Source organism: Salvelinus alpinus, chromosome 1 (genome assembly GCF_045679555.1).
Source record: "Salvelinus alpinus chromosome 1, SLU_Salpinus.1, whole genome shotgun sequence".
In the NCBI taxonomy this organism is placed as follows: Eukaryota; Metazoa; Chordata; class Actinopteri; order Salmoniformes; family Salmonidae; genus Salvelinus; species Salvelinus alpinus.
Window position 1 is genome coordinate 2,598,157 of NC_092086.1, and position 144,179 is coordinate 2,742,335.

General features: G+C 49.0%; 2 protein-coding genes across 2 annotated transcripts; one reads left to right on the plus strand and one right to left on the minus strand.

Annotated features, from left to right (window-relative positions):
- The first annotated feature begins 3,483 nt into the window (after positions 1-3,483).
- tnrc18 (trinucleotide repeat containing 18) lies at positions 3,484-120,195 on the plus strand. The gene is made up of 33 exons (XM_071343563.1): positions 3,484-3,682; positions 5,485-5,804; positions 28,254-28,388; positions 33,531-33,656; positions 35,721-37,865; positions 39,013-39,088; positions 40,113-40,312; positions 50,371-50,478; positions 50,566-50,623; positions 51,751-51,884; positions 53,009-53,196; positions 54,077-54,435; positions 54,526-54,566; positions 54,846-55,811; positions 56,275-56,423; positions 64,299-64,423; positions 64,810-64,926; positions 70,086-70,233; positions 70,920-71,151; positions 74,897-75,091; positions 88,438-88,623; positions 88,811-89,175; positions 89,492-89,620; positions 89,802-89,940; positions 91,292-91,409; positions 94,318-94,393; positions 94,550-94,658; positions 98,027-98,143; positions 99,010-99,156; positions 100,520-102,576; positions 103,237-103,473; positions 107,475-107,549; positions 118,907-120,195. The coding sequence occupies exons 2-33, from the start codon at positions 5,609-5,611 to the stop codon at positions 119,108-119,110; spliced, it is 9,657 nt and encodes a 3,218-aa protein (XP_071199664.1). The 5' UTR covers positions 3,484-3,682; positions 5,485-5,608; the 3' UTR covers positions 119,111-120,195.
- A 7,954-nt stretch (positions 120,196-128,149) lies between these two features.
- actb2 (actin, beta 2) lies at positions 128,150-132,723 on the minus strand. Its single transcript, XM_071390887.1, has 6 exons — positions 132,585-132,723; positions 131,123-131,251; positions 130,527-130,766; positions 129,622-130,060; positions 129,340-129,521; positions 128,150-128,953 (listed from the first exon to the last, which is right to left on the minus strand). Exons 2-6 carry the CDS (start codon positions 131,243-131,245, stop codon positions 128,810-128,812), a joined length of 1,128 nt encoding a protein of 375 aa, XP_071246988.1. The 5' UTR covers positions 131,246-131,251; positions 132,585-132,723; the 3' UTR covers positions 128,150-128,809.
- Between the last annotated feature and the right edge of the window lie 11,456 nt (positions 132,724-144,179).

Below are 144,179 nucleotides of genomic sequence, written 5' to 3' on the forward strand. Positions count from 1 at the left end.
AGGAAGAGTAGCTGCTGTATGTTCAGTAGTTAATGAACCCCCAGGAAGAGTAGCTGCTGTATGTTCAGTAGTTAATGAACCCCAGGAAGAGTAGCTGCTGTATGTTCAGTAGTTAATGAACCCCAGGAAGAGTAGCTGCTGCATGTTCAGTAGTTAATGAACCCCAGGAAGAGTAGCTGCTGTATATTCAGTAGTTAATGGACCTCAGGAAGAGTAGCTGCTGTATATTCAGTAGTTAATGAACCCCAGGAAGAGTAGCTGCTGTATGTTCAGTAGTTAATGAACCCCAGGAAGAGTAGCTGCTGCATGTTCAGTAGTTAATGAACCCCAGGAAGAGTAGCTGCTGCATGTTCAGTAGTTAATGGACCCCAGGAAGAGTAGCTGCTGCATGTTCAGTAGTTAATGAACCCCAGGAAGAGTAGCTGCTGCATGTTCAGTAGTTAATGGACCCCCAGGAAGAGTAGCTGCTGCATGTTCAGTAGTTAATGAACCTCAGGAAGAGTCGCTGCTGCATGTTCAGTAGTTAATGAACCCCAGGAAGAGTAGCTGCTGTATGTTCAGTAGTTAATGGACCCCAGGAAGAGTAGCTGCTGCATGTTCAGTAGTTAATGAACCCCAGGAAGAGTAGCTGCTGTATGTTCAGTAGTTAATGAACCCCCAGGAAGAGTAGCTGCTGTATGTTCAGTAGTTAATGGACCCCAGGAAGAGTAGCTGCTGCATGTTCAGTAGTTAATGGACCCCAGGAAGAGTAGCTGCTGCATGTTCAGTAGTTAATGAACCCCCAGGAAGAGTAGCTGCTGTATGTTCAGTAGTTAATGAACCCCAGGAAGAGTAGCTGCTGTATGTTCAGTAGTTAATGAACCCCAGGAAGAGTAGCTGCTGTATATTCAGTAGTTAATGGACCTCAGGAAGAGTAGCTGCTGCATGTTCAGTAGTTAATGAACCCCAGGAAGAGTAGCTGCTGCATGTTCAGTAGTTAATGGACCCCAGGAAGAGTAGCTGCTGCATGTTCAGTAGTTAATGAACCTCAGGAAGAGTCGCTGCTGCATGTTCAGTAGTTAATGAACCCCAGGAAGAGTAGCTGCTGTATGTTCAGTAGTTAATGGACCCTAGGAAGAGTAGCTGTTGCATGTTCAGTAGTTAATGGTCCCCAGGAAGAGTAGCTGCTGTATGTTCAGTAGTTAATGGACCCCAGGAAGAGTAGCTGCTGCATGTTCAGTAGTTAATGAACCCCAGGAAGAGTAGCTGCTGTATGTTCAGTAGTTAATGAACCCCCAGGAAGAGTAGCTGCTGTATGTTCAGTAGTTAATGGACCCCAGGAAGAGTAGCTGCTGCATGTTCAGTAGTTAATGGACCCCAGGAAGAGTAGCTGCTGCATGTTCAGTAGTTAATGGACCCCAGGAAGAGTAGCTGCTGTATGTTCAGTAGTTAATGGACCCCAGGAAGAGTAGCTGCTGCATGTTCAGTAGTTAATGGACCCCAGGAAGAGTAGCTGCTGCATGTTCAGTAGTTAATGGACCCCTGGAAGAGTAGCTGCTGTATGTTCAGTAGTTAATGAACCTCAGGAAGAGTAGCTGCTGCATGTTCAGTAGTTAATGGACCTCAGGAAGAGTAGCTGCTGTATGTTCAGTAGTTAATGGACCCCAGGAAGAGTAGCTGCTGTATATTCAGTAGTTAATGGGGATCCTTCTAAACGTTTCCTCCTCCTTTCACGTCCTACAGGCCTCTGTCTCAGCGGGAGCAGTCCTCCTTGCTCCTTTCACGTCCTACAGGCCTCTGTCTCAGCGGGAGCAGTCCTCCTTGCTCCTTTCACGTCCTACAGGCCTCTGTCTCAGCGGGAGCAGTCCTCCTTGCTCCTTTCACGTCCTATAGGCCTCTGTCTCAGCGGGAGCAGTCCTCCTTGCTCCTTTCACGTCCTACAGGCCTCTGTCTCAGCGGGAGCAGTCCTCCTTGCTCCTTTCACGTCCTACAGGCCTCTGTCTCAGTGGGAGCAGTCCTCCTTGCTCCTTTCACGTCCTACAGGCCTCTGTCTCAGTGGGAGCAGTCCTCCTTGCTGATGCCTGCCAGGTCCTACAACACCTGGACAGGTATTTTACCTCTCAGCTGACCCCATCCTATGTTATAGAGATCTGTCAGTCGATGGCCCCGTTGAAGACGTGGCACGTCAACCATTGGTTGATGCATGAAAACTTCTGAGCAGGGGAACGCAACCATTGGTTGATGTAGATATGTCATCCAACTCTGGTCCTGTGGTCCAATAAGAATTAAAAGTAACTCTAGTCCTGTGGTCCAATAGGAATTAAAGGCAACTCTGGTCCAATAGGAATTAAAGGTAACTCTGGTCCTGTGGTCCAATAGGAATTAAAGGGGTCCTGTGGTCCAATAGGAATTAAAGGTAACTCTGGTCCTGTGGTCCAATAGGAATTAAAGGTAACTCTGGTCCTGTGGTCCAATAGGAATTAAAGGTAACTCTGGTCCTGTGGTCCAATAGGAATTAAAGGTAACTCTGGTCCTGTTGGTCCAATAGGAATTAAAGGTAACTCTGGTCCTGTTGGTCCAATAGGAATTAAAGGTAACTCTGGTCCTGTGGTCCAATAGGAATTAAAGGTAACTCTGGTCCTGTGATCCAATAGGAATTAAAGGTAACTCTGGTCCTGTGATCCAATAGGAATTAATGGTAACTCTGGTCCTGTTGGTCCAATAGGAATTAAAGGTAACTCTGGTCATGTGGTCCAATAGGAATTAAAGGTAGCTCTGGTCCTGTGGTCCAATAGGAATTAAAGGTAACTCTGGTCCTGTGGTCCAATAGGAATTAAAGGTAACTCTGGTCCTGTGGTCCAATAGGAATGAAAGGTAACTGTCCTTTTTAATACATCTAATCTATAATAATTTTATCAGCAGCTAGGTTGAGTCTGAGTGGGTAGAGACCTGTGGATGGGATCAGGGTTGTGAGAGATGGGTTATGGGTTATTTAGAATGTTGAGAGGGTTTTGATTTAAACGGTTGTGTTTATGCCATGAGCACCATAATCCACATATAGCCTACACCCCCATTACCTTGCATATGGTGCCATTTACAGCTGTTACATTAACACCCAGACCACCCATAACACTGTTTATAACGCCCCTACACACTATAACAGCTTTGATTGCGTTCAACGGCCCAGAGTCGCCCCCCCCCTCCTGCCTGACTGCAGAGCTGTGTGAGTCTCTACTGCGGTCCTGAAGTCTCTCTACACAGACTACTTCTATCAGCAAGGAACACCAGGGCCGCCTGGAAACCGACTCCCCCCCCCCAAAAAAAAAAAATCCCACTGCTTGTTTTGATCACTGAGTTTTGAAGGCAGGGGCCCTTGAAACGGTCAGACTCCTTGGGCCATAATTGGGTTTTTATAGAGCTGGCGCTGGACCAAGTGTATACATCCGGGTGACTGACACCTCCCTCGGCCAATCAGAGAGTGGGTTTGCGGAGCTCCTTGTAAAAGCAATGCGCGTTTCATTGCGGAGGATTTTAATGGTCGGACGAAGGGGCCTTGTTCCCCCAATGTCCCCCCCCCCCCGCTCATTTAGGACGGCCCAGATGGATCAGAGAACAGAACGGCCTGATAACAGTACAGAACCAACGGATCGATTCAGACCAAAATAAGGATTTTTACTGGTTTCTAAACACGTTTCCTTCTCAAGTAAGAGGCTAACTTGTTCTCCGAACTGTCACGCTCGTCGCCTAATATCGCAAAACCTTGTTAAATTTTGTTTTGTTTTTGCTTAAATGTTAATCAGTAAAAAAAGGCGGGGAGGTTAGCGGTGTTTTATCGTTACTTTGAAACGTTGTTGTTGGATCTGTTCGTTGTTTAGATACGGGAGAACAACAGCGGGGTTTTAACTGCTAAAGTTTACTTTCATAATAATGGACCCGAGAAAAGTTTGAAACGTGGCCGCTGGGAGCCTCTCCCTGCGCCGCATGGCCTGCTGCGCCGCACACCCCCACTAACAGGCTGGTGCCTCGGAATAAATGATTATCGCTTCTTTATAGAAATCTAAACCGTCGAAATAATGTGATTTAAAATAAATAAATAATGTTTTTATCAGATCTGCTGCCTGCCACGACTCAAAAAGCCGCGGTGTGACCAGGCAACTCGATACTCTGCCAGTTTGAAGGTTAAATTCAACATTTAGCCCGTTTTTACTAAAATAACTTATGAAGATATATATATATTTTTGGTACTTTTAATAAGACTATAGCTTATATTTATTTTTTTAAACACTCAAATTGCGTTTTGTTAACCTGTACCTAAGCAGACCGTATGTAGTCCACAACAAGAAGCAACTGCTAGAAACCTGGAATTAATTACGGACGAGTTGACCATTCAGGCTTTTCTTTCCCAGCACGAAAAGTCCCGTTTTTAAATTTGATGATTTAATGTTTCAGATAGCCCACATAAGAGTCATTCAAGACTACCGTTTAGATAATTATTCTACATTTAAAAACAACGCGAGACTAGCCGAGTCTAATCGCTTGGCTGCATTTGGCATAAACACAAATTAAATGTTATTATCAGGCTGTTTAGTGTGTCGTTTTAAATACACACCAACTAAAACTGATTCGGCAGTAGGCTGCCATCGAAATGTTATATAAATAGTATTTTCTTACATTTTAAACATTTTCCGCCGAGGAGTTGTGTGAACAGCCGTTTGGGTGTGAACGGGGCTGGGGTCAGATCCTCCAGGCAGCATCGGGGATATCTTAACACTAACAGCGGTTCAAGAGGCTCCAACACACCGCTAAACTCTTCTGATAAACGAAGCGGTGCTCTTCCGCAACCGTATTTTATTTCTTTTGAACCAGTTTGACATATATATTTGATGCGCCTGTGATATTTACGGTGTATTGGTTTTTATATCGAGCCGTTTGGTCCGTGGAGCTGGCTGGTTCAGGGCTGACGGAACAACTCGGCCATCCAGGCTATTCTAGAAGGAATCCATATTATAGAAGGAGTCCATTTGACGACGACGTGTTTTTGGCTGGACGTGTTTTTTTGGATCATTTGGGATCCTGAGACCTCCAGTCTGTTCCAACTAACCGGTCAGTCCCCTGCTCCGCTATGCGGGAAGAGCGACGGCTTCACCGTCTGCCTGAGAGTCGTGGAAGAAACGCAGCTGGTCAGCTACACCGTTCAATAATCATATTATTATTAGCACACAGTGGCTCATATGAAGGGTCTCTACAACTGCTTAACCTTTATTCACATTTGCGCGTTTATGGAAGATTGTAAATTAAGTTTAAAAAAAAAAGTGTTTTTCCAAACTGCGTCATTGCCCCTCTAATGGACCGAGCTCCGTAGATTCCGGTTAGGCTTTTGGGTAAAAACGACTGAAAATCTCCCCCCCAAAAAACCGTTTGTTTACTAGTCTTATGATCTGACCTCGGCAGAGACAGACGTACGGTGTGATTGTGTGTCAAGCGATTTGCTGGGTGTTTTTATAGGTCAGGATGTCGATGGGCATGGATCCACAGGGAGACCCACAGCCAGCCTAGCCTTCAGCGGCTCTTTGGGAACACAAATCCCGGACACAGTGCTAGCTCCGGACGGCCCCCCCAACACTGGAGAATGGATGGCCGAGATTTTGGCCCCCCTCGGTCTGTCCATGTACCCCCTCCCCTGTTGGCTATGGAGACCCACCGACTCGGAGCTGCTGCAGCCAGGAGGATCCCTCCCTCGCCCGGACACTTGGGCACAGGGCACCCAGCAAACCTTCACGTCGGGAAATTCCTTCCATCTGTCATGAACCTCCATCCACATCACAGTAAGATTATCTATCTATATATCTATCTATCTCTATCTATCTATAGTTCTATCTATCGTTCTATCTATCGTTCTATAGTTCTATCTATCGTTCTATAGTTCTATCTATCGTTCTATAGTTCTATCTATCTACTGGCCTGGTTTTAGCTGTTCTGTTTTACTACTTTATAAAAGACTACGTCTCTATTCTGTCTAAAAGACTACGTCTCTATTCTGGCTAAAAGACTACGTCTCTATTCTGGCTAAAAGACTACGTCTCTATTCTGGCTAAAAGACTACGTCTCTATTCTGTCTAAAAGACTACGTCTCTATTCTGGCTAAAAGACTACGTCTCTATTCTGGCTAAAAGACTACGTCTCTATTCTGGCTAAAAGACTACGTCTCTATTCTGGCTAAAAGACTACGTCTCTATTCTGGCTAAAAGACTACGTCTCTATTCTGTCTTAATATTAACATATTGTCCTTCTGAAAAGAATAGTTGAATGCACAGTGGCTACAGGAGATATACATAGGCTTTATGTAGGTTAATGTAGTAGTGAAACTTCACAGATATATATATATATATAGGCTTTATGTAGGTTAATGTAGTAGTGAAACTTCACAGATATATATTGGCTTTATGTATATAGACTCTCTCTCTCTCTATATATATATATATATATATATATATATATATATATATATTAGACTTTATGTAGGTTAATGTAGTAATGAAACTTCACAGATATTTATCGGCTTTATGTATATAGACTCTATATATATATAGACTTTATGTAGGTTATTGTAGTAGTGAAACTAAACAGATATATATATATAGACTTTATGTAGGTTAATGTAGTAATGAAACTTCACGGATATTTATCGGCTTTATGTATATAGACTCTATATATATAGACTTTATGTTGGTTATTGTAGTAGTGAAACTAAACAGTTGTGGGAACAAGCATATCAGGTAGGGGACAATGGAGGTGTCAAATCACTCACATTTTACCTGTCACATGCTTGGTAAACAACGGGTGTAGAATAACAGTGACATGCTGTCTCCTTTTACAGATAAAATAGATATAGTGACATGAGGAATAAATACACAGCGAATAACAATGACTAAAAATAACATGGCTATATACAGGAAGTACCAGGTAATAACGTGGCTATATACAGGGAGTACCAGGTAATAACATGGCTATATACATGAAGTACCAGGTAATAACGTGGCTATATACAGGAAGTACCAGGTAATAACATGGCTATATACAGGGAGTACCAGGTAATAACATGGCTATATACATGAAGTACCAGGTAATAACGTGGCTATATACAGGAAGTACCAGGTAATAACATGGCTATATACAGGAAGTACCAGGTAATAACATGGCTATATACAGGGAGTACCAGTTAATAACATGGCTATATACAGGGAATACCAGGTAATAACATGGCTATATACAGAGAGTACCAGGTAATAACATGGCTATAGACAGGGAATACCAGGTAATAACATGGCTATATACAGGGAGTACCAGGTAATAACATGGCTATATACAGGGAGTACCAGGTAATACATTTCTATATACAGGGAGTACCAGGTAATAGAATGGTTCCTCTCTAGGTTTCTTCCTAGGTTCTGGCCTTTCTAGGGAGTTTTTCCTAGCCACCGTGCTTCTACACCTGCATTGCTTGCTGTTTGCGGGTTTTAGGCCGAGTTTCTGTACAGCACTTTGAGATATCAGCTGATGTAAGAAGGGCTTTATAAATACATTTGATATACAGAGGTTACCGAGTCGATGTGCAGGGGTACGAGGTAATTGAGGTAGCTATGTACATGTAGGTAGGGTTGAAGTGACTAAGCAACAGGATAGATGGTGTGTGTATGTGTGTGTGTGTCAGTATAAAGTCCCAGCATGCTTCAGTTCAGCTGGTAGCTAGCCAAAGTTGGCTCGGCCAACCCAACGAGTGTCCTCTCATATTCCCTTAAAAAGACCTTCACTTGGAAAACAAGAAGGAGAAAACAAGAAAGGCGCAATGGTACTGTTTGTCCATTTTCAGACGCCGTAGCCAGTATGCACTTCCTCAAAAAATAGTATTGAGTTGATCTAAGATGACTCAATAAAATCTTGCGATGGGACAGATTTGTAGATAAAATGTAAACAGTATTGTCATCCTCTGCTCAACTAGAATCGTCTGTGCAGCTGCCAACGCCTCAATCATGTCGATACGTTTGAGCCGACATCACCCCAGAATTCAATCAACTTCTTCTCCTCTCTGCATTCAAGCAGCCATTTGCAGCTGATTCTGACCGGGCCAAATAAATTACAGGAGTGATAGGCATGTTTCTATCTGTGGATATGGGTCCGTTCTCTGAGTACTAGGTATGTTTCTATCTGTGGATATGGGTCCGTTCTCTGTGTACTAGGTATGTTTCTATCTGTGGATATGGGTCCGTTCTCTGTGTACTAGGTATGTTTCTATCTGTGGATATGGGTCCGTTCTCTGAGTACTAGGTATGTTTCTATCTGTGGATATGGGTCCGTTCTCTGTGTACTAGGTATGTTTCTATCTGTGGATATGGGTCCGTTCTCTGAGTACTAGGTATGTTTCTATCTGTGGATATGGGTCCGTTCTCTGAGTACTAGGCATGTTTCTATCTGTGGATACGGGTCCGTTCTGAGTACTAGACATGTTTCTATCTGTGGATATGGGTCCGTTCTCTGAGTACTAGGTATGTTTCTATCTGTGGATATGGGTCCGTTCTCTGAATACTAGGCATGTTTCTATCTGTGGGTATGGGTCCGTTCTGAGTACTAGACATGTTTCTATCTGTGGATATGGGTCTGTTCTCTGAGTACTAGGTATGTTTCTATCTGTGGATATGGGTCCGTTCTCTGAGTACTAGACATGTTTCTATCTGTGGATATGGGTCCGTTCTCTGAGTACTAGGTATGTTTCTTAGGTATGTTTCTATCTGTGGATATGGGTCCGTTCTCTGAGTACTAGGCATGTTTCTATCTGTGGATATGGGTCCGTTCTCTGAGTACTAGGTATGTTTCTATCTGTGGATATGGGTCCGTTCTCTGAGTACTAGGTATGTTTCTATCTGTGGATATGGGTCCGTTCTCTGAGTACTAGGTATGTTTCTAGCTGTGGATATGGGTCCGTTCTCTGAGTACTAGGTATGTTTCTAGCTGTGGATATGGGTCCGTTCTCTGAGTACTAGACATGTTTCTATCTGTGGATATGGGACCGTTCTCTGAGTACTAGGTATGTTTCTATCTGTGGATATGGGTCCGTTCTCTGAGTACTAGGTATGTTTCTAGCTGTGGATATGGGTCCGTTCTCTGAGTACTAGACATGTTTCTATCTGTGGATATGGGACCGTTCTCTGAGTACTAGGTATGTTTCTATCTGTGGATATGGGTCCGTTCTCTGAGTACTAGACATGTTTCTATCTGTGGATATGGGTCCGTTCTTTGAGTACTAGGTATGTTTCTATCTGTGGATACGGGTCCGTTCTCTGAGTACTAGACATGTTTCTATCTGTGGATATGGGTCCGTTCTCTGAGTACTAGGTATGTTTCTATCTGTGGATATGGGTCCGTTCTCTGAGTACTAGACATGTTTCTATCTGTGGATATGGGTCCGTTCTCTGAGTACTAGGTATGTTTCTATCTGTGGATATGGGTCCGTTCTCTGAGTACTAGGTATGTTTCTATCTGTGGATATGGGTCCGTTCTCTGAGTACTAGGTATGTTTCTATCTGTGGATATGGGACCGTTCTCTGAGTACTAGGTATGTTTCTAGCTGTGGATATGGGTCCGTTCTCTGAGTACTAGACATGTTTCTATCTGTGGATATGGGACCGTTCTCTGAGTACTAGACATGTTTCTATCTGTGGATATGGGTCCGTTCTCTGAGTACTAGGTATGTTTCTATCTGTGGATATGGGTCCGTTCTCTGAGTACTAGGTATGTTTCTAGCTGTGGATATGGGTCCGTTCTCTGAGTACTAGACATGTTTCTATCTGTGGATATGGGACCGTTCTCTGAGTACTAGGTATGTTTCTATCTGTGGATATGGGTCCGTTCTCTGAGTACTAGACATGTTTCTATCTGTGGATATGGGTCCGTTCTCTGAGTACTAGACATGTTTCTATCTGTGGATACGGGTCCGTTCTCTGAGTACTAGGTATGTTTCTATCTGTGGATACGGGTCCGTTCTCTGAGTACTAGACATGTTTCTAGCTGTGGGTACGGGTCCGTTCTCTGAGTACTAGGTATGTTTCTATCTGTGGATATGGGTCCGTTCTCTGAGTACTAGGTATGTTTCTATCTGTGGATATGGGTCCGTTCTCTGAGTACTAGACATGTTTCTATCTGTGGATATGGGTCCGTTCTCTGAGTACTAGGTATGTTTCTAGCTGTGGATATGGGTCCGTTCTCTGTGTACTAGACATGTTTCTAGCTGTGGATATGGGTCCGTTCTCTGTGTACTAGACGTGTTTCTAGCTGTGGATACGGGTCCGTTCTCTGAGTACTAGGTATGTTTCTATCTGTGGATACGGGTCCGTTCTCTGAGTACTAGACATGTTTCTATCTGTGGATACGGGTCCGTTCTCTGAGTACTAGACATGTTTCTATCTGTGGATATGGGTCCGTTCTCTGTGTACTAGGTATGTTTCTATCTGTGGATATGGGTCCGTTCTCTGAGTACTAGACATGTTTCTATCTGTGGATATGGGTCCGTTCTCTGAGTACTAGGTATGTTTCTATCTGTGGATATGGGTCCGTTCTCTGAGTACTAGGTATGTTTCTAGCTGTGGATATGGGTCCGTTCTCTGAGTACTAGACATGTTTCTATCTGTGGATATGGGACCGTTCTCTGAGTACTAGGTATGTTTCTATCTGTGGATATGCGTCCGTTCTCTGAGTACTAGACATGTTTCTATCTGTGGATACGGGTCCGTTCTCTGAGTACTAGACATGTTTCTATCTGTGGATACGGGTCCGTTCTCTGAGTACTAGACATGTTTCTATCTGTGGATATGGGTCCGTTCTCTGTGTACTAGGTATGTTTCTATCTGTGGATATGGGTCCGTTCTCTGAGTACTAGGTATGTTTCTATCTGTGGATATGGGTCCGTTCTCTGAGTACTAGGTATGTTTCTATCTGTGGATACGGGTCCGTTCTCTGAGTACTAGACATGTTTCTATCTGTGGATATGGGTCCGTTCTCTGAGTACTAGGTATGTTTCTATCTGTGGATATGGGTCCGTTCTCTGAGTACTAGACATGTTTCTATCTGTGGATACGGGTCCGTTCTCTGAGTACTAGACATGTTTCTATCTGTGGATATGGGTCCGTTCTCTGTGTACTAGGTATGTTTCTATCTGTGGATATGGGTCCATTCTCTGAGTACTAGGTATGTTTCTATCTGTGGATACGGGTCCGTTCTCTGAGTACTAGACATGTTTCTATCTGTGGATACGGGTCCGTTCTCTGAGTACTAGACATGTTTCTATCTGTGGGTACGGGTCCGTTCTCTGTGTACTAGGTATGTTTCTATCTGTGGATACGGGTCCGTTCTCTGAGTACTAGACATGTTTCTATCTGTGGATATGGGTCCGTTCTCTGTGTACTAGGTATGTTTCTATCTGTGGATATGGGTCCGTTCTCTGAGTACTAGGTATGTTTCTATCTGTGGATATGGGTCCGTTCTCTGAGTACTAGACATGTTTCTAGCTGTGGATATGGGTCCGTTCTCTGAGTACTAGACATGTTTCTATCTGTGGATATGGGTCCGTTCTCTGAGTACTAGACATGTTTCTATCTGTGGATATGGGTCCGTTCTCTGAGTACTAGGTATGTTTCTATCTGTGGATATGGGTCCGTTCTCTGAGTACTAGACATGTTTCTATCTGTGGATATGGGTCTGTTCTCTGGGGTTTAGAGGAATAGAGGTTTCAGTTTCGGGGGGGGAAAGTTCTCAGAGCCGCGTTGCCTTCTCACAGCCATTTCAGCAGACGGTACCTGGGATGGGATGTACCTGTATACCTACCTGTACCCTGCTCCCCCGGAGAGGGATGCACCTTGTGTTGGGCTTACTACAGATGGACTGACCTCCAGGGCTACAGAGCGGTACCTAACAGTGACATCACATGACCCCTGGAGAGGGATGCACCTTGTGTTGGGCTTACTACAGATGGACTGACCTCCAGGGCTACAGAGAGATACCTAACAGTGACATCACATGACCCCCGGAGAGGGATGCACCTTGTGTTGGGCTTTCTACAGATGGACTGACTTCCAGGACTACAGAGAGGTACCTAACAGTAACATCACATGACCCCCGGAGAGGGATGCACCTTGTGTTGGGCTTACTACAGATGGACTGACCTCCAGGACTACAGAGAGGTACCTAACAGTGACATCACATGACCCCCGGAGAGGGATGCACCTTGTGTTGGGCTTACTACAGATGGACTGACCCCCAGGACTACAGAGAGATACCTAACAGTGACATCACATGACCCCCCGGAGAGGGATGCACCTTGTGTTGGGCTTACTACAGATGGACTGACCTCCAGGGCTAGAGAGAGATACCTAACAGTGACATCACATGACCCCCGGAGAGGGATGCACCTTGTGTTGGGCTTACTACAGATGGACTGACCTCCAGGACTACAGAGAGATACCTAACAGTGACATCACATGACCCCCCGGAGAGGGATGCACCTTGTGTTGGGCTTACTACAGATGGACTGACCTCCAGGACTACAGAGAGATACCTAACAGTGACATCACATGACCCCCGGAGAGGGATGCACCTTGTGTTGGGCTTACTACAGATGGACTGACCTCCAGGGCTACAGAGAGGTACCTAACAGTGACATCACATGACCCCCGGAGAGGGATGCACCTTGTGTTGGGCTTACTACAGATGGACTGACCTCCAGGTCTACAGAGAGATACCTAACAGTGACATCACATGACCCCCGGAGAGGGATGCACCTTGTGTTGGGCTTACTACAGATGGACTGACCTCCAGGGCTACAGAGAGTTACCTAACAGTGACATCACATGACCCCCGGAGAGGGATGCACCTTGTGTTGGGCTTACTACAGATGGACTGACCTCCAGGACTACAGAGCGGTACCTAACAGTGACATCACATGACCCCGGAGAGGGATGCACTTTGTGTTGGGCTTACTACAGATGGACTGACCTCCAGGACTACAGAGCGGTACCTAACAGTGACATCACATGACCCCGGAGAGGGATGCACCTTGTGTTGGGCTTACTACAGATGGACTGACCTCCAGGGCTACAGAGAGTTACCTAACAGTGACATCACATGACCCCTGGAGAGGGATGCACCTTGTGTTGGGCTTACTACAGATGGACTGACCTCCAGGGCTACAGAGAGTTACCTAACAGTAACATCACATGACCCCCCGGAGAGGGATGCACCTTGTGTTGGGCTTACTACAGATGGACTGACCTCCAGGACTACAGAGAGTTACCTAACAGTGACATCACATGACCCCTGGAGAGGGATGCACCTTGTGTTGGGCTTACTACAGATGGACTGACCTCCAGGGCTACAGAGAGGTACCTAACAGTGACATCACATGACCCCCGGAGAGGGATGCACCTTGTGTTGGGCTTACTACAGATGGACTGACCTCCAGGGCTACAGAGAGTTACCTAACAGTAACATCACATGACCCCCCGGAGAGGGATGCACCTTGTGTTGGGCTTACTACAGATGGACTGACCTCCAGGACTACAGAGAGTTACCTAACAGTGACATCACATGACCCCCGGAGCGGGAAATCAGACACCTCCCCTTTATCAGTAGTGTGCATCTTTAAAAAAATAATCTTTGTAAGAAAATATTATAGAACAGGTGTTATGAATAATGACTAAATTATGTATACATTTAACTATAACTATAACTAATTGATTTCTACCCTGTTTTTCTGTATTGATAAATAATGTTAGTTCATAAGAAAGAGGTTATGTAGAATGAGAAGAGAGGGGGTATGTGTGTGCCTAAAGAAAACAAAGTGGATCATTAAAACATGTTTGAACCGACCCCGGCTATAACTCTGGGGAGATAAGATAAGACATGGAGAGCCCCCCTCCAGATTACCCATCTGGAGGGGACTGGAACTGTCAGCTGTGTGGTAATAAACTTGTGAGACTCCAGGAGAAGAAGGGAGAATCCAAAGTTTAGTGTGTGTGTATGTGCGCAGGTTAAGAGAAGGTGTTAAAGGAACGTTTTTTGTATATACACAGCAGAGCTCTCTAAATAAACATTCCTGACTATCGTAGCTGGGCCTCCACCTGATTCATTTCAACCAGTTTCTTACAAATTCTGGGTTTCAGGCTGAGTAATTAATTCAATTTGGGTATTATGAACAACTGAGAACAAAATTATTGTAACAACAGGCCTGTACAATGTCTGAGCTGTGTTTTACATATTGATTTCACACATTGCACTTCATTTTAGTGTTGTTGATGAGTGTAATCGTATTGTTTTTTTTAATCATGTAAGAAAAACAGTGTTGCCATTCCTGATTGTACTCTCAGCAGGCCGTAGACGAGTCATGATCATATATGGAACCAGGACACACCAACACTTTTGGATTTTCTTAAATAAACTACTAAATGCTACAGTAACTGTTGGTATTTTGTTTTTCCGCTGTACCGAAACCAAACCGTGACCTCGACGGCAATACGTTCCCGGACCGTGACCTGATGAAATGATACATTGTATCAACATAAAGTCTACTCAGGCTGGTCTGTGTTCCTGGTTAGAACAGATGAAATGATACATTGTATCAACATAAAGTCTACTCAGACTGGTCTGTGTTCCTGGTTATAACAGATGAAATGATACATTGTATCAACATAAAGTCTACTCAGACTGGTCTGTGTTCCTGGTTATAACAGATGAAATGATACATTGTATCAACATAAAGTCTACTCAGACTGGTCTGTGTTCCTGGTTAGAACAGATTAAATGATACATTGTATCAACATAAAGTCTACTCAGACTGGTCTGTGTTCCTGGTTATAACAGATGAAATGATACATTGTATCAACATAAAGTCTACTCAGACTGGTCTGTGTTCCTGGTTATAACAGATGAAATGATACATTGTATCAACATAAAGTCTACTCAGACTGGTCTGTGTTCCTGGTTATAACAGATGAAATGATACATTGTATCAACATAAAGTCTACTCAGACTGGTCTGTGTTCCTGGTTAGAACAGATGAAATGATACATTGTATCAACATAAAGTCTACTCAGGCTGGTCTGTGTTCCTGGTTAGAACAGATGAAATGATACATTGTATCAACATAAAGTCTACTCAGACTGGTCTGTGTTCCTGGTTATAACAGATGAAATGATACATTGTATCAACATAAAGTCTACTCAGACTGGTCTGTGTTCCTGGTTAGAACAGATGAAATGATACATTGTATCAACATAAAGTCTACTCAGACTGGTCTGTGTTCCTGGTTAGAACAGATGAAATGATACATTGTATCAATATTGGAGCAGTTTTTATTTATTTATTTAATTTCACCTTTATTTAACCAGGTAGGCTAGTTGAGAACAAGTTCTCATTTGCAACTGCGATCTAGCCAAGATAAAGCAAAGCAGTGTGACACATACAACAACACAGAGTTACACATGGAGTAAACAAAACATACAATCAATAACACAGTAGAACAAAAGAAAACAAAAAGTCTATACACAGTGAGTGCAAATGAGGTGAGATAAGGGAGGTAAGGCAATAAATAGGCCATGGTGGTGATGTAATTACAATATAGTAATTAAACACTGGAATGGTAGATGTGCAGAAGATGAATGTGCAAAGTAGAGATACTGGGGTGCAAAGGAGCAATGTAAGAAATGTAGAAATCTAACAACAGATGCCTCATCAGGGTCTGGTTCTGCATCCCTACTCGCTGACGGAAGAAGAGATGTTTGTGAAGAGGGGAACGGAGAGACGCGAGCGAAGGCTGGTAGTGGTTGTTAGCGGGTTGATTACAGCTGTAACACGTGATGTGCGCATGAAAGTGAAGAGGGAAGTTGGGACCTGCGCGTACAAGAGACGAGTGACAGTTGGGTTTAAATTCAACAGGATTTCAACAGCGGGTTTGTTATTGATCGGTAAGGGAGTGTCACAGGAAACGGGTACTACGGTAGTTTGTTATTGATCGGTAAGGGAGTGTCACAGGAAACGGGTACTACGGTAGTTTGTTATTGATCGGTAAGGGAGTGTCACAGGAAACGGGTACTACGGTAGTTTGTTATTGATCGGTAAGGGAGTGTCACAGGAAACGGGTACTACGGTAGTTTGTTATTGATCGGTAAGGGAGTGTCACAGGAAACGGGTACTACGGTAGTTTGTTATTGATCGGTAAGGGAGTGTCATAGGAAACGGGTACTACGGTAGTTTGTTATTGATCGGTAAGGGACTGTCACAGGAAACGGGTCCTACGGTAGTTTGTTATTGATCGGTAAGGGAGTGTCATAGGAAACGGGTACTACGGTAGTTTGTTATTGATCGGTAAGGGAGTGTCACAGGAAACGGGTACTACGGTAGTTTGTTATTGATCGGTAAGGGAGTGTCACAGGAAACGGGTACTACGGTAGTTTGTTATTGATCGGTAAGGGAGTGTCATAGGAAACGGGTACTACGGTAGTTTGTTATTGATCGGTAAGGGAGTGTCACAGGAAACGGGTACTACGGTAGTTTGTTATTGATCGGTAAGGGAGTGTCATAGGAAACGGGTACTACGGTAGTTTGTTATTGATCGGTAAGGGAGTGTCACAGGAAACGGGTACTACGGTAGTTTGTTATTGATCGGTAAGGGACTGTCATAGGAAACGGGTACTAAGGTATTCTGAAATGTTGGTATCATGATGTTTTGGTATTACCGTGCAATACTACTGTGCATGTGACTAAATTGTACAAATTTATTCTAAATTCAGCGTATTGTTGTTTTGGACTATTTTCAAAGAGAACATTAAACATATTTAACCTTTTTTTGAAATTAAAGTCTTATATCCAGTTTTACTGCAAGATATGAATTGCCACAATGTTTGTTATTCAAATTATGTATTTCATAAAAACTGAAATGTAAGTAAATAGCCCAGATGAACTGAAAGGTTTTGTTTTTCCTGGTTTGAGGGTTTTCACTCTCAAAAACACACTGTTTTAATAGAAGAAGAACGTTGGATTTTCTAAGTCCACAATGATGCTTAAACCGCATCAGGAGACCACTTGAGGTCTGGGGGAAAATCTGAGACATTTAGATTTTCGGGTGAAGTTACCCTTTAATCCAAGTGAGAACCGAGCAAGAGCCTGTTGTTTAGCAGCTAGCAAGAGCCTGTTGTTTAGCAGCTAGCAAGAGGCTGCTGTTTATCAGCTAGCAAGAGGCTGTTGTTTAGCAGCTAGCAAGAGGCTGTTGTTTAGCAGCTAGCAAGAGGCTGTTGTTTAGCAGCTAGCAAGAGGCTGTTATTTTAGCAGCTAGCAAGAGGCCGTTGTTTAGCAGCTAGCAAGAGGCCGTTGTTTAGCAGCTAGCAAGAGGCCGTTGTTTAGCAGCTAGCAAGAGGCCGTTGTTTAGCAGCTAGCAAGAGGCCGTTGTTTAGCAGCTAGCAAGAGGCCGTTGTTTAGCAGCTAGCAAGAGGCCGTTGTTTAGCAGCTAGCAAGAGGCCGTTGTTTAGCAGCTAGCAAGAGGCCGTTGTTTAGCAGCTAGCAAGAGGCCGTTGTTTAGCAGCTAGCAAGAGGCCGCTGTTTAGCAGCTAGCAAGAGGCCGCTGTTTAGCAGCTAGCAAGAGGCCGCTGTTTAGCGCCTAGCAAGAGGCCGCTGTTTAGCGCCTAGCAAGAGGCCGCTGTTTAGCGCCTAGCAAGAGGCCGCTGTTTAGCGCCTAGCAAGAGGCCGCTGTTTAGCGCCTAGCAAGAGGCCGCTGTTTAGCGCCTAGCAAGAGGCCGCTGTTTAGCGCCTAGCAAGAGGCCGCTGTTTAGCGCCTAGCAAGAGGCCGCTGTGTAGCGCCTAGCAAGAGGCCGCTGTGTAGCGCCTAGCAAGAGGCCGCTGTGTAGCGCCTAGCAAGAGGCCGCTGTGTAGCGCCTAGCAAGAGGCCGCTGTGTAGCGCCTAGCAAGAGGCCGCTGTGTAGCGCCTAGCAAGAGGCCGCTGTGTAGCGCCTAGCAAGAGGCCGCTGTGTAGCAGCTAGCAAGAGGCCGCTGTGTAGCAGCTAGCAAGAGGCCGCTGTGTAGCAGCTAGCAAGAGGCCGCTGTGTAGCAGCTAGCAAGAGGCCGCTGTGTAGCAGCTAGCAAGAGGCCGCTGTGTAGCAGCTAGCAAGAGGCCGCTGTGTAGCAGCTAGCAAGAGGCCGCTGTGTAGCAGCTAGCAAGAGGCCGTTGTGTAGCAGCTAGCAAGAGGCCGTTGTTTAGCAGCTAGCAAGAGGCCGTTGTGTAGCAGCTAGCAAGAGGTTGCTGTGTAGCAGCTAGCAAGAGGTTGATGTGTAGCAGCTAGCAAGAGGTTGTTGTGTAGCAGCTAGCAAGAGGTTGTTGTGTAGCAGCTAGCAAGAGGTTGTTGTGTAGCAGCTAGCAAGAGGTTGTTGTGTAGCAGCTAGCAAGAGGTTGTTGTGTAGCAGCTAGCAAGAGGTTGTTGTGTAGCAGCTAGCAAGAGGCTGTTGTGTAGCAGCTAGCAAGAGGCTGTTGTGTAGCAGCTAGCAAGAGGCTGTTGTGTAGCAGCTAGCAAGAGGCTGTTGTGTAGCAGCTAGCAAGAGGCTGTTGTGTAGCAGCTAGCAAGAGGTTGTTGTGTAGCAGCTAGCAAGAGGCTGTTGTGTAGCAGCTAGCAAGAGGCTGTTGTGTAGCAGCTAGCAAGAGGCTGTTGTGTAGCAGCTAGCAAGAGGCTGTTGTGTAGCAGCTAGCAAGAGGCTGTTGTTTAGCAGCTAGCAAGAGGCTGTGTTTAGCAGCTAGCAAGAGGCTGTGTTTAGCAGCTAGCAAGAGGCTGTTGTTTAGCAGCTAGCAAGAGGCTGTTGTTTAGCAGCTAGCAAGAGGCTGTTGTTTAGCAGCTAGCAAGAGGCTGTTGTTTAGCAGCTAGCAAGAGGCTGTTCTTTTAGCAGCTAGCAAGAGGCTGTTGTTTAGCAGCTAGCAAGAGGCTGTTGTTTAGCAGCTAGCAAGAGGCTGTTGTTTTAGCAGCTAGCAAGAGGCTGTTGTTTAGCAGCTAGCAAGAGGCTGTTGTTTAGCAGCTAGCAAGAGGCTGTTCTTTAGCAGCTAGCAAGAGGCCGTTGTTTAGCAGCTAGCAAGAGGTTGTTGTGTAGCAGCTAGCAAGAGGTTGTTGTGTAGCAGCTAGCAAGAGGTTGTTGTGTAGCAGCTAGCAAGAGGCTGTTGTGTAGCAGCTAGCAAGAGGCTGTTGTGTAGCAGCTAGCAAGAGGCTGTTGTGTAGCAGCTAGCAAGAGGCTGTTGTGTAGCAGCTAGCAAGAGGCTGTTGTGTAGCAGCTAGCAAGAGGCTGTTGTGTAGCAGCTAGCAAGAGGTTGTTGTGTAGCAGCTAGCAAGAGGTTGTTGTGTAGCAGCTAGCAAGAGGCTGTTGTGTAGCAGCTAGCAAGAGGCTGTTGTGTAGCAGCTAGCAAGAGGCTGTTGTTTAGCAGCTAGCAAGAGGCTGTTGTTTAGCAGCTAGCAAGAGGCTGTTGTTTAGCAGCTAGCAAGAGGCTGTTCTTTTAGCAGCTAGCAAGAGGCTGTTGTTTAGCAGCTAGCAAGAGGCTGTTGTTTAGCAGCTAGCAAGAGGCTGTTGTTTTAGCAGCTAGCAAGAGGCTGTGTTTAGCAGCTAGCAAGAGGCTGTTGTTTAGCAGCTAGCAAGAGGCTGTTGTTTAGCAGCTAGCAAGAGGCTGTTGTTTAGCAGCTAGCAAGAGGCTGTTGTTTAGCAGCTAGCAAGAGGCTGTTCTTTTAGCAGCTAGCAAGAGGCTGTTGTTTAGCAGCTAGCAAGAGGCTGTTGTTTAGCAGCTAGCAAGAGGCTGTTGTTTTAGCAGCTAGCAAGAGGCTGTTGTTTAGCAGCTAGCAAGAGGCTGTTGTTTAGCAGCTAGCAAGAGGCTGTTGTTTAGCAGCTAGCAAGAGGCTGTTGTTTAGCAGCTAGCAAGAGGCTGTTTAGCAGCTAGCAAGAGGCCGTTGTTTAGCAGCTAGCAAGAGGCCGTTGTTTAGCAGCTAGCAAGAGGCCGTTGTTTAGCGCCTAGCAAGAGGCCGTTGTTTAGCAGCTAGCAAGAGGCCGTTGTTTAGCAGCTAGCAAGAGGCCGTTGTTTAGCAGCTAGCAAGAGGCCGTTGTTTAGCAGCTAGCAAGAGGCCGTTGTTTAGCAGCTAGCAAGAGGCCGTTGTTTAGCAGCTAGCAAGAGGCCGTTGTTTAGCAGCTAGCAAGAGGCCGTTGTTTAGCGCCTAGCAAGAGGCCGTTGTTTAGCGCCTAGCAAGAGGCCGTTGTTTAGCAGCTAGCAAGAGGCTGTTGTTTAGCACCTATTAGGTGACTCACCTTCTCCTCTCCAGAATGAAGGGTATTTATCTCTGGTGAAATTCTACCATAGAGCTGTGTGTGTCGTTAGGTGTAGAGGAGGCTGTTTGTTAAGATATAGTGACGTCAGACCCTGGGTATTTTAACATGCCATGACACACACACCACCCCCCCTAACAAGCCCAACCCTCTGTGTGTGACAGCTGCTGTGTGTGGGGGCGTGAGGAGAGGATCTTGTGTGTATGTACGCACATTGTGTGTGTGAGCAAGTGTTGGTGCAGTGTGAGCAAGTGTTGGTGCAGTGTGTGTGTGTGTGTGTGTGTTGGTACAGTGTGTGTGTGTGTGTGTGTGTGTGTGTGTGTGTGTGTGTGTGTGTGTGTTGGTACAGTGTGTGTGTGTGTGTGTGTGTGTGTGTGTGTGTGTGTGTGTGTGTGTTGGTACAGTGTGTGTATGTGTGTTGGTACAGGGTGTGTGTTGGTACAGTGTGTGTGTGTGTGTGTGTGTGTGTGTTGGTACAGTGTGTGTGTGTGGTCATTCTGTCAGTGACTGCTTTATGCCATCTTGTGTTTATTAATCTAAGACACACTGTGTGAGCGCTGACCAGTGGAGATGGTGCCATGGTAACAGAGTGCCTGTAAGCGTTCCCTGCTCTGCTCTTCTTCTGTGGTGCTACCCTACAGAGTGCTGTTGAGGCTACTGTAGACCTTGATTGTAAAACAGAGTGTTTTAATCAATTATTTGGTGACGTGAATATATTTACTATAGTTTTTTTCTGAACTAAAAAATAAATAAAAAAAATCTCACTATTTTGGTATTTTTCTGAAATTCACTGAGTAGGACGGTCCTCCTCTCTCTGGTTTACACACCTACTCAGGGGGTGTGTGTGTGTGTGTGTGTGTGTGTGTGTGTGTGTGTGTGGAGCAGGTCTGAATGTGTCTTTAGAGACGTTAATAGACCTAGGTGGATGTGCTGGTTCTGGGAGGGGTGTGTTATTTAGAGACCTGGCCGTGTGTCATCTACATTGCTGGGTGTTGCGCAGATTTACAAAGCACACAGAGGGTGGTGTATGTGTGTGTGTGACAGGTTTAATACACTGATTTAGCTGCAGGGAGACTCGGGGAAAACCGTCTCTACATCCCACAGGAGATCACAGATCACCATCAGAGACACACACACACACACACACACACACACACACACACACACACTAACCCCGAGGCTGGCTGTGTTGTCTTCAGGGGTTCAAAAGGTCAAATAGTTGGTGACATGTGAGGTGTGAAATGGAACTGTGTTTTGTGCATACCCCAATGCCCCTGAGATGCCCTCGGAGAGTGGGCTCAGGGCCTTTTACCCTCGGAGAGTGGGCTCAGGGCCGCAGGGCTTTTACCCTCGGAGAGTGGGCCGCAGGGCTTTTACCCTCGGGGAGTGGGCTCAGGGCCTTTTACCCTCGGAGAGTGGGCCCGGGTCCTTTTACCCTCGGAGAGTGGGCTCGGGGCCTTTTACCCTCGGAGAGTGGGCCCGGGTCCTTTTACCCTCGGAGAGTGGGCTCGGGGCCTTTTACCCTCGGAGAGTGGGCTCGGGGCCTTTTACCCTCGGAGAGTGGGCTCGGGGCCTTTTACCCTCGGAGAGTGGGCTCGGGGCCTTTTACCCTCGGAGAGTGGGCTCGGGGCCTTTTACCCTCGGAGAGTGGGCTCGGGGCCTTTTACCCTCGGAGAGTGGGCTCAGGGCCGCGGGGCTTTTACCCTCGGGGAGTGGGCTCGGGGCCTTTTACCCTCGGGGAGTGGGCTCGGGGCCCTTTACCCTCGGAGAGTGGGCTCAGGGCCCTTTACCCTCGGAGAGTGGGCTCGGGGCCCTTTACCCTCGGAGAGTGGGCTCGGGGCCCTTTACCCTCGGAGAGTGGGCTCGGGGCCTTTTACCTTCGGAGAGTGGGCTCGGGGCCGCGGGGCTTTTACCCTCGGGGAGTGGGCTCGGGGCCGCGGGGCTTTTACCCTCGGGGAGTGGGCTCGGGGCCTTTTGCCCTCGGAGAGTGTGCTCAGGGCCGCAGGGCTTTTACCCTCGGGGAGTGGGCTCGGGGCCTTTTACCCTCGGGGAGTGGGCTCGGGGCCCTTTACCCTCGGAGAGTGGGCTCGGGGCCGCGGGGCTTTTACCCTCGGGGAGTGGGCTCGGGGCCTTTTACCCTCGGAGAGTGGGCTCAGGGCCGCAGGGCTTTTACCCTCGGGGAGTGGGCTCGGGGCCTTTTACCCTCGGGGAGTGGGCTCGGGGCCCTTTACCCTCGGAGAGTGGGCCCGGGTCCTTTTACCCTCGGAGAGTGGGCTCGGGGCCTTTTGCCCTCGGAGAGTGGGCTCGGGGCCTTTTGCCCTCGGAGAGTGGGCTCGGGGCCTTTTGCCCTCGGAGAGTGGGCTCGGGGCCTTTTGCCCTCGGAGAGTGGGCTCGGGGCCTTTTGCCCTCGGAGAGTGGGCTCGGGGCCTTTTGCCCTCGGAGAGTGGGCTCGGGGCCTTTTGCCCTCGGAGAGTGGGCTCGGGGCCTTTTGCCCTCGGAGAGTGGGCTCGGGGCCTTTTGCCCTCGGAGAGTGGGCTCGGGGCCTTTTGCCCTCGGAGAGTGGGCTCGGGGCCTTTTGCCCTCGGAGAGTGGGCTCGGGGCCTTTTGCCCTCGGAGAGTGGGCTCGGGGCCTTTTGCCCTCGGAGAGTGGGCTCGGGGCCTTTTGCCCTCGGAGAGTGGGCTCGGGGCCTTTTGCCCTCGGAGAGTGGGCTCGGGGCCTTTTGCCCTCGGAGAGTGGGCTCGGGGCCTTTTGCCCTCGGAGAGTGGGCTCGGGGCCTTTTGCCCTCGGAGAGTGGGCTCGGGGCCTTTTGCCCTCGGAGAGTGGGCTCGGGGCCTTTTGCCCTCGGAGAGTGGGCTCGGGGCCTTTTGCCCTCGGAGAGTGGGCTCGGGGCCTTTTGCCCTCGGAGAGTGGGCTCGGGGCCTTCTGCCCTCGGAGAGTGGGCTCGGGGCCTTCTGCCCTCGGAGAGTGGGCTCGGGGCCTTCTGCCCTCGGAGAGTGGGCTCGGGGTCTTCTGCCCTCGGAGAGTGGGCTCGGGGCCTTTTACCCTCGGAGAGTGGGCTCGGGGCCTTTTACCCTCGGAGAGTGGGCTCGGGGCCCTTTACCCTCGGAGAGTGGGCTCGGGGCCCTTTACCCTCGGAGAGTGGGCTCGGGGCCGCGGGGCTTTTACCCTCGGGGAGTGGGCTCGGGGCCGCGGGGCTTTTACCCTCGGGGAGTGGGCTCGGGGCCTTTTACCCTCGGGGAGTGGGCTCGGGGCCTTTTACCCTCGGGGAGTGGGCTCGGGGCCCTTTACCCTCGGAGAGTGGGCTCGGGGCCTTTTACCCTCGGAGAGTGGGCTCGGGGCCTTTTACCCTCGGAGAGTGGGCTCGGGGCCCTTTACCCTCGGAGAGTGGGCTCGGGGCCCTTTACCCTCGGAGAGTGGGCTCGGGGCCGCGGGGCTTTTACCCTCGGGGAGTGGGCTCGGGGCCGCGGGGCTTTTACCCTCGGGGAGTGGGCTCGGGGCCTTTTACCCTCGGGGAGTGGGCTCGGGGCCTTTTACCCTCGGGGAGTGGGCTCGGGGCCCTTTACCCTCGGAGAGTGGGCTCGGGGCCTTTTACCCTCGGAGAGTGGGCTCGGGGCCGCGGGGCTTTTACCCTCGGGGAGTGGGCTCGGGGCCGCGGGGCTTTTACCCTCGGGGAGTGGGCTCGGGGCCTTTTACCCTCGGAGAGTGTGCTCAGGGCCGCAGGGCTTTTACCCTCGGGGAGTGGGCTCGGGGCCTTTTACCCTCGGGGAGTGGGCTCGGGGCCCTTTACCCTCGGAGAGTGGGCTCGGGGCCGCGGGGCTTTTACCCTCGGGGAGTGGGCTCGGGGCCTTTTACCCTCGGAGAGTGGGCTCAGGGCCGCAGGGCTTTTACCCTCGGGGAGTGGGCTCGGGGCCTTTTACCCTCGGGGAGTGGGCTCGGGGCCCTTTACCCTCGGAGAGTGGGCCCGGGTCCTTTTACCCTCGGAGAGTGGGCTCGGGGCCTTTTACCCTCGGAGAGTGGGCTCGGGGCCTTTTACCCTCGGAGAGTGGGCTCGGGGCCGCGGGGCTTTTACCCTCGGAGAGTGGGCTCGGGGCCTTTTACCCTCGGAGAGTGGGCTCGGGGCCTTTTACCCTCGGAGAGTGGGCTCGGGGCCTTTTACCCTCGGAGAGTGGGCTCGGGGCCTTTTACCCTCGGAGAGTGGGCTCGGGGCCTTTTACCCTCGGAGAGTGGGCTCAGGGCCGCGGGGCTTTTACCCTCGGGGAGTGGGCTCGGGGCCTGTTACCCTCGGGGAGTGGGCTCGGGGCCCTTTACCCTCGGAGAGTGGGCTCAGGGCCTTTTACCCTCGGGGAGTGGGCTCGGGGCCCTTTACCCTCGGAGAGTGGGCTCGGGGCCTTTTACCCTCGGAGAGTGGGCTCGGGGCCGCGGGGCTTTTACCCTCGGGGAGTGGGCTCGGGGCCGCGGGGCTTTTACCCTCGGGGAGTGGGCTCGGGGCCTTTTACCCTCGGAGAGTGTGCTCAGGGCCGCAGGGCTTTTACCCTCGGGGAGTGGGCTCGGGGCCTTTTACCCTCGGGGAGTGGGCTCGGGGCCCTTTACCCTCGGAGAGTGGGCTCGGGGCCGCGGGGCTTTTACCCTCGGGGAGTGGGCTCGGGGCCTTTTACCCTCGGGGAGTGGGCTCGGGGCCCTTTACCCTCGGAGAGTGGGCTCGGGGCCGCGGGGCTTTTACCCTCGGGGAGTGGGCTCGGGGCCGCGGGGCTTTTACCCTCGGGGAGTGGGCTCGGGGCCGCGGGGCTTTTACCCTCGGAGAGTGGGCTCGGGGCCGCGGGGCTTTTACCCTCGGGGAGTGGGCTCGGGGCCTTTTACCCTCGGAGAGTGGGCTCGGGGCCTTTTACCCTCGGGGAGTGGGCTCGGGGCCCTTTACCCTCGGAGAGTGGGCTCGGGGCCTTTTACCCTCGGAGAGTGGGCTCGGGGCCGCGGGGCTTTTACCCTCGGGGAGTGGGCTCGGGGCCGCGGGGCTTTTACCCTCGGGGAGTGGGCTCGGGGCCGCGGGGCTTTTACCCTCGGAGAGTGGGCTCGGGGCCTTTTACCCTCGGAGAGTGGGCTCGGGGCCTTTTACCCTCGGAGAGTGGGCTCGGGGCCGCGGGGCTTTTACCCTCGGGGAGTGGGCTCGGGGCCGCGGGGCTTTTACCCTCGGGGAGTGGGCTCGGGGCCTTTTACCCTCGGAGAGTGGGCTCGGGGCCTTTTCCCCTCGGAGAGTGGGCTCGGGGCCGCGGGGCTTTTACCCTCGGGGAGTGGGCTCGGGGCTCGGGGCCTTTTACCCTCGGAGAGTGGGCTCGGGGCTCGGGGCCTTTTACCCTCGGAGAGTGGGCTCGGGGCCTTTTACCCTCGGAGAGTGGGCTCGGGGCCTTTTACCCTCGGAGAGTGGGCTCGGGGCCTTTTCCCCTCGGAGAGTGGGCTCGGGGCCTTTTCCCCTCGGAGAGTGGGCTCGGGGCCTTTTGCCCTCGGAGAGTGGGCTCGGGGCCTTTTGCCCTCGGAGAGTGGGCTCGGGGCCTTTTGCCCTCGGAGAGTGGGCTCGGGGCCTTTTGCCCTCGGAGAGTGGGCTCGGGGCCTTTTGCCCTCGGAGAGTGGGCTCGGGGCCTTTTGCCCTCGGAGAGTGGGCTCGGGGCCTTTTGCCCTCGGAGAGTGGGCTCGGGGCCTTTTGCCCTCGGAGAGTGGGCTCGGGGCCTTTTGCCCTCGGAGAGTGGGCTCGGGGCCTTCTACCCTCGGAGAGTGGGCTCGGGGCCTTTTACCCTCGGAGAGTGGGCTCGGGGCCTTTTACCCTCGGAGTGTGGGCTCGGGGCCTTTTACCCTCGGAGAGTGGGCTCGGGGCCTTTTACCCTCGGAGAGTGGGCTCGGGGCCCTTTACCCTCGGAGAGTGGGCTCGGGGCCCTTTACCCTCGGAGAGTGGGCTCGGGGCCCTTTACCCTCGGAGAGTGGGCTCGGGGCCCTTTACCCTCGGAGAGTGGGCTCGGGGCCCTTTACCCTCGGAGAGTGGGCTCGGGGCCCTTTACCCTCGGAGAGTGGGCTCGGGGCCCTTTACCCTCGGAGAGTGGGCTCGGGGCCGCGGGGCTTTTACCCTCGGGGAGTGGGCTCGGGGCCGCGGGGCTTTTACCCTCGGGGAGTGGGCTCGGGGCCTTTTACCCTCGGGGAGTGGGCTCGGGGCCTTTTACCCTCGGAGAGTGGGCTCAGGGCCTTTTACCCTCGGGGAGTGGGCTCAGGGCCTTTTACCCTCGGGGAGTGGGCTCGGGGCCCTTTACCCTCGGAGAGTGGGCTCGGGGCCTTTTACCCTCGGAGAGTGGGCTCGGGGCCGCGGGGCTTTTACCTTCGGGGAGTGGGCTCGGGGCCGCGGGGCTTTTACCCTCGGGGAGTGGGCTCGGGGCCGCGGGGCTTTTACCCTCGGAGAGTGGGCTCGGGGCCGCGGGGCTTTTACCCTCGGGGAGTGGGCTCGGGGCCTTTTACCCTCGGAGAGTGGGCTCGGGGCCTTTTACCCTCGGAGAGTGGGCTCGGGGCCTTTTACCCTCGGAGAGTGGGCTCGGGGCCTTTTACCCTCGGAGAGTGGGCTCGGGGCCTTTTACCCTCGGAGAGTGGGCTCGGGGCCTTTTACCCTCGGAGAGTGGGCTCGGGGCCTTTTACCCTCGGAGAGTGGGCTCGGGGCCTTTTACCCTCGGAGAGTGGGCTCGGGGCCTTTTACCCTCGGAGAGTGGGCTCGGGGCCTTTTACCCTCGGAGAGTGGGCTCGGGGCCTTTTACCCTCGGAGAGTGGTCTCGGGGCCTTTTACCCTCGGAGAGTGGGCTCGGGGCCTTTTCCCCTCGGAGAGTGGGCTCGGGGCCTTTTCCCCTCGGAGAGTGGGCTCGGGGCCTTTTCCCCTCGGAGAGTGGGCTCGGGGCCTTTTCCCCTCGGAGAGTGGGCTCGGGGCCTTTTCCCCTCGGAGAGTGGGCTCGGGGCCTTTTCCCCTCGGAGAGTGGGCTCGGGGCCTTTTCCCCTCGGAGAGTGGGCTCGGGGCCTTTTCCCCTCGGAGAGTGGGCTCGGGGCCTTTTCCCCTCGGAGAGTGGGCTCGGGGCCTTTTCCCCTCGGAGAGTGGGCTCGGGGCCTTTTCCCCTCGGAGAGTGGGCTCGGGGCCTTTTACCCTCGGAGAGTGGGCTCGGGGCCTCTTACCCTCGGAGAGTGGGCTCGGGGCCTTTTACCCTCGGAGAGTGGGCTCGGGGCCTTTTACCCTCGGAGAGTGGGCTCGGGGCCTTTTACCCTCGGAGAGTGGGCTCGGGGCCTTTTACCCTCGGAGAGTGGGCTCGGGGCCTCTTACCCTCGGAGAGTGGGCTCGGGGCCTCTTACCCTCGGAGAGTGGGCTCGGGGCCTCTTACCCTCGGAGAGTGGGCTCGGGGCCTCTTACCCTCGGAGAGTGGGCTCAGGTCTTTTCCCCTCGGAGAGTGGGCTCGGGGCCTTTTACCCTCGGAGAGTGGGCTCGGGGCCTTTTACCCTCGGAGAGTGGGCTCGGGGCCTTTTACCCTCGGAGAGTGGGCTCGGGGCCTTTTACCCTCGGAGAGTGGGCTCGGGGCCTTTTACCCTCGGAGAGTGGGCTCGGGGCCTTTTACCCTCGGAGAGTGGGCTCGGGGCCTTTTACCCTCGGAGAGTGGGCTCGGGGCCTTTTACCCTCGGAGAGTGGGCTCGGGGCCTTTTACCCTCGGAGAGTGGGCTCAGGGCCCATCTTATTCTGTTCCCTGTCCTATTAGTGATGTTCATCCGGGCCTATGGGACGTATTCTGATGGGTATGATGATGATGATGTCAGTCTGTATTGACTACTATATGTGTCTGTGTGTCTCGTCTCAATAAAGCTTCAAAGTCTCCGTATCTCATCCCTCCAGGTGATGCCTTCCCAGCAGCCTCCAGTCCCTTCCTGCCGGGCTATTCCGGCCCCTCCCCCCTGACCTCTGACCCAGCCTACAGATCACCCAATCAGATGGCTCATCTCTGGGCCTCACACGCTGCCGCCCACGAAGGTAACGGACTGTTTCAGACTGTCCTTCATGTTCTATCTGCTCGCTTCACTACTGTCCTCTCTCTCTCTCTCTCCTCGTCCTTCAGCTCTCTCTCTCCTGCCCCACTTCTATCCCTCCCCCTGTCCTCTCTCTCTCTCCTCGTCCTTCAGCTCTCTCTCTCCTGCCCCACTTCTATCCCTCCTCCTGTCCTCTCTCTCCTTGTCCTTCAGCTCTCTCTCTCCTACCCCACTTCTATCCCTCCTCCTGTCCTCTCTCTCTCTCCTCGTCCCTCAGCTCTCTCTCCCTGTCCCCTCTCTCTCCTCGTCCCTCAGCTCTCTCTCTCCTGCCCCACTTCTATCCCTCTCCCTGTCCCCTCTCTCTCCTCGTCCCTCAGCTCTCTCTCTCCTGCCCCACTTCTATCCCTCCCCCGTCCTCTCTCTCTCCCTGTCCTCTCTCTCTCTCCTCGTCCCTCAGCTCTCTCTCTCCTGCTCCACTTCTATCCCTCCCCCTGTCCTCTCTCTCTCCTCGTCCCTCAGCTCTCTCTCTCCTACTCCACTTCTATCCCTCTCCCTGTCCTCTCTCTCCTCGTCCCTCAGCTCTCTCTCTCCTGCCCCACTTCTATCCCTCCTGTCCTCTCTCGCTCCTGTCCTCTCTCTCTCCTACTCCACTTCTATCCCTCTCCCTGTCCTCTCTCTCCTCGTCCCTCAGCTCTCTCTCTCCTGCCCCACTTCTATCCCTCCTGTCCTCTCTCGCTCCTGTCCTCTCTCTCTCCTGCCCCACTTCTATCCCTCCTCCTGTCCTCTTTCCTGCCTGGAGGGAAGACAGGCACACCATTCTTCCTCCCCTCTTCCTCCCCTCTCCCCTCTCCCCTCTTCCTCCCCTCTCTCTCTCTCCTCCATCTCTCCCCTCTTCCTCCCCTCTCCCCTCTTCCTCCCCTCTCCCCTCTTCCTCCCCTCTCCCCTCTCCCCTCTTCCTCCCCTCTCTCTCTCTCCTCCATCTCTCCCCTCTTCCTCCCCTCTCCCCTCTTCCTCCCCTCTCCCCTCTTCCTCCCCTCTCTCTCTCTCCTCCATCTCTCCCCTCTTCCTCCCCTCTCCCCTCTTCCTCCCCTCTCCCCTCTCCCCTCTTCCTCCCCTCTCCCCTCTTCCTCCCCTCTCCCCCCTTCCTCCCCTCTCTCTCTCTCCTCCATCTCTCCCCTCTTCCTCCCCTCTCCCCTCTTCCTCCCCTCTCCCCTCTCCCCTCTTCCTCCCCTCTCCCCTCTCCCCTCTCTCTCTCTCCTCCATCTCTCTGGGGAAGAGGTTGGTTTCATTCCAGAGGTCGTTGCAGGACGTCTGTGTTTGAAGTGACACGGGAAGTGCTGTTGGGAATGCTGTGGCTTGGTGCTGTTGGGAATGCTGTGGCTTGGTGCTGTTGGGAATGCTGTGGCTTGGTGCTGTTGGGAATGCTGTGGCTTGGTGCTGTTGGGAATGCTGTGGCTTGGTGCTGTTGGGAATGCTGTGGCTTGGTGCTGTTGGGAATGCTGTGGCTTGGTGCTGTTGGGAATGCTGTGGCTTGGTGCTGTTGGGAATGCTGTGGCTTGGTGCTGTTGGGAATGCTGTGGCTTGGTGCTGTTGGGAATGCTGTGGCTTGGTGCTGTTGGGAATGCTGTGGCTTGGTGCTGTTGGGAATGCTGTGGCTTGGTGCTGTTGGGAATGCTGTGGCTTGGTGCTGTTGGGAATGCTGTGGCTTGGTGCTGTTGGGAATGCTGTGGCTTGGTGCTGTTGGGAATGCTGTGGCTTGGTGCTGTTGGGAATGCTGTGGCTTGGTGCTGTTGGGAATGCTGTGGCTTGGTGCTGTTGGGAATGCTGTGGCTTGGTGCTGTTGGGAATGCTGTGGCTTGGTGCTGTTGGGAATGCTGTGGCTTGGTGCTGTTGGGAATGCTGTGGCTTGGTGTCACTAGCGTAGAGTTAGCATGACACTTGAGACGTTCTATATTAGGATCCAGTCTGAGGCTGGGGAGGTCAACAGGTCAGAGGTCAGTAGTAGGGATATCGATTCCTGGGGTGTGTCTACAGGTCAGAGGTCAGGATCCAGTCTGAGGTAGAGGAGGTCAACCGTGTGTCTACAGGTCAGAGCTCAATAGTAGGGATTAGAGGTCGACCGATTAATCGGAATGGCCGATTTCAAGTTTTCATAACAATCGGAAATCGGTAATTTTGGACGCCGATAAAAAAAAAAAAAGTATATATTTTTTACACCTTTTATTTAACTAGGCAAGTCAGTTAAGAACAAATTCTTATTTACAATGACAACCTACCGGGGAACAGTGGGTTAACTGCCTCGTTCAGGGGCAGAACGACAGATGTTTACCTTGTCAGCTCAGGGATTCAATCCAGCAGCCTTTCAGTTAACTAGTCCAACGCTCTAACCACCTGATTACATTGCACTCCACGAGGAGCCTGCCTGTTACGCAAATGCAGTAAGCCAAGGTAAGTTGCTAGCTAGCATTAAACTTATCTTATAAAAAACAATCAATCATAATCACTAGTTAACTACACATGGTTGATGATATTACTAGTTTATCTAGCGTGTCCTGCGTTGCATATAATCGATGCGGTGCGTATCGTTGCTCCAATGTGTACCTAACCATAAACATCAATGCCTTTCTTAAAATCAATACACAGAAGTATATATTTTTAAACCTGCATATTTAGCTAAAAGAAATCCAGGTTAGCAGGCAATATTAACCAGGTGAAATTGTGTCACTTCTCTTGCGTTCATTGCACGCAGAGTCAGGGTATATGCAACAGTTTGGGCCGCCTAATTTGCCAGAATTTTACGTAATTATGACATAACATTGAAGGTTGTGCAATGTAACAGGAATATTTAGACTTAGAGATGCCACCCGTTAGATAAAATACGGAACGGTTCCGTATTTCACTGAAAGAATAAACGTCTTGTTTTCGAGATGATAGTTTCCGGATTCGACCATATTAATGACCAAAGGCTCGTATTTATGTGTGTTATTATGTTATGATTAAGTCTATGATTTGATAGAGCAGTCTGCCTTAGCGATGGTGGGCAGCAGCAGGCTCGTAAGCATTCATTCAAACAGCACTTTCCTCCGTTTTGCCAGCAGCTCTGCTGTTTATGACTTCAAGCCTATCAACTCCTGAGATGAGGCTGGTGTAACCGATGTGAAATGGCTAGCTAGTTAGCGGGCGCTAATAGCGTTTCAAACGTCACTCGCTCTGAGACTTGGAGTGGTTGTTCCCCTTGCTCTGCATGGGTAACGCTGCTTCGATGGTGGCTGTTGTCGTTGTGTTCCTGGTTCGAGCCCAGGTAGGAGCGAGGAGAGGGACGGAAGCTATACTGTTACACTGGCAATACTAAAGTTCCTATAAGAACATCCAATAGTCAAAGATATATGAAATACAAATGGTATAGAGAGAAATAGTCCTATAACTCCTCTAATAACTACAACCTAAAACTTCTTACCTGGGAATATTGAAGACTCATGTTAAAACCACCAGCTTTCATATGTTCTCATGTTCTGAGCAAGGAACTTTAAACGTTAACTTTCTTCTCCAACACTTTGTTTTTGCATTATTTAAACCAAATGAACACGTTTCATTATTTATTTGAGGCTAAATTGATTTTATTGATGTATTATATTAAGTTAAAATAAGTGTTCAAGGGGCCTCCCGGGTGGTGCAGTGGTCTAGGGCACTGCATCGCAGTGCTAGCTGTGCCACCAGAGATTCTGCGTTTGGCCTAGCATCGTCCGGGTTAGGGAGGGTTTGGCCGGTAGGGATATCCTTGTCTCATCGCGCTCCAGCGACTCCTGTGGCGGGCCGGGCGCAGTGCGCGCTAACCGAGGCTAACTGTGTTAAGAAGCAGTGCGGCTTGGTTGGGTTGTGCTTCGGAGGACGCATGGCTTTCGACCTTCGTCTCTCCCGAGCCCGTACGGGAGTTGTAGCGATGAGACAAGATAGTAATTACTAGCAATTGGATACCACGAAAATTGGGGAGAAAGGGGGTAAAATTTCAATAAAATAAAAAAAATAAGTGTTCATTCAGTATTGTTGTAATTGTCATTATTACAAATCATTTAAAAAAATCGGCCGATTTTAATCGGTAGCGGCTTTTTTTGGTCCTCCGATAATCGGTATCGGCTTTGAAAAATCATAATCGGTCGACCTCTAGTAGGGCTATCCATTCCTGGGGTGTGTCTACAGGTCAGAGGTCAGTAGTATCCATTCCTGGGGTGTGTCTACAGGTCAGAGGTCAGTAGTATCCATTCCTGGGGTGTGTCTACAGGTCAGAGGTCAGTAGTAGGCTATCTATTCCTGGGGTGTGTCTACAGGTCAGAGGTCAGTAGTAGGGCTATCCATTCCTGGGGTGTGTCTACAGGTCAGAGGTCAGTAGTATCCATTCCTGGTGTGTGTCTACAGGTCAGAGGTCAGAAGTATCCATTCCTGGGGTGTGTCTACAGGTCAGAGGTCAGTAGTAGTGCTATCCATTCCTGGGGTGTGTCTACAGGTCAGAGGTCAGAAGTATCCATTCCTGGGGTGTGTCTACAGGTCAGAGGTCAGTAGTAGTGCTATCCATTCCTGGGGTTTGTCTACAGGTCAGAGGTCAGTAGTATCCATTCCTGGGGTGTGTCTACAGGTCAGAGGTCAGTAGTAGGGCTATCCATTCCTGGGGTGTGTCTACAGGTCAGAGGTCAGTAGTAGGGCTATCCATTCCTGGGGTGTTTCTACAGGTCAGAGGTCAGTAGTAGGGATATCCATTCCTGGGGTGTGTCTACAGGTCAGAGGTCAGTAGTAGTGCTATCCATTCCTGGGGTTTGTCTACAGGTCAGAGGTCAGTAGTATCCATTCCTGGGGTGTGTCTACAGGTCAGAGGTCAGTAGTAGGGCTATCCATTCCTGGGGTGTGTCTACAGGTCAGAGGTCAGTAGTAGGGCTATCCATTCCTGGGGTGTGTCTACAGGTCAGAGGTCAGTAGTAGTGCTATCCATTCCTGGGGTGTTTCTACAGGTCAGAGGTCAGTAGTAGTGCTATCCATTCCTGGGGTGTGTCTACAGGTCAGAGGTCAGTAGTATCCAGTAGGTTCCCACCTCCTAAGGAGTACAGGTGTTTCGTCCCAGCAGCTACCCAGCTGATGTGTGTTGTTGCTCCTCCAGGCTACGCCCCTCTCCCAGGTGGTCTGTACCCCAGCCCCTACCACCTCCCCCTGGGTAACCTGGAGCCTCCTCCCCCCTCGCTGGGCTTGGCTCAGCACCACCACCTCTACAACGCATCACACCAAGGTCAGTACACACTACCACCTCTATACCGCACTACGAGACCCAAAATATTCACTCTCTTCAAACCACCTCTATACCGCACTACGAGACCCAAAATATTCACTCTCCTCAAACCACCTCTATACCGCACTACGAGACCCAAAATATTCACTCTCCTCAAACCACCTCTATACCGCACTACGAGACCCAAAATATTCACTCTCCTCAAACCATACCACCTCTATACCGCACTACGAGACCCAAAATATTCACTCTCTTCAAACCACCTCTATACCGCACTACGAGACCCAAAATATTCACTCTCCTCAAACCATACCACCTCTATACCGCACTACGAGACCCAAAATATTCACTCTCTTCAAACCACCTCTATACCGCACTACGAGACCCAAAATATTCACTCTCCTCAAACCATACCACCTCTATACCGCACTACGAGACCCAAAATATTCACTCTCTTCAAACCACCTCTATACCGCACTACGAGACCCAAAATATTCACTCTCCTCAAACCATACCACCTCTATACCGCACTACGAGACCCAAAATATTCACTCTCTTCAAACCGTACCGCCTTCAGGCTGAAATACCGTCTCATTTCAGTCTCTTCAAACCATACCGCCTTCAGGCTGAAATACCGTCTCATTTCAGTCTCTTCAAACCGTACCGCCTTCAGGCTGAAATACCGTCTCATTTCAGTCTCTTCAAACCATACCGCCTTCAGGCTGAAATACCGTCTCATTTCAGTCTCTTCAAACCATACCGCCTTCAGGCTGAAATACCGTCTCATTTCAGTCTCTTCAAACCGTACCGCCTTCAGGCTGAAATACCGTCTCATTTCAGTCTCTTCAAACCATACCGCCTTCAGGCTGAAATACCGTCTCATTTCAGTCTCTTCAAACCATACCGCCTTCAGGCTGAAATACCGTCTCATTTCAGTCTCTTCAAACCATACCGCCTTCAGATCAACGTATTGATTTGTAATCGACTGTCTTAGCCCCAATAAAAAGGCATTATTGATCACATCACCTTTTTCCACGTGGTGGAGACACAAAAACAAGGTGCATCAAAGTGGCGTCTCGGGTCAGATGTTTTGGAAACCTGTTACGTTATCTACTGTTGTTGTTCTGACGGATAATAAATAAATAAAACATTTGTTTTATTTCACCTTTTTTATTTAACCAGGGAGTCCAGTTGAGCACAAGTTCTCATTTACAACTGCGACCTGGTCAAGAATAAAGCAAAGCAGTGTGACACAAACAACAACACAGAGTTACACATAAACAAACAAACATACAGTCAATAACACAATAGAAGAATCTATAAACAGTGTGTGCAAATGTAGAAGAGTAGGTAGATAAGGCAATAAATAGGCCATAGAGGCAAAATAATTACAATTTAACAAATAAACACTGGAGTGATAGGTGTGCAGAAGATGAATGTGCAAGTAGAGATACTGGGGTGCAAAGGAGAAAAAAATTACAATATGGGGATGAGGTAGTTGGGTGTGCCATTTACAGATGGGCTATGTACAGGTACAGTGATCTGTGAGCTGCTCTGACAGCTGGTGCTTAAAGCTAGTAAGGGAGATATGAGTCTCCAGCTTCAGAGATTTTTGCAGTTCGTTCCAGTCATTGGCAGCAGAGAACTGGAAGGAAAGGCGACCAAAGGAGGTGTTGGCTTTGGGGGGTGACCAGTGAATTCTACCTTAAACACTCTACTCAGCAAATTGATGCATGTGGTGGTGTGTTCTGATGGGTGTGGTGGTGTGTTCTGATGCGTCTGGTGGTGTGTTCTGATGGGTGTGGTGGTGTGTTCTGATGGGTGTGGTGGTGTGTTCTGATGGGTGTGGTGGTGTGTTCCGATGGGTGTGGTGGTGTGTTCCGATGGGTGTGGTGGTGTGTTCCGATGGGTGTGGTGGTGTGTTCCGATGGGTGTGGTGGTGTGTTCCGATGGGTGTGGTGGTGTGTTCCGATGGGTGTGGTGGTGTGTTCCGATGGGTGTGGTCTGATGGGTGTGGTGGTGTGTTCTGATGGGTGTTGTGTTTTTGTGATGTTTGTGTTCCAGAGAGGTTCTTCCTGCCGGTGTCGTTACCCCAGCCGCCTCTCCAACCCTCCTCCGTCCCCCCCAGCTCCACCCCCCAGAGTAGCTCCCGGGAGGGGGGTAGGGACCGAGACAGACTCTACCGCGAGGAGAGGGAGAGAGAGGTGCCTCAGGAGGGGGGCCGAGACAGACTCTACCGCGAGGAGAGGGAGAGAGAGGTGCCTCAGGAGGGGGGCCGAGACAGACTCTACCGCGAGGAGAGAGAGGAGCCTCAGGAGGGGGGTAGGGACCGAGACAGACCCTACCGCGAGGAGAGGGGGGTGCCTCAGGAGGGGGGCAGGGGCCGAGACAGAATCTACCGTGAGGAGAGGGAGGAGCCTCAGGAGGGGGGCAGAGACAGACTCTACCGCGAGGAGAGAGAGGAGCCTCAGGAGTCGGGCAGAGACAGACTCTACCGCGAGGAGAGAGACAGAGGAGAGAGGGAGCGGTCGAGAGAGGAGCCTCGTCCATACAGTGTGGTAGATCTGACACGGGATGGGAGGAGTGGAGAGCGAGAACGCCACAGAGACCGAGAGAGAGAAAGAGAGGCTTTCCTCCACCACCCCTCTGCTCCTCCCCCCACCCGGGGCTCCTCCTCTTCTGGGCGTTACCCAGAGACTGAAGACACACCCACTCGCTCCCCCAACCCTAACCCCAGCCCCCACACACACACAGACGGGCTGAGGAAGACTGAATCTACCTACAGCGGTGGACTCCTCCCTGGCCCCACCTACCCTGCACACCGGGAGCCTATCAGGGAACAGCGTGTGAGCGCGCCCACTTACGTGCCTTCTGTGGAGGTCTATGATGAGCAGATCGGCCCGATTCAGATCGCTTCGCAGGCCAGGGACAAACACGACAAACTGAGAGAGAGGGAGAGAGAAAGGGAGAGGGAGAGAGAAAGGGAGAGGGAGAGAGAAAGGGAGAGGGAGAGAGAAAGGGAGAGGGAGAGAGAAAGGGAGAGGGAGAGAGAAAGGGAGAGGGAGAGAGAAAGGGAGAGGTTTCCTGAAAAGACTCTATTGGACAGTCGTGCTTCTCTTCCTGGTGATTTGTCCAATCAGAGAGAGCGGGAGGAGGGCTCTGTGATCTGCTCCAATGGTTCGGCTCTGAAACGAGACGGTTACGTCAGCCAATCAGGGTTCAGCCCGGACCCCAGGGACACGCCAAAACATGCCATCCGATTGGGCTTGGATCGGGTGGGGGAAGGGCCTAAATGGAACCCCATCAGCCCATTGGCCAACTACGCCACCAGTCATATGGCAGCTCTGGCCTCCCAGCACGGACACGCACGTTCTCAACACACACACACACACTCCGCACAGCAGGCACGCACACACACTCAGCCCTCACACAACAACCAGCAGGAACTCAACAGACCCCCATCCAACCCCCACACATCCCAACACGGACACACACACACTCAACCCTCACACAACAACCAGCAGGAACTCCACAGACCCCCATCCAACCCCCACACACCCCAACACGGACACACACACACTCAACCCTCACACCATAACCAGCAGGAACTCCATAGACCCCCATCCAACCCCCACACATCCCAACACGGACACACACACACTCAACCCTCACACCATAACCAGCAGGAACTCCATAGACCCCCATCCAACCCCCACACACCCCAACACAGACACACACATTCCCCCCACCCTCCGCCACAACCCCAGAGGGGAGAGGAGGGACAGAGGCGCTACTTGGACACCTCAGCCCTGTACCGCCCAGTGGGGGGAAGGAGAGGCAGCGGGGGAGGAGGGTCCGAGGGGGGAGCAGAAGGAGGAGAGGTGTCGGCCATGCAGAGTCTAATCAAATACAGCGGGAACTTCCCACCTGAACGCCAGGGGTCCTCCGGGCAGAACACGGACAGCCAAGCCGCGTTCGGAGGGCTGGCGTTCATGAGACTGGATGGGGGAGGAGGAGGAGGGAGGCTGATGAAGAGAGAGCGGGAGCACCCCGACAGCGCCCGGGCGTTGGGACGCGGCGAGGGGCCAGGCGAGGGCGGGGGAGAGGTCCGGCACCCTCCTGTCGGGATAGCTGTGGCCGTGGCCAGACAGAGGGACAGTAGCAATACAGACTCGCAGAGACCTCTAGTACCGCACGCAGGGGTTAAAGGTGAGACTGGCTATTTATTTACATCTTATACCAAGGGGACAACTGGGGGTTTAGATATGGGGGGGGGGGGACAAACAGTTTTCATATGTTTTTGACATTTAACCTCTCTAGGATATGTGGGATGTGCTAGCAGTGAAAATGCAGAGCGCCAAATTCAAATAGATTACTATTAAAAATGTAACTTTCATGAAATCACACATGCAAATACACCAAATTAAAGCTACACTTGTTGTAAATCCAGCCAATGTGTCAGATTTCAAAAAGGCTTTACGGCGAAAGCACACCAAACGATTATGTTAGGTCAGTACATAGTCACAGAAAAGCACAGCCATTTTTCCAGCCAAAAAGAGGAGTCACAAAAAGCAGAAATAGAGATAAAATGAATCACTAACCTTTGATGATCTTCATCAGATGACACTCATAGGACATCATGTTACACAATTACATGTATGTTTTGTTCGATAAAGTTCATATTTATATCCAAAAATCTCAGTTTACATTGGCGCGTTACGTTCAGTAATGTTTTGCTTCCAAAACATCCGGGTGATTTTGCAGAGAGCCACATCAATTTACAGAAATACTCATCATAAACGTTGATGAAATTCCTGTGTCTGTAGAAATGCAATGGAACACAAGCTAACTCTCACGTGAACGCGTGTGACCAGCTCATGACACTCTGCCAGACCACTGACTCAATCCCCTCTCATTCCCCCCCTCCTTTACAGTAGAAGCATCAAACAAGGTTCTAGAGACTGTTGACCATATATGGCCACTTTAAAATGTGCAGTTTTGTCACACAACACAATGACACACATTTTCTCAAGTTTGTATTTAAAAATATATATATTTATGTTTCTGTTATTATAATATATATTTATTTATTTATTTTTGTTACTTTTATCCCCTTTTTCTCCACAATTTCCTGATATCCAATTGGTAGTCCAACAGATGCATATCTATATTCCCAGTTATGTGAAATTAGAGCCCAATTCATTTATTTAAATTGACCGATTTCCGTATGAACTGTAAGTCGGTAATTGTTGCATTTGATATTTTAGTGTATTTTAATATACCAGATATCACCAAATCTACTGTTCTTGAAGCAGTGCATTATGGATCACTGTGTTCTATTCTGTCGTCCAAACAGACGAGGAGCGGGGGGACGAGCGAGCCCGTCACCGTGGTGATAGACTGGGGTGCCTGGAGCAGGAGCAGTTGCTCAGGTCAGGGGGCGTGACCAACGACTCACCTTATGAAAGGCTGCAGTAAAGACTGTCTGTCACATTTTCTGACCTGCAACCTGTTAGGAAACTGTAGATATTATTCATATAACCTGTTCGTTGATTCCCTGGTTGGGTTAGGAGTTGATTCCCTGGTTGGGTTGATTCCCTGGTTGGGTTGATTCCCTGGTTGGGTTGATTCCCTGGTGGGGTTGATTCCCTGGTGGGGTTGATTCCCTGGTGGGGTTGATTCCCTGGTGGGGTTAGGAGTTGATTCCCTGGTGGGGTTAGGAGTTGATTCCCTGGTGGGGTTAGGAGTTGATTCCCTGGTTGGGTTGATTCCCTGGTTGGGTTAGGGGTTGATTCCCTGGTTGGGTTAGGGGTTGATTCCCTGGTGGGGTTAGGAGTTGATTCCCTGGTTGGGGTTAGGAGTTGATTCCCTGGTTGGGGTTAGGAGTTGATTCCCTGGTTGGGGTTAGGAGTTGATTCCCTGGTTGGGGTTAGGAGTTGATTCCCTGGTGGGGTTAGGAGTTGATTCCCTGGTTGGGGTTAGGAGTTGATTCCCTGGTGGGGTTAGGAGTTGATTCCCTGGTTGGGGTTAGGAGTTGATTCCCTGGTTGGGGTTAGGAGTTGATTCCCTGGTGGGGTTAGGGGTTGATTCCCTGGTGGGGTTAGGAGTTGATTCCCTAGTTGGGTTAGGAGTTGATTCCCTGGTGGGGTTAGGAGTTGATTCCCTAGTGGGGTTAGGAGTTGATTCCCTGGTGGGGTTAGGAGTTGATTCCCTGGTTGGGGTTAGGAGTTGATTCCCTGGTGGGGTTAGGAGTTGATTCCCTAGTTGTGTTGATTCTCTTGTCCCTGAAGTGTGTGTACTCAAGGATGGATATAAAGAGTATTATGAATTAGATGTTTTTAAATTAGTGTGTGTGTGTGTGTGTGTGTGTGTGTGTGTGTGTGTGTGTGTGTGTGTGTGTGTGTGTGTGTGTGTGTGTGTGTGTGTGTGTGTGTGTGTGTGTGTCTGTCTGTTCAGAGAGAGTAAGGAGCTGGCAGAGTTCACGCAGATGCACCCCCCCCTGGTGTCCAGCGCCCTGACCTCTAACCTCATGACCTCCAACCTCATGGTGACTGGAGGCTCCGCCCGCTGGCCCCACGACCCCTCCCCCCTGACCTCTCACCACTGGATGCCCCGCCAAGGAGCACCGCCCATCTGGCTGTCGGGATCCCACTACGGTACACCCACTATAGCCACTACACACCCACTATAGCCACTACACACCCACTATACCCACTACACACCCACTATACCCACTACACACCCACTATACCCACTACACACCCACTATACCCACTACACACCCACTATACCCACTACACCCACTACACACCCACTATACCCACTACACACCCACTATACCCAATACACACACACACTATAGCCACTACAGACACACACACTATACCCACTACACACACTATACCCACTACACACACTATACCCACTACACACACTATACCCACTATACACATTATAACCACTATACCCACTACACACACACTATACCCACTATTACCACTGTAACCACTATACCCACTACACACCCACTATACCCATTACACACCCACTATATCCACTACACACACACACTACTCACTACATCCACTATACTTCTACACACACTATACCCACTATACTCACTACATACACTACATCCACTATACCACTACACACCCACTATGCCCACTATATGCACTACACACCCACTATGCCCACTATATCCACTACACACACACTATACCCACTATATCCACTACACACACACACACACTATACCCACTATATCCACTACACACACACACTATATCCACTACACACACACTATGCCCACTATATCCACTACACACACACTATACCCACTATATCCACTACACACACACTATACTCACTGAACCCACTACACACACTATACCCACTATATCCACTATACACCCACTATACCCACTACACACACACTATACCCACTACACACACACTATACCCACTACACACACTATACCCACTACACACACTATACCCACTATACACATTATAACCACTATACCCACTACACACACACTATACCCACTATTACCACTGTAACCACTATACCCACTACACACCCACTATACCCACTACACACCCACTATATCCACTACACACACACACTACTCACTACATCCACTATACTTCTACACACACTATACCCACTATACTCACTACATACACTACATCCACTATACCACTACACACCCACTATGCCCACTATATGCACTACACACCCACTATGCCCACTATATCCACTACACACACACTATACCCACTATATCCACTACACACACACACTATACCCACTATATCCACTACACACACACACTATATCCACTACACACACACTATGCCCACTATATCCACTACACACACACTATGCCCACTATATCCACTACACACACACTATACCCACTATATCCACTACACACACACTATACTCACTGAACCCACTACACACACTATACCCACTATATCCACTATACACCCACTATACCCACTACACACACACTATACCCACTACACACACACTATACCCACTACACACACACTATACCCACTATACACACTGAACCCACTACACACCCACTATACCCACTTTACCCACTACACACCCACTATACCCACTATACCCACTACACACCCACTACACACCCACTATATCCACTATTACCACTATACCCACTGTAACCACTATACCCACTACACACCCACTATACCCACTACACACCCACTATACCCACTATATCCACTACACACCCACTATATCCACTATTACCACTATACCCACTGTAACCACTATACCCACTACACAACCACTATATCCACTACACAACCACTACACACCCACTATATCCACTATAACCACTACACACCCACTACACACCCACTATATCCACTATAACCACTACACACCCACTACACCCACTATAACCACTACACACCCACTATATCCACTATATCCACTACACACCCACTACACACCCACTATATCCACTATAACCACTACACACCCACTACACACCCACTACACACCCACTATATCCACTATAACCACTACACACCCACTATACCCACTATAACCACTACACACCCACTATACCCACTACACACCCACTGTAACCACTATACCCACTACACACCCACTATACCCACTACACACACACACACACTATACCCACTATACCTACACACACACACACACACACTATACACACACACACACACACACACACTATACCCACTATACCCACTACACACACTATACCCACTATACTCACTACATCCACTATATCCACTACACACCCACTATACCACTACACACCCACTATGCCCACTATATCCACTACACACCCACTATGCCCACTATATCCACTACACACACACTATACCCACTATATCTACTATACCCACTATACACCCACTATACCCACTATACCCACTACACACACACTATACCCACTATATCCACTATATCCACTATACCCACTACATACCCACTACACACACACACACACACACCCACTACACACACACACACCCACTATACACACACACACACTATACACACACACACACACACACACACTATACACACACACACACACTATACACACACACACACTATACACACACACACACTGTACCCACTATATCCACTATACCCACTACACACCCACTATACCCACTACACACACCCACTACACACACACACACACACACACACACACACACACACACACACACACACACACACACACACACACACACACTATACACACACACACTATACACACACACACACACACTATAACCGCTATACTCATAATACATACACAATACACACTATACACACAAATCACACAATACACAATACAGACAATACACACTATATACACAATACAGACAATACACACACATACACAATACACACAATACACACACAACACACAATACATACACAATACTCACAACACACAATACATACACAATACACACAATACACACTATACCCACTATATACACAATACACACTATACCCACAATACACACTATACACACAATACACACTATACACACACACAACACACAATGCATACACAATACACACAATACACAATACACACTATACACAAAATATACACAATACACACGATACACACTACACACACTATACACACAATACACACTATACACGATACACAATACACACTATACACACACAACACACAATGCATACACAATACACACAATACACACTATACACAAAATATACACAATACACACGATACACACTATACACACTACACACACTATACACACTATACACACAATACACACTATACACGATACACATACACACTACACACACGATACACACTACACACACGATACACACTACACACACGATACACACTACACACACTATACACACACGATACACACTATACCCACTACACACACTATACCCACTACACACACACACACTATACCCACTACACACACACACACACACACACTAGAGGTCGACCGATTATGATTTTTCAACACCGATACCGATTATTGGAGGACCAAAAAAGCCGATACCGATTAAACGGCCAATTTTTTGATGACAATTACAACAATACTGAATGAACACTTATTTTAACTTAATGTAATACATCAATAAAATCTATTTAGCCTCAAATAAATAATGAAACATGTTCAATTTGGTTTAAATAATGCAAAAACAAAGTGTTGGAGAAGAAAGTAAAAGTGCAATATGTGCCATGTAAGAAAGCTAACGTTTCAGTTCCTTGCTCAGAACATGAGAACATATGAAAGCTGGTGGTTCCTTTTAACATGAGTCTTCAATATTCCCAGGTAAGAAGTTTTAGGTTGTAGTTATAGGAATTATAGGACTATTTCTCTCTATACCATTTGTATTTCATATATCTTTGACTATTGGATGTTCTTATAGGCACTTTAGTATTGCCAGTGTAACATTATAGCTTCCGTCCCTCTCCTCGCTCCTACCTGGGCTCGAACCAGCAACACAACGACAACAGCCACCCTCGAAGCAGCGTTACCCATGCAGAGCAAGGGGAACAACCACTCCAAGTCTCAGAGCGAGTGACGTTTGAAACGCTATTAGCGCCCGCTAACTAGCTAGCCATTTCACATCGGTTACCAGCCTCATCTCGGGAGTTGATAGGCTTGAAGTCATAAACAGCAGAGCTGCTGGCAAACGGAGGAAAGGGCTGTTTGAATGAATGCTTACGAGCCTGCTGGTGCCTACCACCACTCAGTCAGACTGCTCTATCAAATCATAGACTTTCTTATAACATAATAACACACAGAAATACGAGCCTTAGGTCATTAATATGGTCGAATCTGGAAACTATCATCTCGAAAACAAGACGTTTATTCTTTCAGTGAAATACGGAACCGTTCCGTATTTTATCTAACGGGTGGCATCCATCAGTCTAAATATTCCTGTTACATTGCACAACCTTCAATGTCATAATTATGTAAAATTCAGGCAAATTAGGCGGCCCAAACTGTTGCATATACCCTAACTCTGCGTGCAATGAACGCAAGAGAAGTGACACAATTTCACCTGGTTAATATTGCCTGCTAACCTGGATTTCTTTTAGCTAAATATGCAGGTTTAAAAATATATACTTCTGTGTATTGATTTTAAGAAAGGCATTGATGTTTATGGTTAGGTACACATTGGAGCAACGATACGCACCGCATCGATTCTATGCAACGCAGGACACGCTAGATAAACTAGTAATATCATCAACCATGTGTAGTTATAACTAGTGATTATGATTGATTGTTTTTGATAAGATAAGTTTAATGCTAGCTAGCAACTTACATTGGCTTCTTACTGCATTCGCGTAACAGGCAGGCTCCTCGTGGAGTGCAATGTAATCAGGTGGTTAGAGCGTTGGACTAGTTAACCGTAAGGTTGCTAGATTGGATCCCCCGAGCTGACAAGGTATAAATCTGTCGTTCTGCCCCTGAACAAGGCAGTTAACCCGCTGTTCCCCGGTAGGCTGACAGTTAACCCGCCGTTCCCCGGTAGGCTGACAGTTAACCCGCCGTTCCCCGGTAGGCTGACAGTTAACCCGCCGTTCCCTGGTAGGCTGACAGTTAACCCGCCGTTCCCTGGTAGGCTGACAGTTAACCCGCCGTTCCCCGGTAGGCTGACAGTTAACCCGCCGTTCCCTGGTAGGCTGACAGTTAACCCGCCGTTCCCTGGTAGGCTGACAGTTAACCCGCCGTTCCCCGGTAGGCTGACAGTTAACCCGCCGTTCCCCGGTAGGCTGACAGTTAACCCGCTGTTCCCCGGTAGGCTGACAGTTAACCCGCCGTTCCCCGGTAGGCTGACAGTTAACCCGCTGTTCCCCGGTAGGCTGACAGTTAACCCGCCGTTCCATGGTAGGCTGACAGTTAACCCGCTGTTCCCCGGTAGGCTGACAGTTAACCCGCCGTTCCCCGGTAGGCTGACAGTTAACCCGCCGTTCCCCGGTAGGCTGACAGTTAACCCGCCGTTCCCCGGTAGGCTGACAGTTAACCCGCCGTTCCCCGGTAGGCTGACAGTTAACCCGCCGTTCCCCGGTAGGCTGACAGTTAACCCGCCGTTCCCCGGTAGGCTGACAGTTAACCCACCGTTCCCCGGTAGGATGACAGTTAACCCACCGTTCCCCGGTAGGCTGACAGTTAACCCACCGTTCCCCGGTAGGATGACAGTTAACCCACCGTTCCCCGGTAGGCTGACAGTTAACCCACCGTTCCCCGGTAGGCTGACAGTTAACCCACCGTTCCCTGGTAGGCTGACAGTTAACCCACCGTTCCCTGGTAGGCTGACAGTTAACCCACCGTTCCCTGGTAGGTAGAATAAGAATGTGTTCTTAACTGACTTGTCTAGTTAAATAAAGGTGTAAAAAAAAAATCGGCATCCAAAAATAGAAATCGACCTCTCTCTCTCTCTCTCTCTCACACACACACACACACACACACACACACACACACACACACACACACACACACACACACTATACCCACTATACCCACTACACACACACACTATACCCACTACACACACACACTATACCCACTACACACACACACTATAGCTACTGGTCCCCCAATATCCTGACCCAGCTACTGGTCCCCCAATATCCTGACCCAGCTCCTGGTCCCCCAATATCCTAACCCAGCTCCTGGTCCCCCAATATCCTGACCCAGCTACTGGTCCCCCAATATCCTGACCCAGCTACTGGTCCCCCCATATCCTGACCCAGCTACTGGTCCCCCAATATCCTGACCAGCTACTGGTCCCCCAATATCCTGACCCAGCTACTGGTCCCTCAATATCCTAACCCAGCTAGTGGTCCCCCAATATCCTAACCAGCTACTGGTCCCCCAATATCCTGACCAGCTACTGGTCCCCCAATATCCTAACCCAGCTACTGGTCCCCCAATATCCTAACCAGCTACTGGTCCCCCAATATCCTAACCAGCTAGTGGTCCCCCAATATCCTAACCCAGCTAGTGGTCCCCCAATATCCTAACCAGCTAGTGGTCCCCCAATATCCTGACCAGCTACTGGTCCCCCAATATCCTGACCAGCTACTGGTCCCCCAATATCCTAACCAGCTACTGGTCCCCCAATATCCTAACCAGCTACTGGTCCCCCAATATCCTAACCCAGCTAGTGGTCCCCCAATATCCTAACCCAGCTAGTGGTCCCCCGATATCCTGACCCAGCTAGTGGTCCCCCGATATCCTGACCCAGCTACTGGTCCCCCGATATCCTGACCCAGCTACTGGTCCCCCGATATCCTGACCCAGCTACTGGTCCCCCGATATCCTGACCCAGCTACTGGTCCCCCGATATCCTGACCCAGCTACTGGTACCCCAATATCCTAACCAGCTAGTGGTCCCCCAATATCCTAACCAGCTACTGGTCCCCCAATATCCTAACTAGCTACTGGTCCCCCAATATCCTGACCCAGCTACTGGTCCCCCAATATCCTGACCAGCTACTGGTCCCCCAATATCCTGACCAGCTACTGGTCCCCCAATATCCTAACCAGCTACTGGTCCCCCAATATCCTAACCAGCTACTGGTCCCCCAATATCCTAACCCAGCTACTGGTCCCCCAATATCCTAACCCAGCTACTGGTCCCCCCCACCAGCTACTGGTCCCCCAATATCCTACCCAGCTACTGGTCCCCCAATATCCTAACCCAGCTACTGGTCCCCCAATATCCTGACCCAGCTAGTGGTCCCCCAATATCCTGACCCAGCTAGTGGTCCCCCAATCTCCTAACCAGCTACTGGTACCCTAATATCCTAACCAGCTACTGGTACCCCAATATCCTAACCAGCTAGTGGTCCCCCAATAGCCTAACCCAGCTAGTGGTCCCCCGATATCCTAACCAGCTAGTGGTCCCCCAATATCCTAACCAGCTACTGGTACCCCAATATCCTAACCAGCTAGTGGTCCCCCAATAGCCTAACCCAGCTAGTGGTCCCCCAATATCCTAACCAGCTACTGGTCCCCCGATATCCTAACCCAGCTACTGGTCCCCCGATATCCTGACCCAGCTACTGGTCCCCCGATATCCTGACCCAGCTACTGGTCCCCCGATATCCTGACCCAGCTACTGGTACCCCGATATCCTGACCCAGCTACTGGTACCCCGATATCCTGACCCAGCTACTGGTACCCCGATATCCTAACCCAGCTACTGGTACCCCGATATCCTAACCCAGCTACTGGTACCCCGATATCCTAACCCAGCTACTGGTCCCCCGATATCCTAACCCAGCTACTGGTCCCCCAATATCCTAACCAGCTAGTGGTCCCCCAATATCCTAACCCAGCTAGTGGTCCCCCAATATCCTGACCCAGCTAGTGGTCCCCCAATATCCTGACCAGCTACTGGTCCCCCAATATCCTGACCAGCTACTGGTCCCCCAATATCCTGACCCAGCTACTGGTCCCCCAATATCCTGACCCAGCTCCTGGTCCCCCAATATCCTGACCCAGCTCCTGGTCCCCCAATATCCTGACCCAGCTACTGGTCCCCCAATATCCTGACCCAGCTACTGGTCCCCCAATATCCTAACCCAGCTACTGGTCCCCCAATATCCTGACCCAGCTACTGGTCCCCCAATATCCTGACCCAGCTCCTGGTCCCCCAATATCCTAACCCAGCTACTGGTCCCCCAATATCCTGACCCAGCTACTGGTCCCCCAATATCCTGACCCAGCTCCTGGTCCCCCAATATCCTAACCCAGCTACTGGTCCCCCAATATCCTAACCAGCTACTGGTCCCCCAATATCCTAACCCAGCTACTGGTCCCCCAATATCCTAACCCAGCTACTGGTCCCCCAATATCCTAACCCAGCTACTGGTCCCCCAATATCCTAACCCAGCTACTGGTCCCCCAATATCCTAACCCAGCTACTGGTCCCCCAATATCCTGACCCAGCTAGTGGTCCCCCAATATCCTGACCCAGCTAGTGGTCCCCCAATATCCTGACCCAGCTAGTGGTCCCCCAATATCCTGACCCAGCTACTGGTCCCCCAATATCCTAACCAGCTACTGGTCCCCCGATATCCTAACCAGCTAGTGGTCCCCCAATATCCTAACCAGCTACTGGTACCCCAATATCCTAACCAGCTAGTGGTACCCCAATATCCTAACCAGCTAGTGGTCCCCCAATAGCCTAACCCAGCTAGTGGTCCCCCAATATCCTGACCCAGCTACTGGTCCCCCGATATCCTGACCCAGCTACTGGTCCCCCAATATCCTAACCCAGCTAGTGGTCCCCCAATATATCCTAACCAGCTACTGGTCCCCCAATATCCTGACCCAGCTAGTGATCCCCCAATATATCCTAACCAGCTAGTGGTCCCCCAATATCCTAACCCAGCTAGTGGTCCCCCAATATATCCTAACCAGCTACTGGTCCCCCAATATCCTGACCCAGCTACTGGTCCCCCAATATCCTGACCCAGCTACTGGTCCCCCAATATATCCTAACCAGCTACTGGTCCCCCAATATCCTGACCCAGCTAGTGATCCCCCAATATATCCTAACCAGCTACTGGTCCCCCAATATCCTGACCCAGCTACTGGTCCCCCAATATCCTGACCCAGCTAGTGTCCCCCAATATCCTGACCCAGCTAGTGGTCCCCCAATATCCTGACCCAGCTAGTGTCCCCCAATATCCTGACCCAGCTAGTGGTCCCCCAATATCCTGACCCAGCTAGTGTCCCCCAATATCCTGACCCAGCTACTGGTCCCCCAATATCCTGACCCAGCTAGTGGTCCCCCAATATATCCTAACCAGCTACTGGTCCCCCAATATCCTGACCCAGCTAGTGGTCCCCCAATATATCCTAACCAGCTACTGGTACCCCAATATCCTGACCCAGCTAGTGTCCCCCAATATCCTGACCCAGCTAGTGGTCCCCCAATATCCTGACCCAGCTAGTGTCCCCCAATATCCTGACCCAGCTAGTGTCCCCCAATATCCTGACCCAGCTAGTGTCCCCCAATATCCTGACCCAGCTAGTGTCCCCCAATATCCTGACCCAGCTAGTGGTCCCCCAATATCCTGACCCAGCTAGTGGTCCCCCAATATCCTAACCAGCTACTGGTCCCCCAATATCCTGACCAGCTACTGGTCCCCCAATATCCTGACCAGCTAGTGGTCCCCCAATATCCTGACCAGCTAGTGGTCCCCCAATATCCTGACCAGCTAGTGGTCCCCCAATATCCTGACCCAGCTACTGGTCCCCCAATATCCTGACCCAGCTACTGGTCCCCCAATATCCTAACCAGCTAGTGGTCCCCCAATATCCTAACCAGCTAGTGGTCCCCCAATATCCTGACCAGCTAGTGGTCCCCCAATATCCTGACCAGCTAGTGGTCCCCCAATATCCTGACCAGCTAGTGGTCCCCCAATATCCTGACCAGCTAGTGGTCCCCCAATATCCTGACCAGCTAGTGGTCCCCCAATATCCTGACCAGCTAGTGGTCCCCCAATATCCTGACCCAGCTAGTGGTCCCCCAATATCCTGACCAGCTAGTGGTCCCCCAATATCCTGACCCTATGAAGAGTCTTCGATGAGCTGTGTTTGCGATATTATGGATTAACTCTCTCTCTCTCTCCCTCTGTCTCTGTCTCAGGTTTAGGCCCCTCTCCGCTGCACCAGGCCCTCCCTCCCTACCAGCTGGCTAGAGACCCCCAGTCAGGACAACTAATGGTTATAGCTACAGAACACATCCCACGCTACGGTACGATGTGAGGATGACTGGGGTGTACGGAGCACTGCTTTGATCAGGCATAACCCTATATTGTCCCGTCCCCCCCGTCCCCCGTAGGAGGAGATGTGATGGATGGTGGTGGCGCCCCCCTGTGGCCAGGGGTGTACGGAGCACTGCTTTGATCAGGCATAACCCTATATTGTGTCCGTCCCCCCCCCCCCCCCGTAGGCCGTAGGAGGAGATGTGTTGGATGGTGGTGGCGCCCCCCTGTGGCCAGGGGTGTGTGGAACACTGCTTTGATCAGGCATAACCCTATATTGTGTCCCGTCCCCCCCTAGGAGGAGATGTGATGGATGGTGGTGGCGCCCCCCTGTGGCCAGGGGTGTACGGAGCACTGCTTTGATCAGGCATAACCCTATATTGTGTCCCGTCCCCCCCTAGGAGGAGATGTGATGGATGGTGGTGGCGCCCCCCTGTGGCCAGGGGTGTATGGAGCACTGCTTTGATCAGGCATAACCCTATATTGTGTCCCCCCCCCCCCCCCGTAGGAGGAGATGTGTTGGAATGGTGGTGGCGCCCCCCTGTGGCCAGGGGTGTATGGAGCACTGCTTTGATCAGGCATAACCCTATATTGTGTCCCGTCCCCCCCTAGGAGGAGATGTGATGGATGGTGGTGGCGCCCCCCTGTGGCCAGGGGTGTATGGAGCACTGCTTTGATCAGGCATAACTTCTTGCGACTACAGGGGGTGCTGTTCCGAATTAGCATTTTGTCGTCTCCAAATTAAACTGCCTAGTACTCAATTCTTGCTCGTACAATATGCATATTATTAATTCTATTGGATAGAAAACACTTTCTAGTTTCATACAACGTTGAAATTATGTCTGTGGGTGACCCAGAACTCTTTCTACAGCGAAATCCATGACAGACAGTGAAAGGTCTGAGAGCGAAGCTCTGGTTTCAGATCAGTTTTTAAGGTCTCTGTCTATCCTATGGAACGACACGAACTGCACCCGCCTTCCCCTGGATGTCAGTAACCAATGAGAAGTGGAATGGGCCTTCTAGGTAGCTCTCAGAGGTTATAAAAGACCAAGGAGTGAGAGTAGCCCCCCTTTCGACGCTCGCCCTTACGCAGGAAGGGACCTCCGGATGCCATTTTCACAGGCTCGGTTATCAACTTGAAATGTATCCGTCTGTAATTTAATTCGATATAGGACTTAGAAACATCATAAGGTAGTTAATTTAAACCGTTTTATAGCAATTTATATCCGTTTAGTGCGATTTTGATGCATTTCTATGTGAAGCACCGGGCACATTTCGGGGTCCTGGTTGAACGTTAGCGGGCATTTAGACGGACAAAGGACATCTTTCGACCAAAAGAAGATTATACCCAAGAAAGAATACATTGCCCAAGAATCCGATGGAAAATCACCTCATAGTAAGTAATATTTAATATGATAAATCGTTGTTCTGTCGAAATATTTTAAACGCATATTTCGCCATTTTGTTTTCTATCCCTTCGCTTGGCGAACCCTGTATTGCACAGTAAGGATAATTTTAGAAATGTAAATCAGCGATTGCATTAAGAACTAATTTGTCTTTCGATTCCTGTCAACCCTGTATTTTTTAGTCAAGTATATGATTAGCTTTCAATTAAACTAGATCACTCTGATAGATGACGTCAGACATATTGAGGCTTGATTTCCTAGTATTTTTATTGTGTAACCACGGTTTTGTATGGCTAAATATGCACCTTTTCGAACAAACTGTATATGTATGTTGTAAAATGATGTTACAGGAGTGTCATCGGAAGAATTCTGAGAAGGTTAGTGAAAAAATTAATATATTTTGGCGGTGATTACGTTATAGCGCTCTTTGGCTGGAATCGATGCTCTGGTAACGTTTGCACATGTAGTATGCTAACTTATCGATTTATTGTGTTTTCGCTGAAAAACGCTTAGAAAATCTGAAATATGGTCTGAAATCACAAGAACTGGGTCTTTCCATTGCTATGCTTTGTCTATTTTTATGAAATGTTTTATGATGAGTAAATTGGTCATACACGTTGCTCTATCTAGTAATTCTAGTCGATTTGTGATGGTCGGTGCAATTGTAAACTGTGATTTCTACCTGAAATATGCACTTTTTTCTAACAAAAACTATCCTATACCATGACATCAGACTGTCATCTGATGGTTTTTTTATAGGTTATTGGCTATCAATATCTTAGTTGAGCCGAATTGGTGATAGCACCTGAAGGAGTAAGAAACTGATGGAGTTAGAATAGTGGTGTATTTTGCTAACGTGTTTAGCTAATAGATTTACATATTTTGTCTTCCCTGTAAAACATTTTAAAAATCTGAAATGGTGGCTTTATTCACAAGATCTGTATCTTTCATCTGGTGTCTTGGACTTGTGATTTAATGATATTTAGATGCTACTATCTACTTGTGAAGCTATGCTAGCTATGCTAATCAGTGTGTGGGGGGTGGGGGGTGCTCCCGGATCCGGGATTGATACTCGTGAAAGGATAACCCTATATTGTGTCCCGTCCCCCCCTAGGAGGAGATGTGATGGATGGTGGTGGCGCCCCCCTGTGGCCAGGGCCGTACGGAGCAGGAAGTTCTCTGCAGCATGCCGCTCAGCTCCAGATGTTGTCACAGCAACAGATGCTGAGGCAACATGAACTGGTGATGATTCAACAACATGCCGCTCAGGTCCTGGAGCTACAGAGGAACGCTCAACTGATGGTGAGGACACACCTGATACACACCTGATGCACACCTGATACACACCTGATGCACACCTGATACACACCTGATGCACACCTGATGCACACCTAACTGGTGGTGAGGACACACCTCATGCACACCTGATGCACACCTCATACACACCTAACTGGTGGTGAGGACACACCTGATGCACACCTGATGCACACCTGATACACACCTAACTGATGGTGAGGACACACCTGATGCACACCTGATACACACCTAACTGATGGTGAGGACACACCTGATGCACACCTGATGCACACCTGATACACACCTAACTGATGGTGAGGACACCTGATGCACACCTGATGCACACCTGATACACACCTAACTGGTGGTGAGGACACACCTGATGCACACCTGATGCACACCTGATACACACCTAACTGATGGTGAGGACACACCTGATGCACACCTGATGCACACCTCATACACACCTAACTGGTGGTGAGGACACACCTGATGCACACCTGATGCACACCTGATACACACCTAACTGATGGTGAGGACACACCTGATGCACACCTCATACACACCTAACTGGTGCTGAGGACACACCTGATGCACACCTGATGCACACCTCATGCACACCTAACTGGTGGTGAGGACACACCTGATGCACACCTGATGCACACCTGATGCACACCTGATGCACACCTGATGCACACCTGATGCACACCTAACTGGTGGTGAGGACACACCTAATGCACACCTACTGCACACCTGATACACACCTGATGCACACCTAATGCACACCTAACTGGTGCTGAGGACACACCTGATACACACCTAACTGGTGCTGAGGACACACCTAATGTCCCGCGCTCTCTCTCACCCCACGCTCTCTCTGTTGTAGGAGCGTCTGAAGGCCAGTGAACAGAGGGCGGAGCTAGAAGAGAAGACCAATAAGAGGAGTTCCGAGCCCAAACGCCGCCCCTCGCCACGCCCCACTCCCTCCCCCTCCCTCCACTGCCATAAAACTCCCCTCCGTTCGCCTCCCCCTTCCACCTCCTCCCTCACCCCCCTGTCCTCCCCCAGGCCCACTCTCCAACACCAGGAGGTCCAGAGAGAGAGGTCTCACCCTTCCTCTCCCCTCCCTCGCCCCCCCGCCCCACACTCTGCCTCCCCCCTGAGACCCAAGCAGAACGAGGGAGAGGAGGGGGGAGAGAGAGGGGGAGAAACAGACCACCGCTCCCTTTCACCGAATCTACACAGGTGAGCCTCCTGTTAAATGCTAATTAGAGCAGTAAAAATACATGTTTTGTCACACCTGTGATATACCGTCTGATATACCACGGCTGTCAGCCAATCAGAATTCAGAGCTCGAACCACCCAGTTTATGATCTGTTCTGTCATATTCTAGTCTGTCATATTCTATTGTGTCATATTCTATTCTCGTCTGTTATATTCTATTCTGTCGTATTATATTCTGTTATATTCTATCATATTATATTCTGTTATATTCTATTATATTCTATTCTATCATATTATATTCTGTAATATTATATTCCATCATATTATATTCTGTCATATTATATTCTGTTATATTCTATTCTGTTCTATTCTGTTATATTCTGTGTGTCCTCATCATATGTGTGTGTGTGTGTGTGTGTGTGTGTGGACAGATATCACCCCTGGTTACCGTTGCCAGTCCATCACCGCCCCGTTCCCCCCCCGCCCCCACCCAGCAGGGGGTAACACACACCCCTCGGTCTCCTCTCCGCCTCTGCCCCGGGCCACAGCTCCAGACGTGAAGCCTCGGGGCCTGGAGCTCCGGCCAGACCAAGGGACCGCGTTGAAGCATGACCCCGACCAGGAGGCACCCCAGCTGGGCATGAGTCCTGCTGCCCTGGGCCCTCTGCTCCGGACCTCCGGCCCTCCAACCCTCGGCCATATAGAGAGAGACGGAGAGTCAAGCCTCAAACACACACATCTCACACACACACAATTACACACACATCCCAGCCTTACACACCCACATAAACACACCAGCATCCCCTCAGCCCCACAGCCCTGTCCTCCTCTACCACACAAACACATCAGCGTTAGCCTCCCCTCAGCCCCCCAGCCCTGTCCTCCTCTACCACCCACACAGCCACAAGAACAACAGACCGAGGAGGAGGAGGAGGAGGCAGGAGAGGTCAAGATGGAGGTGTTGACCTACGGCTGCCGAGGAGCCTATCAGCTCCCTCCGTTCGTCCCGAAGGTGGAGACTAAACCAGAAGTCACAAAGAAGTCGAGCCCCGCCCATTACCCATCGTGCACCACAGCAAGCTCCGAGCGACCGACCTTTAGACCCAGTCCCGACACGCACGCATCCTCTCCTCCCCCTCTCTCTCCCTGCCCTCCCCCTCCCTCCCTTCTAAACATCGTCCCTGATGACCCCATGGCTGGTATGATGACACTGTTGGCTGCCAGTCAGATGCCCCAGGCTGCCCCTCCTGCCCTATCCACCCTGCTCCAGACAGAGGCCTCCTCGCTGGGGAGAGACGTGGCCAGTCCTGGGTGTCTGGAGGTCTGGGCTCTGGAGGGGATGACTCTACTCAGCGACATGGCTTCACTAGAGATGGACAGAATACAGCTGGAGCAGGGTGAGGGAAAGAGGAGAGGGGGAAGGAGGGGCGAGAGGAGAGGGGGAGAGAAGGAGAGGAGATGGGGAATGGAGGGGGGAGAAGGAGATGGGAGAGGGGGAATGGAGGGGGGAGAAGGAGATGGGAGAGGAGAGGGGGAGATGGGAGAGGGGGAGAGGAGAGGGGGGAGGAGGGGAGAAGGAGAAGAGATGGGAGAGGAGGGGAGAAGGAGAAGAGATGGGGGAGGGGGGGAGGAGGAGATGGGGAATGGAGGAGGGGGGATGAGGGGGGGAGAGGAGGAGAGATGGGAGAGGAGAGGGGGGAAGGAGAGGAAAAGGAAACGGTTTGAATGTAACTTCTTCATAAAGGTCCTACACTGAATCTAATACTGTGTCTGTTTCTCTCTCTCTGTCTGTCTCTGTCTGTGTGTGTGTGTCTGTCTGTCTGTGTGTCTGTTTCTCTGTCTGTCTGTCTGTCTGTGTAGGTCAGGTGTTGAGTGGTCTTGACAGCCTGTTGGAGGCGGGTAGAAAGGTGTTGCTGGAGGCCATTGAGAGCCAGTCTCACATCGACCTCCCCAGACAACTACACCCCAGCAAGATCTACAGCTGGAGGATGAGGACAGACCCACAGGAGGTAACATACTGTAGACCTATAGCTGGAGGATGAGGACAGACCCACAGGAGGTAACATACTGTAGACCTAGAGGATGAGGACAGACCCACAGGAGGTAACATACTGTAGACCTATAGCTGGAGGATGAGGACAGACCCACAGGAGGTAACATACTGTAGACCTGGAGGATGAGGACAGACCCACAGGAGGTAACATACTGTAGACCTAGAGGATGAGGACAGACCCACAGGAGGTAACATACTGTAGACCTAGAGGATGAGGACAGACCCACAGGAGGTAACATACTGTAGACCTGGAGGATGAGGACAGACCCACAGGAGGTAACATACTGTAGACCTAGAGGATGAGGACAGACCCACAGGAGGTAACATACTGTAGACCTGGAGGATGAGGACAGACCCACAGGAGGTAACATACTGTAGACCTAGAGGATGAGGACAGACCCACAGGAGGTAACATACTGTAGACCTAGAGGATGAGGACAGACCCACAGGAGGTAACATACTGTAGACCTAGAGGATGAGGACAGACCCACAGGAGGTAACATACTGTAGACCTGGAGGATGAGGACAGACCCACAGGAGGTAACATACTGTAGACCTAGAGGATGAGGACAGACCCACAGGAGGTAACATACTGTAGACCTAGAGGATGAGGACAGACCCACAGGAGGTAACATACTGTAGACCTGGAGGATGAGGACAGACCCACAGGAGGTAACATACTGTAGACCTGGAGGATGAGGACAGACCCACAGGAGGTAACATACTGTAGACCTGGAGGATGAGGACAGACCCACAGGAGGTAACATACTGTAGACCTGGAGGATGAGGACAGACCCACAGGAGGTAACATACTGTAGACCTAGAGGATGAGGACAGACCCACAGGAGGTAACATACTGTAGACCTAGAGGATGAGGACAGACCCACAGGAGGTAACATACTGTAGACCTGGAGGATGAGGACAGACCCACAGGAGGTAACATACTGTAGACCTGGAGGATGAGGACAGACCCACAGGAGGTAACATACTGTAGACCTAGAGGATGAGGACAGACCCACAGGAGGTAACATACTGTAGACCTGGAGGATGAGGACAGACCCACAGGAGGTAACATACTGTAGACCTGGAGGATGAGGACAGACCCACAGGAGGTAACATACTGTAGACCTAGAGGATGAGGACAGACCCACAGGAGGTAACATACTGTAGACCTAGAGGATGAGGACAGACCCACAGGAGGTAACATACTGTAGACCTAGAGGATGAGGACAGACCCACAGGAGGTAACATACTGTAGACCTAGAGGATGAGGACAGACCCACAGGAGGTAACATACTGTAGACCTGGAGGATGAGGACAGACCCACAGGAGGTAACATACTGTAGACCTAGAGGATGAGGACAGACCCACAGGAGGTAACATACTGTAGACCTGGAGGATGAGGACAGACCCACAGGAGGTAACATACTGTAGACCTGGAGGATGAGGACAGACCCACAGGAGGTAACATACTGTAGACCTAGAGGATGAGGACAGACCCACAGGAGGTAACATACTGTAGACCTGGAGGATGAGGACAGACCCACAGGAGGTAACATACTGTAGACCTAGAGGATGAGGACAGACCCACAGGAGGTAACATACTGTAGACCTGGAGGATGAGGACAGACCCACAGGAGGTAACATACTGTAGACCTAGAGGATGAGGACAGACCCACAGGAGGTAACATACTGTAGACCTAGAGGATGAGGACAGACCCACAGGAGGTAACATACTGTAGACCTGGAGGATGAGGACAGACCCACAGGAGGTAACATACTGTAGACCTAGAGGATGAGGACAGACCCACAGGAGGTAACATACTGTAGACCTAGAGGATGAGGACAGACCCACAGGAGGTAACATACTGTAGACCTGGAGGATGAGGACAGACCCACAGGAGGTAACATACTGTAGACCTGGAGGATGAGGACAGACCCACAGGAGGTAACATACTGTAGACCTGGAGGATGAGGACAGACCCACAGGAGGTAACATACTGTAGACCTATAGCTGGAGGATGAGGACAGACCCACAGGAGGTAACATACTGTAGACCTAGAGGATGAGGACAGACCCACAGGAGGTAACATACTGTAGACCTAGAGGATGAGGACAGACCCACAGGAGGTAACATACTGTAGACCTAGAGGATGAAGACAGACCCACAGGAGGTAACATACTGTAGACCTGGAGGATGAGGACAGACCCACAGGAGGTAACATACTGTAGACCTGGAGGATGAGGACAGACCCACAGGAGGTAACATACTGTAGACCTGGAGGATGAGGACAGACCCACAGGAGGTAACATACTGTAGACCTGGAGGATGAGGACAGACCCACAGTAGGTAACATACTGTAGACCTGGAGGATGAGGACTGACCCACAAGAGGTAACATACTGTAGACCTGGAGGATGAGGACAGACCCACAGGAGGTAACATACTGTAGACCTGGAGGATGAGGACAGACCCACAGGAGGTAACATACTGTAGACCTAGAGGATGAGGACAGACCCACAGGAGGTAACATACTGTAGACCTGGAGGATGAGGACTGACCCACAGGAGGTAACATACTGTAGACCTAGAGGATGAGGACAGACCCACAGGAGGTAACATACTGTAGACCTGGAGGATGAGGACAGACCCACAGGAGGTAACATACTGTAGACCTAGGAGGATGAGGACAGACCCACAGGAGGTAACATACTGTAGACCTGGAGGATGAGGACAGACCCACAGGAGGTAACATACTGTAGACCTAGAGGATGAGGACAGACCCACAGGAGGTAACATACTGTAGACCTGGAGGATGAGGACAGACCCACAGGAGGTAACATACTGTAGACCTGGAGGATGAGGACAGACCCACAGGAGGTAACATACTGTAGACCTGGAGGATGAGGACAGACCCACAGGAGGTAACATACTGTAGACCTAGAGGATGAGGACAGACCCACAGGAGGTAACATACTGTAGACCTGGAGGATGAGGACAGACCCACAGGAGGTAACATACTGTAGACCTAGAGGATGAGGACAGACCCACAGGAGGTAACATACTGTAGACCTAGAGGATGAGGACAGACCCACAGGAGGTAACATACTGTAGACCTGGAGGATGAGGACAGACCCACAGGAGGTAACATACTGTAGACCTGGAGGATGAGGACAGACCCACAGGAGGTAACATACTGTAGACCTGGAGGATGAGGACAGACCCACAGGAGGTAACATACTGTAGACCTGGAGGATGAGGACAGACCCACAGGAGGTAACATACTGTAGACCTAGAGGATGAGGACAGACCCACAGGAGGTAACATACTGTAGACCTATAGCTGGAGGATGAGGACAGACCCACAGGAGGTAACATACTGTAGACCTGGAGGATGAGGACAGACCCACAGGAGGTAACATACTGTAGACCTGGAGGATGAGGACAGACCCACAGGAGGTAACATACTGTAGACCTGGAGGATGAGGACAGACCCACAGGAGGTAACATACTGTAGACCTGGAGGATGAGGACAGACCCACAGTCAGTCAATGTGGAGGCTATATACAGGGTGTTACGGTACAGAGTCAATGTGGAGACTCTATACAGGGTGTTACGGTACAGAGTCAGTGTGGAGACTCTATACAGGGTGTTACGGTACAGAGTCAGTATGGAGACTCTATACAGGGTGTTACGGTACAGAGTCAGTGTGGAGACTCTATACAGGGTGTTACGGTACAGAGTCAGTGTGGAGACTCTATACAGGGTGTTACGGTACCGAGTCAATGTGGAGACTCTATACAGGGTGTTACGGTACAGAGTCAATGTGGAGGCTATATACAGGGGGTACCGGTACAGAGTCAATGTGGAGACTCTATACAGGGTGTTACGGTACAGAGTCAATGTGGAGACTCTATACAGGGTGTTAGGGTACAATGTGGAGGATATATACAGGGGGTACCGGTACAGAGTCAGTGTGGAGACTCTATACAGGGTGTTACGGTACAGAGTCAGTGTGGAGACTCTATACAGGGTGTTACGGTACAGAGTCAGTATGGAGACTCTATACAGGGTGTTACGGTACAGAGTCAGTGTGGAGACTCTATACAGGGTGTTACGGTACAGAGTCAGTGTGGAGACTCTATACAGGGTGTTACGGTACCGAGTCAATGTGGAGACTCTATACAGGGTGTTACGGTACAGAGTCAATGTGGAGGCTATATACAGGGGGTACCGGTACAGAGTCAATGTGGAGGCTATATACAGGGGGTACCGGTACAGAGTCAATGTGGAGACTCTATACAGGGTGTTACGGTACAGAGTCAATGTGGAGACTCTATACAGGGTGTTAGGGTACAATGTGGAGGATATATACAGGGGGTACCGGTACAGAGTCAGTGTGGAGACTCTATACAGGGTGTTACGGTACAGAGTCAGTGTGGAGACTCTATACAGGGTGTTACGGTACAGAGTCAGTATGGAGACTCTATACAGGGTGTTACGGTACAGAGTCAGTGTGGAGACTCTATACAGGGTGTTACGGTACAGAGTCAGTGTGGAGACTCTATACAGGGTGTTACGGTACCGAGTCAATGTGGAGACTCTATACAGGGTGTTACGGTACAGAGTCAATGTGGAGGCTATATACAGGGAGTACCGGTACAGAGTCAATGTGGAGACTCTATACAGGGTGTTACGGTACAGAGTCAATGTGGAGACTCTATACAGGGTGTTAGGGTACAATGTGGAGGATATATACAGGGGGTACCGGTACAGAGTCAGTGTGGAGACTCTATACAGGGTGTTACGGTACAGAGTCAGTGTGGAGACTCTATACAGGGTGTTACGGTACAGAGTCAGTATGGAAACTCTATACAGGGTGTTACGGTACAGAGTCAGTGTGGAGACTCTATACAGGGTGTTACGGTACAGAGTCAGTGTGGAGACTCTATACAGGGTGTTATGGTACCGAGTCAATGTGGAGACTCTATACAGGGTGTTACGGTACAGAGTCAATGTGGAGGCTATATACAGGGGGTACCGGTACAGAGTCAATGTGGAGACTCTATACAGGGTGTTACGGTACAGAGTCAATGTGGAGACTCTATACAGGGTGTTAGGGTACAATGTGGAGGCTATATACAGGGTGTTACGGTACAGAGTCAATGTGGAGGATATATACAGGGGGTACCGGTACAGAGTCAGTGTGGAGACTCTATACAGGGTGTTACGGTACAATGTGGAGGATATATACAGGGGGTACCGGTACAGAGTCAATGTGGAGACTCTATACAGGGTGTTAGGGTACAATGTGGAGGATATATACAGGGGGTACCGGTACAGAGTCAGTGTGGAGACTCTATACAGGGTGTTAGGGTACAATGTGGAGGATATATACAGGGGGTACCGGTACAGAGTCAATGTGGAGACTCTATACAGGGTGTTACGGTACAATGTGGAGGATATATACAGGGGGTACCGGTACAGAGTCAATGTGGAGACTCTATACAGGGTGTTACGGTACAATGTGGAGGATATATACAGGGGGTACCGGTACAGAGTCAATGTGGAGACTCTATACAGGGTGTTACGGTACAATGTGGAGGATATATACAGGGGGTACCGGTACAGAGTCAATGTGGAGACTCTATACAGGGTGTTACGGTACAATGTGGAGGATATATACAGGGGGTACCGGTACAGAGTCAATGTGGAGACTCTATACAGGGTGTTAGGGTACAATGTGGAGGATATATACAGGGTGTTAGGGTACAGAGTCAATGTGGAGACTCTATACAGGGTGTTACGGTACAATGTGGAGGATATATACAGGGGGTACCGGTACAGAGTCAATGTGGAGACTCTATACAGGGTGTTACGGTACAATGTGGAGGCTATATACAGGGTGTTACGGTACAATGTGGAGGATATATACAGGGGGTACCGGTACAGAGTCAATGTGGAGGCTATATACAGGGTGTTACGGTACAATGTGGAGGCTATATACAGGGTGTTACGGTACAATGTGGAGGATATATACAGGGGGTACCGGTACAGAGTCAGTGTGGAGACTCTATACAGGGTGTTACGGTACAATGTGGAGGATATATACAGGGGGTACCGGTACAGAGTCAATGTGGAGACTCTATACAGGGTGTTACGGTACAGAGTCAATGTGGAGACTCTATACAGGGTGTTAGGGTACAATGTGGAGGATATATACAGGGGGTACCGGTACAGAGTCAGTGTGGAGACTCTATACAGGGTGTTACGGTACAGAGTCAGTGTGGAGACTCTATACAGGGTGTTACGGTACAGAGTCAGTATGGAAACTCTATACAGGGTGTTACGGTACAGAGTCAGTGTGGAGACTCTATACAGGGTGTTACGGTACAGAGTCAGTGTGGAGACTCTATACAGGGTGTTACGGTACCGAGTCAATGTGGAGACTCTATACAGGGTGTTACGGTACAGAGTCAATGTGGAGGCTATATACAGGGGGTACCGGTACAGAGTCAATGTGGAGACTCTATACAGGGTGTTACGGTACAGAGTCAATGTGGAGACTCTATACAGGGTGTTAGGGTACAATGTGGAGGCTATATACAGGGTGTTACGGTACAGAGTCAATGTGGAGGATATATACAGGGGGTACCGGTACAGAGTCAGTGTGGAGACTCTATACAGGGTGTTACGGTACAATGTGGAGGATATATACAGGGGGTACCGGTACAGAGTCAATGTGGAGACTCTATACAGGGTGTTAGGGTACAATGTGGAGGATATATACAGGGGGTACCGGTACAGAGTCAGTGTGGAGACTCTATACAGGGTGTTAGGGTACAATGTGGAGGATATATACAGGGGGTACCGGTACAGAGTCAATGTGGAGACTCTATACAGGGTGTTACGGTACAGAGTCAGTATGGAGACTCTATACAGGGTGTTACGGTACAGAGTCAGTATGGAGACTCTATACAGGGTGTTACGGTACAATGTGGAGGATATATACAGGGGGTACCGGTACAGAGTCAATGTGGAGGATATATACAGGGGGTACCGGTACAGAGTCAATGTGGAGGATATATACAGGGGGTACTGGTATAGAGTCAGTGTGGAGGATATATACAGGGGTACCGGTACAGAGTCAATGTGGAGGCTATATACAGGGGGTACTGGTATAGAGTCAGTGTGGAGGATATATACAGGGGGTACCGGTACAGAGTCAATGTGGAGGATATATACAGGGGGTACCGGTACAGAGTCAATGTGGAGGATATATACAGGGGGTACTGGTACAGAGTCAATGTGGAGGATATATACAGGGTGTTAGGGTACAGTGTGGAGGATATATACAGGGTGTTACGGTACCGAGTCAGTGTGGAGACTCTATACAGGGTGTTACGGTACAATGTGGAGGATATATACAGGGGGTACCGGTACAGAGTCAGTGTGCTGTGGTTCAGGCTAGTTGAAGTAATGTGTACATGTAGAGTTATTAAAGTGACTATACAGAGATAATAAACAGAGAGAAGCAGCAGTGTAGAAACAAAATGGAGGACGGGGGGGGGGGGGGTCAATGTAAATAGTCCTGGTGGCCATTTGATTAATTGTTCAACAGTTTTCTGGCTTGGAGGTTAGAAGCTGTTAAGGTGTGTGTGGAGTATCACTAACCCTGTGTGTGTGTGTGTGTGTGTGTGTGTGTGTGTGTGTGTGTGTGTGTGTGTGTGTGTGTGTGTGTGTGTGTGTGTGTGTGTGTGTGTGTGTGTGTGTGTGTGTGTGTGTGTGTGTGTGTGTGTGTGTGTGTGTGTGTGTGTGTGTGTGTGTGTCCAGCAGCTCTTCAGTAAGGTGTGTGATCGAGGGGAGATGCAGCATCGGATGAGGTTAGCGGAGCTACAGAGGCAGTACAAGGACAAACAGAGACAACTAGACAAGTTGCAGAGACTCTCTGACCCCCAGTGAGTAACACACAGACAGACAGACAGACACTACACAACTAGACAAGCTGTAGAGACTCTCTGACCCCCAGTGAGTAACACACAGACAGACAGACAGACACTACACAACTAGACAAGCTGCAGAGACTCTCTGACCCCCAGTGAGTAACAGACAGACAGACAGACAGACAGACAGACAGACAGACAGACAGACAGACACTACACAACTAGACAAGCTGCAGAGACTCTCTGACCCCCAGTGAGTAACAGACAGACAGACAGACAGACAGACAGACAGACAATACACAACTAGACAAGCTGCAGAGACTCTCAGACCCCCAGTGAGTAACAGACACAGACAGACTAGCACGTCCGTCCTCTCTAATCACTGTTCTCTTTCTGTTCAGAGAGGTTCAGCAGCAGGAGGAGGAGAGGCGGGGTCTAACCAGACGTGGGCGGGGCCGACCCAGGAAGAGGAAACGTGTAGCGACGCCCCCTGGCAAACTGGAGTCCCGGACAGGAAAGTAAGTGGAACGACTGTTGTTTTGTATCTACCCTGTGTAACAACCTGAATTTAAAATGTATTAAAGTTTAAATGTTGTGTCACTGGTCTACACACAATACCCCTTTAATGTCAAAGTGGAAATTATGTTTTTAGAAATGTTGACACATTTTTTAAAAGGAAAAGCTGAAATGTCTTGAGTCAATAAGTGTTTCAACCTCTCTTGTTATGGAAAGACTAAATACGTTAAGGAGTAAAAAAAAAATATATATACTTAAGAAGTTGCATGGACTCACTCTGTGTGCAATAATATATTTTAAAGACTACTTCATCTCTGTAAACATATACAATCATCTGTGAGGTCCCTCAGTCAAGCAGTGCATTTCAAACACACAATCAAACCTTTGAGCACGGTGAAGTTATTCAATACACTTTAGATGGTGTATCAATACACCCAGTCACTACAAAGATACAGGCGTCCTGCCTAACTCAGTTGCCGGAGAGGAAGGAAACCGTTCAGTGATTTCACCATGAGGCCGATGGTGACTTTAAAACAGTTACAGAGTTTAATGGTGGTGATAGGAGAAAACTGAGGATGGATCAACAACATTGTAGTTACTCCACAATACTAACCTAAATGACAGAGTGAAGAGAAGGAAGCCTGTACAGAATTAAAATATTCCAAAACATGCATCCTGTTTGCAACAAGACACAAAAGTAAAACTGCAAACAATGTAGGGCAATGACCAAATCTACACTGGAGTTGCTTACCAAGAAGACGGTGAATGTTCCTGAGTGGACGAGTTACAGATTTCAATTAAATCTCCTTGAAAATCTACAGCAAGACTTGAAATTGGTTGTCTAGCAATGATCAACAACCACTTTGACAGAACTTGAAGGACTTTGAAAAAGAATAATGGGTAAATATTGTACAATCCAGGTGTGGAAAGCTCTTAGAGACTTACCCAGAAAGACTCACAGCTTTAATCGCTGCCAAAGGTGATTCTAACATGTATTGACTCAGGGGTGTGAATACTTATGTCAATTAGATATTTCTGTATTTCATTTTTAATAAATGTGCAACTATTTCTAAAAACATATTTTCACTCTGTCATTATTGGGTATTATTGTGTGTAGATAGGTGAGGAAAATAATATATTTAATAAATGTTGAAATACAGAATGTGTATAACAAGGGGTATGAATACTTTCTGTGTATTTACCGTTCAAAAGTTTGGGGTCAGAATACTTCCTAAGTTGTGGCAAAAATGGCTTAAGGACAACAAAGTTAAGGTATTGGAGTGGCCATTACAAAGCCCTGACCTCAATCCTATAGAAAAATGTGTGGGAAGAACTGAAAAAGCTTGTGCGAGCAAGGAGGCCTACAAACCTGACTCAGTTACACCAGCTTTGTCAGGAGGAATGGGCCAAAATTCACCCAACTTATTGTGGGAAGCTTGTGGAAGGCTACCCGAAACGTTTGACCCAAGTTAAACAATTTAAAGGCAATGCTACCAAATACTAATTGAGTGATTGCAAACTTCTGACCCACTGGGAATGTGATGAAAGAAATAAAAGCTGAAATAAATCATTCTCTCTACTATTATTCTGACATTTCACATTCTTAAAATAAAGTGGTGATCCTAACTGACCTAAGACAGGGAATTTTTACGTGGATAAAATTTCAGGAATTGTGAAAAACTGAGTTTAAATGTATTTGGCTGAGGTGTATGTAAACTTCCGACTTCAACTGTATATAGCTATCATTGAGACTGAATGAGGACAGACTGCTACTGTATTTATAGCTGTCATTGAGACTGAATGAGGACGGGCTGTTACTGTATTTATAGCTGTCATTGAGACTGAATGAGGACAGGATGCTACTGTATTTATAGCTGTCATTGAGACTGAATGAGGACAGGCTGCTACTGTATTTATAGCTGTCATTGAGACTGAATGAGGACAGGATGCTACTGTATTTATAGCTGTCATTGAGACTGAATGAGGACAGGCTGCTACTGTATTTATAGCTGTCATTGAGACTGAATGAGGACAGGATGCTACTGTATTTATAGCTGTCATTGAGACTGAATGAGGACAGGATGCTACTGTATTTATAGCTGTCATTGAGACTGAATGAGGACAGGATGTTACTGTATTTATAGCTGTCATTGAGACTGAATGAGGACAGGATGCTACTGTATTTATAGCTGTCATTGAGACTGAATGAGGACGGGATGCTACTGTATTTATAGCTGTCATTGAGACTGAATGAAGACAGGCTGCTACTGTATTTATAGCTGTCATTGAGACTGAATGAGGACAGGATGCTACTGTATTTATAGCTGTCATTGAGACTGAATGAGGACAGGATGCTACTGTATTTATAGCTGTCATTGAGACTGAATGAGGACAGGATGCTACTGTATTTATAGCTGTCATTGAGACTGAATGAAGACAGGATGCTACTGTATTTATAGCTGTCATTGAGACTGAATGAGGACAGGCTGCTACTGTATTTATAGCTGTCATTGAGACTGAATGAGGACAGGATGCTACTGTATTTATAGCTGTCATTGAGACTGAATGAGGACAGGCTGCTACTGTATTTATAGCTGTCATTGAGACTGAATGAGGACAGGCTGCTACTGTATTTATAGCTGTCATTGATACTGAATGAGGACAGGCTGTTACTGTATTTATAGCTGTCATTGAGACTGAATGAGGACAGACTGCTACTGTATTTATAGCTGTCATTGAGACTGAATGAGGACAGGATGTTACTGTATTTATAGCTGTCATTGAGACTGAATGAGGACAGGATGCTACTGTATTTATAGCTGTCATTGAGACTGAATGAGGACAGGATGCTACTGTATTTATAGCTGTCATTGAGACTGAATGAGGACAGGATGCTACTGTATTTATAGCTGTCATTGAGACTGAATGAGGACAGGATGCTACTGTATTTATAGCTGTCATTGAGACTGAATGAGGACAGGATGCTACTATATTTATAGCTGTCATTGAGACTGAATGAGGACGGGCTGTTACTGTATTTATAGCTGTCATTGAGACTGAATGAGGACAGGATGCTACTGTATTTATAGCTGTCATTGAGACTGAATGAGGACGGGCTGTTACTGTATTTATAGCTGTCATTGAGACTGAATGAGGACGGGCTGTTACTGTATTTATAGCTGTCATTGAGACTGAATGAGGACAGGATGTTACTGTATTTATAGCTGTCATTGAGACTGAATGAGGACAGGATGCTACTGTGTTTATAGCTGTCATTGAGACTGAATGAGGACAGGATGCTACTGTATTTATAGCTGTCATTGAGACTGAATGAGGACAGGATGCTACTGTATTTTTAGCTGTCATTGAGACTGAATGAGGACAGGATGCTACTGTATTTATAGCTGTCATTGAGACTGAATGAGGACAGGCTGCTACTGTATTTATAGCTGTCATTGAGACTGAATGAGGACAGGCTGCTACTGTATTTATAGCTGTCATTGAGACTGAATGAGGACAGGCTGCTACTGTATTTATAGCTGTCATTGAGACTGAATGAGGACAGGCTGTTACTGTATTTATAGCTGTCATTGAGACTGAATGAGGACAGACTGCTACTGTATTTATAGCTGTCATTGAGACTGAATGAGGACAGGATGTTACTGTATTTATAGCTGTCATTGAGACTGAATGAGGACAGGATGCTACTGTATTTATAGCTGTCATTGAGACTGAATGAGGACAGGATGCTACTGTATTTATAGCTGTCATTGAGACTGAATGAGGACGGGCTGTTACTGTATTTATAGCTGTCATTGAGACTGAATGCTACTGTATTTATAGCTGTCATTGAGACTGAATGAGGACGGGCTGTTACTGTATTTATAGCTGTCATTGAGACTGAATGAGGACGGGCTGTTACTGTATTTATAGCTGTCATTGAGACTGAATGAGGACAGGATGCTACTGTGTTTATAGCTGTCATTGAGACTGAATGAGGACAGGATGCTACTGTATTTATAGCTGTCATTGAGACTGAATGAGGACAGGATGCTACTGTATTTTTAGCTGTCATTGAGACTGAATGAGGACAGGATGCTACTGTATTTATAGCTGTCATTGAGACTGAATGAGGACAGGATGCTACTGTATTTATAGCTGTCATTGAGACTGAATGAGGACAGACTGCTACTGTATTTATAGCTGTCATTGAGACTGAATGAGGATGGGATGCTACTGTATTTATAGCTGTCATTGAGACTGAATGAGGACAGGCTGCTACTGTATTTATAGCTGTCATTGAGACTGAATGAGGACAGGATGCTACTGTATTTATAGCTGTCATTGAGACTGAATGAGGACAGGATGCTACTGTATTTATAGCTGTCATTGAGACTGAATGAGGACGGGATGCTACTGTATTTATAGCTGTCATTGAGACTGAATGAGGACGGGATGCTACTGTATTTATAGCTGTCATTGAGACTGAATGAGGACAGGCTGCTACTGTATTTATAGCTGTCATTGAGACTGAATGAGGACAGGATGCTACTGTATTTATAGCTGTCATTGAGACTGAATGAGGACAGGATGCTACTGTATTTTTAGCTGTCATTGAGACTGAATGAGGACAGGATGCTACTGTATTTATAGCTGTCATTGAGACTGAATGAGGACAGGATGCTACTGTATTTATAGCTGTCATTGAGACTGAATGAGGACAGACTGCTACTGTATTTATAGCTGTCATTGAGACTGAATGAGGATGGGATGCTACTGTATTTATAGCTGTCATTGAGACTGAATGAGGACAGGCTGCTACTGTATTTATAGCTGTCATTGAGACTGAATGAGGACAGGATGCTACTGTATTTATAGCTGTCATTGAGACTGAATGAGGACAGGATGCTACTGTATTTATAGCTGTCATTGAGACTGAATGAGGACGGGATGCTACTGTATTTATAGCTGTCATTGAGACTGAATGAGGACAGGCTGCTACTGTATTTATAGCTGTCATTGAGACTGAATGAGGACAGGCTGCTACTGTATTTATAGCTGTCATTGAGACTGAATGAGGACAGGATGCTAAATTTACTGATCGTTCTTCGTGAGGACTTGTAAAGGAGTATTAACGGTGCTTTCCTCACGTGCGTGTCAGGCTGGGCAGGACAGTGCAGTACTCTGTGGGGGATGGAGGGAGGAAGAGGATCCACTGTTCCAGAGAGGAGGATGAGCTGGAGGGAGGAAGAGGAGGAGAGAAGAGGAGTTGGCAGGATCAGGAGCCGTCCACCAGTCACTCTCTGGAGGTACGGTGTGTGTGTGTGTGTGTGTGTGTGTGTGTGTGTGTGTGTGTGTGTGTGTGTGTGTGTGTGTGTGTGTGTAATGGTGTGTGTGTTCTCTCCACCAGGTCTTTAAGGCTCAGTGTGTGTGTTTGTGTGTGTGTGTAACGGTGTGTGTGTGTGGGGGGGGGGTGTTCTCCAGGTATTTAAGGCTCGCTGTGTGTGTGTTTTGTAATGGTGTGTGTGTGTGTTCTCTCCACCAGGTCTTTAAGGCTCGGTGTGTGTGTGTGTTTTGTAACGGTGTGTGTTTTGTAATGGTGTGTGTGTGTGTTCTCTCCACCAGGTCTTTAAGGCTCGGTGTGTGTGTGTGTGTGTGTTTTGTAACGGTGTGTGTTTTGTAATGGTGTGTGTGTGTGTTCTCTCCACCAGGTCTTTAAGGCTCGGTGTGTGTGTGTGTTTTGTAACGGTGTGTGTTTTGTAATGGTGTGTGTGTGTGTTCTCTCCACCAGGTCTTTAAGGCTCGGTGTGTGTGTGTGTGTGTGTTTTGTAATGGTGTGTGTCTAAGGGTGTGTGTTTTGTAATGGTGTGTGTGTGTTTGTTTTGTAATGGTGTGTGTGTTCTCTCCAGCAGGTCTTTAAGGCTCGTCGTGTCACTCTGTGTGACCAGGAGCAGCTAGCCTGTGACCTGTAATGGTGTGTGTGTGTTCTCTCCAGCAGGTCTTTAAGGCTCGTCGTGTCGCTCTGTGTGACCAGGAGCAGCTAGCCTGTGACCTGGACAGAGCTCTCTCCCTGTCCGTACTCAGCCGCCGGCCGCCCTCTGACCCCAGCGGGAGGGAAGGAGAGGTGACCCTCTCGTCTGGAGGGAAACAGAAGGTTAGAGGTGAGAGGAAGACGGTTTCTCCTCCTCTTCCTCACTCCTCCTCTCAACGCTCCAGCTACGACTACAGTGAGTTACACTTTGTTAGTACGGTCGGTGTATCGGTGTGTCCTAACCCTGTACAGACTGGGGATATGTGTGTGTGATTGTGGTGTGTGTGTGTGAGTGATTGTGGTGTGGGTGTGTGTGAGTGATTGTGGTGTGGGTGTGTGTGAGTGATTGTGGTGTGGGTGTGTGTGAGTGATTGTGGTGTGGGTGTGTGTGTGATTGTGGTGTGGGTGTGTGTGTGTGTTTGTGGTGTGTGTGTGTTTGTGGTGTGTGTGTGTTTGTGTTTGTGGTGTGTTTGTGGTGTGTGTGTGTTTGTGTGTGTGGTGTGTGTGTTTGTGGTGTGTGTGTGTTTGTGGTGTGTGTGATTGTGGTATGTGTGTGTGTGAGCGTGATGATCTTCTGCCTCTGGAAGCAACGTCAGCACAATAACTGTTTGTCTGGAGCTTCATGAAATGGGTTTCCATGGCCGAGCAGCTGCACACAAGCCTAAGATCACCATGTGCAATGCCAAGCGTCGGCTGGAGTGGTGTAAAGCTCGCCGCCATTGGACTCTGGAGCAGTGGAAACGCGTTCTCTGTAGTGATGAATCACGCTTCACCATCTGACAGTCCGATGGATGAATCTGGGTTTGGCGGATTGCAGGAGAACGCTACCTGCCCCAATGCATAGTGCTGACTGTAAAGTTTGGTGGAGGAGGAATAATGGTCTGGGGCTGTTTTTCATGGTTCGGGCCCCTTAGTTCCAGTGAAGGGAAATCTTAACGCTACGTAATACAATGACATTCTAGATGATTCTGTGCTTCCAACTGTGGCAAAAGTTTGGGGAAGGCCATTTCCTGTTTCAGCATGACCATGCCCCCCGCGCACAAAGCGAGGTCCATACAGAAATTGTTTGTCGATCGGTGTGGAAGAACTTGACTGGCCTGCACATAGCCCTGATCTCAACCTCATCGAACACCTTTGGGATGAATCGGAACGCCGACTGCGAGCCAGGCCTAATCGCCCAACATCAGTGCCCGACCTCACTAATGCTCTTGTGGCTGAATGGAAGCAAGTCCCCGCAGCAATGTTCCAACATCTAGTGGAAAGCCTTCCCAGAAGAGTGGAGGCTGTTATAGCAGCAATGTTCCAACATCTAGAGGAAAGCCTTCCCAGAAGAGTGGAGGCTGTTATAGCAGCAATGTTCCAACATCTAGTGGAAAGCCTTCCCAGAAGAGTGGAGGCTGTTATAGCAGCAATGTTCCAACATCTAGTGGAAAGCCTTCCCAGAAGAGTGGAGGCTGTTATAGCAGCAATGTTCCAACATCTAGAGGAAAGCCTTCCCAGAAGAGTGGAGACTGTTTTATCAGCAATGTTCCAACATCTAGTGGAAAGCCTTCCCAGAAGAGTGGAGGCTGTTATAGCAGCAATGTTCCAACATCTAGTGGAAAGCCTTCCCAGAAGAGTGGAGGCTGTTATAGCAGAAATGTTCCAACATCTAGTGGAAAGCCTTCCCAGAAGAGAGGAGGCTGTTATAGCAGCAATGTTCCAACATCTAGTGGAAAGCCTTCCCAGAAGAGTGGAGGCTGTTATAGCAGCAATGTTCCAACATCTAGTGGAAAGCCTTCCCAGAAGAGTGGAGGCTGTTATAGCAGCAATGTTCCAACATCTAGTGGAGAGCCTTCCCAGAAGAGTGGAGGCTGTTATAGCAGCAATGTTCCAACATCTAGTGGAAAGCCTTCCCAGAAGAGTGGAGGCTGTTATAGCAGCAATGTTCCAACATCTAGTGGAAAGCCTTCCCAGAAGAGTGGAGGCTGTTATAGCAGCAATGTTCCAACATCTAGTGGAAAGCCTTCCCAGAAGAGTGGAGGCTGTTATAGCAGCAATGTTCCAACATCTAGTGGAAAGCCTTCCCAGAAGAGTGGAGGCTGTTATAGCAGCAATGTTCCAACATCTAGTGGAAAGCCTTCCCAGAAGAGTGGAGGCTGTTATAGCAGCAATGTTCCAACATCTAGTGGAAAGCCTTCCCAGAAGAGTGGAGGCTGTTATAGCAGCAATGTTCCAACATCTAGTGGAAAGCCTTCCCAGAAGAGTGGAGGCTGTTATAGCAGCAATGTTCCAACATCTAGTGGAAAGCCTTCCCAGAAGAGTGGAGGCTGTTATAGCAGCAATGTTCCAACATCTAGTGGAAAGACTTCCCAGAAGAGTGGAGGCTGTTATAGCAGTAATGTTCCAACATCTAGTGGAAAGCCTTCCCAGAAGAGTGGAGGCTGTTTATAGCAGCAATGTTCCAACATCTAGTGGAAAGCCTTCCCAGAAGAGTGGAGGCTGTTATAGCAGCAATGTTCCATCATCTAGTGGAAAGCCTTCCCAGAAGAGTGGAGGCTGTTATAGCAGCAATGTTCCAACATCTAGTGGAAAGCCTTCCCAGAATAGTGGAGGCTGTTATAGCAGCAAAGGGGGGTCCAACTCCATATTAATGACTTCCCAGAAGAGTGGAGGCTGTTATAGCAGCAAAGGGGGGTCCAACTCCATATTAATGACCATGATTTACTGTGATATGTGGTTGTCCCACCTAGCTATCTGAATATACTAACTACTGTGATATGTGGTTGTCCCACCTAGCTATCTGAATATACTAACTACTGTGATATGTGGTTGTCCCACCTAGCTATCTGAATATACTAACTACTGTGATATGTGGTTGTCCCACCTAGCTATCTGAATATACTAACTACTGTGATATGTGGTTGTCCCACCTAGCTATCTGAATATACTAACTACTGTGATATGTGGTTGTCCCACCTAGCTATCTGAATATACTAACTACTGTAATATGTGGTTGTCCCACCTAGCTATCTGAATATACTAACTACTGTAATATGTGGTTGTCTCACCTAGCTATCTGAATATACTAACTACTGTGATATGTGGTTGTCCCACCTAGCTATCTGAATATACTAACTACTGTGATATGTGGTTGTCCCACCTAGCTATCTGAATATACTAACTACTGTGATATGTGGTTGTCCCACCTAGCTATCTGAATATACTAACTACTGTGATATGTGGTTGTCCCACCTAGCTATCTGAATATACTAACTACTGTGATATGTGGTTGTCCCACCTAGCTATCTGAATATACTAACTACTGTGATATGTGGTTGTCCCACCTAGCTATCTGAATATACTAACTACTGTGATATGTGGTTGTCCCACCTAGCTATCTGAATATACTAACTACTGTGATATGTGGTTGTCTCACCTAGCTATCTGAATATACTAACTACTGTGATATGTGGTTGTCCCACCTAGCTATCTGAATATACTAACTACTGTGATATGTGGTTGTCCCACCCAGCTATCTGAATATACTAACTACTGTGATATGTGGTTGTCCCACCCAGCTATCTGAATATACTAACTACTGTGATATGTGGTTGTCCCACCTAGCTATCTGAATATACTAACTACTGTGATATGTGGTTGTCCCACCTAGCTATCTGAATATACTAACTACTGTGATATGTGGTTGTCCCACCTAGCTATCTGAAGATGAATATACTAACTACTGTGATATGTGGTTGTCCCACCTAGCTATCTGAATATACTAACTACTGTGATATGTGGTTGTCCCACCCAGCTATCTGAATATACTAACTACTGTGATATGTGGTTGTCCCACCTAGCTATCTGAATATATTAAGTCTCTCTGGATCAGAAAGTGCTAAATGAGTAACATGTTAATGTGTGTTCGTTGTGTCCTGACCCTGTGTTCTCTGCACCAGACTCGGACTCTGAAGAGGATGACCCTCGGGGGGGCTGTCACCTCTCCTCAGGGTTGCGACCTCACACAGCCCCGCCCAGGAAGAGACCGTCCCCCTCCTCGTCCAATCAGGCGGCTCGGGAGAGGAAACAGAAGAACTTATCCCTCCTGCTGCAGGAGGCGGGGCTTAGCTCCTCCGACGACTCCTTCGATCAAGGTTACTGACCACACCCCCTGGTTACTGACCACACCCCCTGGTTACTGACCACACCCTCTGTGATCTTTTCAAAAGGGCTCAACGTTGCTAAACGTTGAGGTAGAGATGTTGTAGGGAATCACATCATCTCTGTTGAGGTAGAGATGTTGTAGGGAATCACATCATCTCTGTTGAGGTAGAGATGTTGTAGGGAATCACATCATCTCTGTTGAGGTAGAGATGTTGTAGGGAATCACATCATCTCTGTTGAGGTAGAGATGTTGTAGGGAATCACATCATCTCTGTTGAGGTAGAGATGTTGTAGGGAATCACATCATCTCTGTTGAGGTAGAGATGTTGTAGGGAATCACATCATCTCTGTTGAGGTAGAGATGTTGTAGGGAATCACATCATCTCTGTTGAGGTAGAGATGTTGTAGGGAATCACATCATCTCTGTTGAGGTAGAGATGTTGTAGGGAATCACATCATCTCTGTTGAGGTAGAGATGTTGTAGGGAATCACATCATCTCTGTTGAGGTAGAGATGTTGTAGGGAATCACATCATCTCTGTTGAGGTAGAGATGTTGTAGGGAATCACATCATCTCTGTTGAGGTAGAGATGTTGTAGGGAATCACATCATCTCTGTTGAGGTAGAGATGTTGTAGGGAATCACATCATCTCTGTTGAGGTAGAGATGTTGTAGGGAATCACAACATCTCTGTTGAGGTAGAGATGTTGTAGGGAATCACATCATCTCTGTTGAGGTAGAGATGTTGTAGGGAATCACATCATCTCTGAGGTAGAGATGTTGTAGGGAATCACATCATCTCTGTTGAGGTAGAGATGTTGTAGGGAATCACATCATCTCTGTTGAGGTAGAGATGTTGTAGGGAATCACATCATCTCTGTTGAGGTAGAGATGTTGTAGGGAATCACATCATCTCTGTTGAGGTAGATGTTGAAGGGAATCACATCATCTCTGTTGAGGTAGAGATGTTGTAGGGAATCACATCATCTCTGTTGAGGTAGAGATGTTGTAGGGAATCACATCATCTCTGTTGAGGTAGAGATGTAGGGAATCACATCATCTCTGTTGAGGTAGAGATGTTGTAGGGAATCACATCATCTCTATTATTAAACATTGAGGTAGAGATGTTGTAGGGAATCACATCATCTCTGTTGAGATAGAGATGTTGTAGGGAGTCACATCATCTCTGTTGTGATAGAGATGTTGTAGGGAATCACGTCATCTCTGTTGCGATAGAGATGTTTTACTGTAGGAAATCCTGTCATCTCAAAACTGTAAAATCTGCCTCATTCTGAGTGTTTCACCTCACTGACCTCACTTCCTGCTTACTGACCACACACAGAGAGAGAGAGGGCTCTTACAGCTGTGACATCACTCCCTGGTTCTTTAGAGTCCCGTTCCTCTTCCTGCCGCTGCTGCCTCCTGGTTTAGACTTGATTTTGTTACGGTTGTCACGGTTGCGGTTGTCACGGATGCGGTTGTCACGGTTTTGCCTGGCTTGCTCAGACTGCTGTGGACTTTTTTTTGTACATTGATCATGTGTTGATGTGTGTTTTTCAACAACAACAACAAAAAAAAGTCATGTTTTTTGGTACTGAAGTTTTTTATTAAAAGTGTTGTTTTTTTTCAAATTGATTTGGTAAAGAAAGATCCTTGTCTCTCGCTTCGTCTGTCTCTCTCTGTCTGCCTTGTCTTGTCTGTTGGCTGCACACACTACTTGCTCAGTTGGACCAATATCCCTCCTAAACCCAGCCCACAGCACAAGGGCACTAGGTTCCCTGCTCTGTAGTGTTTCAGGACCAATATCCCTCCTAAACCCCACAACACAAGGGCACTAGGTTCCCTGCTCTGTAGTGTTTCAGGGCCAATATCCCTCCTAAACCCCACAACACAAGGGCACTAGGTTCCCTGCTCTGTAGTGTTTCAGGACCAATATCCCTCCTAAACCCCACAACACAAGGGCACTAGGTTCCCTGCTCTGTAGTGTTTCAGGACCAATATCCCTCCTAAACCCCACAACACAAGGGCACTAGGTTCCCTGCTCTGTAGTGTTTCAGGGCCAATATCCCTCCTAAACCCCACAACACAAGGGCACTAGGTTCCCTGCTCTGTAGTGTTTCAGGGCCAATATCCCTCCTAAACCCCACAACACAAGGGCACTAGGTTCCCTGCTCTGTAGTGTTTCAGGACCAATATCCCTCCTAAACCCCACAACACAAGGGCACTAGGTTCCCTGCTCTGTAGTGTTTCAGGACCAATATCCCTCCTAAACCCCACAACACAAGGGCACTAGGTTCCCTGCTCTGTAGTGTTTCAGGACCAATATCCCTCCTAAACCCCACAACACAAGGGCACTAGGTTCCCTGCTCTGTAGTGTTTCAGGACCAATATCCCTCCTAAACCCCACAGCACAAGGGCACTAGGTTCCCTGCTCTGTAGTGTTTCAGGACCAATATCCCTCCTAAACCCCACAACACAAGGGCACTAGGTTCCCTGCTCTGTAGTGTTTCAGGGCCAATATCCCTCCTAAACCCCACAACACAAGGGCACTAGGTTCCCTGCTCTGTAGTGTTTCAGGACCAATATCCCTCCTAAACCCCACAACACAAGGGCACTAGGTTCCCTGCTCTGTAGTGTTTCAGGACCAATATCCCTCCCAAACCCCACAACACAAGGGCACTAGGTTCCCTGCTCTGTAGTGTTTCAGGACCAATATCCCTCCTAAACCCCACAACACAAGGGCACTAGGTTCCCTGCTCTGTAGTGTTTCAGGACCAATATCCCTCCTAAACCCCACAACACAAGGGCACTAGGTTCCCTGCTCTGTAGTGTTTCAGGACCAATATCCCTCCTAAACCCCACAACACAAGGGCACTAGGTTCCCTGCTCTGTAGTGTTTCAGGACCAATATCCCTCCTAAACCCCACAACACAAGGGCACTAGGTTCCCTGCTCTGTAGTGTTTCAGGACCAATATCCCTCCTAAACCCCACAACACAAGGGCACTAGGTTCCCTGCTCTGTAGTGTTTCAGGACCAATATCCCTCCTAAACCCCACAACACAAGGGCACTAGGTTCCCTGCTCTGTAGTGTTTCAGGACCAATATCCCTCCTAAACCCCACAGCACAAGGGCACTAGGTTCCCTGCTCTGTAGTGTTTCAGGACCAATATCCCTCCTAAACCCCACAACACAAGGGCACTAGGTTCCCTGCTCTGTAGTGTTTCAGGACCAATATCCCTCCTAAACCCCACAACACAAGGGCACTAGGTTCCCTGCTCTGTAGTGTTTCAGGACCAATATCCCTCCTAAACCCCACAACACAAGGGCACTAGGTTCCCTGCTCTGTAGTGTTTCAGGACCAATATCCCGTTCCCTGCTCTGTAGTGTTTCAGGACCAATATCCCTCCTAAACCCCACAACACAAGGGCACTAGGTTCCCTGCTCTGTAGTGTTTCAGGACCAATATCCCTCCTAAACCCCACAACACAAGGGCACTAGGTTCCCTGCTCTGTAGTGTTTCAGGACCAATATCCCTCCTAAACCCCACAACACAAGGGCACTAGGTTCCCTGCTCTGTAGTGTTTCAGGACCAATATCCCTCCTAAACCCCACAACACAAGGGCACTAGGTTCCCTGCTCTGTAGTGTTTCAGGACCAATATCCCTCCTAAACCCCACAACACAAGGGCACTAGGTTCCCTGCTCTGTAGTGTTTCAGGACCAATATCCCTCCTAAACCCCACAACACAAGGGCACTAGGTTCCCTGCTCTGTAGTGTTTCAGGACCAATATCCCTCCTAAACCCCACAGCACAAGGGCACTAGGTTCCCTGCTCTGTAGTGTTTCAGGACCAATATCCCTCCTAAACCCCACAACACAAGGGCACTAGGTTCCCTGCTCTGTAGTGTTTCAGGACCAATATCCCTCCTAAACCCCACAACACAAGGGCACTAGGTTCCCTGCTCTGTAGTGTTTCAGGACCAATATCCCTCCTAAACCCCACAACACAAGGGCACTAGGTTCCCTGCTCTGTAGTGTTTCAGGACCAATATCCCTCCTAAACCCCACAACACAAGGGCACTAGGTTCCCTGCTCTGTAGTGTTTCAGGACCAATATCCCTCCTAAACCCCACAGCACAAGGGCACTAGGTTCCCTGCTCTGTAGTGTTTCAGGGCCAATATCCCTCCTAAACCCCACAACACAAGGGCACTAGGTTCCCTGCTCTGTAGTGTTTCAGGACCAATATCCCTCCTAAACCCCACAACACAAGGGCACTAGGTTCCCTGCTCTGTAGTGTTTCAGGACCAATATCCCTCCTAAACCCCACAACACAAGGGCACTAGGTTCCCTGCTCTGTAGTGTTTCAGGACCAATATCCCTCCTAAACCCCACAACACAAGGGCACTAGGTTCCCTGCTCTGTAGTGTTTCAGGACCAATATCCCTCCTAAACCCCACAACACAAGGGCACTAGGTTCCCTGCTCTGTAGTGTTTCAGGACCAATATCCCTCCTAAACCCCACAACACAAGGGCACTAGGTTCCCTGCTCTGTAGTGTTTCAGGACCAATATCCCTCCTAAACCCCACAACACAAGGGCACTAGGTTCCCTGCTCTGTAGTGTTTCAGGACCAATATCCCTCCTAAACCCCACAACACAAGGGCACTAGGTTCCCTGCTCTGTAGTGTTTCAGGACCAATATCCCTCCTAAACCCCACAACACAAGGGCACTAGGTTCCCTGCTCTGTAGTGTTTCAGGACCAATATCCCTCCTAAACCCCACAACACAAGGGCACTAGGTTCCCTGCTCTGTAGTGTTTCAGGGCCAATATCCCTCCTAAACCCCACAACACAAGGGCACTAGGTTCCCTGCTCTGTAGTGTTTCAGGACCAATATCCCTCCTAAACCCCACAACACAAGGGCACTAGGTTCCCTGCTCTGTAGTGTTTCAGGACCAATATCCCTCCTAAACCCCACAACACAAGGGCACTAGGTTCCCTGCTCTGTAGTGTTTCAGGACCAATATCCCTCCTAAACCCCACAACACAAGGGCACTAGGTTCCCTGCTCTGTAGTGTTTCAGGACCAATATCCCTCCTAAACCCCACAACACAAGGGCACTAGGTTCCCTGCTCTGTAGTGTTTCAGGACCAATATCCCTCCTAAACCCCACAACACAAGGGCACTAGGTTCCCTGCTCTGTAGTGTTTCAGGACCAATATCCCTCCTAAACCCCACAACACAAGGGCACTAGGTTCCCTGCTCTGTAGTGTTTCAGGACCAATATCCCTCCTAAACCCCACAACACAAGGGCACTAGGTTCCCTGCTCTGTAGTGTTTCAGGACCAATATCCCTCCTAAACCCCACAACACAAGGGCACTAGGTTCCCTGCTCTGTAGTGTTTCAGGACCAATATCCCTCCTAAACCCCACAACACAAGGGCACTAGGTTCCCTGCTCTGTAGTGTTTCAGGACCAATATCCCTCCTAAACCCCACAACACAAGGGCACTAGGTTCCCTGCTCTGTAGTGTTTCAGGACCAATATCCCTCCTAAACCCCACAACACAAGGGCACTAGGTTCCCTGCTCTGTAGTGTTTCAGGACCAATATCCCTCCTAAACCCCACAACACAAGGGCACTAGGTTCCCTGCTCTGTAGTGTTTCAGGACCAATATCCCTCCTAAACCCCACAACACAAGGGCACTAGGTTCCCTGCTCTGTAGTGTTTCAGGACCAATATCCCTCCTAAACCCCACAACACAAGGGCACTAGGTTCCCTGCTCTGTAGTGTTTCAGGACCAATATCCCTCCTAAACCCCACAACACAAGGGCACTAGGTTCCCTGCTCTGTAGTGTTTCAGGGCTCAATGGGGGGGTTTAGTTGTGGGCTACTCTGCATCACACAGGGAGTACGGTGGATTAAACACACGCACGCACACACACACACACACACACACAGAAGTCCTTTTCAATGAAGACAGTGAAATGTGATTGTGAGGGCTATGGTAAGGGTTGAGGTTTGGGACAAGGATAGTGATGGAGGAAGGCTACCTGTTGGAGGAAGGCTACCTGTTGGAGGAAGGCTACCTGTTGGTTTCAGAGGGATTTTTTAGATTCCTAACGCTCTCACACACACACACACACAGTTCAAACTATCTGATTGGCTCGTTGGGATATTTGAAAGAATAGGGCTCCTCTTCCCGTCTACTAAACCTCCAGATAACTCCGCCCCTTCCTGTCGTTCACTGTCACCTGCTCATCTTTCACCCCTCACTCCTGACCCCCTCTCCTACCCATGATGCTTTACATGTCTCTCAGCCTGTGCTGTTTGTTCTGCTACTGCTGACGCACACTGAAGCCTGCCAGGACTAGCGCCACCTTTAGCCACTCTACCTCGCTAAGGTACGGCTAGCTATAGCTAGTCTATGCTACGGCTAGCTATAGCTAGTCTATGCGACAGCTAGCTGATGCTACGGCTAGCTTTAGCTAGTCTATGCTACAGCTAGCTGATGCTATAGCTAGTCTATGCTAAAGCTTGTCTATGCTAAAGCTTGTTGATGCTATGGCTAGTCTATGCTACAGCTTGTTGATGCTATAGCTAGTCTATGCTACAGCTTGTTGATGCTACGGCTAGCTATAGCTAGTCTATCCTACAGGTAGTTGATGCTACGGCTAGCTATAGCTAGTCTATGCTACAGCTTGTTGATGCTACAGCTAGCTATAGCCAGTCTACTAAAACTTAAATTAAGCTGTCTCAAATAGTCGCCTGTTCCTTTTAATAGCCGGGCAACGGCACGCATTTCAGCAAATTAAACGCCCGTTTCAAATAAATGCCGAGTCTAAATTAATTGTTTACGAGGTTTGTTTGATTTGTTACATGAAATAATTCTATAATGATTCGAAAAAATTATAGCAATCATTCGTTCTTATCGCCAGTAAGAAACTGCTAGCCGTTGGCTGCTAACTGCTAGCCGTTGGCTGCTATCTGCTAGCCGTTGGCTCACAAAACAGTCAACAATTTTGGGCCGATCGTACTCTAGTGGTGAAAGTAAGAACTGCAGAAAATGCACAGTCAGAGGAGAATAATTATTCTGTCAGGGGTAAGTCCCCCCCCGAAATAGAGGCATACTAAGACGAAAACGTGACGCAGTGTGTAAATGATAACAATTTAGTGAAGGAAATGTATTCAAATGAATACAGGAAATGAAGAAATGTATTCAAATGAATACAGGAAATGAAGAAATGAATACAGGAAATGAAGAAATGTATTCAAATGAATACAGGAAATGAAGAAATGTATTCAAATGAATACAGGAAATGAAGAAATGTATTCAAATGAATACAGGAAATAAAGAAATGTATTCAAATTAATACAGGAAATGAAGAAATATATTCAAATACTGGAAGTGAATGCTGGAATTAAACAATTTAACTATGCAAATAAGCAAAAGCTGTATTCATTAAGGAAATAGACGACTGGCTAAAATAGAAGCCTGTTTCTTATAATCACCTGTTGTGTTCAGTGATTTCAGCAAATAAACTCCCCTGCTATTAAATCTGCAATATTTAACTTTTTGGGCGACCCGACCAAATTCACAGAAATGTGAGTTATAGATCTGTTATTCTCATTGAATGGGGTGGATATTTTCTATGTGTGCTATTTCTATGTGTCTTTTTACTTTTGGTTTTGTACACCAAGCTTCAAACAGCTGACAATATGTTTAATGAACAGCTATTTCACAGCGGTTTAGACAATGATTCTCTACACTGCTTGTTTTCGTCACGTAAACTGAAATTAGGCGAACTCGTCAAATTTTAGCAACCGGTAAATGGCGGACCAATTTCTGCATATTGCATCTTTTTTAAATGTAAGTTTTACAGTATGCTACAGCTACGCTAATGCTACATGGCTACGCTATAGCTAGCCGATACTACGACTACGCTATATGGCTAAGCTACGCTATAGCTAGCCGACGCTACATGGCTAAGCTACGCTATAGCTAGCCGACGCTACGACTAAGCTACATGGCTACGCTATAGCTAGCCGATACTACGACTAGACAGCTAGCCGACGCTACATGGCTAAGCTACGCTATAGCTAGCCGACGCTACTACTAAGCTACATGGCTAAGCTACGTTATAGCTAGCCGATGCTAGGCTACTCCATGCGCTACCCTGCCTGAGGCCACACGCCTGTCACCTGTTGTGTAAGTAAGATGTCCCTCCTCTCTCTGTGTCTCAGTGATGATGCTAATGCTAACACGGATGCTCAAACTACTAGACGCCTGGCGGGATCTGGGGTTGAATATTCAGTCTCATGGACAATATTAATGTCAATATGAACATTTGCTTCACAAATAGAACCTTTTGTGTTTCCGAGCTGTAGACATCCTTCCTTCCTTCCTACCTTTCCTTCCTAGTAATGAATGATCTGACCAATCTGGTTAGACTTGGATTGACACTCGGGTGCCACAAAATCTGCTTTATGCAAAGAAGATGGCAAAGATGAGCCCTCTATCCAACTCTATTACAAATCGCGTCAGATAAAAGTGATTAGTCTCTAGGGAGGAGTCAGATCAGTGATGACACTCTGGTAGGGAGGAGTCAGATCAGTGATGACTCTCTGGAAGGGAGGAGTCAGATCAGTGATGACTCTGGTAGGGAGGAGTCAGATCAGTGATGACCCTCTGGTAGGGAGGAGTCAGATCAGTGATGACTCTCTGATAGGGAGGAGTCAGATCAGTGATGACTCTCTGGAAGGGAGGAGTCAGATCAGTGATGACACTGGAAGGGAGGAGTCAGATCAGTGATGACTCTCTGGTAGGGAGGAGTCAGATCAGTGATGACTCTCTGGTAGGGAGGAGTCAGATCAGTGATGACTCTGGTAGGGAGGAGTCAGATCAGTGATGACTCTGGTAGGGAGGAGTCAGATCAGTGATGACTCTCTATCAAAATCATTCGATTACTTGAATTCCATTTTGATCGAGGTTTTTTGTGAAATCAAATCATTCACAACAGAAATTAAGAACTATATGGGACGCTGGATTGAAGGGAGTTGTAGTCTTCATTTAAGCAAATATTCAAACCTAGTTCAGTTCAGAAAAGTGGTAATGAACTACAATCCCATAATCCACTGCGCCAGTTTTTTTCCCTCAACTTGTCGCCTGCCTTTCGGACAACAACTCCCCGTTATTAGGGCCCGGAGACATGAGCATCTCGTCATTATATACAGATCTCTGGATGGATAGACTTTTACACCTGATACGTTAGTCTGAATTTCTTGATTGTCTGTCTGTCTGTCTGTTTCTCTTCCTGTCTATCTGCCAGCCTGTCTATCTATCTATCTACCCGTCTGTCTGTCTGTTTCTCTTCCTGTCTATCTGCCAGCCTGTCTACCTGCCAGCCAGCCTGTCTATCTGTCTGTTTCTCTTCATGTCTATCTACCTGTCTGTCTATCTACCTGTCTGTCTGTCTGTCTATCTACCTGTCTATCTATCTACCTGTCTGTCTGTCTATCTTCCTGTCTATCTACCTGTCTGTCTGTCTGTCTACCTATCTTCCTGTCTATCTACCTGTCTGTCTGTCTACCTATCTTCCTGTCTATCTACCTGTCTACCTGTCTGTCTATCTAACCCTGACTTCTCTCTAACCAATCACAGCTCACCCTGCCTGCAGCCATGGTTCTAACTGCTAACCACTGGGCTGAGTCTCAATCCATTAAGGTTCAGATGGCCCCCTATTCCCTATGTAGTGCACTACTTTAGACCAGGGCCTATAGGGGTAGTGCACTACTTTAGACCAGGGTTAATAGGGGTAGTGCACTACTTTAGACCAGGGTTAATAGGGGTAGTGCACTACTTTAGACCAGGGTTAATAGGGGTAGTGCACTACTTTAGACCAGGGCCCATAGGGTAGTACACTACTATAGACAAGGGTCCATAGGGGTAGTACACTACTTTAGACCAGGGCCAAATAGGGTAGTGCACTACTTTAGACCAGGGCCCATAGGGGTAGTGCACTACTTTAGACAAGGGTCCATAGGGGTAGTACACTACTTTAGACCAGGGCCAAATAGGGTAGTGCACTACTTTAGACCAGGGCCCATAGGGGTAGTGCACTACTTTAGACCAGGGCCCGTAGGGTAGTACACTACTATAGACAAGGGTCCATAGGGGTAGTACACTACTTTAGACCAGGGCCAAATAGGGTAGTGCACTACTTTAGACCAGGGCCCATAGGGGTAGTGCACTACTATAGACTAGGGCCCATAGGGGTAGTACACTACTTTAGACCAGGGCCCATAGGGTAGTGCACTACTTTAGACCAGGGTCCATAGGGGTAGTACACTACTATAGACTAGGGCCCATAGGGGTAGTACACTACTTTAGACCAGGGCCCATAGGGTAGTGCACTACTTTAGACCAGGGTCCATAGGGGTAGTACACTACTTTAGACTAGGGTCCATAGGGGTAGTGCACTACTTTAGACCAGGGCCCATAGGGTAGTACACTACTTTAGACCAGGGCCCATAGGGTAGTGCACTACTTTAGACCAGGGCCCATAGGGTAGTGCACTACTTTAGACCAGGGCCCATACAGGGGTAGTGTATAGGGAACAGGTGTAGTGTATAGGGAACAGGGCTCATAGGGGTAGTGTATAGGGAACAGGGGTAGTGTATAGGGAACAGGGGTAGTGTATAGGGAACAGGGGTCATAGGGGTAGTGTATAGGGAACAGGGGTAGTGTATAGGGAACAGGGGTAGTGTATAGGGAACAGGGGTCATAGGGGTAGTGTATAGGGAACAGGGGTAGTGTATAGGGAACAGGGGTAGTGTATAGGGAACAGGGTGTATAGGGAACAGGGCTCATAGGGGTAGTGTATAGGGAACAGGGGTAGTGTATAGGGAACAGGGGTAGTGTATAGGGAACAGGGCTCATAGGGGTAGTGTATAGGGAACAGGGGTAGTGTATAGGGAACAGGGGTAGTGTATAGGGAACAGGGGTAGTGTATAGGGAACAGGGGTAGTGTATAGGGAACAGGGGTAGTGTATAGGGAACAGGGGTAGTGTATAGGGAACAGGGTAGTGTCTGGGACTAGTTGTGGTCTCCTGTCCAGCCGTTTCCTGTCGAGGGGAGGAAGGAAGCAACGCATTGGAATGAGACAGACCTGCCAGCACCCCTCTGATTGGCTCTGTTCTGTCTGTCTGTCTGTCTGTCTGTCTGTCTGTCTGCTAAACAGCCCTGTTCTGTCTGTCTGTCTGTCTGTCTGTCTGTCTGTCTGTCTGCTAGACAGCCCTGTTCTGTCTGTCTATCTGTCTGTCTGCTAGACAGCTCTGTTCTGTCTGTCTGTCTGTCTTTCTGTCTGCTAGACAGCCCTGTTCTGTCTGTCTGTCTGCTAGACAGCCCTGTCTGTCTGTCTGTCTGTCTGTCTGTCTGTCTGTCTGTCTGTCTGTCTGCTAGACAGCCCTGTTCTGTCTGTCTGTCTGTCTGCTAGACAGCCCTGTTCTGTCTGTCTATCTGTCTGTCTGCTAGACAGCTCTGTTCTGTCTGTCTGTCTTTCTGTCTGCTAGACAGCCCTGTTCTGTCTGTCTGTCTGCTAGACAGCCCTGTCTGTCTGTCTGTCTGTCTGTCTGTCTGTCTGTCTGTCTGTCTGTCTGTCTGTCTGCTAGACAGCCCTGTTCTGTCTGTCTGTCTGCTATACAGCTCTGTTCTGTCTGTCTGTTCTGTCTGTCTGCTAGACAGCCCTGTTCTGTCTGTCTGTTCTGTCTGTCTGCTAGACAGCCCTGTCTGTCTGTCTGTCTGTCTGTCTGTCTGCTATACAGCTCTGTTCTGTCTGTCTGTCTGCTATACAGCTCTGTTCTGTCTGTCTGTTCTGTCTGTCTGCTAGACAGCCCTGTTCTGTCTGTCTGTTCTGTCTGTCTGCTAGACAGCCTTGTTCTGTCTGTCTGTCTGCTAGTTCTTTCTGTCTGTCTGTCTGTTCTGTCTGTCTGCTAGACAGTTCTGTTCTGTCTGTTCTGTCTGTCTGTCTGTCTGTTCTGTCTGTCTGTCTGTCTGTTCTGTCTGTCTGCTAGACAGTTCTGTTCTGTCTGTCTGCTAGACAGCTCTGTTCTGTCTGTTCTGTCTGTCTGCTAGACAGTTCTGTCTGTCTGTCTGCTATACAGCTCTGTTCTGTCTGTCTGCTAGACAGCCCTGTTCTGTCTGTCTGTTCTGTCTGTCTGCTAGACAGCCCTGTCTGTCTGTCTGTCTGTCTGTCTGTCTGTCTGTCTGTCTGTCTGTCTGTCTGTCTGCTATACAGCTCTGTTCTGTCTCCCTCACTCCCCTCTCTCCCTCACTCTCCCTCACTCCCCTCTCTCCCTCACCCCCCCTCTCTCCCTCACTCGCCCCTCTCTCCCTCACTCTCCCTCCTCTCTCCCTCACCCCCTCTCTCTCCCTCACCCCCCCCTTTCTCCCTCTCTCCCTCCTTTCTCTCTCTGTCTCTCTCTCTGTCCCTCCCCATTTTAGACTGGACTCCCTTTGAGTCTCTCTCTCTCCCTCCCTCCCTCTCTCTCTGTCTCTCCCTCTCTGTTTCTCCGTCTCTCCCTCTCTGTTTCTCCATCTCTCCTCTGTCTCTCTCTGTCTCTCCTCTGTCTCTCCTCTGTCTCTCCTCTGTCTCTCTCTTTCTCTCTGTCTCTCCCTCTCTGTTTCTCTGTCTCTCCTCTGTCTCTCTCTCTGTCTCTCCTCTGTCTCTCTGTCTCTCTCTCTCTCTCTGTCTCTCCTCTGTCTCTCTGTCTCTCCCTCCCCATTTAGACTGGACTCCTTTTGAGTCTCTCTCTGTCTCCTCTGTCTCTCAACATATTTCTCCCTATATGTTTTCTGCAGAGAGACGAGAGAGAGAGAGGATGAGAAAATGTGTTTTTTATCAGTCATGTAAAAGTGCTGAAAACATGTTGTCTCACTATTTAAAAAGATGAGGAATAAGTTATATTTTGGTACAGGTACAATCAACTAGCATTATTTTTAACAAATATTTTTAACAAATCGATACTTGGAGTCAAAGTATCGATATAATATTGCGTTATGTAACTATTGAATTTTAATTTTTAATTAAAAAAAAAAAGTATTTTTCCATCACTACAGTATCTGGTTTTCTGCAAGCCGCCCCTCCCCTAACCTCAGAGCCTGTAGTCTGGGTCGAGCCTCTACTCCAGCCCCCTGCTCCGGCAGAGCCCCATAAAGACCCCTAGGCCCAGATCCTGTCCTCTCCACTCTGCAGTAATACTACAGACATACACGATGTTGGAGTTGACTGTGTGACACTGAGCAGAATACTGAGAGTCTCTCTCTCTCTCTCTCACAGAGTCCTCCACTGAGGAGGAGGACGATGATGAGGAAGAGGACGAGTCGGCACGCTCCGAGGGGAGTGAGCTGGAGGAGAGTGGGTTGGGCCTGCTGGCCCGGTTCGCAGCCAGCGCCATCCCGGTAAACCCCGTCCCACTACCCCGTCTCCACGACAACAAACACCGTAGCAGGCAAAGCATTCTGGGTAAGCAGAGAGAGAGAGAGAGATTTGGATGTGTGAATTCCATTGTAACCTTGTCAGAGGTGCCGTTTACTATGTTTGTACCACCTGTGTGTGTGTGTGTGTGTGTGTGTGTGTGTGTGTGTGTGTGTGTGTGTGTGTGTGTGTGTGTGTGTGTGTGTGTGTGTGTGTGTGTGTGTGTGTCCTCTAGGTTCTGGTTCTGACCTTCGTCTGAGGAAGTTCCCCTCTCTGCTCCACGGGAAACGCTCCGCTCCCCAACTCCCCCTGTTACCCCCGGCAACGCGCCACGGCGACCAGACGAGCAACGAGACCTCGCCGGTCAAACGCAAACCCCGCCCTTCTCCCCGGTCGCCCCGGAGTTTCACCTTTGACCCCCCCGGGGGGCTAGGGGGAGGGGCTAGCGAGGAGGAGGGATGGACACGCAGACGCAGCGAGAGGATTTTCCTTCATGATGCCTCCACCAATCAGATCTCTCCCTCCGGCAAAGACCCTCCAATCAGCACTAAGCCCGCCCCCAGACCTAAAACCACACCCAGGGAGGGGAAAGACTTGAAGGTGAGTCGTTCTGTCCTCTCGGGTCTGTCCTCTCGATCTGTCCTCTCGGTCTGTCCTCTCGGTCTGTCCTCTCGATCTGTCCTCTCGGTCTGTCCTCTCGGTCTGTCCTCTCGATCTGTCCTCTCGGTCTGTCCTCTCGGTCTGTCCTCTCGATCTGTCCTCTCGGGTCTGTCCTCTCGGTCTGTCCTCTCGGTCTGTCCTCTCGGTCTGTCCTCTCGGGTCTGTCCTCTCGATCTGTCCATCTTTCTAGTGTGTTTATGATGGTATGTGTGCGTGTGTGTGTGTTCTAACTTGCTTGTTTCTGTGCGTTAAACAGAAGAAGAGGCTGAAGGACTCTCCCCTGACCCCGCCCTCTCTGTCTAGTCCAATCACAGAGAGCCCTGTAGCCCCTCCCCTCAGCCCTGCACGCAAGAGCCAATCAAAAGCCAAGGCTAAACCCCGAGAGGTCTGTGTACTGCTACATTCATCCTCATCAATGATCCTTCACGTGTTGTACGTACAACTGCCTCTCTCTCTGTGTGTGTGTGTGTGTGTGTGTGTGTGTGTGTGTGTGTGTGTGTGTGTGTGTGTGTGTGTGTGTGTGTGTGTGTGTGTGTGTGTGTGTGTGTGTGTGTGCGTTTCCACAGGCTCGTGGAGCGGTCAGTAGGCTGATGAAGAGTATGGAGGCCGATGAAGACTTCGAACCCAGTCAGGACAGCAGCTTCTCCGAAGACGATGGACCTCCTCCGTCACACAGCAGTCTGGCTGAGAGGACTCTGTCATCTGGTTAGTTGACTGGTTATATTGATACGTTGGTGTGTATATTGATACTTTAGTGTATAAGTTGTGTTAGTGTGTATATTGGTACATTTGTGTATAGTTGTGTTAGTGTATATACTGGTATGTGCTTCTACCCCTGCCTTGCTGTTTGGGGTTTTAGGCTGGGTTTCTGTACAGCACTTTGAGACATCAGCTGATGTCAGAAGGGCTTTTATAAATACATTTGATTTGGTTTATGTTGGTGTATGTAATGCATTCAGAAAGTATTCAGACCCCTGAATGCAGGGTACTGAGTTAAAGGGTCTGAATACTTATGTAAACGAGTTATCTTTTTTTTAATACATTTCCAAAAATGTCTAAAAAACAGTTTCGCTTCGTCATTATGGGGTATTGTGATGTCATTATGGGGTATTGTGATGTCATTATGGGGTATTGTGATGTCATTATGGGGTATTGTAATGTCATTATGGGGTATTGTGATGTCATTATGGGGTATTGTGATGTCATTATGGGGTATTGTAATGTCATTATGGGGTATTGTGATGTCATTATGGGGTATTGTGATGTCATTATGGGGTATTGTGATGTCATTATGGGGTATTGTGATGTCATTATGGGGTATTGTGATGTCATTATGGGGTATTGTGATGTCATTATGGGGTATTGTGATGTCATTATGGGGTATTGTGATGTCATTATGGGGTATTGTGATGTCATTATGGGGTATTGTGATGTCATTATGGGGTATTGTGATGTCATTATGGGGTATTGTAATGTCATTATGGGGTATTGTGATGTCATTATGGGGTATTGTGATGTCATTGGGGGTATTGTGATGTCATTATGGGGTATTGTGATGTCATTATGGGGTATTGTGTGTAGATTGACGAGGGAAAAAAATATTTAATCCCTTTCAGAATTAGGCTGTTATGTAAGAAAATGTTTTAAAAGGGAAGGGGTCTGAATACTTTCCCGAATGCACTGTGTTAGTGTATATATATTGATTGGTATATTGATTGGTATATTGATTGGTATATTGATTGGTATATTGATTGATTGGTTTATTGATTGGTATATTGATTGGTTTATTGATTGGTTTATTGATTGATATATTGATTGGTATATTGATTAGTATATTGATTGGTATATTGATTGATATATTGATTGGTATATTGATTGGTATATTGATTGGTATATTGATTGATATATTGATTGATATATTGATTGATATATTGATTGGTATATTGATTGGTATATTGATTGGTATATTGATTGGTATATTGATTGATATATTGATTGATATATTGATTGGTTTATTGATTGGTATATTGATTGATTTATTGATATATCGATCCAGCTCCGGTCCAGTGTGTGTTAGATAAAGACTCTCTTCAGGATGGTCTGCGGGTTCTGATTCCCATGGACGATCAGCTGCTGTATGCTGGACACGTCAACACCGTGCACTCCCCGGACATGTGAGTACACACACACACACACACACATATATATAACTGCCCTGAATGTAGATCCTACTGCTATCGTATACAGTAATCCATGTGCCTATGAAACAGAGTGATACTGTTAGCACTGAGGCGGTGTGTCCTAGTAGGAAAGTCCACTGTGTGCAGCTCCGCCTGCACTAACATCAATAACATGAGCATGTCTACTTCTGCTTCTCAGTAAAAGCAATGAAAACAAGCAAGCATCACAGAAAAGTGCAATAAAAATGTTTTTGCCCACGCTGACATATGTCGCTTAAGTAACAAGGTTCATGAAATCAATGACTTGCTAGGAAACAGATTACATTCATATTCTGACTATCTCTGAAATATTCTGACTATCTCTGAAAGAAACATTCTGACTATCTCTGAAAATATTCTGACTATCTCTGAAAATATTCTGACTATCTCTGAAAATATTCTGACTATCTCTGAAAATATTCTGACTATCTCTGAAAATATTCTGACTATCTCTGAAAATATTCTGACTATCTCTGAAAATATTCTGACTATCTCTGAAACTCACTTAGGTAATCCCACTGATGAAACAGTGGTAGTAATATATAGTTATAACATCTTACAGAAAAAAGACAGAAATGACAATGGTGGAGGTGTTGCTGTTTATATTCAGAACCACATTCCTGTAAAGCTTAGAGAGGATCTCATGTTAAATACTGTTTAAGTAATATGGCTACAGGTGCATCTGCCTCACATAAAGCCCATTCTGGTGGGAAGCTGCTATAGACCACCAAGTGCTAACAGTCAGTATCTGAATAACGTGTGTGAAATGCTTGATAATGTACACTGTCGGTCAAAAGTTTGGACACACCTACTCATTCAAGGGTTTTTCTTTATTTTTTACTATTTTCTACATTGTAGAATAATAGTGAAGACATCAAAACTATGAAATAACACATATGGATTCATATAGTAACCAAAACAAGTGTTAAACAAATTAAAATATATTTGAGATTCTTCAAAGTAACCACCCTTTGCCTTGATGACAGCTTTGCACACTCTTGGTATTCTCTCAACCAGCTTCATGATGTAGTCACCTGGAATGCATTTCAATTAACAGGTGTGCCTTCTTTAAAGTTCATTTGTGGAATTTCTTTCCTTCTTAATGCGTTTGAACCAATCAGTTGTGTTGTGACAAGGTAGGGGTGGTGTACAGAAGCCCTATTTGGTAAAAGACCAAGTCCATATTATGGCACAAATTGCTCAAATAAGCAAAGAGAAACGACAGTCCATCATTACTTTAAGACATGAAGGTCAGTCAATACGGAACATTTCACTTCTGTAGTTACAGTGTGGTGGTGGAGGGAGAGAGAGGGAACAGACCTCATATTTACTGTCTGGAGCAACTCCTGACCCCTAACCCCTGACCCCTGTTCTGTAGTTACAGTGTGGTGGTGGAGGGAGAGAGAGGGAACAGACCTCATATTTACTGTCTGGAGCAACTCCTGACCCCTGACCCCTGTTCTGTAGTTACAGTGTGGTGGTGGAGGGAGAGAGAGGGAACAGACCTCATATTTACTGTCTGGAGCAACTCCTAACCCCTCACCTCTGTTCTGTAGTTACAGTGTGGTGGTGGAGGGAGAGAGAGGAAACAGACCTCATATCTACTGTCTGGAGCAACTCCTGACCCCTGACCCCTGTTCTGTAGTTACAGTGTGGTGGTGGAGGGAGAGAGAGGAAACAGACCTCATATCTACTGTCTGGAGCAACTCCTGACCCCTGACCCCTGTTCTGTAGTTACAGTGTGGTGGTGGAGGGAGAGAGAGGGAACAGACCTCATATTTACTGTCTGGAGCAACTCCTGACCCCTGACCCCTGTTCTGTAGTTACAGTGTGGTGGTGGAGGGAGAGAGAGGAAACAGACCTCATATTTACTGTCTGGAGCAACTCCTGACCCCTGAACCCTGTTCTGTAGTTACAGTGTGGTGGTGGAGGGAGAGAGAGGGAACAGACCTCATATTTACTGTCTGGAGCAACTCCTGACCCCTCACCTCTGTTCTGTAGTTACAGTGTGGTGGTGGAGGGAGAGAGAGGGAACAGACCTCATATTTACTGTCTGGAGCAACTCCTGACTCCTGACCCCTGTTCTGTAGTTACAGTGTGGTGGTGGAGGGAGAGAGAGGAAACAGACCTCATATTTACTGTCTGGAGCAACTCCTGACCCCTGTTCTGTAGTTACAGTGTGGTGGTGGAGGGAGAGAGAGGGAACAGACCTCATATTTACTGTCTGGAGCAACTCCTGACCCCTGACCCCTGTTCTGTAGTTACAGTGTGGTGGTGGAGGGAGAGAGAGGGAACAGACCTCATATTTACTGTCTGGAGCAACTCCTGACCCCTGTTCTGTAGTTACAGTGTGGTGGTGGAGGGAGAGAGAGGAAACAGACCTCATATTTACTGTCTGGAGCAACTCCTGACCCCTGTTCTGTAGTTACAGTGTGGTGGTGGAGGGAGAGAGAGGGAACAGACCTCATATTTACTGTCTGGAGCAACTCCTGACCCCTAACCCCTGTTCTGTAGTTACAGTGTGGTGGTGGAGGGAGAGAGAGGAAACAGACCTCATATTTACTGTCTGGAGCAACTCCTGACCCCTCACCTCTGTTCTGTAGTTACAGTGTGGTGGTGGAGGGAGAGAGAGGGAACAGACCTCATATTTACTGTCTGGAGCAACTCCTGACCCCTGTTCTGTAGTTACAGTGTGGTGGTGGAGGGAGAGAGAGGGAACAGACCTCATATTTACTGTCTGGAGCAACTCCTGACCCCTGACCCCTGTTCTGTAGTTACAGTGTGGTGGTGGAGGGAGAGAGAGGGAACAGACCTCATATTTACTGTCTGGAGCAACTCCTGACCCCTCACCTCTGTTCTGTAGTTACAGTGTGGTGGTGGAGGGAGAGAGAGGAAACAGACCTCATATCTACTGTCTGGAGCAACTCCTGCAGGAGGCTGTGAGTACATTTCATTACATCTGTGTCCTGTTAGTATTTATTGTTGTTGTTCGTCAGCGTGTATTAATGTGTGTTGCTCCGTGTGTTATTCTAGATTGTGGACGTGATGCCTCCGTCAGCGTGTATTAATGTGTGTTGCTCCGTGTGTTATTCTAGATTGTGGACGTGATGCCTCCGTCAGCGTGGTACCTTCCTGAAGGCTGTCGTATTGCTGCATACTGGAGCCAACAGTACCACTGTCTCTACCCCGGCACCGTAGTCAACGGTAACGCACAGTACCACTGTCTCTACACCCGGCACCGTAGTCAACGGTAACGCACAGTACCACTGTCTCTACCCCGGCACCGTAGTCAACGGTAACGCACAGTACCACTGTCTCTACCCCGGCACCGTAGTCAACGGTAACGCACAGTACCACTGTCTCTACCCCGGCACCGTAGTCAACGGTAACGCACAGTACCACTGTCTCTACCCCGGCACCGTAGTCAACGGTAACGCACAGTACCACTGTCTCTACACCCGGCACCGTAGTCAACGGTAACGTACAGTACCACTGTCTCTACACCCGGCACCGTAGTCAACGGTAACGCACAGTACCACTGTCTCTACCCCGGCACCGTAGTCAACGGTAACGCACAGTACCACTGTCTCTACACCCGGCACCGTAGTCAACGGTAACGCACAGTACCACTGTCTCTACCCCGTCACCGTAGTCAACGGTAACGCACAGTACCACTGTCTCTACCCCGGCACCGTAGTCAACGGTAACGCACAGTACCACTGTCTCTAGACCCGGCACCGTAGTCAACGGTAACGCACAGTACCACTGTCTCTACCCCGGCACCGTAGTCAACGGTAACGCACAGTACCACTGTCTCTACACCCGGCACCGTAGTCAACGGTAACGCACAGTACCACTGTCTCTACCCCGGCACCGTAGTCAACGGTAACGCACAGTACCACTGTCTCTACACCCGGCACCGTAGTCAACGGTAACGCACAGTACCACTGTCTCTACACCCGGCACCGTGGTCAACGGTAACGCACAGTACCACTGTCTCTACACCCGGCACCGTAGTCAACGGTAACGCACAGTACCACTGTCTCTACACCCGGCGCCGTAGTCAACGGTAACGCACAGTACCACTGTCTCTACCCCGGCACCGTAGTCAACGGTAACGCACAGTACCACTGTCTCTACCCCGGCACCGTAGTCAACGGTAACACACAGTACCACTCTTTCTACACCCGGCACCGTAGTCAACGGTAACGCACAGTACCACTGTTTCTACACCCGGCACCGTAGTCAACGGTAACGCACAGTACCACTGTCTCTACCCCGGCACCGTAGTCAACGGTAACGCACAGTACCACTGTCTCTACCCCGGCACCGTAGTCAACGGTAACGCACAGTACCACTGTCTCTACCCCGGCACCGTAGTCAACGGTAACGCACAGTACCACTGTCTCTACCCCGGCACCGTAGTCAACGGTAACGCACAGTACCACTGTCTCTACCCCGGCACCGTAGTCAACGGTAACGCACAGTACCACTGTCTCTACCCCGGCACCGTAGTCAACGGTAACGCACAGTACCACTGTCTCTACACCCGGCACAGTAGTCAACGGTAACGCACAGTACCACTGTCTCTACCCCGGCACCGTAGTCAACGGTAACGCACACTACCACTGTCTCTACCCCGGCACCGTAGTCAACGGTAACGCACACTACCACTGTCTCTACCCCGGCACCGTAGTCAACGGTAACGCACAGTACCACTGTCTCTACCCCGGCACCGTAGTCAACGGTAACGCACAGTACCACTGTCTCTACCCCGGCACCGTAGTCAACGGTAACGCACAGTACCACTGTCTCTACCCCGGCACCGTAGTCAACGGTAACGCACAGTACCACTGTCTCTACCCCGGCACCGTAGTCAACGGTAACACACACTCCAGGGTTTCCATTACCCGGTAATAGCTGGCTTTTGGCCAATAAAAACTAGAAAAGCTGAAAAATAAACATTTTAAATTTTATAACAATATAAATACTGTTTTATAGTCTAATCAATATAAATACTGTTTTATAGTCTAATCACTATAAATACTGTTTTATAGTCTAATCACTATAAATACTGTTTTATAGTCTAATCAATATAAATACTGTTTTATAGTCTAATCACTATAAATACTGTTTTATAGTCTAATCAATATAAATACTGTTTTATAGTCTAATCACTATAAATACTGTTTTATAGTCTAATCACTATAAATACTGTTTTATAGTCTAATCAATATAAATACTGTTTTATAGTCTAATCAATATAAATACTGTTTTATAGTCTAATCACTATAAATACTGTTTTATAGTCTAATCAATATAAATACTGTTTTATAGTCTAATCACTATAAATACTGTTTTATAGTCTAATCAATATAAATACTGTTTTATAGTCTAATCAATATAAATACTGTTTTATAGTCTAATCACTATAAATACTGTTTTATAGTCTAATCAATATAAATACTGTTTTATAGTCTAATCACTATAAATACTGTTTTATAGTCTAATCAATATAAATACTGTTTTATAGTCTAATCACTATAAATACTGTTTTATAGTCTAATCACTATAAATACTGTTTTATAGTCTAATCAATATAAATACTGTTTTATAGTCTAATCACTATAAATACTGTTTTATAGTCTAATCACTATAAATACTGTTTTATAGTCTAATCACTATAAATACTGTTTTATAGTCTAATCACTATAAATACTGTTTTATAGTCTAATCAATATAAATACTGTTTTATAGTCTAATCAATATAAATACTGTTTTATAGTCTAATCACTATAAATACTGTTTTATAGTCTAATCAATATAAATGCTGTTTTATAGTCTAATCAATATAAATACTGTTTTATAGTCTAATCACTATAAATACTGTTTTATAGTCTAATCAATATAAATACTGTTTTATAGTCTAATCACTATATACTGTTTTATAGTCTAATCACTATAAATACTGTTTTATAGTCTAATCACTATAAATACTGTTTTATAGTCTAATCAATATAAATACTGTTTTATAGTCTAATCAATATAAATACTGTTTTATAGTCTAATCAATATAAATACTGTTTTATAGTCTAATCACTATAAATACTGTTTTATAGTCTAATCAATATAAATACTGTTTTATAGTCTAATCAATATAAATACTGTTTTATAGTCTAATCACTATAAATACTGTTTTATAGTCTAATCAATATAAATACTGTTTTATAGTCTAATCACTATAAATACTGTTTTATAGTCTAATCAATATAAATACTGTTTTATAGTCTAATCACTATAAATACTGTTTTATAGTCTAATCAATATAAATACTGTTTTATAGTCTAATCACTATAAATACTGTTTTATAGTCTAATCAATATAAATACTGTTTTATAGTCTAATCACTATAAATACTGTTTTATAGTCTAATCAATATAAATACTGTTTTATAGTCTAATCAATATAAATACTGTTTTATAGTCTAATCACCAGCCAAAGGTTTAGACACACCTTGTCATTTGATTCTAGGGGACCTGTTCCTTTAACCCCACCCCTTCCTGTCTGTACAGGAAGTTCAGACGGTGATGACAGTGATGACCTCATCGCGGTGGAGTTTGACGACGGGGACACGGGTCGTATCCCCCTCTCCCACATCAGACTGCTGCCCCCCGACTACAAGATACAGTGTAAGGACACACACGGACCACACGGACTGACGGGGACACACGGACGGACTGACGGGGACGGGCGAACGGGGACACACGGACGGACGAACGGGGACACACGGACGGACTGACGGGGACGGGCGAACGGGGACACACGGACGGACGAACGGGGACACACGGACGGACCACGAACGGGGACACACGGACGGACACACACAGACGGACGAACGGACACGGACACACACGGACGGACACACACGGACGGACACACAGTCTCACACACACTCACACAAGGACACACACACACACACACACACACACAAGGACACACACACAAGGACACACACAAGGACACACACACACTCACACACACACAAGGACACACACACACACTCACACAAGGACACACACACACTCACACACACACAAGGACTCACACACACACTCACACAAGGACACACACACACACACAAGGACACACACAAGGACACTCACACACACACACAAGGACACACACACACACACAAGGACACACACAAGGACACACACACACACTCACACTCACACAAGGACACACACACACTCACACACACACAGACACACACACAAACACACACAAGGACACACACACACTCACACACACACAAGGACACACACACACACACACTCACACAAGGACACACACACACTCACACAAGGACACACACACACTCACACAAGGACACACACAAGGACACACACACAAACACACACAAGGACACACACACACTCACACACACACACAAGGACACACACACACACAAGGACACACACACTCTCTTGTATCCCAGTGGGTTTGTTCAGTGTGTCTGATGATTCTGATGTTAAACCTGCCCCCCCCCCTGTAGGTGCTGAGCCCTCCCCCGCGCTGCTAGTGGCCAGCTGCTCCAGGAGGCGTGTCAGGAAGTGCAGCAAGGACACCAGTGAGACGAGGCCTAAAGCAGGGGACTCCGCCCCCAAGGGCAGAGGGAGACCGGCCAAGAAACCCAAACCTGGTGAGCCAATCAGAGACCTTGATGCCAGTTAGAACAGCTTTAAGACTTTATAACTGCTGTGAATTCTGTTATCCCTGTTAGGTCTGTGAATTGTGTTATCCCTGTTAGGTCTGTGAATTCTGTTATCCCTGTTAGGTCTGTTATCCCTGTTAGGTCTGTGAATTCTGTTATCCCTGTTAGGTCTGTGAATTCTGTTATCCCTGTTAGGTCTGTGAATTCTGTTATCCCTGTTAGGTCTGTTCTCCCTGTTAGGTCTGTGAATTCTGTTCTCCCTGTTAGGTCTGTGAATTCTGTTATCCCTGTTAGGTCTGTGAATTCTGTTATCCCTGTTAGGTCTGTGAATTCTGTTCTCCCTGTTAGGTCTGTGAATTCTGTTATCCCTGTTAGGTCTGTGAATTCTGTTCTCCCTGTTAGGTCTGTGAATTCTGTTATCCCTGTTAGGTCTGTGAATTCTGTTCTCCCTGTTAGGTCTGTGAATTCTGTTATCCCTGTTAGGTCTGTGAATTCTGTTCTCCCTGTTAGGTCTGTGAATTCTGTTATCCCTGTTAGGTCTGTGAATTCTGTTCTCCCTGTTAGGTCTGTGAATTCTGTTCTCCCTGTTAGGTCTGTGAATTCTGTTATCCCTGTTAGGTCTGTGAATTCTGTTATCCCTGTTAGGTCTGTGAATTCTGTTATCCCTGTTAGGTCTGTTCTCCCTGTTAGGTCTGTGAATTCTGTTCTCCCTGTTAGGTCTGTGAATTCTGTTCTCCCTGTTAGGTCTGTGAATTGTGTTATCCCTGTTAGGTCTGTGAATTCTGTTCTCCCTGTTAGGTCTGTGAATTCTGTTCTCCCTGTTAGGTCTGTGAATTGTGTTATCCCTGTTAGGTCTGTGAATTCTGTTATCCCTGTTAGGTCTGTGAATTCTGTTATCCCTGTTAGGTCTGTGAATTCTGTTATCCCTGTTAGGTCTGTGAATTGTGTTATCCCTGTTAGGTCTGTGAATTCTGTTATCCCTGTTAGGTCTGTGAATTCTGTTCTCCCTGTTAGGTCTGTGAATTCTGTTCTCCCTGTTAGGTCTGTGAATTCTGTTCTCCCTGTTAGGTCTGTGAATTCTGTTCTCCCTGTTAGGTCTGTGAATTCTGTTCTCCCTGTTAGGTCTGTGAATTCTGTTATCCCTGTTAGGTCTGTTCTCCCTGTTAGGTCTGTGAATTCTGTTCTCCCTGTTAGGTCTGTGAATTCTGTTATCCCTGTTAGGTCTGTTCTCCCTGTTAGGTCTGTGAATTCTGTTATCCCTGTTAGGTCTATAAACCGATTAAGTTCCAAGTTCTGTAAACTCAGGTCTGTCATTTGTCATTTGTTAACTCTTGCCTTTCCTTCCCTCTAGAGCCCCCAGTGAGCCCAGATCCCCAGGAGAAGATGTCCCCCCCGGTACCCAGCCAGGCTCCAGACAGACCTCAGCTCCCCACCAGACCAGCCCAAGACAGGCCTTCCTCCTCCCAGAGGCCTGCTCAGGAAAGACCCCTGTCTGCCCCCAGGCCGGGACCAGGCCGACCCTCCAAGCCCACCAGCACCCCCAGCCTGCCTGCCTCCCCACGCAGCCAGAACCCCAGGAGACCCAGCTCAGCCCAGGCCTCTCCCAAGCCCCCATCTCTCTACCACCCAGCCCCTTACGGGAAGATACTACGGGTGGACCTGTACAGCCAACCCAATCTCGCCTCTTGTAACGTCAGCACCCAACCTAACCCTAAACCCAACCCTAAGTCTAAACTCTCCCCTCCACTACTTAAGCCCAACCCTACTTCCCTTACCATCAGACCAAACCCTCTTCTACCTAACCCTAAAACGAACCTTACCTCCGTACCAAAATCCAAACCTAGACCTAACTCTACAGCAGAACTCCCCAGACCTGGACCTGCAGCTAACTTTAAACCTGATCACGACAAACCCAGAACCGCTCCCAAAGCAATCTCCAGACCCAAACAGAACCATAACAAACACAGACCCACCCCGGATCCTTCTACCAGGCCTAGAACCAGCCCCGGGCCCAGCTCTAGTACCTCCAAACCTAGAACCAGCTCCGGGCCCAGCTCTAGTACCTCCAAACCTAGACCCAGCCCTGGACCCAGCTCTAGTACCTCCAAACCTAGAACCAGCTCCGAGCCCAGCTCTAGTACCTCCAAACCTAGAACCAGCCCTGGGCCCAGCTCTAGTACCTCCAAACCTAGAACCAGCCCCGGGCCCAGCTCTAGTACCTCCAAACCTAGACCCAGCCCTGGACCCAGCTCTAGTACCTCCAAACCTAGAACCAGCTCCGGGCCCAGCTCTAGTACCTCCAAACCTAGAACCAGCTCTAGTACCTCCAAACCTAGAACCAGCTCTAGTACCTCCAAACCTAGACCCAGCTCGGACCACTCTGCTGCCAGATCCAGAGCGGAACTTAACACCTTTATTCCGGGTATCTCCAGACCCAGGCATGTCCCGGGGGAGGGCAGGCAGGACGGGGGGCGACAGGGGCGTAAGGCCCTCCCAGAGGAACCCCTAGTGAAGCTGGACCACGAGGGCGTGACCTCGCCCAAGACCAAGAAGACCAAGGCTCTGATGCTGCTGGAGGGGAGGAGCTTACGGCAAGAACACACACCCCTCGCCACGGCCGCAGCCGTCCAGACGCCGGCGAGGGTAAAGGGGAGGGCTCCGGAGAGCGAGGCGGGCCTGCTGGGGAGAGAACCCGCCTACAGAACGCCTTCTCTGGGCAGAGAAAGAGACCGGGGTGGAGGGGGAGACAGAGAACCAAAGAGAGAGGAGAGAACGAAACAAGGGGAAGAGAAGAGAGGGGAGGAGAGGGAGAAGAGAGGGGAGTCTCACGGCAGCAGTAGTTCAGGATCTGAGGAAGAGGAGGAGACGAGGAAGAAAACGAAGTGTAGCTCCAGCTGCTCCCACCCCTCCTCCCCAGCCTCCTCCTCTTCGTCCTCCTCTAGCACCTCCTCCTCCTCTTCCTCCTCCACTGACGAGGAGTCCTCGTGTAGTTCAGACGAGGAGACCGCCCCCCCTGCACCTCTCCCCGTCTCCCCCCCTCCAACTACCCCACAGGTGGAGGAAGAGGAGGTAGAGGTGGAGGAAGAGGAGAAGGAGGAAGAAATGAAGAAGTTGAAAAAGGCCGAAGAGGAAGAAGAAGTATTAGAAGAAGATGAATCTCCCTCCTCTCCTCCCCCGTCTATCTCCCCGTCCTCCAAGCCAGCCAGGCCCCGGGGTCGTCCAGCCCGGCAGAAGAGCCAGGGAGGTGTGGGGTCGGTGGGCAGGCCGCGGCGCAGAGAGGGGGTTCACCTCCCCACCACCAAGGAGCTGGCTAAGAGACAGCGATTACCGAGCGTAGAGAACAGACCCAAGATCTCTGCCTTCCTGCCTGCCAGACAGCTCTGGAAGTGGTTCGGTAAACCCACGCAGGTGAGAGGGAGAACACAGGCTTGGGGTTGATATGTTGAAGCTCTCCATGACACTGGAGTTGTTGTTTTTGAGTTGTTTCCTGAAGATTAGCCAGAAAAATGTCTCCCTGCTTACCCTCTGTCTGTCTGACTTGTCTTTCTGTCTGTCTGTCTTTCTGACTGTCTGTCTTTCTGACTGTCTGTCTTTCTGACTGTCTGTCTTTCTGACTGTCTGTCTATCTTTCTGCCTGACTGTCTGTCTTTGACTGTCTGTCTGTCTTTCTTGCCTGTCTTTCTGCCTGCCTGTCTGTCTTTGCCTGTCTGTCTGTCTTTCTTGCCTGTCTTTCTGCCTGCCTGTCTGTCTTTGCCTGTCTGTCTGTCTTTGACTGTCTGTCTTTGACTGTCTGTCTTTCTTGACTGTCTGTCTGACTGTCTTCTTTCTGTCTGTCTTTCTGACTGTCTGTCTTTCTGCCCCATTTTCTGCCTGACTGTCTTTCTGACTGACTGTCTGTCTTTCTGACTGACTGTCTGTCTTTCTGCCTGACTGACTGTCTGTCTTTCTGACTGACTGTCTGTCTTTCTGCCTGACTGACTGTCTGTCTTTCTGACTGACTGTCTGTCTCTCTGCCTGTCTGTCTGCTTATCTTTCTGACTGCCTGTCTGTCTGCCTGTCTGTCTCCAGAGGCGTGGTATGAAAGGGAAGGCTAAGAAGCTGTTCTACAAGGCCATCGTGCGAGGCAGAGAGATGATTGGTGTCGGGGACTGCGCCGTGTTCCTTTCAGCCGGCCGACCCAACCTGCCCTTCATCGGGAAGATCCAGAGCATGTGGGAGAGCTGGGGATCCAACATGGTGGTCAGAGTTAACTGGTTCTATCACCCTGAGGAGACCAACCCTGGCAAGAAACTACACGACAAGAAGGTAGGGGTCAGAGGTTAACTGGTTTTATCACCCGGAGGAGACCAACCCTGGCAAGAAACTACACGACAAGAAGGTAGGGGTCAGAGGTTAACTGGTTTTATCACCCGGAGGAGACCAACCCTGGCAAGAAACTACACGACAAGAAGGTAGGGGTCAGAGGTTAACTGGTTTTATCACCCGGAGGAGACCAACCCTGGCAAGAAACTACACGACAAGAAGGTAGGGGTCAGAGGTTAACTGGTTTTATCACCCGGAGGAGACCAACCCTGGCAAGAAACTACACGACAAGAAGGTAGGGGTCAGAGGTTAACTGGTTTTATCACCCGGAGGAGACCAACCCTGGCAAGAAACTACACGACAAGAAGGTAGGGGTCAGAGGTTAACTGGTTTTATCACCCGGAGGAGACCAACCCTGGCAAGAAACTACACCACAAGAAGGTAGGGGTCAGAGGTTAACTGGTTTTATATATTACTGTATAGTGGGGTAAGGTGTATATATTACTGTATAGTGGGGTAAGGTGTATGTTACTGTATAGTGGGGTAAGGTGTATATTACTGTATAGTGGGGTAAGGTGTATATTACTGTATAGTGGGGTAAGGTATATATTACTGTATAGTGGGGTAAGGTGTATATATTACTGTATAGTGGGGTAAGGTGTATATTACTGTATAGTGGGGTAAGGTGTATATTACTGTATAGTGGGGTATGGTGTATATTACTGTATAGTGGGGTAAGGTGTATATTACTGTATAGTGGGTTAAGGTGTATATTACTGTATAGTGGGGTAAGGTGTATATTACTGTATAGTGGGGTAAGGTGTATATTACTGTATAGTGGGTTAAGGTGTATATTACTGTATAGTGGGGTAAGGTGTATATTACTGTATAGTGGGGTAAGGTGTATATTACTGTATAGTGGGGTAAGGTGTATATTACTGTATAGTGGGGTAAGGTGTATATTACTGTATAGTGGGGTAAGGTGTATATTACTGTATAGTGGGGTAAGGTGTATATATTACTGTATAGTGGGGTAAGGTGTATATTACTGTATAGTGGGGTATGGTGTATATTACTGTATAGTGGGGTATGGTGTATATTACTGTATAGTGGGGTAAGGTGTATATTACTGTATAGTGGGTTAAGGTGTATATTACTGTATAGTGGGGTAAGGTGTATATTACTGTATAGTGGGGTAAGGTGTATATTACTGTATAGTGGGGTAAGGTGTATATTACTGTATAGTGGGGTAAGGTGTATATTACTGTATAGTGGGGTAAGGTGTATATTACTGTATAGTGGGGTAAGGTGTATATATTACTGTATAGTGGGGTAAGGTGTATATTACTGTATAGTGGGGTAAGGTGTATATTACTGTATAGTGGGGTAAGGTGTATATATTACTGTATAGTGGGGTAAGGGGTATATTACTGTATAGTGGGGTAAGGTGTATATTACTGTATTGTGGGGTAAGATGTATATTACTGTATAGTGGGGTAAGGTGTATATTACTGTATTGTGGGGTAAGGTGTATATTACTGTATAGTGGGGTAAGGTGTATATTACTGTATAGTGGGGTAAGGTGTGTATTACTGTATAGTGGGGTAAGGGGTATATTACTGTATAGTGGGGTAAGGGGTATATTACTGTATAGTGGGGTAAGGGGTATATTACTGTATAGTGGGGTAAGGTGTATATATTACTGTATAGTGGGGTAAGGTGTATATTACGGTATAGTGGGGTAAGGGATATATTACTGTATAGTGGGGTAAGGTGTATATATTACTGTATAGTGGGGTAAGGGGTATATTACTGTATAGTGGGGTAAGGTGTATATTACTGTATTGTGGGGTAAGGTGTATATTACTGTATAGTGGGGTAAGGTGTATATTACTGTATTGTGGGGTAAGGTGTATATTACTGTATAGTGGGGTAAGGTGTATGTTACTGTATAGTGGGGTAAGGTGTATATTACTGTATAGTGGGGTAAGGTGTATATATTACTGTATAGTGGGGTAAGGTGTATATTACTGTATAGTGGGGTATGGTGTATATTACTGTATAGTGGGGTAAGGTGTATATTACTGTATAGTGGGGTAAGGTGTATATATTACTGTATAGTGGGGTAAGGTGTATATTACTGTATAGTGGGGTAAGGTGTATATTACTGTATAGTGGGGTAAGGTGTATATATTACTGTATAGAGGGGTAAGGTGTATATATTACTGTATAGTGGGGTAAGGTGTATATTACTGTATAGTGGGGTAAGGTGTGTATTACTGTATAGTGGGGTAAGGTGTATATTACGGTATAGTGGGGTAAGGGATATATTACTGTATAGTGGGGTAAGGTGTATATATTACTGTATAGTGGGGTAAGGGGTATATTACTGTATAGTGGGGTAAGGTGTATATTACTGTATAGTGGGGTAAGATGTATATTACTGTATAGTGGGGTAAGGTGTATATTACTGTATTGTGGGGTAAGGTGTATATTACTGTATAGTGGGGTAAGGTGTATATTACTGTATAGTGGGGTAAGGTGTGTATTACTGTATAGTGGGGTAAGGGGTATATTACTGTATAGTGGGGTAAGGTGTATATATTACTGTATAGTGGGGTAAGGTGTATATTACGGTATAGTGGGGTAAGGGATATATTACTGTATAGTGGGGTAAGGTGTATATATTACTGTATAGTGGGGTAAGGGGTATATTACTGTATAGTGGGGTAAGGTGTATATTACTGTATTGTGGGGTAAGATGTATATTACTGTATAGTGGGGTAAGGTGTATATTACTGTATTGTGGGGTAAGGTGTATATTACTGTATAGTGGGGTAAGGTGTATATTACTGTATAGTGGGGTAAGGGATATATTACTGTATTGTGGGGTAAGGTGTATATTACTGTATAGTGGGGTAAGGTGTATATTACTGTATAGTGGGGTAAGGGATATATTACTGTATAGTAATCCATCTCTCTCCCCCTCCCATCTCTCCCTCCCCATCTCTCTCTCCTTCCCCCCCTCTCTCTCCCTCCCCCTCTCTCTCTCCCTCCCCCCCTCTCTCTCCCTCCCCATCTCTCTCTCTCCCTCCCTCTGTCCTCTCGATGTGAGTGAGAGATGCTCACTCCCTTCCCATCGCTCTCTCCCTCCCCATCTCTCCCCCCCTCTCTGTCCTCTCCTCCCTCTGTCCTCTCTTTCTCTCCTCTCTCTGTCTCACCCCCCCATCTCTCTCTCTCCCTCCCCATCTCTCTCCCCCTCCCCATCTCTCTCTCTCTCTCTCCCTCCCCCTCTCTCTCTCTCTCTCCCTCCCCATCTCTCTCTCCCCCTCCCATCTCTCTCTTTACTTCCCCATCTCTCTCTCCCCCTCCCCATCTCTCTCCCCCTCCCATCTCTCTCCCCATCTCCCTCTCCTTCCCCCTCTCTCTCTCCCTCCCCATCTCTCTCTCTCCCTCCCCATCTCTCTCTCCCTCCCCATCTCTCTCTCCCTCCCTCCCCATCTCTCTCTCTCTCCCTCCCCATCTCTCCCCCCTCTCTTTCTCTCCTCTCTCTGTCTCTCCTTCCCCCTCTCTCTCTCCCTCCCCATCTCTCTCTCTCCCTCCCCATCTCTCTCTCCCTCCCCATCTCTCTCTCCCTCCCTCCCCATCTCTCTCTCTCTCCCTCCCTCCCCATCTCTCTCTCTCCCTCCCCATCTCTCTCTCCCTCCCCATCTCTCTCTCCCTCCCTCCCCATCTCTCTCTCTCTCCCTCCCCATCTCTCCCCCCCTCTCTTTCTCTCCTCTCTCTGTCTCTCCTTCCCCCTCTCTCTCTCCCTCCCCATCTCTCTCTCTCCCTCCCCATCTCTCTCTCCCTCCCCCTCTCTCTCTCCCTCCCTCCCCATCTCTCTCTCTCTCCCTCCCCATCTCTCTCTCTCTCCCTCCCCATCTCTCTCTCTCTCCCTCCCCATCTCTCCCCCCCTCTCTTTCTCTCCTCTCTCTGTCTCTCCCTCCCCGTCTCTCTCCTAGAACTGGGATCAGATGTCTGGTCAGTCTCTTCCTTCATCTCTGCTCTCCTCCAACCAGAGGAAAGACTTCATGGAGGTGAGACCATACACACACACCCCCACACCCTGCCACACCACACTCTACCACACACCACCACACACACCCTACCACACCACACACCCTACCAACCCACCACACACCCTACCACACCACACAGCCTACCAACCCACCACACACCACACCACCACACACCACCACACACACCCTACCATACACCACACCCCCACACACATCCTACCACACACCACCACATACCCTACCACACCCCCACACACACCCTACCACACCACCACACACCACACCCCCACACACACCCTACCACACCACACCACCACACACCACACCCTACCACACACCACCACACACCCTACCACACCCCCACACACACCCTACCAAACCACACACTACACCCTACCACACCACACACCCTACCACACCACACACACCCTACCACACCACACACACCCTACCACACCACACACACCCTACCAACCCACCACACACCCTACCACACCACACACCCTACCACACCACACACACTCTACCAACCCACCACACACCCTGCCACACCACACACCCTACCACACCACACACACCCTACCAACCCACCACACACCCTACCACACCACACACACCCTACCACACCACACACACCCTACCCTACCACACCACACACCCTACCACACCACACACACCCTGCCACACACACCCTACCACACCACACACACCCTGCCACACACACCCTACCAGCCCACCACACCCTACCACACCACACACCCTACCACACCACACACACCCTGCCACACCACACACACCCTACCACACACACCCTACCACACCACCACACACCCTGCCACACCACACACACCCTACCACACCACACACCCTACCAACCCACCACACACCCTACCACACCACACACCCAACCAACCCACCACACAGCCTACCAACCCACCACACACCCTGCCACACCACACACCCTACCAACCCACCACACACCCTACCACACCACACACACCCTACCACACCACACACACCCTACCACACCACCACACACCCTACCACACCACACACCCCCTACCACACCACACACACCACACACACCCTACCAACCCACCACACACCCTACCACACACACCCTACCAACCCACCACACACACCCTACCAACCCACCACACACCCTACCACACCACACACACCCTACCAACCCACCACACACCCTACCAACCCACCACACACCCTACCAACCCACCACACACCCTACCACACCACACACACCCTACCACACCACACACACCCTACCACACCACACACACCCTACCAAACCACACACCACACCCCCACACACACCCTACCACACCACACACACCCTACCACCCCACACACACCCTACCACACCACACACACCCTACCAAACCACACACCACACCCCCACACACACCCTACCACACCACACACCCTACCACACCACACACACCCTGCCACACCACACACACCCTACCACACCACCACACACCCTACCACACCACACACACCCTACCACACCACCACACACCCTGCCACACCACACACCCTACCACACACCCTACCACACACCCTACCACACCACCACACACCCTACCACACCACCACACACCCTACCACACCACCACACACCCTGCCACACCACACACACCCTACCACACCACCACACACCCTGCCACACCAGACACACCCTACCACACCACCACACACCCTACCACACCACCACACACCCTACCACACCACACACACCCTACCACACCACCACACACCCTACCACACCACACACACCCTGCCACACCACACACCCTACCACACACCCTACCACACCACCACACATCCTACCACACCACCACACACCCTACCACACCACCACACACCCTACCACACCACCACACACCCTACCACACCACCACACACCCTACCACACACCCTACCACACCACCACACACCCTACCACACCACCACACACCCTACCACACCACCACACACCCTACCACACCACCACACACCCTACCACACCACCACACACCCTACCACACCACACACACCCTACCACACCACCACACATCCTACCACACCACCACACACCCTGCCACACCACACACCCTACCACGCACCCTACCACACACCCTACCACACCACCACACATCCTACCACACCACCACACACCCTACCACACCACCACACACCCTGCCACACCACACACCCTACCACACACCCTACCACACCACCACACACCCTACCACACCACCACACACCCTACCACACCACACACACCCTACCACACCACCACACACCCTGCCACACCACACACCCTACCACGCACCCTACCACACACCCTACCACACCACCACACATCCTACCACACCACCACACACCCTACCACACCACCACACACCCTACCACACCACACACACCCTACCACACCACCACACATCCTACCACACCACCACACACCCTACCACACCACACACACCCTACCACACCACCACACACCCTGCCACACCACACACCCTACCACGCACCCTACCACACACCCTACCACACCACCACACACCCTACCACACCACCACACACCCTACCACACACCCTACCACACCACCACACACCCACCACACCACCACACACCCTACCACACCACCACACACCCTACCACACCACCACACACCCTACCACACCACCACACACCCTACCACACACCCTACCACACCACCACACACCCTACCACACCACCACACACCCTACCACACACCCTACCACACACCCTACCACACCACCACACACCCTACCAACCCACCACTCACCCTACCAACCCACCACACACACCCTACCAACCCACCACACACCCTACCAACCCACCACACACACCCTACCAACCCACCACACACACCCTACCAACCCACCACACACCCTACCAACCCACCACACACCCTACCAACCCACCACACACACCCTACCAACCCACCACACACCCTACCAACCCACCACACACCCTACCACACCACCACACACCCTACCACACCACCACACACCCTACCACACCACACACACCCTACCACACCACCACACACCCTCCAACCCACCACACACACCCTACCAACCCACCACACACCCTACCAACCCACCACACACACCCTACCAACCCACCACACACCCTACCAACCCACCACACACCCTACCAACCCACCACACACCCTACCAACCCACCACACACACCCTACCAACCCACCACACACCCTACCAACCCACCACACACCCTACCAACCCACCACACACACCCTACCAACCCACCACACACCCTACCAACCCACCACACACACCCTACCAACCCACCACACACCCTACCAACCCACCACACACACCCTACCAACCCACCACACACCCTACCACACACCCTACCACACCACCACACACCCTACCAACCCACCACACACCCTACCAACCCACCACACACACCCTACCAACCCACCACACACCCTACCAACCCACCACACACACCCTACCAACCCACCACACACCCTACCAACCCACCACACACCCTACCAACCCACCACACACCCTACCAACCCACCACACACACCCTACCAACCCACCACACACCCTACCAACCCACCACACACCCTACCAACCCACCACACACACCCTACCAACCCACCACACACCCTACCAACCCACCACACACACCCTACCAACCCACCACACACCCTACCAACCCACCACACACCCTACCACACCACACACACCCTACCACACCACCACACACCCTGCCACACCACCACACACCCTGCCACACCACACACCCTACCACACACCCTACCACACCACCACACACCCTACCACACCACCACACACCCTACCACACCACCACACACCCTACCACACCACCACACATCCTACCACACCACCACACACCCTACCACACCACACACACCCTACCACACCACCACACACCCTGCCACACCACACACCCTACCACGCACCCTACCACACACCCTACCACACCACCACACATCCTACCACACCACCACACACCCTACCACACCACCACACACCCTACCACACCACACACACCCTACCACACCACCACACATCCTACCACACCACCACACACCCTACCACACCACACACACCCTACCACACCACCACACACCCTGCCACACCACACACCCTACCACGCACCCTACCACACACCCTACCACACCACCACACACCCTACCACACCACCACACACCCTACCACACACCCTACCACACCACCACACACCCTACCACTCCACCACACACCCTACCACACCACCACACACCCTACCACACACCCTACCACACCACCACACACCCTACCACACCACCACACACCCTACCACACCACCACACACCCTACCACACCACACACCCTACCACACACCCTACCACACACCCTACCACACCACCACACACCCTACCAACCCACCACACACCCTACCAACCCACCACACACACCCTACCAACCCACCACACACCCTACCAACCCACCACACACACCCTACCAACCCACCACACACACCCTACCAACCCACCACACACCCTACCAACCCACCACACACCCTACCAACCCACCACACACACCCTACCAACCCACCACACACCCTACCAACCCACCACACACCCTACCACACCACCACACACCCTGCCACACCACACACACCCTACCACACCACCACACACCCTGCCACACCACACACACCCTACCACACCACCACACACCCTACCAACCCACCACACACACCCTACCAACCCACCACACACCCTACCAACCCACCACACACACCCTACCAACCCACCACACACCCTACCAACCCACCACACACCCTACCAACCCACCACACACACCCTACCAACCCACCACACACCCTACCAACCCACCACACACCCTACCAACCCACCACACACACCCTACCAACCCACCACACACCCTACCAACCCACCACACACACCCTACCAACCCACCACACACCCTACCAACCCACCACACACACCCTACCAACCCACCACACACCCTACCACACACCCTACCACACCACCACACACCCTACCAACCCACCACACACCCTACCAACCCACCACACACACCCTACCAACCCACCACACACCCTACCAACCCACCACACACACCCTACCAACCCACCACACACCCTACCAACCCACCACACACCCTACCAACCCACCACACACCCTACCAACCCACCACACACACCCTACCAACCCACCACACACCCTACCAACCCACCACACACCCTACCAACCCACCACACACACCCTACCAACCCACCACACACCCTACCAACCCACCACACACCCTACCACACCACACACACCCTACCACACCACCACACACCCTGCCACACCACACACCCTACCACGCACCCTACCACACACCCTACCACACCACCACACACCCTACCACACCACCACACACCCTACCACACACCCTACCACACCACCACACACCCTACCACACCACCACACACCCTACCACACCACCACACACCCTACCACACACCCTACCACACCACCACACACCCTACCACACACCCTACCACACCACCACACACCCTACCACACCACCACACACCCTACCACACACCCTACCACACACCCTACCACACCACCACACACCCTACCAACCCACCACACACCCTACCAACCCACCACACACACCCTACCAACCCACCACACACCCTACCAACCCACCACACACACCCTACCAACCCACCACACACCCTACCAACCCACCACACACCCTACCAACCCACCACACACACCCTACCAACCCACCACACACCCTACCAACCCACCACACACCCTACCACACCACCACACACCCTGCCACACCACACACACCCTACCACACCACCACACACCCTGCCACACCACACACACCCTACCACACCACCACACACCCTACCAACCCACCACACACACCCTACCAACCCACCACACACCCTACCAACCCACCACACACACCCTACCAACCCACCACACACCCTACCAACCCACCACACACCCTACCAACCCACCACACACACCCTACCAACCCACCACACACCCTACCAACCCACCACACACCCTACCAACCCACCACACACACCCTACCAACCCACCACACACCCTACCAACCCACCACACACACCCTACCAACCCACCACACACCCTACCAACCCACCACACACACCCTACCAACCCACCACACACCCTACCACACACCCTACCACACCACCACACACCCTACCAACCCACCACACACCCTACCAACCCACCACACACACCCTACCAACCCACCACACACCCTACCAACCCACCACACACACCCTACCAACCCACCACACACCCTACCAACCCACCACACACCCTACCAACCCACCACACACCCTACCAACCCACCACACACACCCTACCAACCCACCACACACCCTACCAACCCACCACACACCCTACCAACCCACCACACACACCCTACCAACCCACCACACACCCTACCAACCCACCACACACACCCTACCAACCCACCACACACCCTACCAACCCACCACACACCCTACCAACCCACCACACACCCTACCACACCACCACACACCCTACCACACCACCACACACCCTACCAACCCACCCTACCACACCACCACACACCCTACCACACCACCACACACCCTACCAACCCACCACACACCCTACCACACCACACACCCTGCCACACCACACACACCCTACCAACCCACACACACCCTGCCACACCACCACACACCCTACCAACCCACACACACCCTGCCACACCACCACACACCCTACCGACCCACACACCCTACCAACCCACACACACCCTACCAACCCACACACACCCTGCCACACCACCACACACCCTACCACACCACCACACACCCTACCAACCCACCACACACCCTACCAACCCACCACACACACCCTACCAACCCACCACACACCCTCCAACCCACCACACACACCCTACCAACCCACCACACACCCTACCAACCCACCACACACCCTACCAACCCACCACACACACCCTACCAACCCACCACACACCCTACCAACCCACCACACACCCTACCACACCACCACACACCCTGCCACACCACACACACCCTACCACACCACCACACACCCTGCCACACCACACACACCCTACCACACCACCACACACCCTACCAAACCACCACACACACCCTACCAACCCACCACACACCCTACCAAACCACCACACACCCTACCAACCCACCACACACCCTACCAACCCACCACACACCCTACCAACCCACCACACACACCCTACCAACCCACCACACACCCTACCAACCCACCACACACCCTACCAACCCACCACACACACCCTACCAACCCACCACACACCCTACCAACCCACCACACACACCCTACCAACCCACCACACACCCTACCAACCCACCACACACACCCTACCAACCCACCACACACCCTACCACACACCCTACCACACCACCACACACCCTACCAACCCACCACACACCCTACCAACCCACCACACACACCCTACCAACCCACCACACACCCTACCAACCCACCACACACACCCTACCAACCCACCACACACCCTACCAACCCACCACACACCCTACCAACCCACCACACACCCTACCAACCCACCACACACACCCTACCAACCCACCACACACACCCTACCAACCCACCACACACCCTACCAACCCACCACACACACCCTACCAACCCACCACACACCCTACCAACCCACCACACACACCCTACCAACCCACCACACACCCTACCAACCCACCACACACCCTACCAACCCACCACACACCCTACCACACCACCACACACCCTACCAACCCACCACACACCCTACCAACCCACCACACACCCTACCACACCACCACACCCCCTACCACACCACCACACACCCTACCAACCCACCACACACCCTACCACACCACACACCCTGCCACACCACACACACCCTACCAACCCACACACACCCTGCCACACCACCACACACCCTACCAACACACACACACCCTGCCACACCACCACACACCCTACCGACCCACACACCCTACCAACCCACACACACCCTACCAACCCACACACACCCTGCCACACCACCACACACCCTACCAACCCACACACACCCTGCCACACCACACACACCCTACCAACCCACACACACCCTACCACACACCCTACCACACCACCACACACCCTACCAACCCACCACACACCCTACCAACCCACCACACACACCCTACCAACCCACCACACACCCTACCAACCCACCACACACACCCTACCAACCCACCACACACCCTACCAACCCACCACACTCCCTACCAACCCACCACACACCCTACCAACCCACCACACACACCCTACCAACCCACCACACACCCTACCAACCCACCACACACCCTACCAACCCACCACACACACCCTACCAACCCACCACACACCCTACCAACCCACCACACACACCCTACCAACCCACCACACACACCCTACCAACCCACCACACACCCTACCAACCCACCACACACCCTACCAACCCACCACACACCCTACCAACCCACCACACACCCTACCACACCACCACACACCCTACCAACCCACCACACACCCTACCAACCCACCACACACCCTACCACACCACCACACACCCTACCACACCACCACACACCCTACCAACCCACCACACACCCTACCACACCACACCCCCTACCACACCACCACACCCCCTACCACACCACCACACACCCTACCAACCCACACACACCCTACCAACCCACACACACCCTGCCACACCACCACACACCCTACCAACCCACACACACCCTGCCACACCACCACACACCCTACCGACCCACACACCCTACCAACCCACACACACCCTACCAACCCACACACACCCTGCCACACCGCCACACACCCTACCAACCCACACACACCCTGCCACACCACACACACCCTACCAACCCACACACACCCTACCAACCCACACACACCCTGCCACACCACCACACACCCTACCAACCCACACACACCCTGCCACACCACCACACACCCTACCACACCACCACACACCCTACCACACCCTACCACACCACCACACACCCTACCAACCCACACACACCCTACCACACCACCACACCCCCTACCACACCACCACACACCCTACCAACCCACCACACACCCTACCACACCACACACCCTGCCACACCACACACACCCTACCAACCCACACACACCCTGCCACACCACACACACCCTACCAACCCACCCACACACACCCTACCAACCCACACACACCCTGCCACACCACACACACCCTACCAACCCACACACACCCTACCAACCCACCACACACCCTACCACACCACCACACACCCTACCAACCCACCACACACCCTACCACACCACACACCCTGCCACACCACACACACCCTACCAACCCACACACACCCTACCAACCCACACACACCCTGCCACACCACCACACACCCTACCACACCACCACACACCCTACCAACCCACCACACACCCTACCGACCCACACACCCTACCAACCCACACACACCCTACCAACCCACACACACCCTGCCACACCACCACACACCCTACCAACCCACACACACCCTGCCACACCACACACACCCTACCAACCCACACACACCCTACCAACCCACACACACCCTACCAACCCACACACACCCTGCCACACCACCACACACCCTACCAACCCACACACACCCTGCCACACCACCACACACCCTACCAACCCACACACACCCTACCAACCCACACACACCCTGCCACACCACACACACCCTACCACACCACCACACACCCTACCAACCCACCACACACCCTACCACACCACCACACACCCTACCAACCCACCACACACCCTACCACACCACCACACACCCTACCACACCCTACCACACCACCACACACCCTACCAACCCACCACACACCCTACCACACCACACACACCCTACCACACCACCACACACCCTACCACACCCTACCACACCACCACACACCCTACCACACCACCACACACCCTACCACACCACCACACACCCTACCACACCACCACACACCCTACCAACCCACACACACCCTGCCACACCACACACACCCTACCAACCCACACACACCCTGCCACACCACCACACACCCTGCCACACCACACACACCCTACCAACCCACACACACCCTGCCACACCACCACACACCCTACCACACCACCACACACCCTACCAACCCACACACACCCTGCCACACCACCACACACCCTGCCACACCACACACACCCTACCAACCCACACACACCCTGCCACACCACCACACACCCTACCACACCACCACACACCCTACTAACCCACACACACCCTGCCACACCACCACACACCCTACCACACCACCACACACCCTGCCACACCACACACACCCTACCAACCCACACACACCCTGCCACACCACCACACACCCTACCACACCATCACACACCCTACCACACCACCACACACCCTGCCACACCACCACACACCCTACCACACCACACACACCCTACCACACCACCACACACCCTACCACACCACACACACACCCTACCACACCACCACACACCCTGCCACACCACCACACACCCTACCACACCCTACCACACACCCTGCCACACCACACACCCTACCACACACCCTACCACACCACCACACACCCTACCACACCACCACACACCCTACCCTACCACACACCCTGCCACACTACACACCCTACCACACCACCACACACCCTACCACACCCACCCTACCACACCACCACACACCCTACCACACCACACACACACCCTACCACACCACCACACACCCTGCCACACCACCACACACCCTACCACACCCTACCACACACCCTGCCACACCACACACCCTACCACACACCCTACCACACCACCACACACACTTCACACTTACTTTACGGCCACAAAAACAGTTATTTTCCTTAATTGTGTGTTAACGTGTGTATTTGTTGTTAACGTGTGTATTTGTTGTCAACGTGTGTATTTGTTGTCAACGTGTGTATTTGTTGTCAACGTGTGTATTTGTTGTTAACGTGTGTATTTGTTGTTAACGTGTGTATTTGTTGTTAACGTGTGTATTTGTTGTCAACGTGTGTATTTGTTGTCAACGTGTGTATTTGTTGTCAACGTGTGTATTTGTTGTTAACGTGTGTATTTGTTGTTAACGTGTGTATTTGTTGTTAACGTGTGTATTTGTTGTCAACGTGTGTATTTGTTGTTAACGTGTGCGTGTGTCCCTGCAGCGGGCTCTGTACCAGTCGTCCCACAGCGACGAGAACGATGTCCAGACGGTCAGTCACAAGTGTCTGGTGGTCGGCGTGTCAGAGTACGAAACCATGACGCTGACGCGTCGCTACGCCGACAGCCAAGACCTGTACTACCTGGCCGGGACATACGAACCCACCACTGGCATGATCTATAACACGGACGGAGTCCCCGTCATCTGATGGCACGACACGCTAACGACACCGGACCCCGACCCCGACCAAACGCCGAGGTCGATCCTGTCAACTCGTAACGTTTGATCCGACGAACGAAGAGAGAGACTACAGACCGTATTTACAAACGCTTGGATCTTCTTTATAAGCTCTCACACACACAGACTTCTACCTGTAAATACAAACAATAATTCTAACACTCATATAGATATATATATATAAAAGACAGGAAGTGATTTTATTTACCAGGGAAGATATCATCCTCACTGGCCCGTAGCTGTATTTCACAGTTTGTTTTTGATGAGAGGAGGTCTGTCTATCTGACCCAGACATATTACACTAACATAACGTTATGAGAGAGAGAGAGAGAGAGAGAGAGAGAGAGAGAGAGAGAGAGAGAGAGAGAGAGAGAGAGAGAGAGAGAGAGAGAGAGAGAGAGAGAGAGAGAGAGAGAGAGAGAGAGAGAGAGAGAGAGAGAGAGAGAGAGAGAGAGAGAGGATACAGTCCTGTACTCTGATTGGTGCCTGTCCTGTCTGGACCCGCCTACTCCCCCATGACCTTATTACCTGCTGGTGTTAACAGGGTTCTGAAGACATGGTGTTGGAGATATTATCAGTGTTTCTCTGGAGTGAACACACTCTTATTGCCCCTGTTCCCCATCTATCTATCAGCCTTTACTCCGTCCCGACACACCCCATGCGCATCCGCCTTTGAGAGAGAGAGAGAGAGAGAGAGAGAGAGAGAGAGAGAGAGAGGCTGGTTCTTCCTCTGATGTGTTCAGTATGTGATCTGTTCTTACAGTCCTGATGTTGGGGGGGAATATTATTATTTAGAGAATTCTAGACGTTAATGTTTTGTAAATGTCCTTGAGCCGAGGGAGGAGATCAGAATATACTTTCTGCCCCTGTTCTTTAATGTTGTAGAAATACATTGAGCAGAATAGTAGGAAGGAACGGAGGAGGAGGAAGAGGAGGAGGAGGGAACAGGGTTTGTTTCTTTTTTTTTACTGAAGCAATCGACTTAATCAGTGTTTCTCCCGATATCCATTTAAGTAGATCAATATTTTATAGTTGATCAATAAAGAGATAAATCTATCGATTGTCGTCTCCTGAATTGTCGTCTCCTGTCTTATCAGACCTCCTAGATCTGTAGCTGATCAATCCTATTGTATTTCAAGTACTTTTTTACAATAACATTTGTCCTCAAGTGCTGTGCAGATGCTGAGCAATGTCCTGTCCCCGAGCCGCGGCCCAGTTACCGGGAAACGCCCTCCAGAAGGAGAAACTATGTTCAGCTGGACTCCATTTTGTGTCAGTAATGAAGCTGGGTCCTGTTTTTAAAATGGAGGAGCGGCTTCCTCTCAGGGTCTCCGTGCTGAACGCTCACACACACACACACACACACACACACACTACTCGCCCTCCTCCGCTGTGTGTGTACACCAACCTCAGCTTCATGTCGCCCTGAGAGCTGACGTATCCCAGAGTTACTCCCCACCACACACACACACACACACACCCCTCGCCATCTTTTCCTCACTCACGCACCCCCTGTTTTTCTCTCAGAAATACCATGCACATTCTGACACACCCCCTCCTTTCTCACTCACACACCTTTCAATTTCTCTCTCTCCCCTCCTCTCTCTCCTCTCTGTCTCTCTCTCCCCTCCTCTCTCTCCTCTCTGTCTCTCTCACCCCTCTCTCTCCTCTCTGTCTCTCTCCTCTGTCTCTCTCTCTCCCCTCTCTCTCCTCTCTGTGTCTCTCACCCCTACTCTCTGTCTCTCTCTCCCCTCCTCTCTCTCCTCTCCTCTGTCAATTCAAGGGTCTTTATTGTCATGGGAAACGTGTCAACGTTGCCAAAGCAAGTGAAGTAGATAAACAAAAGTGAAATAAACAATAAAAAATGAACAGTAAACATTACACTCACAGAAGTTCCAAAAGAATAAAGACATTTTAAATATCATATTATGTAAATATACAGTGTTGTAACGATGTGTAAATAGATAAAGTACAAAAGGGAAAATAAATAAGCATAAATATGGGTTGTATTTACAATGGGAGTTTATCAAAATCAGGTTTGTTTTTTAATTCTTTGTGGATCTGTGTAATCTGAGGGAAATATGTGTCCCTAATACGGTTGTACATTTGTCAGGAGGTTAGGAAGTGCAGCTCAGTCTCTCTCACCCCTCCGCTCTCCTCTCTGTGTCTCTCTCCTCTCTGTCTCTCTCACCCCTCCGCTCTCCTCTGTGTCTCTCTCCTCTCTGTCTCTCTCACCCCTCCGCTCTCCTCTGTGTGTCTCTCCTCTCAGTCTCTCTCACCCCTCCGCTCTCCTCTGTGTCTCTCTCCTCTCAGTCTCTCTCACCCCTCCGCTCTCCTCTGTGTCTCTCTCCTCTCAGTCTCTCTCACCCCTCCGCTCTCCTCTCTGTGTCTCTCTCCTCTCAGTCTCTCTCACCCCTCCGCTCTCCTCTGTGTCTCTCTCCTCTCAGTCTCTCTCACCCCTCCGCTCTCCTCTCTGTGTCTCTCTCCTCTCAGTCTCTCTCACCCCTCCGCTCTCCTCTGTGTGTCTCTCCTCTCAGTCTCTCTCACCCCTCCGCTCTCCTCTGTGTGTCTCTCTCCTCTCAGTCTCTCTCACCCCTCCGCTCTCCTCTCTGTGTCTCTCTCCTCTGTCTCTCTCACCCCTCCGCTCTCCTCTGTGTCTCTCTCCTCTCAGTCTCTCTCACCCCTCCGCTCTCCTCTCTGTGTCTCTCTCCTCTCTGTGTCTCTCACCCCTCCGCTCTCCTCTGTGTCTCTCTCCTCTCAGTCTCTCTCACCCCTCCGCTCTCCTCTGTGTCTCTCTCCTCTCAGTCTCTCTCACCCCTCCGCTCTCCTCTCTGTGTCTCTCTCCTCTCAGTCTCTCTCACCCCTCCGCTCTCCTCTGTGTCTCTCTCCTCTCAGTCTCTCTCACCCCTCCGCTCTCCTCTCTGTGTCTCTCTCCTCTCAGTCTCTCTCACCCCTCCGCTCTCCTCTGTGTCTCTTCTCACACACAGCATGCCTTCCAGCAAGCTTCTCTGTGGGTGTGTCAGCAGAGACAGTTCTGATTGGCTGAGTTCAAGCCGAACAGAGGCGTCCTATTGGCTGACAGCACATGACTGTCAGAGCCCGAGCAGGAAACGGAGGGGAGGGTGTTGTGTGTTCCTAACTGGCTGGTGAAGTACGGCCTCTGCTGCCCAAGGCTGCATGTTTCAATCCAATGATAGAAAGATGTCTTTCAGACTTTTCTTTTAAACCTAAACCTTAAGCCTAACCTTTAGGGGGGGGGAAAGGTTGATTTGTCCCGTATTTCAGGCAGACATCTCAACCAGTCTCTTGTAGTCCCACTTATTAGAATAAATATATTAATATATACTCAGAAAAAAGATCATTCGTAAAACAATCCAAATAACTTCACAGTTCTTCATTGCCCAGGGTCCTTGCTCATCTGCGTGAACGTGCCTTAGGCATGCTGCAAGGAGGCATGAGGACTGCAGATGTGGCCAGGGCAATAAATTGTAACGTCCCTACTGTGAGACTCCTACGACAGGGCTACAGGGAGACAGGACAGACAGCTGATCGTCCTCGCAGTGGCAGACCACGTGTAACAACACCTGCACAGGATCGGTTCATCCGAACATCACACCTGCGGGACAGGTACAGGATGGCAACAACAACTGCCCGAGTTACACCAGGGACGCACAACCCCTCCATCAGTGCTCAGACTGTCCGCAATAGGCTGAGAGAGGCTGGACTGAGGGCTTGTAGGCCTGTTGTAAGGCAGGTCCTCACCAGACATCACCGGCAACAACATCGCCTATGGGCACAAACCCACCGTCTCTGGACCAGACAGGACTGGCAAAAAGTCTTCACTGACGAGTCGCGGTTTTGTCTCACCAGTAGTGATGGTCAGATTCGCGATTATCGTCGAAGGAATGAGCGTTACACCGAGGCCTGTACTCTGGAGCGGGATCGATTTGGAGGTGGAGGGTCCGTCACGGTCTGGGGCGGTGTGTCACAGCATCATCGGACTGAGCTTGTTGTCATTGAACAGTACCATAGCAACAGTACATATCAGGCCATAACACAGTTACAGGAATAACCCGTCGTGTCCAACCCCCCCAGACAGGTGCTTGTCTAATGGTGTCTAATGACCCAGAGTACATATAGAGAGCACCCATCTTACTGGCTCTTCTGCAATTAATCATTAACACACATGGTCTGGAGAATTCTCAGTATATCTCACAGCAAGAACTGGCAAATCTGGTGCAGTCCATGAGGAGGAGATGCACTGCAGTACTTAATGCAGCTGGTGGCCACGCCAGATACTGACTGTTACTTTTGATTTTGACCCCCACACCCCCCTTTGTTCAGGGACACGTTATTCCATTTCTGTTAGTCACATGTCTGTGGAACTTGTTCAGTTTATGTCTCAGTTGTTGAATCTTGTTTATGTTCATACAAATATTTTACACATGTTAAGTTTGTTGAAAAATAAACGCAGTTGACAGCGAGAGGACGTTTTTATTTTTGTTGTTGCTGAGTTTCTATCGTCATGGTAATGGTGAAGCTGAACACAGATCTGATATTCTGCACAACGCAAGATGAGACGTATGGCCAGTGTCATAGGTCATATCGTCAACCAATCACATTTCTCAAATCCTTTCAGGCTAAACTTGGAGAGGACAGTTATGCCTGCCTCACTACTTACAGAAAACATATATAGGCTTAAGGTACATTTCATCCAACGTGTGACTCTCATAGTTGGGGTACTGAGGGTGCCCTGAAAAATTAGAATTTAAAAATATATTAATAAAAAAAATATATATATATTTTTTTCTCACGAAAGTAGTGGACTGGGCCTTTACTAGTATCAGCTGACCGATATATAGCAGTGTTATATACTATAACACTACTATATATATATATACTATAACACTACTATATATATATATATATATATATATACTATAACACTACTATATATATATATACTATAACACTACTATATATATATATACTATAACACTACTATATATATATATATACTATAACACTACTATATATATATATATACTATAACACTACTATATATATATACTATAACACTACTATATATATATATACTATAACACTACTATATATATATATACTATAACACTACTATATATATATATATATACTATAACACTACTATATATATATATATATATACTATAACACTACTATATATATATATACTATAACACTACTATATATATATATACTATAACACTACTATATATATATACTATAACACTACTATATATATATATATACTATAACACTACTATATATATACTATAACACTACTATATATATATATATACTATAACACTACTATATATATATATACTATAACACTACTATATATATATATACTATAACACTACTATATATTTATTCAATAGGTGGGGATTGTAAAGGTGTTTAATTATGAACAGGATCTTACAGGATTCAATAGGTGGGATTGTAAAGGTGTTTAATTATGAACAGGATCCTACAGGATTCAATAGGTGGGATTGTAAAGGTGTTGCCTCTGATAGAATCCAGAAAGAATCGACATCCAAAAGGTGCAAAGTTTACGGGCAAAGACACAAAACATCCAACATTAAATTAAATATTTTTATTCATCAAATAACACGTGGAAAACAACCACTTTTTTTTGGTACAGTATTAATTTACCATCCTTACGAACCACGTAATGTACATGTACGTTAGTGTATTGTACACACAGTAGGCTGGTCAGCTAGGTTTGTAGCTGTTGACTTCCCATCACCATGGAGATAGACGTTGCACAACCCAGTCATTGCGTACATTGAGACGTCAAGCGGTTTGTGATGACGTGGCTCAAGTGGGTAAAAGCATAGCTCTTGCAACACTAGAGGTTGTGTGTTCGATTCCCACGGAGGACCAGTAGGATTTTTTGTTTTAAAATGTACGCACTCACTGCTTTATTGTAAATTGCCGAGTTACTCGTTTTGATTTAAATCGGCTTTACAATTTATGGTTGTCTAAGCAATGATCAACAACCAATTTGACAAGAGTTTGACATTTTTTGTTTTAGAGAATAATGGGCAAATATTGTACAATCAAGGTGTGCGCAACTCTTTGGGACCGATCCCGACATAGGAATTTATACCGTTCCCAATGCACGCCTTTCCTGCACTCTTCTCAGTGTTTGGTATTCAGAATAGGCTACTTAACCTTATTATGTCGCGCAACACGCTCTGCAGGTCTGGCTGCCTTGCGCGATCTGAATAAATGTCATTCAACGCTGAAAATCCTCCGACTTGATGGCCAACAGATTTTCTCCTGGAGATTTCATTCAATGGGGGTTTTCAAGTACATTTAGTTTAAGCCATCCCTTTCAATATGGTGTACCTTTAATGATATATTTTGTGCGCAGACTCAATAGAATACATGGACAGAACGGGTTCACAATATAGAGATCAATGACAGAAAGACGTCAATGAATATTCGTGTCCGTTTCAACACCAACTGGTAGATTTAAAAAATACTCTGATCTTGTAGATTATAATCCGCTACGTGCTCCAGGTTATAACCTGCTACGTGCTCCAGGTTATAACCTGCTACGTGTGGTCTGAGTTCCATAGTGATTCTAACAGGCGACATATGAAGCAGTGCACAACGTCAACCGGATATAATCCGCTAGTACTAGCGACCCTCAGGAACAAGGACGTGCCAGACGAAAGAACGGTACACGGGGATGGAAATCCATGTATGTGGGTTGTACCGACGGTGGCTCCCGATAGGGCTCATATTTAACACGGTATCAATTGTCAAGTAAAACTGAGAAAACCCCGGGAATATAATGAACACAGTATAAAGCGCGTACATCAACTCAGCCTTACAGAAAGACGAGAAACTTGGGTCTCCACATTTCATTCACGCAAAATGTATGAAGGCATACTATTAAAATTCTGAATAAAAGCGTATCTATTTCATATCAATGTATAAATGACAGCGTGTGGAGAATTCTGTTATTTCTATCGGGGGGGGTGGGGTAAAGAAAGGAGAGGCATTTCCCGCTTGGAACCGGAAGGGGTTCGCTAAACCTTAGTCACGGTTTCCTCGATCGGTAACGTGGTAGAATTATGACGGAATGAAATCAAGGTTAGAATATGAAGAACATATCTTATTCTAGCTCCACCTCCAACAAATAGTTTGGTGAATAACATGCTATATTCTCATGCTTAAATTCAAGGTCAGCATAGGCATAGAGAGAAAATGCGCATTTAAAAAAAGAGGGAATTGCGTTCTATTGACAGAGTCTATGGGAAGTATTCAGACCCCTTGACTTTTTCCACATTTTGTTACGTTACAGCCTCGTTCTAAAATGGATTCAATTGTTTTTTTCCTCATCAATCTACACACAATACCCCATAATGACATCACAATACCCCATAATGACATCACAATACCCCATAATGACATCACAATACCCCATAATGACATCACAATAGCCCGTAATGACATCACAATAACCCCCAGTGACAACACAAAATATCGTATTTACATAAGTATTCAGACCCTTTACTCAGTACTTTGTTGAAGCACCTTTGTACTGGTACCCAGACTATATGAGATGGACATCATTAGAGCAGTGACCCGACTAACGTCCTGTTGGCTGTTGATGAGACCGTCTCAAATCGACCACGGATTTCTGATCCTTCTCAAATCGACCAGGGCTTTCTGATCCTTCTCAAATCGACCATCGGAACCGGGGCTTTCTGATCCTTCTCAAATCGACCATCGGAACCAGGGCTTTCTGATCCTTCTCAAATCAACCAGGGCTTTCTGATCCTTCTCAAATCGACCATCGGAACCAGGGCTTTCTGATCCTTCTCAAATCGACCATCGGAACCGGGGCTTTCTGATCCTTCTCAAATCTACCATCGGAACCGGGGATTTCTGATCCTTCTCAAATCGACCATCGGAACCAGGGCTTTCTGATCCTCAAATTTACCATCGGAACCAGGGCTTTCTGATCCTTCTCAAATCGACCATCGAAACCATGTTTAGTTGGACCGGTTCAGACTCACCGATGTACTTTGCTGTAAAAATGCGTCAAAAACATTTGATATGCAGGAGTCTCCAGGTTAATTGTGAGCTACCAGCCCACCGAAATAACAAAAATTCTGAAAAGTCCAAGCTATTTTCACATTGTCATTAAATCTCAAACTCACAGCTAATCAACATGCCAAACCTGCGTATAAATACTTTCCAATTTAATGTTAACCGCAAAGTACACTTACTGGCAGAAATATGACGTGTCCATTTGGAAACGTTGTCACTGAACGAGCAGCAGTAGAGAACCGCCGTTTGTCCAGAACATTCCGTGCTCCCTCAATCACAATTAAAGGGTCTCTTTGAAACCCAGAAGGTATGAGTGGAAAACTGAATTACAAATCAGGCCTACTTAAGTTTCCCCATTATGTTGACAGAAGTTTACCAGAGATGGTAACTTAGGACCCAGAGGAGCATTGCAGGAGAGTTGAGGTGCCCATTTATTTGAAAACAGCTGGCAACCTGTTATTTCTCCTCTCCAAAACACTGATGATCAGATTGGAGACCCCCTGTTCAGATTCAATGATCCCCACACCTAGCCCGTATAGTATACAGCCCCCTGAACAAGGCAGTTAACCCACTGTTCCCTGGTAGGACGTCATTGAAAATAAGAATTTGTTCTTAACTGACTTGCCTAGTTAAATAAATAGCACCCGTTACATCACTAGCAGACAATTATCCAGAGATGTACATTAGTCTATTCATCTTTAGGTAGCTAGGTGAGAGATTCAAGTGCAGGGTAGTTCCTCTAGCTGTGCCGTAGGAACGAACCAGTATGGTGGTTTGACTGGAACAAACACTAAACCTCGTTACAGAACTTTATAAAATCGGCTTGACCCCCGAAAGCTTCCGGTCACCCCACCCAGACAACAGTGAAAAGTACAGGAAGGAAGGAGTCTCAAACAGGAAGTCATGTCGGAACACATGTGCACTTTATTGGGAGTTTAGTCAGTGTACAAGTTGACCCCCCCCCCCCTACTGTGGTCCCCCTGGCACCCTAATCACCTCTGACCCCCCCCAGCAGAGGTCACACTCGGGTTCATTTGCATAAACAAAAACCAAAAAAAAAAAAAGAACAGGACCAAGACTTTAAGGCTGCAAGTACAAAAAAACAGACGTTGTGACATAATTTACATACAAGCCATCCTGCCCCATGTTACAGATCGCTGTGGCAGAGACCCGGAAGCCGGCAGCCTTCACAGAGGCAAATACCTGTTCTGAAAAGTTAACAAAACAATTGGAATGACTCAAGAAAGAAACTGAATGTACATGTGTCGTTTTTTTTTTTTAAAGTCCTCAGTTGCATGATAGAATCTCAGGGTCCTTAAATTTTTACTAAAATCCTTTGTTGTTTCACCGTTCCAGTTTAATTTTTTTTCTCACAGATCCTGAGTCAAAAAAAAAGCGCCAATATAACAGAAGCCATGCCAATGAGACTGAGAAGCTGGGTTTGGGCTCCACTCCGCGGCCCCCTCTCTCTCTCTCCTTCTGGGTGGTGTGTCTGGTGGCAGAGCTGAAGTGGTAGTCGGGTGGCTGGGTTGGTCGTTTGGGATGGGAACAGTCTGTTGGTTTAGAAGCATTTACGGTGGACGATGGAGGGACCAGACTCGTCGTATTCCTGCTTGCTGATCCACATCTGCTGGAAGGTGGAGAGAGAAGCCAGGATGGAGCCTCCGATCCAGACGGAGTATTTACGCTCTGGAGGGGCGATGATCTGGAGGAGAGGAGAGATGGGTTAATTTAACATGGTTTAGACTGCAGTACTAACATCTGACCACACGGTGGCAGCAGAGAGACATGAGTTAAAGGACAGGACCTCAGATAAGTCTACAGGATACTAAGTTACGTATTGTATTGCTGTTTACGGTATGAATGGGTTAATTTTACTGTGTTAAGACTACTGTAATAGCTGTGTATTAGTGATCTTTATAAGGGACTGGTAGCTAAGCCTACTAGTAGTGAGAACCGGTTCACTAATGTTTACAGTACATCCAATTAGATGACTGGTATTAGTCCTAGTTGGTAGTGCTTGTGTCCTTTGTAGGTAAGTCTTCATAAGGGACAGACAGTGTAGAGAGTGGTAGTGGTTGTGATTCTTACCTTGATCTTCATGGTTGAGGGAGCCAGAGAGGTGATCTCCTTCTGCATCCTGTCAGCGATGCCGGGGTACATGGTGGTTCCTCCGGACAGCACCGTGTTGGCGTACAGGTCCTTACGGATGTCCACGTCACACTTCATGATGGAGTTGTAGGTGGTCTCGTGGATACCGCAAGACTCCATACCTGGAGAGAGAGAGAGGAGACAAAATGGCCGTCACTACGGTGCTCGCAAGATGGCTGCCGCCCAATCGACTGTTCCGAGTGTCAAGTTAAAGAGACTCACCGAGGAAGGAGGGCTGGAAGAGGGCCTCTGGGCAGCGGAACCTCTCGTTACCGATGGTGATGACCTGTCCGTCAGGCAGCTCGTAGCTCTTCTCCAGGGAGGAAGAGGAGGCGGCGGTGCCCATCTCCTGCTCGAAGTCCAGCGCCACGTAGCACAGCTTCTCCTTGATGTCGCGCACGATTTCCCTCTCGGCCGTGGTGGTGAAGCTGTAACCTCGCTCCGTCAGGATCTTCATCAGGTAGTCTGTGAGGTCGCGGCCGGCCAGATCCAGACGCAGGATGGCGTGGGGAAGAGCGTAGCCCTCGTAGATGGGTACTGTGTGGGTCACACCGTCACCGGAGTCCATGACGATACCGGTGGTACGGCCGGAGGCGTACAGGGACAACACGGCCTGGATGGCCACGTACATGGCAGGGGTGTTGAAGGTCTCAAACATGATCTGCGGCAGAGACAAGAGGAGAGGGATGAGTCTCAAGGTGCTAGAGGACCACAGTAGAGAGGGATGAGAGTCACAACATGCGATCTAGTAGTTAAGGGGTAACAGTTAGTGGAGAGAAACAGTTCAGAAACACAGCAGTCCGTCCCACCGGGCCGTGCAGGTCAACACAGACCCCTGTAGAGTTAGTGTTGCTGTTGATACATTAAGTCAGCTGGCAGAGTGCCGTCGTGTTGTTAGAAATGTCATCATTAAAGTGATGCAACTGCTCTACGCGCCATAACAGTCATCATTTAGGACAGCAAGGTGCAGAAACACAGAAAGGAGAAAGACCTGCAGCTTCCAGAGAGAGACGGAGGACAAATCAGCTGTCAGAAGAGACGGCCTGGAGGAGAGGAGGACAACGTGAGGAAAGAGAAGGCAGAACTGAACCGTAAAGAGGGTAGAGGAGGAGAGGTAGAGGATGTACCTGGGTCATCTTCTCCCTGTTGGCTTTGGGGTTGAGGGGGGCCTCTGTGAGCAGGACGGGGTGCTCCTCTGGAGCCACTCTCAGCTCGTTGTAGAAGGTGTGATGCCAGATCTTCTCCATGTCATCCCAGTTGGTGACGATGCCGTGCTCGATGGGGTACTTCAGAGTCAGGATACCTCTCTTGCTCTGAGCCTCGTCTCCCACGTAGCTGTCCTTCTGGCCCATGCCAACCATCACTCCCTGGAGACAGGACAGGGTTAGCATATACAGCCGCTAGCTAGGACACGGCTAGCATACCAACTAGTAGATTGATGGGGTTAGCATATACAACTACTAAGTTAGCAATGTGCTCATTAGTAAGTCTGACTACATTGAGAAGGTGCTGGTTGTAATGTAGCCACTACAGGGATGTGATCTATACTATGGGATGGTTCATCTAGTCACTAGGCCTATAATTAATGGTAAACACTGACCAAACATACAATCTGTAATATTTTAAAGTTGAAAATGTTTCAAGGCCCCATCATATGATTTGTTTTGTTTACATTTGGGCATTAGCAACAGGCCCATTTCCTGGTAAAACCCTGGTTCCTCACCTGATGCCTGGGACGACCGACGATGGAGGGGAAGACAGCCCGAGGCGCGTCATCTCCTGCGAATCCGGCTTTGCACATACCGGATCCGTTGTCAACAACCAGTGCGGCGATTTCATCTTCCATTTTGAACTGCAAAAAAGAAACATGTCAATAAATAGGAACTAAACACCAAACGTTTGAGAAAACAAACAGCGTCAGCCTTGCACACTTCCGCACAGCGTCACCCTTAGAAACCCTTCCGCACAGCGCCCTGTGACGACATGACGCAACACGTTCTGACTTCCTGACAGGTTGTAATGCTGTGTTCTGACCGCTAGGTGGAAACCGCACTGCGCCCTCTAGACAAAGGAAAGTGGCGCTGCATCTTCGACATTACCATATAAGGACATGTTTTGGAGTCTGTGCAGCTTTCGCGGTTCACAACCAGTAAAGGAACATATTTGCCTTTTTTTTTTACAAAACCCGGACGTGACCACTCCCTCTTCCCCAAGTAGTATTTCACCCCCAGCCGCCATTTTAGAAACCTCCAAAAAAACTGGAATGTGACCGTGTAGAAATCCCGACTTAAATATGCGTTATGACTTGAAAAAATTAATCTTTATAAAACTTAAACGCTTTGTTTAACTCTTCAAAGCGAATTACTGCTCTCCAACAAGAGAAGCAAAAAAGAGAAGCTACAAGCCATAATTATTTATTATGCAGCTAGTTAACTGCCAAGACCAGTGTTGTGAATATAAACCTGTCTGGTTAGAGGCCATTTCCTGCTGGCCACGCCTTGGTAACTGCCGATGGAAGTTGCCCTTCCTCCTGACCGGACGGTTTACCGTTAACTAACCGCTCAGGTTATAATAACTACGGCTTTAAGTACTACACAACCAATAAAGTGAATGAGTCTAACGTCCATAGCTCGTCTAAGTGTCCCAACTGTGTCGAGTGTCTGAAAGGGAGGGTGTTAAACATGTTGCTAAGCTAACTAGCAGGTTAAACCAGGTCTCAACCCCCCAGCCGCAGAGCGCAACACAAAGACGACCGTCCCCGAGCCCCTTTTACCGGGGGAGCCAACGGCTGGGAAAATAACACGTTTTAACACATTCATATGTTAACAAAAACCAATTCACTGCAGGGGACCGTTGTATAGGTTTAAGCCGGTTATTGATTACCTAACAAGTCACGCAGTTACACCTGCATATCCGCCCAATTCATTAAACAGGATGTCACTTTATAAAGTCAAACTGTTTCAAACCCAACCAACACATCTACTGAACCTGATCAACCATGCATATGACTTAAAAACAACATGTTAACTAGTTAGTCTACCCTTTATCATACAAACAGCGTTGTAGTTCATGTCCTCACTATATTACAAACCAGATTAAATACTCAAATAAGCAACCAGAGCCGTGTTTACTTTGTATCTGTTATCAAACGTCATTAAATAGTTGAGAAATGTCGCTATTCTTACCTTTTGGTTTTAGGGGGGGGTGGCTTGTCGCTGTTAAGGAAACCTGTTTCAAGGGTAAATGATATCCCGCACGAACTGCGTGTGACTGCGCCTCAAAAGTGAACCGGTATTCGGTGGGCGCGTGGTTTTTATCTCGGGTCAGATGCCCGGCTCGAGCCATAAAAGGTAAACTTTCGGATTTGCGCGATCTGATTGGTCCGGTGTCACGGAACCGGGCGCGTCGCGTAACACGCTGCTGCTTACTGCAACTAAACTACAGCCGGTTGTGAAACGCCCCTTCTCTCTCTCTCTCTCTCTCTCTCTCTCTCTTACCGACTTATGAGAAAAAAGGAGGAAATATATAAAATGTTTTTCTTAAGGCCTTTATACAGAGCACGGTTGATCCCGGTTTTAAAATGCAGCGGTAGTGGTCAGTTCGGGCTGGAGAAGCGTTTAGGGCTCACACAGTGTCCCCTGGTTGTGTGTTGTAGTGTTGAGCGGTCAGTGTTTCTCAGAAGTGTAGGAGCCGCTAGCTAGCTAGGTAGCTAACTGCTACGTCCAGACAGACAGAAGAGTTAACACACTATTACAGCTACAGACGTGTTAATTACACACGCATTGACCTGACACCATTCCTCACATGCATCCTAGCTCCTAGTCCCCAAGCCCTCACATGATGCATCCTAACTCCTAGTACCCAAGCCCTCACATGATGCATCCTAACTCCTAGTACCCAAGCCCTCACATGATGCATCCTAACTCCTAGTCTTCAAGCCCTAACATGATGCATCCTAACTCCTAGTCCCCAAGCCCTCACATGATGCATCCTAACTCCTAGTCCCCATGCCCTAACATGATGCATCCTAACTCCTAGTCCCCAAGCCCTCACATGATGCATCCTAACTCCTAGTCCCCCAGGCCCTCACATGATGCATCCTAACTCCTAGTCCCCAAGCCCTAACATGATGCATCCTAACTCCTAGTCCCCAGGCCCTAACATGATGCATCCTAACTCCTAGTCCCCCAAGCCCTAACATGATGCATCCTAACTCCTAGTCCCCAAGCCCTCACATGATGCATCCTAACTCCTAGTCCCCAAGCCCTCACATGATGCATCCTAACTCCTAGTCCCCAAGCCCTCACATGATGCATCCTAACTCCTAGTCCCCAAGCCCTAACATGATGCATCCTAACTCCTAGTCCCCAGGCCCTAACATGATGCATCCTAACTCCTAGTCCCCCAAGCCCTAACATGATGCATCCTAACTCCTAGTCCCCAAGCCCTCACATGATGCATCCTAACTCCTAGTCCCCAAGCCCTCACATGATGCATCCTAACTCCTAGTCCCCCAAGCCCTCACATGATGCATCCTAACTCCTAGTCCCCAGGCCCTAACATGATGCATCCTAAGTCCTAGTCCCCCAAGCCCTAATATGATGCATCCTAACTCCTAGTCCCCCAAGCCCTCACATGATGCATCCTAACTCCTAGTCCCCAAGCCCTCACATGATGCATCCTAACTCCTCGTCCCCAAGCCCTAACATGATGCATCCTAACTACTAGTCCCCAGGCACTAACATGATGCATCCTAACTCCTAGTCCCCAGGCCCTAACATGATGCATCCTAACTCCTAGTCCCCAAGCCCTAACATGATGCATCCTAACTCCTAGTCCCCAAGCCCTAACATGATGCATCCTAACTCCTAGTCCCCAGGCCCTAACATGATGCATCCTAACTCCTAGTCCCCAGGCCCTAACATGATGCATCCTAACTCCTAGCCCCCCAAGCCCTAACATGATGCATCCTAACTCCTAGTCCCCAAGCCCTCACATGATGCATCCTAACTCCTAGCCCCCCAAGCCCTAACATGATGCATCCTAACTCCTAGTCCCCAAGCCCTCACATGATGCATCCTAACTCCTAGTCCCCCAAGCCCTCATGATGCATCCTAACTCCTAGTCCCCAAGCCCTAACATGATGCATCCTAACTCCTAGTCCCCCAAGCCCTCACATGATGCATCCTAACTCCTAGTCCCCAAGCCCTCACATGATGCATCCTAACTCCTAGTCCCCCAAGCCCTAACATGATGCATCCTAACTCCTAGTCCCCCAAGCCCTAACATGATGCATCCTAACTCCTAGTCCCCAAGCCCTCACATGATGCATCCTAACTCCTAGTCCCCAAACCCTCACATGATGCATCCTAACTCCTAGTCCCCAAGCCCTAACATGATGCATCCTAACTCCTAGTCCCCAAACCCTCACATGATGCATCCTAACTCCTAGTCCCCAAACCCTCACATGATGCATCCTAACTCCTAGTCCCCAAGCCCTAACATGATGCATCCTAACTCCTAGTCCCCAAGCCCTCACATGATGCATCCTAACTCCTAGTCCCCAAGCCCTAACATGATGCATCCTAACTCCTAGTCCCCAGGCCCTAACATGATGCATCCTAACTCCTAGTCCCCCAAGCCCTCACATGATGCATCCTAACTCCTAGTCCCCAGGCCCTAACATGATGCATCCTAACTCCTAGTCCCCAAGCCCTAACATGATGCATCCTAGCTCCTAGTCCCCAGGCCCTAACATGATGCATCCTAACTCCTAGTCCCCAAGCCCTCACATGATGCATCCTAACTCCTAGTCCCCAAGCCCTAACATGATGCATCCTAACTCCTAGTCCCCCAAGCCCTAACATGATGCATCCTAACTCCTAGTCCCCAAGCCCTAACATGATGCATCCTAACTCCTAGTCCCCAAGCCCTGACATGATGCATCCTAACTCCTAGTCCCCCAGGCCCTAACATGATGCATCCTAACTCCTAGTCCCCAAGCCCTAACATGATGCATCCTAACTCCTAGTCCCCATGCCCTAACATGATGCATCCTAACTCCTAGTCCCCAAGCCCTAACATGATGCATCCTAACTCCTAGTCCCCATGCCCTAACATGATGCATCCTAACTCCTAGTCCCCAAGCCCTCACATGATGCATCCTAACTCCTAGTCCCCCAGGCCCTCACATGATGCATCCTAACTCCTAGTCCCCAAGCCCTAACATGATGCATCCTAACTCCTAGTCCCCAGGCCCTAACATGATGCATCCTAACTCCTAGTCCCCCAAGCCCTAACATGATGCATCCTAACTCCTAGTCCCCAAGCCCTCACATGATGCATCCTAACTCCTAGTCCCCAAGCCCTCACATGATGCATCCTAACTCCTAGTCCCCCAAGCCCTCACATGATGCATCCTAACTCCTAGTCCCCAAGCCCTAACATGATGCATCCTAACTCCTAGTCCCCAGGCCCTAACATGATGCATCCTAACTCCTAGTCCCCCAAGCCCTAACATGATGCATCCTAACTCCTAGTCCCCAAGCCCTCACATGATGCATCCTAACTCCTAGTCCCCAAGCCCTCACATGATGCATCCTAACTCCTAGTCCCCCAAGCCCTCACATGATGCATCCTAACTCCTAGTCCCCAGGCCCTAACATGATGCATCCTAAGTCCTAGTCCCCAAGCCCTAATATGATGCATCCTAACTCCTAGTCCCCCAAGCCCTCACATGATGCATCCTAACTCCTAGTCCCCAAGCCCTCACATGATGCATCCTAACTCCTCGTCCCCAAGCCCTAACATGATGCATCCTAACTACTAGTCCCCAAGCCCTAACATGATGCATCCTAACTACTAGTCCCCAAGCCCTAACATGATGCATCCTAACTCCTAGTCCCCAAGCCCTAACATGATGCATCCTAACTCCTAGTCCCCAGGCCCTAACATGATGCATCCTAACTCCTAGTCCCCAAGCCCTAACATGATGCATCCTAGCTCCTAGTCCCCAGGCCCTAACATGATGCATCCTAACTCCTAGTCCCCAAGCCCTCACATGATGCATCCTAACTCCTAGTCCCCAAGCCCTAACATGATGCATCCTAACTCCTAGTCCCCCAAGCCCTAACATGATGCATCCTAACTCCTAGTCCCCAAGCCCTAACATGATGCATCCTAACTCCTAGTCCCCAAGCCCTAACATGATGCATCCTAACTCCTAGTCCCCCAGGCCCTAACATGATGCATCCTAACTCCTAGTCCCCAAGCCCTAACATGATGCATCCTAACTCCTAGTCCCCATGCCCTAACATGATGCATCCTAACTCCTAGTCCCCAAGCCCTAACATGATGCATCCTAACTCCTAGTCCCCATGCCCTAACATGATGCATCCTAACTCCTAGTCCCCAAGCCCTCACATGATGCATCCTAACTCCTAGTCCCCCAGGCCCTCACATGATGCATCCTAACTCCTAGTCCCCAAGCCCTAACATGATGCATCCTAACTCCTAGTCCCCAGGCCCTAACATGATGCATCCTAACTCCTAGTCCCCCAAGCCCTAACATGATGCATCCTAACTCCTAGTCCCCAGGCCCTAACATGATGCATCCTAACTCCTAGTCCCCCAAGCCCTAACATGATGCATCCTAACTCCTAGTCCCCAAGCCCTCACACGATGCATCCTAACTCCTAGTCCCCAAGCCCTCACATGATGCATCCTAACTCCTAGTCCCCAGGCCCTCACATGATGCATCCTAACTCCTAGTCCCCAAGCCCTAACATGATGCATCCTAACTCCTAGTCCCCAGGCCCTAACATGATGCATCCTAACTCCTAGTCCCCCAAGCCCTAACATGATGCATCCTAACTCCTAGTCCCCAAGCCCTCACATGATGCATCCTAACTCCTAGTCCCCAAGCCCTCACATGATGCATCCTAACTCCTAGTCCCCCAAGCCCTCACATGATGCATCCTAACTCCTAGTCCCCATGCCCTCACATGATGCATCCTAACTCCTAGTCCCCAAGCCCTCACATGATGCATCCTAACTCCTAGTCCCCAAGCCCTAACATGATGCATCCTAACTCCTACTCCCCAAGCCCTCACATGATGCATCCTAACTCCTAGTCCCCAGGCCCTAACATGATGCATCCTAACTCCTAGTCCCCAGGCCCTAACATGATGCATCCTAACTCCTAGTCCCCAGACCCTAACATGATGCATCCTAACTCCTAGTCCCCAGACCCTAACATGATGCATCCTAACTCCTAGTCCCCCAGACCCTAACATGATGCATCCTAACTCCTAGTCCCCAGACCCTAACATGATGCATCCTAACTCCTAGTCCCCTAAGCCCTAACATGATGCATCCTAACTCCTAGTCCCCAAGCCCTAACATGATGCATCCTAACTCCTAGTCCCCAAGCCCTAACATGATGCATCCTAGCTCCTAGGCGTCCAAGCCCTAACATGATGCATCCTAGCTCCTAGTCCCCAGGCCCTAACATGATGCATCCTAACTCCTAGTCCCCAAGCCCTCACATGATGCATCCTAGCTCCTAGTCCCCAAGCCCTAACATGATGCATCCTAGCTCCTAGTCCCCAAGCCCTCATGATGCATCCTAGCTCCTAGTCCCCAAGCCCTCACATGATGCATCCTAACTCCTAGTCCCCAAGCCCTAACATGATGCATCCTAACTCCTAGTCCCCAGGCCCTAACATGATGCATCCTAACTCCTAGTCCCCAAGCCCTAACATGATGCATCCTAGCTCCTAGTCCCCAAGCCCTCACATGATGCATCCTAACTCCTAGTCCCCAAGCCCTAACATGATGCATCCTAACTCCTAGTCCCCAGGCCCTAACATGATGCATCCTAACTCCTAGTCCCCAAGCCCTAACATGATGCATCCTAACTCCTAGTCCCCAGGCCCTCACATGATGCATCCTAGCTCCTAGTCTCCAAGCCCTAACATGATGCATCCTAACTCCTAGTCCCCAGGCCCTCACATGATGCATCCTAACTCCTAGTCCCCAAGCCCTCACATGATGCATCCTAACTCCTAGTCCCCAAGCCCTAACATGATGCATCCTAACTCCTAGTCCCCAAGCCCTCACATGATGCATCCTAACTCCTAGTCCCCCAGGCCCTAACATGATGCATCCTAACTCCTAGTCCCCAAGCCCTAACATGATGCATCCTAACTCCTAGTCCCCCAAGCCCTAACATGATGCATCCTAACTCCTAGTCCCCAAGCCCTAACATGATGCATCCTAACTCCTAGTCCCCAAGCCCTAACATGATGCATCCTAACTCCTAGTCCCCAAGCCCTAACATGATGCATCCTAACTCCTAGCCCCCCAAGCCCTAACATGATGCATCCTAGCTCCTAGTCCCCAAGCCCTAACATGATGCATCCTAACTCCTAGTCCCCAAGCCCTAACATGATGCATCCTAACTCCTAGTCCCCAGGCCCTCACATGATGCATCCTAACTCCTCGTCCCCAAGCCCTCACATGATGCATCCTAACTCCTAGTCCCCAAGCCCTAACATGATGCATCCTAACTCCTAGTCCCCAGGCCCTCACATGATGCATCCTAACTCCTAGTCCCCCAAGCCCTAACATGATGCATCCTAACTCCTAGTCCCCAAGCCCTAACATGATGCATCCTAACTCCTAGTCCCCCAAGCCCTAACATGATGCATCCTAACTCCTAGTCCCCAAGCCCTAACATGATGCATCCTAACTCCTAGTCCCCAAGCCCTAACATGATGCATCCTAACTCCTAGTCCCCAAGCCTTTAGCATGATGCATCCTAACTCCTAGTCCCCAAGCCCTCACATGATGCATCCTAACTCCTAGTCCCCAAGCCCTAACATGATGCATCCTAACTCCTAGTCCCCAGGCCCTAACATGATGCATCCTAACTCCTAGTCCCCAAGCCCTCACATGATGCATCCTAACTCCTAGTCCCAAGCCCTCACATGATGCATCCTAACTCCTAGTCCCCAGACCCTAACATGATGCATCCTAACTCCTAGTCCCCAGACCCTAACATGATGCATCCTAACTCCTAGTCCCCCAAGCCCTAACAAGATGCATCCTAACTCCTAGTCCCCAGGCCCTCACATGATGCATCCTAACTCCTAGTCCCCAAGCCCTAACATGATGCATCCTAACTCCTAGTCCCCAGGCCCTAACATGATGCATCCTAACTCCTAGTCCCCAAGCCCTAACATGATGCATCCTAACTCCTAGTCCCCAAGCCCTAACATGATGCATCCTAGCTCCTAGTCCCAAAGCCCTAACATGATGCATCCTAACTCCTAGTCCCCAAGCCCTAACATGATGCATCCTAACTCCTAGTCCCCAAGCCCTAACATGATGCATCCTAACTCCTAGTCCCCAGGCCCTAACATGATGCATCCTAACTCCTAGTCCCCAAGCCCTCACATGATGCATCCTAACTCCTAGTCCCCAAGCCCTAGCATGATGCATCCTAACTCCTAGCCCCCTAAGCCCTAACCAGCTGGCTAGTGGTGTTGTTCTGTTGTTCACTGTCAGTGTAACGGATGTGAAATGGCTAGCTAGTTAGCGGGTACGCGCTAAAGTTATACTGTTACATCAGCAGGCTTCGGCCTAGTAGCCCTCAAAGAGGCAACATCTATCACACACTCTCTGTTACAGACACACACTCTCTGTTACAGACACACACTCTCTGTTACAGACACACACTCTCTGTTACAGACACACACTCTGTTACAGACACACACTCTCTGTTACAGACACACACTCTGTTACAGACACACACTCTCTGTTACAGACACACACAGGTTAGGTTAGAGTAGAGTAGTCTGTCTAACGTATTGATCCTAGTCTGTAGTATACCCCCATCAGTATCAGAAGATTATCTGTCTAACGTATTGATCCTGGTCTGTAGTATACCCCATCAGAAGATTATCTGTCTAACGTATTGATCCTAGTCTGTAGTATACCCCATCAGTATCAGAAGATTATCTGTCTAACGTATTGATCCTAGTCTGTAGTATACCCCATCAGTATCAGAAGATTATCTGTCTAACGTATTGATCCTGGTCTGTAGTATACCCCATCAGAAGATTATCTGTCTATCGTATTGATCCTAGTCTGTAGTATACCCCATCAGTAGATTATCTGTCTAACGTATTGATCCTAGTCTGTAGTATACCTCCATCAGTAGATTATCTGTCTAACGTATTGATCCTAGTCTGTAGTATACCTCCATCAGTAGATTATCTGTCTAACGTATTGATCCTAGTCTGTAGTATACCTCATCAGTAGATTATCTGTCTAACGTATTGATCCTAGTCTGTAGTATACCCCCATCAGTAGATTATCTGTCTAACGTATTGATCCTAGTCTGTAGTATACCTCATCAGTAGATTATCTGTCTAACGTATTGATCCTAGTCTGTAGTATACCCCCATCAGTAGATTATCTGTCTAACGTATTGATCCTAGTCTGTAGTATACCTCATCAGTAGATTATCTGTCTAACGTATTGATCCTAGTCTGTAGTATACCCCCATCAGTAGATTATCTGTCTAACGTATTGATCCTAGTCTGTAGTATACCCCCATCAGTAGATTATCTGTCTAACGTATTGATCCTAGTCTGTAGTATACCCCCATCAGTAGATTATCTGTCTAACGTATTGATCCTAGTCTGTAGTATACCCCATCAGTAGATTATCTGTCTAACGTATTGATCCTAGTCTGTAGTATACCTCATCAGTAGATTATCTGTCTAACGTATTGATCCTAGTCTGTAGTATACCCCCATCAGTAGATTATCTGTCTAACGTATTGATCCTAGTCTGTAGTATACCCCCATCAGTAGATTATCTGTCTAACGTATTGATCCTAGTCTGTAGTATACCTCCATCAGTAGATTATCTGTCTAACGTATTGATCCTAGTCTGTAGTATACCTCATCAGTAGATTATCTGTCTAACGTATTGATCCTAGTCTGTAGTATACCTCATCAGTAGATTATCTGTCTAACGTATTGATCCTAGTCTGTAGTATACCCTCATCAGTAGATTATCTGTCTAACGTATTGATCCTAGTCTGTAGTATACCCTCATCAGTAGATTATCTGTCTAACGTATTGATCCTAGTCTGTAGTGTGTTTCTAGTCTTTCTAGTCTTGCACACCACCTCATCCCGTCGTCATGTGTTCTCTACTTCCTGTTCCGGGGCCTGTCAGGTGTTCGCTCTGCAGGTGAAACAGGTTCCTGTGACGACGGTGACATGCTTGACGTTATGGTATGGTAAACAGGGATTGGCTAGAAAATAATTAATCTACAACAAGGAAGGTGTGGCTCTCAAAGGACAGATTTGGGCGTGTGTGTTGTGTGTTGTGTGTTGTGTGTGTGTGTGTGTGTGTGTGTGTGTGTGTGTGTGTGTGTGTGTGTGTGTGTGTGTGTGTGTGTGTGTGTGTGTGTGTGTGTGTGTGTGTGTGTGTGTGTGTGTGTGTGTGTGTGTGTGTGTGTGTGTGTGTGTGTGTGTGTGTGTGTGTGTAAGGGTCATTGATTGCATTTCATTTAAATTAATTCATTAAACATTGTCCATAATTTCTAGCAGGGACTTTTTTAATTCCATCACATCCTTAATTGAAATATCCTGGTGTGTAAACATGCATGTGTTTATGTGTACACTAAAGCTTATGCAATGTTAGGTAATGACTGAGGACTTTGGATGTGTGTGTGTGTGTGTGTGTGTGTGTGTGTGTGTGTGTGTGTGTGTGTGTGTGTGTGTGTGTGTGTGTGTGTGTGTGTGTGTGTGTGTGTGTGTGTGTGTGTGTGTGTGTGTGTGTGTGTGTGTGTGTGTGTGTGTGTGTGTGTGTGTGTGTGTGTGTGTGTGTGTGTGTGTGTGTGTGTGTGTGTGTTACCAGTGTGTGAGCCATTTCAGGTCCTAGCTCCTGCCAGTACTAATGGTTTAACGATCATTAAGTTGATTGAACACAGACTATGGCCTTCGAATACTCCTAGTACAGTTGAAGTGGGAAGTTTATATACACCTGAGCCAAATACATTTAAACTCAGTTTTAAACCATGCCTGACATTTAATCCTAGTAAATATTCCCTGTCTTAGGTCAGTTAGGATCACCACTTTATTTTAAGAATGTGAAATGTCAGAATAATAGTAGAGAGAATTATTTATTTTCAGCTTTTATTTCTTTCATCACATTCCCAGTGGGTCAGAAGTTTACATACACACAATTAGTATTTGGTAGCATTGCCTTTAAATTGTTTTACTTGGGTCAAACGTCTTGGGTAGCTTTCTAGAAGCTTCCCACAATAAGTTGGGTGAATTTTGGCCCATTCCTCCTGACAAAGCTGTTGTAACTGAGTCAGGTTTGTAGGCCTCCTTGCTCGCACACACGTTTTCAGTTCTGCCCACAAATTGTCTATGGGATTGAGGTCAGGGCTTTGTGATGGCCACTCAAATACCTTGACTTTGTTGTCCTTAAGCCATTTTGCCACAACTTTGGAAGTATGCTTGGGGTCATTGTCCATTTGGAAGACCCATTTGCGACCAAGCTTTAACTTCCTGACTGATGTCTTGAGATGTTGCTTCAATATATCCACATAATTTTCCTACCTCATGATGCCATCTATTTTGTGAAGTGCACCAGTCCCTCCTGCAGCAAAGCACCCCCACAACATGATGCTGCCACCCCCGTGCTTCACGGTTGGGATGGTGTTCTTCGGCTTGCAAGCCTCCCCCTTTTTCCTCCAAACATAACGATGGTCATTATGGCCAAACAGTTATATTTTTATTTCATCAGACCAGAGGACATTTCTCTGTTACTAGGGTAACGGTCAGACAGACCTGTTATTAGGACTAGGGTAACAGACAGACCCGTTATTAGGACTAGGGTAACAGACAGACCTGTTATTAGGACTAGGGTAACAGACAGACCTGTTATTAGGACTAGGGTAACAGACAGACCTGTTATTAGGACTAGGGTAACAGACAGACCTGTTATTAGGACTAGGGTAACAGACAGACCTGTTATTAGGACTAGGGTAACAGACAGACCTGTTATTAGGACTAGGGTAACAGACAGACCTGTTATTAGGACTAGGGTAACAGACAGACCTGTTATTAGGACTAGGGTAACAGACAGACCTGTTATTAGGACTAGGGTAACAGACAGACCTGTTATTAGGACTAGGGTAACATACAGACCTGTTATTAGGACTAGGGTAACAGACAGCCCTGTTATTAGGACTAGGGTAACAGACAGACCTGTTATTAGGACTAGGGTGACAGACAGACCTGTTATTAGGACTAGGGTAACAGACAGACCTGTTATTAGGACTAGGGTAACAGACAGACCTGTTATTAGGACTAGGGTAACAGACAGACCTGTTATTAGGACTAGGGTAACAGACAGACCTGTTATTAGGTCTAGGGTAACAGACAGACCTGTTATTAGGACTAGGGTAACAGACAGACCTGTTATTAGGACTAGGGTAACAGACAGACCTGTTATTAGGACTAGGGTAACAGACAGACCTGTTATTAGGACTAGGGTAACAGACAGACCTGTTATTAGGACTAGGGTAACAGACAGACCTGTTATTAGGACTAGGGTAACAGACAGACCTGTTATTAGGACTAGGGTAACATACAGACCTGTTATTAGGACTAGGGTAACAGACAGACCTGTTATTAGGACTAGGGTAACAGACAGACCTGTTATTAGGACTAGGGTAACAGACAGACC

What these genes read in the sequence shown, in the direction of transcription:
- tnrc18 (XM_071343563.1), top strand. Translation starts at nt 5,609, where the DNA reads ATGGATGGCCGAGATTTTGGCCCCCCTCGGTCTGTCCATGTACCCCCT. An exon ending in CTACAACGCATCACACCAAG is followed by an intron (nt 33,657 to 35,720) that starts GTCAGTACACAC and finishes TTTGTGTTCCAG; the next exon opens with AGAGGTTCTTCCTGCCGGTG. An exon ending in GCTGTCGGGATCCCACTACG is followed by an intron (nt 40,313 to 50,370) that starts GTACACCCACTA and finishes TCTCTGTCTCAG; the next exon opens with GTTTAGGCCCCTCTCCGCTG.
- actb2 (XM_071390887.1), bottom strand. Translation starts at nt 131,245, where the DNA reads ATGGAAGATGAAATCGCCGCACTGGTTGTTGACAACGGATCCGGTATG. An exon ending in ACAGGGAGAAGATGACCCAG is followed by an intron (nt 130,061 to 130,526) that starts GTACATCCTCTA and finishes TCTCTGCCGCAG; the next exon opens with ATCATGTTTGAGACCTTCAA. An exon ending in CCTCAACCATGAAGATCAAG is followed by an intron (nt 128,954 to 129,339) that starts GTAAGAATCACA and finishes CCTCTCCTCCAG; the next exon opens with ATCATCGCCCCTCCAGAGCG.